At 52.8% G+C, this 139,881-nt stretch overlaps 2 protein-coding genes and 1 non-coding gene across 7 annotated transcripts; 2 read left to right on the plus strand and 1 right to left on the minus strand.

Moving 5' to 3' along the window:
• Positions 1–14,266: 14,266 nt before the first annotated feature.
• Positions 14,267–96,511, plus strand: Pacsin2 (protein kinase C and casein kinase substrate in neurons 2). Of its 5 annotated transcripts, XM_048354292.1 has the most exons (12): positions 14,267–14,406; positions 64,408–64,503; positions 74,650–74,788; positions 83,223–83,379; positions 85,150–85,385; positions 87,020–87,175; positions 88,181–88,356; positions 89,583–89,703; positions 92,165–92,286; positions 93,650–93,772; positions 94,293–94,489; positions 95,858–96,511. In XM_048354292.1, exons 3-12 carry the CDS (start codon positions 74,729–74,731, stop codon positions 95,968–95,970), a joined length of 1,461 nt encoding a protein of 486 aa, XP_048210249.1. In that variant the 5' UTR covers positions 14,267–14,406; positions 64,408–64,503; positions 74,650–74,728; the 3' UTR covers positions 95,971–96,511. The 5 variants fall into 5 exon arrangements, with proteins under 5 accessions (XP_048210249.1, XP_048210240.1, XP_048210266.1 ...); XM_048354283.1 differs by lacking the exon at positions 64,408–64,503; XM_048354309.1 differs by lacking the exon at positions 64,408–64,503 and having other exon boundaries at positions 93,653–93,772.
• On the minus strand, positions 24,564–24,688 carry LOC125341627. Its single transcript, XR_007209027.1, has one exon. It is a non-coding gene; the product is annotated as a small nucleolar RNA SNORA51 (small nucleolar RNA).
• Positions 96,512–105,617: 9,106 nt separating the features above from the next.
• On the plus strand, positions 105,618–137,298 carry Arfgap3 (ADP ribosylation factor GTPase activating protein 3). The gene is made up of 16 exons (XM_048354271.1): positions 105,618–105,775; positions 109,620–109,738; positions 113,849–113,921; positions 116,233–116,364; positions 117,447–117,530; positions 120,455–120,542; positions 122,847–122,912; positions 123,368–123,414; positions 124,008–124,147; positions 127,708–127,836; positions 128,916–129,038; positions 130,897–131,007; positions 131,279–131,399; positions 131,828–131,921; positions 135,061–135,182; positions 136,598–137,298. The coding sequence occupies exons 1-16, from the start codon at positions 105,707–105,709 to the stop codon at positions 136,613–136,615; spliced, it is 1,536 nt and encodes a 511-aa protein (XP_048210228.1). The 5' UTR covers positions 105,618–105,706; the 3' UTR covers positions 136,616–137,298.
• The last annotated feature ends 2,583 nt before the right edge of the window (positions 137,299–139,881 follow it).

The raw sequence follows: 139,881 nt of genomic DNA on the forward strand, positions 1-139,881 counted from the left end.
TGAGAGATGAGAATCTTAGGGACTTTTCTGAGCCCAGGCTGGGTTTAAACCCGGAGCCTGAGTCTCAGCGTCCTGATCAGCTAGGATTGCTGGTGTGAGCCACCAGCACCCACCTTTCTTTCTCTTTTGCTTCTGGCAGTAATGGGGTCGGCACTCTGCCACTTGAACCACATACCTGCCCTTTTTTGCTTGACTTAATTTTCCGATGGGATCTCTCTCTTTTTCCCCAGGAGACGGCCCTCAGACTTACCCTCCCATCGTGCCTGGTTTCCTGCAGAGCTGGGCTTATTTGTTACACACCAAGCCCAGCCCTCCAGGATTCCTTCCATGGCTGCCTAGATAGGACCGGAAACACCTGGTCGCGTGCGGCGAGACAAGCAGGGGCGGAGGTGCAGTTGTGTCGGTGGAGACGCCTGTCCTAGGGAAGGCGCAGCTTGGGAAGTGGAGGGTGTGTGAGGGAGGCTGGCTGTGGCTGCAGGCGAATCCCGGAGCCTCTGGGAGCTTTGCTTCCTCTTGTGTCGCTGGCGCTCGGTGTTAGCCCCGGGCTTGCCTGCCCGTAAGGAGTTTATCCTTGTGTGTGGGCTAAACTTGAGTGATGTGAAGGCTGCGGAGCCTTGGGGCCAGGGGAGACACGGACGGTGCCGTCCTCGTCGGGGCTGGCGAGTCACTCCCAGGAGCTTCCTGGATACGACCCAGCTCGCAGTGTGTGGGGAAACAGCACAAGGGGCTGGGAATGACGGGGAGTCAGGCCGGGCTCTGGCTGCGCACGCCTGTAATCCCAGCCACTCAGAAGGCTCAGATCTGAGTGAGGGCTTTTTAAAGTCAGCCTGGACAGAAAAGCCCGTGAGACCCTTATCTCCAGTTCCCCAGAAAAACACCCAAAGTGGAGCTGCGGCTCAAGTGGTAAAGCGCCAGCCTTGAGAGAAGAAGCCAAGGGAGAGCATGAAGCCCTGAGTTCGAGTTCCGGTACCAGCACACACGCGCACACCACACACATGTACACACAAAAAACAGATGCTTAAGGATTTGATTATGAAGGACTGTGGGTACTTATCTGAAGAATTTGGATGCATTTTGTAGCTAGTAGTGACAAGATTAATTTTTTTTTTTTTGCCAGTCCTGGGCCTTGAACTCAGGGCCTGAGCGCTGTCCCTGACTTCTTTCTGCTCAAGGCTAATACTCTACCACTTGAGCCACAGCGCTACTTCTGGCCATTTTGTATACATGTGGTGCTGGGGAATCGAACCCAGGGCTTCATGTATATGAGGCCATATTCCCAGCCCAAGGTTAATATTTTTAAAGAAGCAGCAGGGTGGCCGAAGGTGGCGGAGGTGAGGGGGCCTTGGAAGGGCGGGCAGTGGTGGAGGGGGCTGGGTTGCTGAGGATGAGTGGGGACCCGTGCCCCTCCCAGACTGCCCGGCAGGGGGTGGTCTAGATAAGTGAGCACGCTGCCTAATTCCTTCCCAGGCCACGTTACTCGTGATGAAGGGACCACCTGACAGCCAACAAACCAGCCCCTGTGCTCAGTGCGGCACAGTCCGCCGCGGAGGAGTCACGTGAGGTCTCCAAGGCCATACCTCGGGGGGCCGTGCTGAATGGTCCCCAGCACGCAGCATGGGGTGTTGCCGGCCCGGGGCACGTGATCAGTGCAGGGTCCCAGCTGTGAGCAGGCCGCCAGGCCCTTCCTCCCAGAGTCCAGGTCCAGACGGCGGGGACAGCCGCTGTGTCCCGGGGACACGGGGGAGCCTTTGCCAGAGCTGCTTCCTGGCCCTCGGGGGCCATGAGAACATGACGCGGGTCACAGCGTGGCCGGCAATGGGGGAGTGTGGTCCAGGCCAGGGCGAGGCTTCTCGAGGGCCTGAGGGCAGATGGAGTTGAGGCTCCGTGCGGAGATGGAGGGGCCCGCGGGAAGCCGTGTGCTGCCGGGCGGAGGAGGGAAGCGAGGGCCTGGTGTGCGAAGGCAGGACCGGAGCGGCCGGGAGCCGGGAGCGGGGCGGCGGAGGGGTCTCTGGACTCCCAAGGCCCGCCTCCCGCTGCCTGGAAGAACGAGGAAGAGCCGCAGGCCGGGGTGGCAGCGCCCTCCACCCCCAGAGGCCCCCACCGTCCCTGCAAAGCATTTCTGGACAGTGTCGGAGCCGCAGTGGGTGTGGGCAGTTCAAGGCTAGGACAGCCGGTGAGTGAGCACCGGGCGGAACACGGGGAAGTTGGTGTGAGCAGGAGGAAGTTCGGGCTGACCCCGGTGGAGGCTTGGGAAGCACCAGTGCACACACCCACACTCCCACACTCCCAGTGCACACTCCCACACTCCCACACTCCCAGTGACTTGGGGGTTTGGGGGTTTGGTTGTTGTTTATTGTTTGGGGCAGTATGGGGTTTGAACTCAGAACCTTGAAGTTGCTAAAAAGAGACTTCATTCCTGGAGCCACACTTCCAGACTGTTTTGCTCTCCTTTTTTTTTTTTTTTTTTTTGGCCAGTCCTGGGCCTTGGACTCAGGGCCTGAGCACTGTCCCTGGCTTCTTCCCGCTCAAGGCTAGCACTCTGCCACTTGAGCCACAGCGCCGTTTCTGGCCGTTTTCTGTATATGTGGTGCTGGGGAATCGAACCTAGGGCCTCGTGTATCCAAGGCAGGCACTCTTGCCACTAGGCCATATCCCCAGCCCTTTTGCTCTCCTTTTTAAAACGAGGGCCTTGCTTCTGGCTTGGACTACTGGAGACTGTGATCCTCCTATTAGTCAGTGCCTCCCACCAGCTGGACGGGAGACAGGGCCATCACACCCAGCTCTTTATTGGTTGAGATGGGTCTTTTGAACTTTTTTTTTTTTTGCCAGTCCTGGGGCTTGAACTCAGGGCCTGAGCACTGTCCTTGGCTTCTTTGTGCTCAAGGCTAGCACTCTGCCACTTGAGCCACAGTACCAGCCTTTTCTGTTCATGTGGTGCTGAGGAATCGAACCCAGGGCTTCGTGCATGCAAGGCAAGCACTCCACCACTAGGCCACATTCCCAGCCCCTCTTTTGAACTTTTTACCCAACCTGGTCTTGAGATGCAATCCTCCCAGATTCTACCTCCCAAGTTGTGAGGATTAAAGGCCAGAGCCACTGCCTGGGTTCTCATCCTCCTCTCTCCTCGGAGGTCAGGCCCTCGAAACGAAGAGTCTCTCCAATTCCCCACAGCTCCGAACTGTGTGCCGCACACATAGTAGCTGCTCAGAAAAATCTCCGACTTCAAAGCTGGGCTCTGGAGCCCCTGGGGAAATCCACCTACTGGCTGTCAACTTCTGGGTCACTGAGTCTGTCTCCTTGGAGGAGGTGACCCAGGGTGGCGAGGAATGGCCCCTCCCTGCCCCTCCCCACTCCTGGCCTGTTCTCAGCAGGGAAAGGGGGCTCACCTATTGCTGGCAATTGCTCCCCGCTGTCCTCTGGGCAGGCAGTTTCTAGACCCTGCCCACCCAGCCCCGGGCCAGGGAAGAAGAGCCGCCAGGCTGGTGGAGCCAGAACCGGGGTGAGCACCAAGGGAGGGTGAGTGCCGGGCCGGGAGAGCCCTGGGCGGGGTGCAGGCTGAGTCACAGCCATAAAGCTGGGGGTGGATCCTGGTGACACCGACACCCACATCCGGCCTGGAGGGGACCGCGTCTCCTGCCCAAACAGAATGGCTTGGAGCAATCCAGGAAACCCAAAGGCAAATGGAAACTTTGGTCTCCGGACGGTGCCCAGGCGTGGGAGCCCCTTCCCCGTTCCTGCAGCCCTGAGCCTGTGCCCAGCACCCCACCCCCCCCAATCGCTTGACCTGCACTGGCTTTCCCAGTCCCAGCCATAGGTGGCCTGCCCAGTCATCTGTGTCCCCTGCCGGGACCGTGCTCCTTCCCGGGTGCTCTCCTCCCCCCTCTGCAGGAGTCCTTGCTGAGACCCAGTTCAAACCTTCCTCCTCACAGTAGCTACCTCGAGCCTCCGGGCCTGCCTAAGTGTGTACTCCGTAGAGCAAGCCAACTGAAGAGACAGGGCCTCGACTCCAGCTTCGTGGCGCCTGCCAGAGGCAGTGAATAGATCCATGGCTGCCAGACAGTTGGAGTAGGAAAGGATGTGTGTGCAGAGCACAGGGATTTGGGGGCGAAACTACTCTCCAGGGTGTATAACTGGGCACACGAACGGGTCCCAAACCCACAGACTGTATAGCACAAGCAGTGAGCCTTAGCGTCAATTGTGGACTTCAGTTAATAGTAATGTATCTGCCAGGAGTGGTTGCACACACCTGTAATCCCAGCTACTTGGGAGGATTGCAGTCCAAGGCCCAGTAAGGTTAGCACAAGACCCTATCTGAAAAACAAACCGAAAACTGGAAGAACTGGAGGTGTGGCTCGAGATGCTCTGAGTTCAATCCCTAGTATAAAAACAAGCCAGGCTCCGGTGGCTCGCACCTGTAATCCTAGCTGCTCAGAAGGCTGGGATGTGAGGATTGCAGTTTGAAGCCGGCTGGGGCAGAAAAGTCCCTAAGACTCTTATCTCCAATACACTACTCAGGGCCTGGAAATGTGGCTTAGCAGTACAGTGCTTGCCTAGCATGCATGAAGCCCTGGGTTCGATTCCTCAGCACCACATAAACAGGAAAAGCCATGGGTGCTGTGGCTCAAGAGGTAGAGTGTTAGCCTTGCGCAAAAGAAGCCAGGGACAGTGCCCAGGCCCTGAGTTCAAGCCCCAGGACTGGCAAAATAAATAAATACTACTCAGAAAAAGCTGAAGTGGTGCTGTGGCTCAAGTAGTAGAGCACTATTCTTGAGTAAAAGGAGCTCAGGGACAGTGCACAGGCCCAGAGTTCAAGCCCCAAGACTGGTTAAAAAAAAATAACGTACTGATAATCTGCCAGCTTGCTGTAACAAATGGCCCCCGATGTGGTGCTAACAGCATGAGATACCAGGGTTGGGGTGCGGGTGTGTGGGGAGTCATTGCATTTGCTCATCAGTTTTTGTGAACCCAAAACTGGTCTTTTGAAATGTCCATTTAAAAATGAAAAGCTATCACCACTCTTTTATATATATATATATATATATATATATATATATATATATATATATATATATATATATAGTTTTGGCAATACTGAGGTTTAACTCAGGGCCTTCTATACTAAATCACTCTACCCCTTGAACCACATACCCCAGCCCTTTTTTGCTTTGTTTTTTACATAGGATCTCATTTTTTTTCTGCGTATGGCCTCGCACATGCCTGGGATTATAGTCATGAACCTCTATGCCTGTTTTATTGAGATGGAGTCTCACTAAGAGCTGGCTTTGAACCTACGTCCTCCCGATGTCTTCCTGTGGAGTAGCTGGGATTACAGATGTGAGTCAGCACACTGGGCCCTTACCATTGTTTTCTGCAGTAAGCATTACGGAAGTTTATTCCAGCTGTGAGTGTGTGTGTGTGTGTGTGCTTTTATATGTGTGTGTCGAGTGTTCTTCCTTTTTTTTTTGGCCAGTCCTGGGCCTTGGACTCAGGGCCTGAGCACTGTCCCTGGCTTCTTCCCGCTCAAGGCTAGCACTCTGCCACTTGAGCCACAGCGCCGCTTCTGGCCGTTTTCTGTATATGTGGTGCTGGGGAATCGAACCCAGGGCCTCGTGTATCTGAGGCAGGCACTCTTGCCACTAGGCCATATCCCCAGCCCGAGTGTTCTTCCTTTTGAAGGCCGTAAATTCTCTTAAAGAAAAAAAAGCTGGGGCTGGGAATATGGCCTAGCGGCAAGAGTGCTCGCCTCCTATACATGAAGCCCTGGGTTCGATTCCCCAGCACCACATGTATAGAAAATGGCCAGAGGTGGCGCTGTGGCTCAAGTGGCAGAGTGCTAGCCTTGAGCGGGAAGAAGCCAGGGACAGTGCTCAGGCCCTGAGTTCATGGCCCAAGAATGGTTAAAAAAAAAAAAAAAAAAGCTAAGGGACAGTGTGCTCAGGCCTTGAGTTCAAGCCCCAGTATGGGCACCAGAAAAAGAAAACAAAAAGCCCGAGTCCCACCGCTGCGGTTTGCCTGGCGCAGGCAAGGCGAGGCCAGTGCTGCGCTTCTGGAACCGCTGCCGTGGCCTTGGCACCGAGGAGGGGGATGGGCAGCTGAGCAGGTGGGAGCCCGAGGGGGAGGGGGAGCATGGGCGAGGCCCCCCACATGGGCAAGGCGGGGCTGGGGAGGCCTCCGGGGCCAGGGCACTGCTGGTGTCTACGGGGAGACGGAGCATGGGGAGGGGGGAGAGTGAAAAGTGGCTTCGGTGCCCTCGGGAGCCCGATGGCCCTTTGTCTCTGTGTCTTAGTTTCCCCACATGCAAAGTGGGCTGGTGGGGGGGACCCACGAGGGGCTCTGTGTGAAGCCACCGTGGAAGGGGTGAGCGGGGCAGTAGATGCGGCGGAGTATGGCAGCCCCGGGCTGGGCTTTCACAGAGGGACTGTGGGCCCAGGCGGGGCTGGCCCTGGTGCCCATGTTCTGGGCACGGAGGAGGAGCGCCCTGGCCTGTAATTACCCACGCCTCTCCCCGGTGCCCGCCTGCGGTTCCCATTCACCTTAATGACCACATGGCTGCAAGCTGAAACTGGGAGCCAGGGCTGGAACAAGTTGCACCGAGAGCAGAGCTGTCACAACAGGAAGGGCGTGACCAGAGCCTGCCCGGGGCCCGGCCCTGGGCGCCCGGCGCCTCTGCACCCTCGGCCACCCATGCCCCCCCCCCCCCAGCCTTCCAGAAGGCCACCGAGTGTGCACACGCGGGGCGGATGCGGGGTGCGGGCTCCGCTGGCTCCCTGACCGTGTCCCTCCTCTCAGCCCCCCTGTCACCCGTCCCCCAGACACCTTCCCAGCCCTGCTTGTCTCGGAGGCCTCGGGGGGCCTACTGCGCCTGCTCACTGCCTCGCTTTAGCTCCGCCCCCCGCCCCCCCAGCAGGAGTTGCCGGGGCGGAGGGCCCGCATGCTTCCCCGTAGGCCTCGCGTGGGCCCTGGTGTTCCGCGTGGGTTGCTTGAGGTAGGGCAGGAATGTGGGGCAATCGGAGGCCTCTGGGTTGTTGGTTTTGTTTTTTTTTTAATTTTTTGTCTGTCCTAGGACTTGAACTCAGGGCCTGGGTGCTGTCCTTGAGCTATTTTACTCAAGACTAGCACTCTGCCACTTGAGCCGCAGCTCCACTTCCAGCTTTTTTTTGGTGGTTCATTGGAGATGAGAGTCTCATGGACTTCCCCACCCTACCTGGCTTTGAACCTCAGTCCTTAGATCTCAGCCTCCTGAGTAGCTAGGATGACAGGTGTGAGCCACCGGTGCCCAGCTAAGGCTCATGCTTGAGAGGGGATTCGAACTGCTGGCCGGGAGGCCTGAGATGGCCCTCCTGACTTCCCTGGCCCTCAGGTCATCACCTTGCGAGGAATCTTCTGTTCCTCCTTCACGGCTGGTCTGTAGTGGAAGATGGTTCACACGGCCTCCTCCTGCCATTGCCTCCCCCGCCCCGCCCCACCCACGTGTGCTTTAGTGTAGAGCCTTCCACTTACCTTCTGACCACACTGTCCCTCGCCCGTCACCCGAAGAGCCCTTGCCAAGGGCAGAGTGGGCTGTAGGCCCCATGATTGAAAACCGTCAGGAGCTCAGGAAGCTGAGATCTGAGGATCCCAGTTCAAAGCAGCCCCATGAGACTCTTATTCCCAACAAACCACCGCAAAGCCGAAAGTAGAGCTGTGGCTCAAGTGATAGAACGCCAGTGTTGAGCAAAAAGGCCAAGCAAGAACACGAGGCCCTGACTTGAAGCCCTAGTAATGGCAAGCACATAGGTGTATGTGCGTGTGCGCATGTGTACACACGCACACTCAAGCAACACAGAACAACCTATAGCCCATAGTGGCCCAGACTGGCAAGGAAGAAGGAGCAAGTGCTAAGGGAGGGCATTGGCAGAAGAGTTGGATGTGGGGGGCGGCCTCCCCCCCCATGGCCCCCAGGGGCTGCCCAGGGTGGAAGGCCAGTTTCTACACATCTCACACACGGGTGGAGCAGGAATGGAGGTGGGCAGGAGTGGAGCCTGGGAGGACCAGGGGGTTGTGGGGGTGCAGCTGGGGAGGGACAGACCTGGCAGGGGGTGGGGGGTGGGAATGGGCACTCCCAGCAGGGAGGCAGGGCTGGGCTGGGCTCCCCTCCTGCTGGGGAGAGCATGTGGGAAGGGAGGGGAGTTGGGGGCCAGCAGGATGGGCTCTGCCCCTTTTGGGGGCCCAAAGGTGGCTCTGAGGAGCAGGTGCATGCTGGCTTTCGATCTTCAACAGCTGCCGTGGGAGTGTGTGTGTGTGTGTGTGTGTGTAAGGGTAACCTTGTCATCAGGGTGCAGACGAGGACCCTGAGGCTGAGGAGTGCGGGGCCTGCTCCGCCTCCTAGCTTACAGAGGTGTGCTAGGGAACATACTCCAAGTCATCTTTGTCCTTGTCCCAGAATCACTGAGGGAGTTAGCAGCCAGACTCTCAGCTACAGATTTGTGGCCCACCTTCCCTGTCCTCCCTTTTCCCCCTCCCCTTCGCTTCCTTTCCTCTGCCCTTCTCATCTCCTCCTTCCCTTTTCCTCCTCTTCTCCCCCTACCCCGCACTACCAGTACTGGGGTTTGAACTTGGTCTGGGCGCCGTCCCTTAGCTTTTTTTTTTTTTTTCCATTCAAAAACTGGCTCTCTACCACTCGAGCCATGGCTCCACTTCCAGCTGTGTGTGTGTGTGTGTGTGTGTGTGTGTGTGTGTGTGTGTGTGTGTTTCATTGTAGATAAGAGCCTCTTGGACTTTCCTGGTCTGGCCGGCTTTGCATTGGGATCCTCAGATCTCAGCCTCCTGAGTAGCTAGGATGATAGGTGGGAGCTCCCTGGACTGGGCTGGGCTGGTCTAATAATTCTGCTCACTCATCCCTCATCTGTGCTCACACAGAAGGCTTTAGAGGCACTGAAAAGAAGTTGAAAGGGACAGCAAGTACCCTGGGCTTTCTCCTGTTGCTGTGGTTGTTTGCACCTGGAGCTGCTGTAACAAAATACTCCAACCGCACTGGCTGAAAACAACAGAAACCTGCCAGGCACCAGCAGTTCACACACCAGCACCTGAGGATGAGCGAGGATACGTATATGATTGGAGATCTTTATATTCATGGATGAAAATAGAATAATGAAACCCAATGAAATTGTTTAAAGAAGAGGTAAGGGAAGACTAAGGGAGAGAGATGGAGGGGGTGAGTTTGGTTGAGGTATATTGTATTTATGGAAATGCCACAATGAAAATCTCTTGTATAACTAATAAAAAAAATCCTTAAGAGGGCTGGGAATATGGCCTAGTGGCATGAGTGCTTGCTTCAAATACATGAAGCCCTGGGTTTGATTCCCCAGCACCACATATATAGAAAACGGCCAGAAGTGGCACTGTGGCTCAAGTGGCAGAGTGCTAGCCTTGAGCAAAAAAGAAGCCAGGGACAGTGCTCAGGCTCTGAGTTTAAGGCCCAGGACTGGCCCCCCCCCCAAAAAAAATCCTTAAGAAACAACACCTATCCCATCCCCCCCCAAAAAAAAAACACCAAAAAAAAAAAACCAAGCCCAGAATTGGTGATTCACACCTGTAATCCTAGCTACTCAGGAGGCTGAGATCTGAGGATTGTGCACTGTTGCTCAAGTGGTAGAGCACTAAACTTGAGCTGAAGCGCTCAAGGACAGTGCTCGGGCCCAGAGTTCAAGCTCCACAACCAACAACAACAAAAAACAGCCCAGGCAGAAAAGTCCAATAAAAATGACTAAAAAAGGTCGAAGTGGAACTGTGTGTAGCTCAAGTGGTAGAATGTTAGCCATGAGCCAAAAGAAGCCCAGGGACAATCACACAGGCTGCATGTGTGTGCACGTGTGTGCACACACACGCACACACACAAAGTCAAGGTCCTGAAGGGATATTAGAAAAGCTGGTCAGAGGAGAAATCTTGGAAGCCCAAAGGGATTTCATTCTGAACCCCAAGTATGGTTTTGTTTTCAAGCTTTGAATCAGGTGAATGAGGGTCCTCTGCAATTACAATGCAGGAGCAGAGAGGAGGGAGGAGGAAGTTCCTGAAGGGTGTGTGTGTGTGTGTGTGTACGTGAAGACTTCGCTGTGTAGCACAGGCCGATCGCAAACTGCAAATCCTCTTGTCTCTGCCTCCCCAAGTGCTAGTGCTGGGATTCCAGGCATGTGCTACTTCCCAGGCTCCTAAGGGAATTCATACTTAGACCATGTCTCAGGGCTAGGCTTTGTTACATCTTCATTCAGAGTTCCAAAACTGTTACATTGAAGTGGTTGACAGTGGGTCCACTTTAGTACAAATGGCAACATTGTATGCTAAACTTCCCTAATGAGCTTTCTACTTAGTAACAGCTGGAGTATCCACCAGGATTGGCACCTCAAACAGCCTGGGATGCCTGGGGAATGGGGTGCCCGGGTCTCATGACCTCCTAGCCATGGGGGAGGCGGGGAGAGGCCTGTCTCTACAAGGTGCCCAAGCCCGCTGCCCTTGGAGTGAGGCACAGCACGTGTGCGCGCGGAGCGTTGCACTTACTGGTACAGTTTATGTGGGCAGACGTGCATAGGCAGGCAGGGAAACTCAACAAAGCTCGCAAGCCTGGGTGATCGCCCTAATCAATGACACACTTGGAAGGAATTCAGTCTGTACACAAAGCTGGTGGGGGAGGCCTTCGCTCTTCGGTGGGTCCAGACCCGTGTTCCGCTCTCTGGCTGCAACACTGGTGTCTCCCGGATATTAAGTTAGTACAAAACACGTGTGCCTGGCTGTGTTTCCTTCCTTCCTCCCTTCCTCCCTCTCATCCTTCCTTGCTTGCTTCCATCCTTCTTTCCCCTTGAGGCACTTTTACAAAAGGCATGGGGCCCGAGGGAACGTGTGTGGCACGCAGAGCTGGTGGGGCGCCATGCTAAGAGCCCCCCAGGTTTGTTGTGCGGTGCTGGGGAGATGAGCCTGGGTGGATACGGCCGGGGGAGGGAGGCGGAGAGCTGGCTTGGATATGGCTGAAGGAGGCTGGGTACAATATGGGAAATGATTCGTGGAGAACATTTATAGCAGGCAGAAGGAACTCCAGAAAAAAAAAAAATATATATATATATATATATATTTGGACAATCTACTGGGATTGAGGTGCTGAGGACCCAGAGTTAACTGGTAGGCACCAGAAAATGAAAGGAATGCTGTGTTTGTCTTAAGGCAAGGCGATAAGAAGAGGGGAGGTGGAAGGGAGTCTAAAGTACCCGGAAGGGCCGGCTCTGGTGGCGCCCGCCTGTAACCCTAGCTACTCAGGAGGCTGAAATCTGAGGATCATGGTTTGAAGTCAGCTTGGGCAGGAAAGTCCATGAGACACTTACCTCCAATGAACCACCAAAAAACTGAAAGTGGAGCCGTGGCTCAAGTGGTAGAGCACCACCAGCCTTGAGCAAAAGAAGCTAAGGGACAGCACTCAGAGCCTGAGTTTAAGCCCTACTACCAGAACAAACAGACAAACAACAACCACAACAAAAATAAACAGAACCGTGGTTGATGGCTCCATGGATATGATAACCAGTGTCTTCCCCCGGGCCAGGAAACCCCAGGCAGCAGCCTCTGGTGGGCAGCCTGGGGCTCTCAGGTGTTGGTGTGAATCTAGCAGGAGTTGCAAAGTGGGAAGATGGTGAGGCAGTGGGCAGAGCAATAAAGAGCAAAAGTCTGGAGAAAAGACCTGGGAGGAGACTGGGGGTTTCCGGAAGCAGGGACCTGAAGCCCGGGTGCCCTGGCCAAGGTCTGCAGGTCAGCAAGTCCAGCTTATGCTTGATCCGGACAAGTCCTTGGTGGCTCAGGCTGGACACTGGACAGACACTTCCTGGCTGTGCCTTTCATGATGTCACTTGTTGGTTTCTCTCTTTCTCTCCCCCCCTCCCAATTTCCTTTTTCCTTCCTCTTCTGATGCTGGGGATCCAATTCAAGGACTTTATACATGGTCCACAAATTTTTCTCAAAAAAGGTGGGAGGGCAATGGGGTTTAAACTCAGATCCTTGAACTTCCCTGGCTTACTTGCTCAGCTGGTGCTCTACCATTTGAGCCATACTTCCAGCATTTTTCTGGTTCTTTTGGAAATGGAATGTTTGTTTTTTTGTTTTTGTTTTTTTTTGCCAGTCCTGAGGCTTGACCTCAGGGCCTGAGCACTGTCCCTGGCTTCTTTTTGCTCAAGGCTAGCACTCTACCATTTGAGCCATGGCTCCACTTCCACCTTTTTCTATTTATGTGGTGCTGAGGAATCAAACCCAGGGCTTGATGTATACGAGGCCATATTCCCAGCCCTGGAGATGGAATGTTCAGAGTTCTTCCAGTACTGGCCTTATACTGTTATCCTCCAGATTGCAGCCTCCTGAGTAGCTAGGATTCCATATGTGAACCACTCTCTCTCTCTCTCTCTCTCACTCTCTCTCTCGTCAGTCGTGGGGCTTGGACCTGGGCATTGTCCCTGAGCTCTTCAAATCAAGGCTAGCGGGGCTGGGAATATGGCCTAGTGGCAAGAGTGCTTGCCTCATATACATGAGGCCCTGGGTTCGATTCCTCAGCACCACATATATAGAAAATGGCCAGAAGTGGCGCTGTGGCTCAAGTGGCAGAGTGCTAGCCTTGAGCAAAAAGAAGCCAGGGACAGTGCTCAGGCCCTGAGTCCAAGGCCCAGGACTGGCCAAAAACAACAACAACAACAAATCAAGGCTAGCTACTCTACCACTTGAGCCACAGCGACACTTCTGGTTTTCTGGTGGTTAATTGGAGATAAGAGTCTCACAGACTTTCCAGCCTGGGCTGGCTTTGAACAGTGATCCTCAGATCTCAGCCTCCCGAGGATTATAGGCGTGAGCCACTGGCGCCCAGCTATTTCTCAGTTCCTACAAGGACAAAACAACAGAACAGACAGTTTAGGAAGTGAACAACTGTTATTGCTTTAGGGACACACTCTCCTGTGCAGATGCAGTAGCCATGACAGGGTCCTCATCATTTTGTATATATCCTGCTCTTTTTTTTTTTTTTTTTTTTTGCCAGTCCTGGGGCTTGAACTCAGGGCCTGAGCACTGTCCCTGAGCTTCTTTTGCTCAAGGCTGGCACTCTACCACTCGAGCCACAGCGCCACTTCCGGCCTTTTCTGTTTACATGATACTGAGGAACTGAACCCAAGGCTTCATGCAAGCACTCTACCACTAAGCCACATTCCCAGCCCCCTTTCTTCTTTCTTCCTTTTGTAATGGTATTGGGCTTGAACTCAAGGTCTGGGCTTTCTTCCTTAGCTTTTTTGCTCAAGGCTAGCACTCTAACACTTGAGCCACACCTCCACTTACTTCCATCTTTTTGGTCTCACAAAACTTTCTAGCCTGGGCTGACTTTGAACCCTGATCCTTAGATCTTGGCCTCCTAAGCATCTTCTTCTTCTTCTTAATTACTGTTAATTTTTTTTTTGTGCCAGTTCTGGGGCTTGAACTCAAGAGTCTGAGTGCTCTCCCTGGTCTGTGTTTGCTCAAAGCTAGTGCCCTGCCACTTGAGCCATAGCTCCACTTCAGCTTTTTTTTTTTTTTTTTTTTTTTTTTTGGTGCTTAATTGGAGATAACAGTCTCCCGGTCTTTCTAGACGGGGCTGGCTTTGAATCCCAATCCTCAGCTGCTGGGATTCCGGGTGTGAGCCACCAGCCCCGGGCCTCTCACCGGTGCCTACCGCCGCTCAGCTCACCGTCCTCCTCACCGGGGCTGTGTGAACCAACGCTTAAGACTATTAGCCGGTTCCTGCGAACGGGGCGAATGCCCCCCCCTCAACCCGGACTCCCGGGAGACTCGCGGAACCGCCCGCACCCCGCCGCACGCTGCGTCCTCCCGAGGAGAAAACTTGCCAAGTCTACCTTCTCCGCACTCCGGGTCGGGCCCCCGGGCTGCCGGGCCGCACTCTGCCCTTCTAGGTGTCGGCAAAAGCTGCAAAGCCCCGGCGCCCCGCAGCGCCACCCCGGCGGCGCGGAGCTCCCGGGGCGGAATTAGGAAAGAGTGACCCCCGCCGGCCTCTGGGTCATTAAACGGACACTCCCCCTGTGATTGACAGGGGAAGCTGCTAATGCTCGCTCTAGGTCGTCCCTTGGCGCGCGCCAGGGGGCGTGCCTCCCGCGAGCTCCCCTCGCCCAATCCGGAGTGCGGAAGCGGCTGGAGGGCGGGGCTTGCTGCCAGGCAGCCAATGAGGCGAGCACAGCGGGTGCGGCGGGGGCGGGGCGGTCGCGGCTGGCGGCAGAAGCGGCCGCGGCGGGTCTGGGTAGGGCCGGGCGGCGCGGTCAGAGTGAGACCGGGAGTCGGGGTCGGAGTTGAACCCGGGGCTGGAGACGCCGTCCCGGCCGGAGCGGGGTGGGGAGCCACGGCGGGTCGGAAGTCGAGTGACTGCTGAGGTGAGGGGCACGTCGCGACGGTTGGGGCGCCCGGGAAGGACGCGGGGGCGCGGGTCGGCAGCCGGGCCCGCGCCCTGTCAGGCCCGCCGCGTCCTGGGCCGAGCCCGGCGGGCCGCGCCGCTGGGAACTCGGGGTCCCCGCGGAGGGGGAGCGGCGCCGGGGGGGGGGGGAGGACGTCGGGGCGGACCGGGTGCGCTCGGGGGAGTGGGGAGAGCCGGGTTCCGAGGTGGGGGCCGTAGCGGGGTTCGAGGGCTGCTGGTGGCGGGGGGGGGGCTGCGGGCCGAGGTGGAGGCGGCGCGGCGTCCGGAGGCGCGGGCGGTGTCAGGGGGTCTGGGCTCCGAGGGCGCCGGGCGGGCAGCGGGTCTGGGGGAGACGGGCGTCTGGGAAGCGCGGGTGACGGCCAGGGCCTGGGCCAGGAGTGGCGGGGGCGGGGGGTGGCCGGGGGCCGGCCGAGCAGCCGGGGTTCATGCGGATGCACTTATTTGGGGCGCTTTGGTGGCCGTCCTCCATTTCCTTCCTTCTCACCCTCCCCGGCCTCCGTGTGTGCGTGTGCGTGTGTGTGTGCGTGTGTGTGTGTTGGGGGAGCTGCTGAACCCTCCTTCCCTTGTGAGCAGGATCTAGGGTTGGCGAGCGGGGAGGGCAGGAAAGGTTGGGGGTGTTCGCTCTTTTGATTTGCAGACTTTTCCAGACTGCTTGAATCCGATGTGCGCTCCCTCTCTCCTCCCTGGGGCTGGCCAGCCACGGTCATCAGACAGCGGCCGCCGCCGCCGGCTTTCTGTGATTCACTGGGTTGGGGAGCCCCCAGACAAGGTGGGTTTTCTTTCTGCAAGTTAGTCAGGGGAGCAAGCCTGGCTGTCACCTGGGGTCCGGCACAGCCGCAGACTTGGAAGTGGACACGCCCCAGGAGTGCCAGAGGGCAGATGGCCTTGTGTGTGTGCGTGTGCGTGTGCGTGTGCGCACCATTCCTGGCTCTTGTCTTATTTTCCTTACCTTGGCAGTCCTGGGATTTTGTGGTTGAGGAGTAGGCCGCTTTGAGTCTCCAGGGCTACTCATTAGGCTGTTTACCAAACACTTCCCCCAGCTGTCCTGGTGAAAATCTAGAGGCAGGCCCAAAGAATTTAAACCTGAGCTGTGGACATGAGCTTATGCCTGCCTTCCCTTTTGTTTATCTTCTCCTTCTACACTTAATCCAATATGCTGGAAGTTGTGCTTATGCTCTCCTAGGATTGCCGCAGCTTGGAGTTCGGGGCAAGGGACCGGCTAGGTGGACCCCTGCTGAATCAGCCAGTGCTGTTGGTAGGATTTACTCTGCTTGATTCATAAGCCCAGTCTGTAACCTCTCCTTAGAGGCCTTGAATGAGTGCCAGTGTAGTTTGGATTTCTCTTGATTCACCTGGAAAGCTTTGGTGTATGTGTATTTAAACTTCATTCTGGAGCTCGGCAGTCTCCTTGATGAGGTTATACTACATGAGATATGAGGCCACTACATCAAAAAAACTTTTCTGTGATTTGCTTTCCTTTGACAATAGTCTCGAAGCTTTAAAGAAACTGGCCACTAGGCTGATGGTATTTATTCCTTGGGAAAGTAACATAACACAGAGTAGATTAGTGATTAGGTCGGCACAATTACTCAGTTTTCTTTTGGAGAGGAATAGCTCATTTGAATGGAAATGGTATTTTAGTTCATGCTGTCTTGGGAACTGGAACCTCGTTACTTTTAATCCCAAACGTGAAGGGGTCAAAATATTTCAATAATCTGAAATGTAAAAACTAGCATCTAGATTTCCAGTGTGGCCTGCTACAGGGAGGTAAGCTTGCCCTTCCTGGGGTGCAGTGCCCAGTTCTCATGTCTGACGGCAGGGGCTCCCGGGGTGGGACCAGAGGGACATCTGTCCTTAGCTTTTTCATCTTTTCTCTCACATGCAAGTTTATGCTGACTGGGGTGAAGACTCGGGGTTAAAGCTTCCTGCTTCTGAGAGGGCCAAGGGGTTATCATTCCAGGGTATTATAGATTATTTTTTAAAAAACCAACAGTCAACGATGGCAATGGTACCTGGAGAGTAGCATTTACCAAGTGCTCCCTTACCATTTTCACCTGAACCTCCCAGCTGACTCTGGCCTGCCTTATCTACCATCCCATTGCATTTGGCTTCCTGGAGGCCACCCTTTAGATTACGCAGGTAATGACCACTTTCACATGAGCTGGCCGGGTCAGTTTTTTTCCAGTCATTTGGAGCCGCAGCTGCATACCTGAAGGCAACAGAGGCATGGGTTGTTATGCCATTTACATTCCACAGCGCAGCTCTATCTCCATCTTCACATACCTGAAAACCTTTCCCTGCCTGAAACGTGGCTCCTGGTGGGCGTCAGGGGCGGTCCCTGGGATGGCTCTCTAGGAATCCCTTGAGGCTTGAATATTCAGATTATTTTCTCTATCTGCTCGTAGTAGACCATCTTAAAAGAATATTTCTGCAGAGTATGGTGCTTTATGCATGTCTATAATCCTAGTACTTCACCGGTAAAGGCCTATAATTCCAGCACTTGAGAGGCTGAGGCAAGAGGATGGACAGTTCAACTATTCTGTACAGTGTGACATTTTTTCCATCAGTATAGTTCCAAAGATAAAAGACCTGAGGGACGGTGGCCATTGGCACAAGTTTGGGTTTTTGGATTAAAATGACACCTAAAACTGAAAAAGTTCTTACCTTTTATTTTAAAAAAAATGTTACGTATGTATGTATTATTTTGAGAGGGTATCATTTTGTAGCCCAGGCTGGCCTCAAATTCCCAGATCTTCCTGCCCGTGCCTCTGAGTGCTAGGATTACAGTTGTGCGCCATGCCTAGCTCCCAACTTCCCTTTATGCACTGGCTTTTATTTATTCTAGTGATTAGGTGTCTACCTTTTTGGTTGATACAACACAGTAGCCTCATTTACCTGTTTCCTAGCATAATATCCTTTTAAAATTTCTATTATTTTTTTGTGCCAGCCCTTGAACTCAGCACCTGGGTGTTCTCTTGCTCAAATCTAGTACTCCACCACCTGAGCCACAACTCTATTTCTGGAGTTTTGGGTAGGTCAGCAGAGATTCTTACACTTCCCTATCTGGGATGGCCTTGAACTATGATTCTCAAATGTCACCCTTCTGAGTAGTTAGGATTACAACTACTGGTACCTGGCCTTTAAAGTTTTTTAATTTATTAGGCAAGTGACTTTAGGGTCTTACACATGCTAGGCAAGTGCTCTATCACTGAGTTATATCTCTTGCTCATTTAAAACATTTCAGTTTATCTGGGTACTAAGTGGCTCACACCCATTATCCTAGCTACTCTAGAGGCTGAGATCTGAGGATCATAGTTCAAAGCCAGCCCAGGCAGAAAAATTGGTGAGAATCTCATCTCCAATTAATCACAGAAAAGGCAGGAAGTGACACTGCCACTCAAGTGGTAGAGCACCAACCTTGAGCTAAAAGAGCTCAGGGGCAGCGTCCAGGCCCAGAGTTCATGCTTCATGGTTCTAGGCACTGAGCTAGAGAGAAATGAAGAGATAGCAGCGGACACAGTGCTGACTCAATTATGAATGACTTCAGCTAGATCACGCCTATAACCCCAGCTACTTTGGAGGTTGAGAACAGTAGGTTCGAGATTCCAGACCAGCCCAGGCAGGAAAGTAAACGAGACTCCTTAACCCGCAGCTGAGTGCTGTGTGGGAAGCCGGGGTTGGGAGAATCTGGGGCAGGAGAGTCCAAGACTCTGCTTGGAGGGAGCTGGACCCCGATGGGACATGTCTGTGATCTCTGCAGTGATGGAAAGCCTGAAGTAGTAGATCCAAGCTCAGGCATCCGGGTGAGAAGCAAGACCGCATCTCAGAAATAACCGGTGAAAAACAGGGTTGGAGGTATGGCTCCATTGGAAGAACCTAGCAAGTGTAAGCACTGACTTCAAGCCCAGAGTACTGCCACCGAGGACACCATGGAAAGAAACGATGTGACTGTTGGCTTATGTAATACTGTGTAGCTGTGTGAAATTGGTGATTTTTTTCCCCCCTCAATATTTGGGATGGTGGAGAAGATGGACGGAGACCAAGGAACCACAAGCTCTGGCCTTTCTTTGACTAAATCTGAGATTAGGATAGTCAACACAGATCTTAGGGCCTCCACTTTATTTATAAATGTAAACTCATTTATAAACATAGGCTCAGAGGTTCTTAAGCTTTTGAGGCCCTGATGACAGCTGTAACCCCCTTACCCGGAAAGTAACACGGGCGACTTCAGGGACCTAGGCCCGGGTTAAGAACGGGATCGCTCCATCCCACGCTGCCTGTCCCTAGTGTGGTGTAATGGTGAGTGAGTGAGCATGGCGCATTCCTAAGCTGCCTCTCCCCTCAGATACGCCATAATCCTATTTTCCCTGTCCTCTTTGAGCTAATAATAACGATGACTTGACACACATTCCAAAGGGTTTTCACCCCCTTTTTTTTCACTGAAAACATTTCTGGGTGAGTATGGATTGTGAGAGAGACTCCTTTTTGTGATGCAGGGAGGGGTGCCAGGGTGTGACCGTTGCTTTGACTAGATTCTGCAGCCAGAGGCCCATCCTGTGACCAGGATTGGTGCTCCTGGAGGCCAGCATGGGGTTTTTCCACTAGGTTTTGCTTCCTTGGTGGTTGTCATTAGGAGTTATGTTTGGCAGTGTAAATATCCCAGAATGTGTCACTTGCAGAGGAAACTATCTGTTCATCTGATGAAAGACTGTTGTTTTTCTGTTAGAGTTTGGATCACTGAACACCTTTCTGTCTGCCCTTGAAAAGGTTATTTTGTTCTTGGATGTGTTTTTTTCACTGGGGCAAATTTGTTGGTGTTGGGTATTTTGAGCAGACTTATTCAATGTTTATTAATTAAAGACTACATGAAAGAATTGCTTCTCAGTTGCTTAGTACTGGATAAAACTGCAACATAGCTGTTAGTTAAAATTCTTAATGTTTGACTTGTCCCGTCCAAACATCCCCTCACTCCCTGAGGTACGTCTGCAGCCTGAAGTCCCTCCCCAGACCCAGAGCCTCTGTCTGGTTGGAAAGATGGTCATAAATCGTGCCCATGGTCATGCTTGTCCAGCAGTAGCTTCTGTGGCCTTCTGGTCAGATTCCTAACACTTTATGGAGAAAGTCTGAGTTGTATAAAGAGTTCACATATGTGGAATGTGGAAGAACATGAAACCCCAAGTGTGCGGATGTTAGGGGGTTTGCTTATGTCTGGTGAATGTCATCATTCTCATGCCATCTTTTGGCTACCTAGGCCTGGGAGTTGACAGCGCTGCCCACGGTAGGTGTCACTCACCTGTGATCTGTGTAGAGTCTGCTGTCCTTTGGGATATCACCCCCATGTCGGTCAGGAGATGACAGTGGTATGTGGAAAAGGGGTCTGTCCATGTCAGGTGCCTTCCTCAGTACCCGAGAGGACAGGGCAGACACTTTCAGCCTCTGTGACAGTGGATGCTAAGGGCAAGCAGTGGATTCTGAGCACTAAGCATAAGAAAGTCACCCGAGGAGGCAGACATCTGGAAGGATGTGAGGCTGTCGGAGGGTGAACCTTGGGATGGACTGTGCGAACCAGGCTGCGGCCCTTGTGCAGGGCTGGGTTGTCATGCCTGCGTGGGTATGGACCCGCCGCATGCCCGATTCACTGCTAGCAATCACGAGTCTCTGCTCTGCCCAGGAGTCGTCTGTGGGCCTTTCCCTTCCATTGGCTTCCTTTCTGTGATTGAGATAATGATAGTGGCAGGGCTGTCCACAGAGAGCTGGAGGACTCTGATTAAGCTACTGATAGAAGTACTGGAGTTTTATGTTTTTGAGACAGCATCTCATTAGATAGCCCAGGCTAACCTTGAACTCATTATCTTTTTACCTCTGTCCCCTAAGTGCTGAGGTTACAAGAGTATACCATTATGTCTAGCTCTGAGCTTCACTGTCACCCTCTGGATTCCGAGTGTTTGGAGGATGTGTGTGTGTGTGTAGGTGAGTTCAAGTGGGCCATCTTGGCCACTCTGTTGGCTCCTGGCTCTGCTCCATCTGATGAGATGCTTTCTGCAGCCTGAGTTCCCTCCCTGGGTCCAGAGCCTCTGAGTGGTTTGAAAGTTGGGTATGAATTGTGCTAGTGGCCAATGACAGCCAATAATCATGTTCAAGTCTCTGGGATTTGGGGATTAAGGACTCTCGTTCCCCATAGAGGCAACTCAAGTGTTAGAGGCAGGCCTAGACACAGTTACAATTCACCTTGACAGAGACTAGACCAAATAGAAATGGGTGCAGCAGTAGAGGGGATCTGGATGCCCGGAGGGTGCTCAGAGGGATGACCTTCAGGGAAGCGGCCTTTGCCCGAGCCATTGGTGCCAATGCCGAGTCCCAGTGAGGGCTGCAGAGCCATCAAGAATGTGGGTGCAAGTGGTGTGGGTGAGAGGGGCTGTGGAGCATGGAGGGAGGTAAGGCTGTGTGTGTGAGCTTGCCTTGCGACCTGCCTCACTGTAGGCTTGGAGTCAGGACCTTCTCTTGGAGGATGGGATTCAGTGGGCAGTGGTTTCAGGGTCTTAACAGAGCAGGATGGTCTTTGCAGAAGCAAGAGGTCAATTGAGGAGTCAGCAGGGCACTAGTAGTAGGTAATTCAGGTGGTTCCTTTTCACAAAGGCCACCTGTGTCCCCTCTTGCTGGAAGATTGCCATCAGTTTATTCTAGGAAGCAGTGGGATTCCAGGGTAGTACCCTGAGGTTTTTGTTTTTTGCCAGTCCTGGGCCTTGAACTCAGGGCCTGAGCACTGTCCCTGGCTTCTTTCTGCTCAAGGCTAGCACTCTGCCACTTGAGCCACAGCACCACTTCTGGCCGTTTTCTATATATGTGGTGCTGGGGAATTGAACCCAGGGATTCATGTATACGAGGCAAGCACTCTTGCCACTAGGCCATATTCCCAGCCCTGCCCTGAGTTTTTGATTCATCATTTGCCTGCATTTATAATTTCATTGGGTCATACAGTAGCTGCCTGCATTCTGCTTTTCTGTCAATATGGTTTATGCTCACAGGTTATTCACTGTCAGAAAAAAAGGTATTATTGCAGTAAGGAACTAGAAGCTAGAGACATGGTTTTGGAGTCACACAGTCCTGGGTTTGGGTTCCAGTTTCACCACCAGCTGACTTTGTGCCCTTCCTTAGTCAAATATCCCAATATTTCTTTCTTTCTTTTTTTTTTTTTTTTCCATCCTGGCCCTTGAACTCAGGGTCTGGGTGCTGTCCCTGAGCCTCTTTGTGCTTAAGGCTAGTGCTCTATCACTTAAGCCACAAATCTATTTCCAGATTTTTCTGAGTGGTTTATTGAAGAGTCTCAGACTTTTTCTGCCTGGAAACCATGACCTTCAGATCTCAAGCCTCCTGAGTAGGTAGGATTACAGATGTGAAGATTACAGTGTGAGCTTTCTTACAGCTCTCATTTTGTTTGCAGAACAACCATGTTGGTTGTAAGTCTTCTCTCTTCATGGTTCAGAGGAGAGAAGGAGGCAGAACTGGAGGCTTCCCAAGCTACCAAGCTGAACCCCACATGAGCCTACAGCTCCGGGGAGGTATTTACAGGGCCTGCCTGTCTGGATCTTTAGGACAATCTATAGTGCATAGGACCAACTGTGGCTAGTTTTGAAGTTTCCCATTGAATTAAATGGAATTTTATTATTATAAACTGAGGCCCTCACTGTAGTTCATGATCGTTTTCATTACTTTAAGTTGTGTTTGGGTTCTGATATACCAAATCAAGTTGTCGCCAATTGGGTGTGTGAAGATTGTGAGCTGTGGTCTCGAAGCAACCACGAAGTAGGCTCTCTCCCCACGCAGCCCTCCAAGGCCACTATTAGTGGGTTTTGTAGCTGGCTGATTTGCTAGAGCTGGCCTGCTGGGCACTGTTTAGCTTGGACATGACGATGCTTTAATTAAGCAGTGCTGACCTCTACACCAGTAAAGTATCAGCAGATAAGGCTGGGTCTGTGCCATAGGCATGGGTGAGAGTTCCAGGCTCTAGCATTCTCTGAGAGAACATAAAGGTCAGACATTTCTGCTCACCAGATAGGGATAGGTCCCCTTTATCCACAGCGAAGGGCTCAGCGACGAAGTGACCTTCAGGGGGTCACCGAGAGAAGTCCACACCCAGAGCCCTTTATTTGGTGCCTGGTATAAGGAGATTCTGAGTCATTTAACCTCAAATGTGAAAATAATATTTAAAAGTTAATCTTCTCACCCCACCTCTGAGAAACAGATATGAGACAAATTATGTAGTCTTTTGTTTTGCTTAAAACAGGATCTGTGCTTGCAACTTACCTGGTTAAAATAATCTGAAACCTTGCAGTAATGTAGGCAACCGGGAGATAAGGACAGAGCAGGACCTCCCCCCCCCCTCTGGTGTGTGGTTAAGGTGACTCTGCTTGTTGTCCGCCCCCCCTTCCAGGGTGGGGTCAGAGGGTGGAGCCACAGCCCAGGATTCCAGAGGCCTCACTTACACAGCTGCTTTCTAAAAGGTATGCCATAGAGGCTGGTAGCTGAGGGAGAAGAAATGGAATATCTTTTGTTTTTTTGAAAAAAATTTTCCTTTATTGTCAAAGTGAAGAACAGAGGGCTTGCAGTTTCATATGTAAGGCAGTGAGTACATTTCTTGTTCAAATTGTTACGTCCTCCCTCATCCCCCCCCAACCTCCCCCCCACCCCCCACCGCCAGGAGTTGTACAGTTGGTTTCACCAAATGGTTTTGTAAGTATTGCTTTTGGAATCGTTTGTCTTTTTATCCTTTGTCTCTTGATTTTGATATTCCCTTTCCCTTCCCTGGTTCTAATAAACGTATATACGGTATCCAGGGTACTCAGATGAGATACAGTGGTAGTGGGGGTATAGCCACTGGAAGGGAATAGGAGATAAACAAACAAAAAAGAAATGGAATATCCTTTAGAGAGGTACAACACCATAAAAGTGTGAAAGGTTTCACCTTTTGTTGATATTGTGGTAGCAAGTGAAGGTCATTTAGGTGCACAAATTAGGCCAGGTGACTTATTTGTTTGTTCATTTGTGTATTTTGTTTTTTGAGCTAGATCGCTGGGTTGGCTTCAAACTCTCCATCCTCAGCCTGGGTTATAGGTATACATCACCATGCCTGACTTGCATGCTGGTTTTTATGCTTGTGATAATTGCCATTGTTGTGCCAATTATAATTTTAACTTTTATTTATTTTGTTATTACTTTTATTCTTTGGCTTTTTTAGTCTTTTAAAAATTGAAGGAACAGTCAGTGGCCAGTGGCTCATGCCTGTAATCTTAGTTACTCCAGAGGCCAAGATCTGAGGGGTGTGGTTCAATGCCAGCCAGGGCAGGAAGGTCTGTGAGACTCTCATCTCCAATTAGTCACAGAAAAATCAGGAAGTGGAGCTGTGGCTCCAGTGATACAGTGGTAATCTTGAGCAGAACCTCAGGGACAGTGCCCAGGCTGAGTTCAGGCCCCAAGACTGGCAAAAAAGAAAAAAAATTGAAGGAACAACATAGGAAATGAACTTTTTCAAATATAGAGCTCTATTTTACTTTTTTCATGTGCATAGGAGTTTTTAACGTGTCATAGTGGCCGCCCACTGCCTGCCATGCCCTAACTCAGAGACGAGGTAAGAGGGACCTGTCTGTCCTCTCTGCCATTCCCCCCCCCCCCCCACATTTTTTTTGTTGGTCATGGGGCTTGTCCCTGAGCTTTTCTGCTCAAGGCTACATTGAGCCACAGGTCCACTTCCAGTTTTCTGGTGGTTAACTGGAGGCAAGCATGTCATGGACTTTCCTGCCCCAGCTGGCTTCAAGTTGTGATCCTCAGATCTCAGCCTCCTGAAGTAGCTAGAATTATAGAAATGAGCCACCAGCACCCGGCTTCCACCTCTCCCATTCTAGTAGCGCTTCAAGGTCATCAGTTTGGACACAAGGAAGCTGCCCTCCACAGTGAGAGCCTGTGCTTATTAGTTCAGGGGTGTAGATGGAGACACATTTGAAGTTCCCATGGACCTCAGGTGTATGTCTTCTTTTTAGGAGTCGACATTATTACGTTGTAAATTTCAAATTCTCTTAACTAATGCATCAAATATATTCCCTTCCCCCCCTTTTTTTTCCTTCTTGTCCCCTATTCATGATTCTGGCCAGGCACAGGCCCTGGGCTGACTTGGGTTAGGTTTACTCTGACTCCTTGTTCTGTGCAATCATTTTCAGAGCACTGCTTGCCATAAGCACTATAAGCCTTGTTTTCACCATCTTTTTTTTTTTTTTTTGCCAGTCCTGTGCTTGGACTCAGGGCCTGAGCTCTGTCCCTGGCTTCTTTTGGTCAAGGCTAGCACTCTATATCTTGATCCACAGCACCACTTCTGGCCTTTTCTGTTTATGTGGTGCAGAGGAATCTATCCTAGGGCTTCATACATGCAAGGTGAGCACTCTACCACTGAGCCACATTCCCAGCCGCTCACCGTCATCTTTCAAAACACATTTCACATTTACATTGCCTTATAAGTACATAAGATTGAAACATTCTCCTGCGCTGGACATTTTAGGTTATTACTACATTTTTGCTAGTATAGACAAATTTTCAGTTTATAATTTCATTTTTATTTTTTTCATCTCTGTGTTTATTCCTGAGTAGGAATCTTGGATTAAAGACTACAAACAACTTAGAGAGTTGTTTTTTGTTTTGTTCATTTTTGTGCTGGTCCTAGGACTTGAACTTGGGGCTTGGGTGCTGTCCCTAAACTTTTTTGCTCAAGACTAGTGCTCTACCACTTGAGCCACAGCTCTATCTGTGGCTTTTTGCTGGTTAATTAGAAATAAGTTTCGTGGGCTTTTTTTTTGCCGTTGGCTTTGAACTGTAATCTCAGACCTCAGCCTCCGTAGTATCTAGGATTTACAGGCATAGACACTCACTGGTGCCCAGCCCATAGAGTGTTTTTTGAAAACTTGCAATTCTAGTTTTCTGGTATTTTTGGTTAGGAAAAAAGGAGCTGCTTCTTCTTTAAAGTACTTGAGCCTTTAGAACTTGTAAGTATTGTGAGATAATATTTTGTGAGGGTTTCTTAAATGAGTCACATTTCCTTCCCAAGTTTCTGGATGTAGATATCATTTTTCTTGCACTGTCTGCTTTATTTTCCTGAGCAAGACACTTTTTTTTTTTTAAAGTCCTTACTAGAGAGTGGGGTGAATCTGTGTGGTAGACTTGTGCTTAACACACAGAGGGCCCTGAATTTAATCCAGAGCACAAAAGAAAGTCCTTATTGTCAGGTGATTAATAATCACCTGAGCCAATGTTCTGCTTTTTTGAGGATATAGAAGATGTAAATGTTTGTGGTTATATTCCTTTACCAACTCAGGGTATTCTGATCCACTGTATCTCACGGGCTTGTACTGTTCTTTCCCACATTTACGACGTGAGGATGTCTGAAGGTGTGCATGTCAGGTTGTTTCCCCTTCTGGAATCTGGACAGCAGGGAATCACTTAAACCTTTGGACTTTGCCTTTGTGAGCACTGCTCTCCCGGTATCCGGAAGTACCTGCCTTTCTTTGTTAGAGACAAGTATATTGGAGTTGGAGGCTTGGCTCAGTTGGTAGAGTGCCAGCCAAGGAGTGAAAGTGTTAGGGGATCTAAAAAAGAAATAAGAAAAGAGACAATCATCTCAAAACAGCTGGTTGGGAAGTGCAAAGTGTTGCTATTCATTGTTTTTGTTTGTTGACTTGTTTTGGTGTATCTGTTGTGAAGGCCACTATGGCCTTCCCCACGGATGGACTTACTTTTCCATCTTCCACTGCCCCTTAGGTACTCACTCGTAGACTGAGCAGACACTTTCCCCATGGCTCATTTTCCAGGTCTGCAAAGGGCATGGTGCTTAGCAAGGGATGCAGGCTCAGGGTTAGGTGTCATGGCCTGGCCAGCCCACCTTTGCTCTTACCCTCTGGTTCCTTTCCTGGATTCCTGCCATGCCTTCCAATCCCACCCCCTCTCCTAGGGGCTGTTTCCCCTTTAGTTATCTGGTCTATCGGTTTGTAAAACTCCCTTTCTTAGTTCCTCTTATCTCTACTAAGAAAAGCTGACATTCACAAGAAAGGCAAACGTAAGGACTTTACTCCATACTGAGGTAGAGGAGGAAACAGTCACCCACAAGAGGCCTCAAAAGCCTTATATCCCAGACCAGTGGGTTTTCGAGGCCAGCATTCCAGTGCTCACTTTTCTTTTTTTCTTGCCAGTCCTGGGGCTTGGACTCAGGGCCTGAGCACTATCCCTGGCTTCTTTTTGCTCAAGGCTAGCACTCTACCACTTGAGCCACAGTGCCACTTCTGGCCATTTTCTGTATACGTGGTGCTGAGAAATTGAACCCAGGGCTTCATGTATACAAGGCAAGCACTCTACCACTAGGCCATATTCCCAGGCAGTGCTCACTTTTCTGACCCTTGCTTGGCTCTACAAGGCCCTGAGAGCTTCTTCAGCTCCTTCTCCACCCTGTTTATTCTGTCAACAAGACCAAATTTTAGATTGATACTTAGATTGGTGCTTGGCCACTGTGTTTCTTTTATCACAAGTATGGAAACTGTACTTTGCCCTGGTTTCTATAGATGCCTAAACATGTCAAGGTTGCTGTTGCCTTGGCAACTGGCTGAGCTTTTCTTGTGTGTGGCAGACTCTGGCAAGGTCCTCCTTAAGGTTTCTCAACCAAACTGGCTGGTCACAACCAAGCCCCAGAGGCATTCCTTTTTAGCCACCCTTTATCCTTTCCAAGCTTCCCTTTTTATTTTCCTGAGAAATGCGGGCCCTGCTTGGCTGGGTGGCATGGCGGGCTGTGGCTGACCCCAAGGATCATCCTGCAGCGGCCTTTAACCCACGCTGCTCTCTGGGCTTTGCCTGAAAGTTCACAGAAACAGCCTTGGGCTGGAGTGGCCGTCCTGACCATATCTAAGTCATGGGAAAAAAATTAGTGTCTCCTTTTTGAAGACTGAATCAAATAGTTATAATAATAAATTCCAGACTTATCCTTTGTTATTTTATCTTACTGCTGCTCTTGCTTCCTTTCTGGTTTCCTTTATTTCCTTCTTGTTCTTGTAAGTATGAATCTGAAGTTGTTTGATGGGAGAGAATGGTGAGAACTGTCTCATCACCTCCCTTTAAAGCTCAGCCAGGCTGTTTTCCTTGAAGCTTTTGTGTGTGTGCTTATTTCCAGCATTGCTATTTTGAACCTGTCTGCTACTTCTGCCGGGAACTTGTGGATTCACTACATTTAGAAATACTTTAAAATAGCATGTGCACTTACTAATAAGTGGAAGGGGGCTCCTCATATCTCTGTTCTCTGACAACTTCATGTTAGCCATGTGACCGTTGGAAACTTGGGGAATGCTGGCCTGAGGCAAATGGCCACGTCTGCCAGGACCCACAAAGGCTGCAAAGCCCACTCCCTTCTCCCCTCCAATCCCTGCTGTCCAGAGGATTGTACTTGTGGAACCCTGTTCTGGAACCCAGGTTGCTTTCCCATGGGAGGGCCCCTCTCTGGAGCCGTGGGACAGGGCCTAGCCTCTGCTGGCTGGGTTGGGTCCTGAGCCAGCCCCATATGGTCAGTGCCCTTTCAGGTGTTTGCAGTGCATCATTGTTGGGTTAAGAGCTCAGCAGCCAGTTCGCCTCGGCTTCACCCTTCCCTCCTCAAACAAAAAGACAACACCCCTAGTCTGGTGTTGAGGGAAGGCCAGCCCCAATGCACTAGAACGGCCAGGCTTCATCCCCCTTCTTGGAGCTTGGCTTGTTGCTAGCCATCTAGTCCTCTCCAGCTTTCACTAAGAAGAACTAGTTTTTATTTCACTGTAATTATCAAAATGCTTTTCTAGTTTTGGCCAGTACTCAGGGCCTGATCACTGTCCCTGGCTTCCTTTTGCTCAAGGCTAGCACTGGTTTTTTCTGTTTATGTGGGGTCTGAGGAACAGAACCCAGGGCTTCATGCATGTTAGTCAAGCACTCTACCAAACAGAACCCAGGGTTTCATGCATGCTAGTCAAGCACTCTACCACTAAGCCATATTCCCAGTGTCTCATCCACGTAATCCTAGTTAATCAGGAGGCTGAGATATGGAGGATGACAGTTTAAGGCCAGCCCACACAGAACAGTCCAGGAGATCCCATCTCCAAAATAGTCAACAAAAAGCAGGGCTGGAGTCATGGTTCAATGGATAGAGCACAAACTGAGCAGGTATCATCCCCCGAGTTCAAACCTCAATACCACTAAACAACAAAAAAAGACAAGATAAAAGCATTTTATTGAGGCCTCTGTAGTGTGAGGCACGCTATTTTGTCCTATCTGGTTACTCTTGCTCTCAGGACTTCATTTTTTTCAGGTGAGAAAGTTGGGCTTAGAAAGGTGAAGTGCCAGGCCTTGCAGCTAGGAAGTAGGGGATATGTTTGTGATCAATGTGCAGTGTGGATGTGAACTCAGAAGCCTGGCCCGAGGATGCCAGCGGTATGAACTATATCCATTCTGTCCTGCATGGTCTCCATTCTCTGCAGTTGGATATTGGGGCTTGACCTCAGGGCTTGGACACAGTCTCTTAGCTATTTTTTTTTTCCCCTCAAGCTGGAGCTCCACCACTTGAACCAAAACTCCACACCTGGCTTTTTGGCTGGTTAACTGGAGATAAGAGTCTTCTGGACTGCCTTTGAGCCAGGTGATCCTGAGATCTCAGCCAGGGATTTAACCTTTACTGTTCCTGTCGCATCAAGGAGGGAAGTGTGGATGGGTGTGCCTTAAGGCCTAGACACCAGGCCCCTTATGGACAGCAGCCTTCACCTAGTGCCCAGTTACTGTCTGCTAGTTGTGCAGTCCTGGATTCAGTCCCAGAGACTCTCCTTTAAATCACATTTGCAATGCAGTTTTAGGTTTTGACTGAGGAGATTTATTAATACACACTGGTTCTTCCACACAGACAGTTGTTTCTTGTCACTTTGAAGGCACTGCCCACTGGGCAGAAGAACTTCCGGAAAAATTGCTTTAAAAAGCCTCTCACCCGTCGTGGAGGTCGGAATGAAACAGCATTCTCCATCTTGACTCAGGCTTGACGGCACAAGTCATTCTGATGGGCAGTTTTCGAGCTGCCAGCCTCCTGGCATCGATGAGTTCTTTTAAGTATTTTCAGGTAATAGTTTGGAAACTCGGCCTCCTGAGAAGGCTGGCAGTTCCTCATGCAATACAGAGTTGTACCTTTGCTGCATTGATTTCGGAACAGGCCAAGGCCAGGTTTCTCCACAGTCAGCCTGTATCGTAGAGGGAGAATTGGGTTGCACTCAGCTCAGTGCTCATTCACTGTTGCAGTGTCTAGCCATTCTTCCTGAAGTTGGGGTGTGGAGAGTCTTGAGGTTGAGATGGAAACTGTGACCCCTTTTGATACTTGGGCAGGTGGCAGTTGCTGGAAGCAGAGTCCTGAGAAAGAACTGGGGCCAGACTAAATGGAGTTGTCAGTGTGAAGGGTTGAGGCACAGGGAGGAAGGTCTGGTCTGAAGGCCAAAAAGATGGAGACAAGGGGGTGCATTGGAATGGGGCTTCGGTAAATGGGGGTCTCTGAGCTAAGGAGGCAGCAGCTGCTGTGGCTACAGGTGTGACTGAACACAGACATTCGGGGGCTCTCTGGAACCCCCAGGACTGACCTTTTATATGCCAGGCTTGTTCTACACTGGGCATGTGGGACCCCCGGCCTGAGCATTTCCCAGTGTAAGTCTCCCCATGGAGTGAGGAAGTTTGTTTGTTTGTTTTGGCTGGTCCTGGGGCTTGAACTCAGGGCCTGGGCACTGTCCCTGAGCCTCTTTCTTTGTGCTCAGGGCTAGGGCTTTGCCAGTTGAGCCTCAGCACCAGCATTTTTTCTCAGTTTATTTCCTGGGCTGGCTTTGAATTTCAGTCCTCAGATCTTAGCCTCCTGAGTAGCTAGGATTGAAGGCCTGAGCTACCAGCACCCAGCCTGGTTTCTTGAAATAATAAAGTCCACTTTTATTTTGGCATCTGCTTGCTGGTATTCCTCCTTGCTTGACTGATGGGATTTGGGGCTTTGCCTGGAGTCCCGTGCCAGGGAAGGTGGTCTAAGAGCAGGTCTGTCTCCCGGCCTCGCTGTTCTTATCACTACAGTAGCACTACCTGAGGGGGGGTCATTGCCCACTGTCCATTCTTCTTCCATAGTTTCCCTCTAGGGCTTGCCCGATGGTGCCTTTGGATTGTGTAGGGCTTCTGGCAGAACATCAGAAGAATTCCAGTCTCCATTGTGGTCGTCTTTGAAAGCATCCCAGTGCGGATGCTATAGAGCATTTCCCAGCTTAAACCCTGGGGCAGGGCCAACGCACATCTTTAGCAGAGCCACTCTCTAGGGAAACTGTGTCTAGGTCCGCAGCGCAGGTGGCTGTCCCTGGTCCTCCCCTCCTAGAGGGACTGCCAGGTTAAAGACTCACTCAGCAAAGCTTTGCCTTGGGCCTGGTAAGCCTCAGCTGAACTCTCGCTGGAAAACCACGGAAAGTGGTTGGAAACCAGGCTGTTACCCACATGAGAAACTAAGGACTCTTCACCTGTGTCTGGGGAAGGGCTCCTTTCAGTATAAAACGTGACTGCTGTATCTTTTGGTTTTAAAATGCCTTATCTTTTAGTGTTGGTAATAGAAATGAATAGCTTTTTTGGAATGGGATGTGTGTGGAGGGGCACTTGTTTGGTAGTACTGGGTTTAAATTCAGAGACTTGTGCTTGCTAGGCAGATGTTGCTTTAGCCATGCTCCCAGTCCTGGAGCTGATATTTTTTGAAGAGTCTTCTTACCTAACAGTAGAAAGTTAACAGCTTTATTTCATTCTGCTCCCAAAGGACAGACACTAAATAATAATGAAGAGAGAGCGGGTTACATTTCAAATGTACAGTTTGGTCAACTTTGACATATGCATACCCTAGAGTCATCCCTGTAACCAAGAACAAGCACATCCTTTACCCACAAGTTTCCTTCTGCTGCACCTCGCCTTTCTGCTCTCCCTTTCTGCTGTAGGCAACCCGTCCTGCTCTCCGACACTGTAGATAGGCCAGTTACTTTTTTGTCCTTGGCGTAAGGTATAGAATGAAGTTCTATTTATTCTTTTTTTTTGCTGGCCTTGGCCTTGAACTCAGGGACTGGGTGCTGTCCCTGTGCCACTTTGTACCCAAGGCTAGTGCTCTACCACTTGAGCCACAGAGCCACTTCTGGATTTTTCTGAGTAGTTTGTTGGAGAGAGGAGTCTCATGGACTTTTCTGCTCAGGCTGGCTTTGCACTGCGATCCTCAGATCTCAGCCTCTGAGTAGCTAGGATGACAGGCGTGAGCTACTGGCGCCCCGCTGTTTGTTTATTTTTGTGTTTGTGGATATCCAGTTAATTCAGAACCACCCTAGCATTTGTTAAAAAGTCCTGAATAGGGGGAAAAATGTCTAATTGGTGAAATCCAAAGATGTGGATTGTGGTTCTGGGCATGCTGGCCTTTCCCTTCCGTGGCTTGTTCTCTGGTACTTACTCCACATGACAGCCTCAGCCCTGACGACAGGGGCCGAGTCACTGACTGCAAGGGCCTGGCATGCTTTCTTCCTTGACACAGCCGTTCTCCACTCCAGGCCTGGGCAGGTGGACTTCCTGCTTGGTGGCTTCTGGGTAGTGTCTCCTTCCCACAGGCCCGCCAGGACACAGAGGTGAAGGGACAATTGGCCTTCTGTGCCTGGTGGGTGGGGTAGCACCAGGCTGGGGACGTGGCTGCGGCTGTAGAGTGTGGGAGGGCCCTTGGCCCTCCCCAAGGTCTGACAGCCTTGTCAACTGCCTTCAGACAGAGGGAACCTGCCTGCCCTGTGCTCTGGCCCTCCCCGACCCGTTGGAGGACTGTGTGGGTGGCCCAACATTCAGTCTTGTTTTGTTCTCGAGTTGGCCTCGGGAAGCAGCGTCCCAGAAGGTAGGAAATCTGTCTGCTTTTGGACCTTGGGGCTGTGGGCTGTGGTCCTGACCCACGCCCGGCGGGGCTGCTGCCACCTAGCAGCTGTGAGGCACCCCTCTTCTGGCATTTTGTGCGTGGCACCCAGTCCTGCAACAGCCCTGTGAGGAAGTGACAGTCTATTTCACAGGTGAGCAAACCGAGGCACAGAGCAAGTGAGCTTACCCAACAGATCTTTGGGCTGTGCTTTCCATTGTTGACGGCTGAAGTAGTGACTGGGTGTCATGATTTCTTAACTCTGAAACCAGGTAGGAAGAGCAGTTTTCTAGGAGGCTTTCTTCTGGGTCTTCATTTCCTTGTTGGCAGTGCAGAAGGTTGGGATGTTTGAATTAAAATCCTTCTGTAGGCTCCGTATTGCCATCACAATAAAATCCTAAAATTTTAGTGTGGCCCCTACTTCTTGTTCACCCCCATTTCTCGCCACATTTCTAAACTTCCAGCCTCTCTCCCTCCTCAAGTGCTTTACACAGATCCCATTGCCTCTGCTGTGACTGCCTTTCTTCCCATCTTTCCTCTGGAACTCCTGCTTATCCTCAAAACCTGTGCTCGTTCACTTTCCTTTGCTCCAGGTCCAGCCCTGTGGCCTGTAGAGTGCACGGCCTATGGCTGTGCCAGTTCTCACTGAGGTATGGTTGACTGCCTGCCGGCCTTTTCTGGAGAGGCTAGGAGATAGGGCGGCGGAGGGCAGGGCAGGTACTGCCCTCCCTTTATTGGAGTTTGGCATGAGCTCTGCCTGGACATTTGTGGGATGAGCAAATACACACATGGCTACTGTCAGGATTCCCCTCCCTAGTGGTGATTTGTTTCCATCTTGAACTGGCTTAGTTTTTGTGTATGTGTGTATGTTTTTTTCTCTTTTCTTTGAAGAAGGGCCTGACAAAGATCTAGAATTTCTTGGACTTCTTTTTATTTCTCTCATTCTAGGACTTTAACTCTGGGCCTGGACACTATCCTTGAGCTTCTTTTCACTCAAAGCAAGCATGTTACCACTGGATCCACATCTCTACTTCTGGCTTTTTCTGTAATTCATTAGAGATAAGAGTCTCATGTACTTTCTTGCCCCAGCTGGCTTCAAACCACAGTCCTCAGATTTTAGCCTTCTGAGTAGCTAAGATCACAGGTGTGAGCCACTGGTGCCCAGCTTAGAATTTCTTTGAATTTTTAAGTTTCTAGGGTGTGTGAGTGTATGTACATGAGTTCACGAATGCCAGCCCTGGGCTTGAACTTGGGGCCTGGGTATGCTGTCCCTGAGCTGTTTTGCTCAAGGCTAGTGCTCTACCGTTTGAGTCACAGCTCCACTTCACTTCTAGCATTTTGTGGTTAATTGGAGACAAGAGGCCCATGGACTGGGCTGGTTTCAAACAACGATCCTCAGATCTCATCCTCCTGAGTAGCTGGGATAGTAGGCATGAGCCACCAGTGCCTGGCTAGTTTCTACATCTTTTCCCCCCTAAATTGGCCTGCCATTATAATTTTTATGGCAAGCTTAAGGAATATTTGAGTTTTTGAAATGCTTCCTTTAAATATTTCTGAAGTGCAGGGGCTGGGACCATGTTAGATTAGGATGGATCAAAGTTGATGTCTTTGACAAGTAAGGAAGTTTGGTACAGAGAGCTACCTAGCAGTATGTGCCGAGAGTCCCTGAAGCCTGCCTACCCGCAGCTGAGTAATTGAATTCCGTGCAGCTGCAGCTCCTGGAGCAGCCCGGCTGGCCGTAGACCCTCAGGCACCAGCTCTGATGGGCTCGTGAGATCTGATCCTTTGAACCACATTTTCAGTTCATGAGAAAGCATTTCTCCTTTCAAATACGAAGGGGCAAGGTTGATCTCCCTCCTCTGGGAAGCAGAAGGTTAAGTTGTGTCATGAGACAAACATGTTCTGGTTGTTTTCGGTTGTGGCTCATTCCTGCTGCTGGTCTTGCCTATGTTTTTAGACTGAGTGTCCCCCTAGAAGGGCCCTCATCCTTGTAGCTCTCTGACTGTGTGAGGTCTTGACCGAGAATGACCAAGAATGAATGAAAAGCTCTTAGGGACTCTTTCTTTTAAGTCTCCCAAATTCCTTTAAAAATTAAAAAAATATATTATTTAAAATATTATATTCTTTCTTTTTTTTTGGGGGGGGAGCAGTACTGGGATTTGAACTCAGGGCTTGCACTTGCTAAGCAGTGCTCAAGCCCTTGAACCAAGTCCGCAGTGTTGGTTCTGTGTGTTGATTCTGTTTTGAGATAGTCTCTTTCTCTCTGATTCCTGCGCTGGCCTGGACCCAAATTGCTAGGATGACAGGCGAGTGCTCCTGTATCCAGTCACTGGTTGAGAAAGAATCTCACAGTTTTTTGCCAGTCTTGGGAGCTTGGACTCAGGGTCTGGGCGCTGTCCTTGGCTTCTTTTTGCTCAAGGCTAGCCCTCTACCACTTGAGCCACAGCGCCACTTCTGGCTTTTTTTGTTTATGTGGTGCTGAGGAATCGAACCCAGGGCTTCATGCGTGCTAGGAGAGCACTCTACCACTAAGCCACATTCCCAGTCCAATTTTTTTTTTTTTACTTCTGAGAACACTTTAATAGCTTATAAAAAGAGTATTTTTGAAAAGTATATTTTTATGAAACAGAGATAGGAATATATTATTATTTATCATGTAGAATATGAAAGGTATCTAAGTTTAAAGCATCTCAATTACACTAAGCAGCTATTGAAATCCTATAAATTAAATACACATATAAAAGAGGTCTCTTCTGCATTAAGAAGGCACAGTTGCTTTTTCTGTGTAGGTAAGTCCTTTTCATTAGATTTACTTTTTCCTGAAACATTGTAACAAAAGGTCTTGAATATATTCATGAATTCTTCCCATTATCTTTGTATACATGTTAGCTCTCTAAATGTGTCAACAGTGCAAATACTAAGGTAAAGCATAGAAGAATATGCAATGATGTGAGGATCTTTCAATATGTGCTGCTAACTTTTAAGCAGTTTAACATGATTTGGAATTTATATCTCTATATGTTTTCAACAGCCCAATTGTTTTGTTTTTATCCTGGCTGGCCTCAAACCACAATCCTCATCTCAGCCTCCTAAGTAGCCAGGGTTATAGGCTTGAGCTACTGTGCTCAGCTGAAGGGTTTTCTTTAGTGTTCTTTGAAAACGGGTATTGAAAAGTGTGATTCGAAGCCTGAGGCCCCTCAGTGGAAGAGGCAGCTATACCTTGGGGTGTTGTTTAGGGGCTGGAGCTGGAGTTCTCCCTCTGTAAACCCCAACAGTCCACATAATAACAGCGGTCAGTATTTGAGCGCCTGCAACATGCCAGGTCTTTTATGTGCTCTTCCATCTAGTTCTCACCTGAGGTCTGCAAGGTCAGTATTGTGATCACGATAGTGTTAAGGTATTTGTTCAACGTTACATAGGGCGTAAGTGCCAGTCAGAATTTGAACCCAGTTAGAGTTAGTGTGTTGTGTGCAGATCAGATGCTCGCTCCAGTCAGGGCAAATGTCTTCTGTGGCTGACTTCGCGTCAGGGAAATGGTGGCCTTGGCAGTTCATCTGGTGCTGGGAGGGAGGGTTCATGGGGGAAGTGGACACAGGAGATCTGGCTCTCGCAGACTTTATATGCCGGCAGAAGAGTAGGGAAAGACCAGACCTGGGCCCCAAGAAGACTTTCCCAAGATGGACAGGAAAGGGTATAGACTGGATAGAGAGAGACAGGTGTTGATTCCATATCTTCTGCCCCACATGGACTTGGCATAGGTGGTTCTCTCTTTCTAGAATGTTCTTTGGTAGATCCTTTTCATCTTTCGAGTGAGAGTGCCAAGTCCTTCCTCAGGGGCTACTCACTTCCCCCACCGTCACTGTCTTCTGGATGACTGAAGCCATCCCGCTCCCTCGTTCCTCGTTCCCCCATCACTCATCGGTTCCTGTGGCCTCTGCTCTCAGGCAGGGTGGCCTGGAGCGTCCTCCATAAGCGTATGGTACGAATGGGCAGTTGAGGTGTGCCGTGCCCTGCCCTGCCCTCCCCTGCCGTGCCCTGCCCTCCCCTGCCCTGCCCTGCCCTGCCGTGGTGGGAGCAGGGCTGGAAGAGTGCCGTGCCGGGAGAGGGGAGCCATGTCATTTTTCAGTGTTTAATGCTGCCCTTGACTCCTATTTGTGGCTTCTGGAGCTGGGTGGTCACTGCTCTTTCCCAAGCAGCCGGGCTGCCTGCCAGAGCCGCTGGCCACTTCTGCAGCTGAGCCTGGTTTACGCCAGCAGCATTGCTGAACTGAGCCTGGCTGGCTTTTCCTTTTGTGTTGGGCAAGTTCTCTTTTGCTAGCCAACCTTTTCCTCTTTCAGAATCTCTAGTATAGCTCTGGTCTTCCTTTCATGTTTCCTCTTGTCTGGTGCTTACTGTATTAATTCTGAGAAAAGGGAAATCAGCTTGGCTTTGTTTGACTGAGACTGCAGGGTGGGGGGCTATGGTCTTTGAAATGAAAGTCTTCTGACTCAGGACATACACGGTGGGGATCAGCACTTGGTTAAAATGACCTTGATGCATTCTTTTCACTGGCGGAATGGGGTGAAGCGCTCAAGGGGACATCAATTCTGCAATCGGGGGAAGGGCATGGCGTAGAATGGCTTCCTATGGAGCCTGGCATGAGAACTTGGGGTTGCTTAGTTGTTGCTGGTGGGGATGGCTGGGCTTTCCTGGACTTTTTCAAACCTTTCCCTTCCCTCTAGAATGTGATGTAATGCAGAAGCAGAAGAGGCTAAAACTCCATGCGTGTGTGTGCAGGTGTTGGAGGAGGTGGTCCCTTAGGAGGTTGTTGAGGTCTGGTGGACCATGTCCTGGGGTGACCCTCCTGGACAGGGTCTGGAAGAGAGAAGCCAGTGGGATTGGGGGCTTGGAGCACAGCAAAGCCTTGGGGGACACCAGTCTCCTGTTCCAGTGGGGGTGGGGGGGGGGGAGGTGGGCTGCAGAATCTACCAGGAGGTACTTGAGGGAGCCTGCCAGCCTCCAGGGGTGAGACTTAGTACTAAGAGGTGTCCCACCCCAAGGACGACAGGGTCTCTGATCACATGGTTCAGGTATACTTCCTGATTGATTGATTGATAGTGGTACTGAAGATTGAACTCAGTGCCTTGTGCTTGCTAGGTAGGTAGACATTCTACTACTTGAGTCATGCCTCTGGATGTAGACATTTCACTTTACTTTTTGCCAGTCCTGGTGCTTGAACTCAGGGCCTGAGCACTGTCCCTGGCTTCTTCTTGCTCAAGGCTAGCACTCTACCCCTTGAGCCACAGCACCACTTCTGGCCTTTTCTGTTTATGTGATACTGACGAATCGAACCTAGGGCTTCATGCAGGCTAAGCAAGCACTCTACCACTAAGCCATATTCCCAATCCCTTTTGATAATTTTTGTTGCTGGTGGTTGTGAGGCTTGAACTCTGGGCCTGGGCACTGTCCTTGAGCTCTTCAGCTCAAGGCTAGCGCTCTACCACTTAAGCCACAGCACCACTTCTGGTTTTCTTCTCCTGGTTAATTGGACAGAAGAGTCTCATGGTTTTTTTCTTGCCTGGGCTGGCTTTGAACCTTGATCCTCAGATCTCAGCTTCCTGAGTAGCAGTGCCCAGCTTTGGGTGCTTGTCTCACCTTGTGGGAACCCGGCCCTTTTGGGGTTGGGCAGGAAAGAGAACGATTCAAGTGGTAAGCCACCTCTGAATGGCCAAAAAGATTTTCATTTTAGGAGTATTAGAGCTGAGGGTGCCATTTGGAGCTGAGGGTCAGCAGCAGGTGTCCTGGATTAGATACTCACTGTGGGTGAAGAACTGGGACAGAAGTAGTGTTCACATTTCTCTTCTACATACAAAATAAGTGGATGAGGGGCTGGGAATGTGGCTTAGTGGTAGAGTGCTTGCCTAGCATGCATGAAGCCCTGGGTTCAATTCCACCATATATACAGAAAAAGCCAGAAGTGGCACTGTGGCTCACGTGGCAGAGTGCTGCTAGCCTTGAGCAAAAAGAAGCCAGGGACAGTGCTCAGGCCTTGAGTTCAAGCCCTAGGACTGGCCACAAAAAAAAAAAGTGGATGAATGATCTCACAATGAGAGGGAGCAAAGGCTGGAACGTCTCAAGGTCAGGTCGCACCTGCAGACTGGCCTGGAAAACCATGTGGCCAGGATGGGTGATGGAGTGACGGCCCGAAGGCGCCATCTCCACGCAGCTCTGCTTTTGAGTCTGCCGGTCTGAATGCTTGAAGTCTTCTATAGATTATAGATGGCACTTTTCACATCTACCTCTCATTTGAAAATTTTTTTATTAGATAACTTGAAATTCACATTAAATAACAAGGTACAGATGTAGATCTGAAGCATAATAGGTGCCTTGGGGCCAACCTCTCAGTTCATGTGTCCTGCCAGTGGCAAATAGTCTGGAATCTTCCATTATTGTCTTGCTTTTTAAAAGAGAGTAGTTATATACACATACATGTATACCTGTATATACTGTATCATTTTTGTTTATGGGCTTTCTAAACTCACAAATGGTTTACGGAGACTGGTGAGTCCAAATATGCAGCATGGGCTAGCTGGCTTGAAACCAGGGGAGCCTTCAGCCTGAAGCTGGAAGGTGGACATGTCCTAGGTGGCTTTGATCTGTTCAGATCTTCAGCTTGATTGGACGAGGCCTACCCACACCGGGGAGGCTAGTCTTAAATCTACCAATTAAAATGTTAATCTTGTCCAAAAACACCCTTGTAGAAACATCCAGAATGTTTGACTAACCCGGCATGACCATGACCAAGCCAAATCGACACAAAGTTAGCCCTACACATAGACAACAACTTCTCATTTTCCTGTCAGCAGATACTGGCTTGCTTTAGTAATCAAATCCCTGCTGAGTCTTGGCCTTCTTTGTGCAGGTCTGATGCACGGATGCATGCATTTTCTCTAAGGCTGGCTTAGGGGGTGGTATGCTTGGGGTGTAGTAGGAAAGAACTCATCTGGGGCACTGGCTGGTGGGCTTGCTCGCCCTCACTGTCCCACACCTAGGACCTGGCATCTCAGAGCTCAGAACTCTTGTTCTATGTGGCTGTGTAGCCCAGGGTGTCTTCAAATTCAAAATCTTCCTGCCTTGGCCTCCTCCATAGTACTGAGATAACAGGCCTGTGCCACCAGGCCCAGGGAGTAGTCTTCATGGCTATCATATAGAAACTTTTCTCTAGGCCATGTGCTTGTCAGGTACTGTGTATGGGTGTGGGTGTGTATGGGGGGGGGGGTAGGCACACACTAATCTCAACACCTTCAGTGAGTGTTAAAAGTCTGTGTTGGAGGTAGGTGCTGGTGGCTCACCACTGTAATCCTGCTACTCTGGAGGCTGAGATCTGAGATTGTGAGGATCTGAGGATCCAACCTGGTCCGGGCAAAAAAAGTCATCGAGACACCTATCTTCGATTAACAGCAAAAGGCCGGAACTGAAGCTGTAGCTCAAGTAGTGGAGTGACAGCCTTGTGTGAAAGAGCCAGGAGAGAGCCCAAGGCTCTGAATTGAATCCCCAGTATCAGCGTGAGCGCATGTGCACGCGTGCGCGCACACACACGAATGTATGCACACAGGCTTCTTTGTGGTGAAAACTAAACTCGGTGGTGGTGATGGTTGTATGCATCTGTGATTGTATTAAATACCATTGAATTATACTTCTAGTGGGGTGTTGTGAGGTACATGAATTATATCTCAATAAAACTGTCTTTTAGATGAAGTCAGTGTGGTGTTAGGAGCAAGGGTGGATCAGTAGAGGAATTGTGGGGGGTCACGTGGAATTTTGTTCTTTTTCCATGTAACACAAGCTCTGGCCAAACCTCTAAGATTTCCTTACAAAACTAGTTCAGTGGAAAACTAGTTCAGTGGAAGGCATGAGTGATGTAGGAAGAGGGTAGGCTTGAGAGCTGGGTTGACCTGAGTTTGAATTGTACTCTGCCTTTATTAGCTGGGTGACCTTGAGTGGGTTGTTTAACCTTTCTGTGGTTGCTCTTCCTGTAAAACCCAGCTAATAGCACTGATCTTATGGCGTCTTTGAAACCGTCTTGGTGAGCCTCATCTATTTTCTCAATGCCATTGTCATAACAAAAGACATTGGATCCTTGTCCCAAGTCTCAGAGTCAGTCAGAGTTAATGGGACTGTTGGCTCAAGTTGCCACCAGAAGAATTTGGAAGAATTCCTGTGTGATGTCAGACACTGGAAGAGGACCGGGTGGACGGCACCAGTAGTCCTTAGCTAACTTGATTGACTCTTTTGAGGTTCTATTCTACCTTAATCCACATGGCTCGAGTGGGTTGGTAGCAAGCTCTTAGAGACCCAGCCCTGTCCCCTCCTTGAAAAGCCGCCCCTCCCCGACCCTGCCTCCGTGCACATCATTGCTGCCCTTTTCATGTTGTCCCTCCATACATAGGGCACACCATTTTTCTTTATTTATGCTTCTGCCCAGCCCATGCACTGTGGGCCAATCCAAGGCTGGGCCTATGGCTTCTTCAGCTGTGAGGTGCTAAGTCCCTAGGCGCTGTGCCTGGCACTGAGGTTTGTTGAATGAGTGCCCAGTAGTTTCGAGTCTTCGGCGACAGGAACCAGATCTGTGTCTGTCCCTGAGACATTGCATGCCAGAGGGAAGCAGGTATGTTTCTAGAGTGGTGTTTCTGTCCAAGCACTGCCCAGAGACGGGGAGGCACTCCTGCCCAGAGCAGGAGAGCTGCCTTTGCCAGTCTGTTTCGGCGATGTTGGGGATGGGAACCAGGGTCTCGTGCATTCTGGGCCGGTGCTCCACCCCAAACCACACACACTCAGGCTGCGCCAGTCCTGTCCAGTGCCAGAGGCCACTTTCTTTTTTTTTTTTTTTTTTTTTTTTCTTTTGTGTAATGCTTTATTTAATTTATCAACAACACGGGATCAGAAAAACTCAGCGGTAGGGATCTCCACCACTAGAACCAGAGGCCACTTTCCTTGCCTGCAGCTACTGTGTGGCTGACACTGTGAGCTGGGGAGGGTGTCGTCCCCCATCCCCAGGAGAAGCTCGCTCTCATTACTTCAGAGTCCTATGACTGCCTGCGTGCGTGCGTGCATGTGTGTGTGCAAGAGAGAGAGAGAGATCAGGACTTGAACTTGGCTCTCTGATGTTTGCATTTGCTCATTGCTGGCACTCTACTACCTGAGCCATACCTCCAACCCATGCATTTTTATTTTTATTGAGCAGCAGGTCTACCTAAGACCCAGTTTGGGTCCTTTGGGGAAGTCAAGATGGGGGTGTGTGGGGGCATGGCTGGGGCTTTGGAGGTGGACTGGGTTCAAGTCCTGCCTCTCCATGAACTAGCTGTAAGACACTGGGCAAGTTGCTCTGCCTTCGTTGCCTTGCCTGGAAACTGGAGCTGACACTTCCTGTCTCTACAGGACTGTGTTTTCATGATTAACCAGAAATAAAGTAAGCACTAGATAAATGTTTATCTGGAAGCTAGTGTTTGCTGGATTTAAAAAGATACAGGAGCCATGTCACCCAGTAGTAGAGTGCTTGAATGGGTTAGAACTCCAGCACCACCAAGAAAAAAAGAAAATGGGAAGTAGAGGGCAAGAGCAATAAATGTATGAATGCCCTCCTATAACCAGGTGCCCTAAGTAGGGCTCTGGGTCAAGAGCAGTTTCAGGCAGACAGGCATAAGTGGCTCATACCTATAATCTGAGGATTGCAGTTTGAAGCAAATAAATCTGTTAGACTCTTATCTACAGAATAACCAGCAAGAAGCCAGAAGTGGAGCTGTGGCTCAAGTGATAGAGTACCAACCATGAGCAAAAAAGCCAAGTGAAAGGCTGAGGCTTGGATTGTAGGCATGAGGCACTGGCACCCAGCTGCAGATTAGAGTTAATATCTGTTCTTATGACATTTGTAATTTTTTTATGTTGTGTATAGAAGTGCACAGAAGTGTTCATATCAGTGAATTTTCATGTGCAAAGCACATGTGCAGTCCATTGAAGAATCAGAACATGCACCATGTATATATATATTTTAAATATTTGTTATTGTAGAGGTGATGTGCGGAAGGGTTACAGTTACATAACACTACTTATTCTCGTGCTGGAATTAGGAAAGAGGATCTCTTCCTCCTCCCCGCCTAAACTTATTCTTGTTTTCCCTTTGCTTCCAGTTCACTTCAGCTCAGTGGTTAATCTTTTTTTTTTTTTTTTTTTGCCAGTCCTGGGGCTTGAACTCAGGGCCTGAGCACTGTCCCTGGCTTCTTTTTGCTCAAGACTAGCACTCTGCCACTTGAGCCACAGCACCACTTCTGGCTGTTTTCTATATATGTGATACTGGGGAATTGAACCCAGGGCTTCATGTATACGAGGCAAGCGCTCTTGCCACTAGGCCATATTCCCAGCCCTCAGTGGTTAATCTTAAGTACTCTTATTTGTATATCTGCATGCCTCACTTCTTTGGAGACAGTTGTGTTGCTGAGAGAAAGAGACAGAGACAGAAACAGACCACCTCCAGAGGCTTGGGCGCCTGCAGCACTATCTCCACTAATTCCACTTCTTCTTCAACTTCCACTTGAACTTTCTTTGCCTTGGCTTATGCAGTAAGGAAAGACGTTGAGTTCTGTGTGCAGGACAGCGTCAGATGAGCCCCCTGCAAGCAATTCTCGTCATACGGGGGGCCACAACTCCTGGCTGGGGAGATACAGACGTGCCTCCCCCCCCCCCCTTTTCTAAGTAGAAGGATGCAAATACAAGAAGAGCATCTGGCACTATCGTGCACTATGTACTATGAATTTTGTTGTCCGATTTCTTCTCCCTGATTTTCTATGGAAAACTGTGGTTTCTGGGACCCCTTTCTGAAAAAAAGAGTTCCTCTGTGATAGCCTTGAAGGCAGGAGCCAGCTGGGTCGTCCGAGTCATTGGAACCTAGTGCCTGTGCAGTGAATGCGGCAGTGTAAGGGAATGACCTTCTCTCGGCCGCCAACAGGAAATGATGAAATGTGCTGGGAGAAGTCGGCCAGGAGGCTTACAGCAGGGCTGGAAAGAGGCAGGTACAGAAGCAGATCTGCAGATCCACAGAGTTAGGCCGCTAAAGCAGCGTTTGGCATCATCGTGAGTTTGCTCTTTATGGTAGACCTTCTTGAAAGTAGAATCTCATAGGTTTTTGGTTTTGCTTTTCCGGAGTGATTGATTTAATAGCAATCTCACCTTGTCAGCAAGTCCAACTCGTTTTAGAGCTCCTTGATGGAAGTATTCAGCTAGTTTGACATTAACCCAGTGTGAAATGTTTTGTCCAGCATGCATTGGGAAAATGGCAGCAAGTGTTTGATTTTTTTAAATTTTATTTTATTGGTGATTAGTCTTTTCCCTGAATAGATGAAAGCTTGTGTTTTTACAATTCTTAACTCTGGTTTTAGAACATATGTACATACTTCCTCTCAGAATAGAATCTAACTTTGAAACTTTGCTCTGCTATATCTTTGGCCAGCCTGAGTACCTCTAGCTGAATTTTCTTTCTCACTAGCTAATGAGTTACTGGAGTTAACTGTTAATAGAGGGTTGTTTTCTACTCCCCTGTTCTAAGACATTGAGTTTATTACATGCTATCCTTTCTTTTTTAAAAATAATTTCTATTTTTAATTTAATTTAATTTTTTGTGTATGTGGTACTGAGGAATCGAACCTAGGGCCTCATGCATGCTAGGCAAGCACTCTACCACTAAGCCACATTCCCAGCCCTATCCTTTCCTTTCTTAAAAGCCACATATGATCAATAGATATAAGTGAAATTTGGAGAGAAAATGAACCTATGAGCCTTTCCAGTTGACTGCAATTGCTTTTTCTTGATCTCTTCCTCCCCCTCCTCCCAATTAGCCTACCGGGCTCTGGGGTTCCTCCCCAGATTCCCCTCCCCCTCTATCCTGCTCCTGAGTCAGCTCTTTCTTATTTCTCTTCCCAGATCTTGTGCCCTTGTAACCACCTGAGGGCTGTCACCAGAAAGCTTGTTTATATTTTTATGGGATATTGAAATGTGAAAGTTTGTTTTAATTACTGACTAGCACTATATACATTTGAAGTTATTTCTTAGAAGTCATTCAGAATTGAAAATTATGATTCCTTCCTTCTTTATTTTTTGCAATACTGTAATTGTAATTAGGAGACTTTAAAAAAAGGTTGGAGGGGATGAGGGTACTAAGTGAATGGTAGTTACTAGATGACCGACTGCCTGAGCATTAACCAGGCAGTGTCTCCTTGTTTGCCAGAAAATGCCATGGCCCGTGCAGTTTGTGTCACACAGGCAGGCTTTCTGGTCAAGGCAGTGCCTGCTGTGTTTTGTGTATGTCTAACCCTTAAGGCCACACATTTCTAGAAGAGAATGCTTCTAGAACCCTACAGAGTACAGTGCACGGCTGAGACCACCTCAGGCACGCCAGTGTTGTCTTTGTTCTGGTTGTTCTGAATGGCTCTTTTTTTCAAACCCTATACTTCCTGACCAAAACATATCTAGCTGAATTCTAGATGAACTTTAAATGCTACTTTCCTGAAAACAGTAGAGGCTTCATAAATCCAATCCAAAGCTTGTCCTGCAGGTAAAAGGTTTATGCCAGTAAGTAAAAATAAACCTCCCTTTCTTTGTTTTTCTTTCTTTGTTTTTTTTTTTTTGGTCAAGTCCTTTGACTTTTGCTCTTGTGCGAGTGCAGTTACATGTTTGGTGGTGCAATTTAAAAGACTGGAACATGAAATTTAGAGTTGTAGTCGCTCTTGGAATGTGTATGTCCAGGCCCTTTGATTTTAACAAAGGAATTGAGGCAGAAGTGAAGTAACTTGTCCAAGGTCACATGACTTGTTAGTTGTGTGAGTCTGGAATGCAGGTCTCTTTTTTTCTAGGTCATCACCCTTTCCATGACTAAATCTGCTTCTCTGTCTTATTATCTCAAGGTTAATAGTACTTGGCTAAGTAGCTTTGACTTCTGGTGAGTTCATTTTAATTTATTTCTGAGTACTGCTTGGCATAGATGTATAATGAGTAATATATAATATAACGTATAATGTATAATGGAGTACAAAGAGCATCGGCATTCTTGCCTTTGAGAGATGCTGTCTAAATATAATGCCTTCTCCACAGTTTTTCCTGCCTCTCCCAGCAAAGTGAGACTCGGCATGAGATTGTCTGTGGTTAAGAACATCAAACCTAATAAGTGATAGAATACAGGTAGTAAAAGAAATGCTCTTTGAAAGAGGACTCTTAAGAATATGAAAGAAGAGGGGCTGGGAATGTGGCCTAGTGGCAAGAGTGCTTGCCTGGTATACATGAAGCCCTGGGTTCGATTCCTCAGCACCACATATACAGAAAAGGCCAGAAGTGGCGCTGTGGCTCAAGTTGGCAGAGTGCTAGCCTTGAGCAAAAAGAAGCTAGGGACAGTGCTCAGGCCCTGAGTTCAAGGCCTAGGACTGGCACCCCCCCCCCCCCCAAAAAAAAATATATATATATGAAAGAAGAGCCCTTAGTTCCTATTTCTCAGTCCCTGTAAGGGAGAACTAGCAAATAATAAGGCATGAGGTGACCCCACAGGCTTTGCAATCTGAGAGACTACCACGTAATAATTATAATGTAAGTAAAGAAGGAAATGATTTAATTTATAAACATGAAATTCATCATTTTGTAGAGCTTTAAAAATACTTTCTGTTAGGCAGCTGTGTAACCCTGGTGTTCTTAGTATGTGTAAAGTCCTGGGTTTGACCCTTAGCACCAAGAAACCCCAAGAGTTTCTGCTAAACATTGAAATTAGCTACATTCCAGTGGCTCACACCTATAATCTGAGCTGTTAGGAAGCTGAGCCCTGAGGATCACTGGTCAAAGCCAGCCTGGGCAGGAAACTCTGTGGGACTCTTCAGTTAACCACCCCAAAAACCAAAAACAAAAAACTGGAAGTGGAGCTGTGGCTGAAGGTAGAGTGATAGCCTTGCACACGGAAGCTCAGAGACAGCACCCCGGCCCTGAGTTCAAGCCCCAGGACTAGCACACACACAACCCCCCCCCCCCCAACAAAACAAAAGTTGAATTTAAATCCTTCTGAAGCTCAGGTATAAATAGAGGTGGGTGAGAACAGTGGGGGACTACGCTTAGACCTCAGGGGACACCCCCCCCAACTCCTGTCTAGAGCCACCAGCAGCGCCCTGAGGAGGCTTGCAGAAGAGCACTTGTTCTTATTTTCTAAAGCATTTGGAGCACAATCCTTGAAATTCGGACACAAATACAGATATTTCTGAAAGCACGGTTCCAGGCCAGCCTGAGCAGAAAACTTCACTGGATTCCATCTCCAAAATACCCAGGAAACACCCAGGCTGGAGGGGTGGCTCAAGTGGTAAAGGACCAGCTTAGCAAGGTGAGGTTCTGAGTTCAAACTTCAGTACCAGCACCCGCCCCACCACCACCCCCAAAAAATAAAGATTAAATTTATTTATTCTTAGATATATTCAGTAAGTTGCTAAGGTAATTAGTTTGTGTTTGGAATGGCAGAGGTTGTCATGTTGAAAGAGTGAAGCTATGGAAGCCCCTTACTGCTTTCGAGATTGAAGGGCAGGCATGCATTCAGCCATCTCCTGAAGGGACAGTCCACCTGAATGCTGGCCATTTGTTCATGTGTACATGCATACATGCATTCATTCATGCAATTTATTTTTGATTTTTTTTCACATGCTCTGTTGGTTTATATCAGGCTCGATGCTAGACCCTGGGATCTACAGATGCTTGAGATTAATTCTTGCTGCCATAGTCACAGAACCAAGGGGTAAAGACTTCTAAAGAGCAGGAAGATGAGTCTTCTGGAATACTACTTGGTCCAGTGTTTTGCTGATTAATTGGAGATGGAGTCTCAAGGACTTTGCTGCTTGGACTTGTTTCAAACTATGATCCTCCAGGTCTCAGATTCCTGAGTAGCTAGGATTATGGATGTGAGCCACTGGTCCAGCTAGTTCTTGTAAGATGGTTTTGCTGGCTGTAGAATTCTTACTCAGTTACTTACTGTTGAATACATATTCTAGTGTTTTCTGGCTTTCTCGTTTTGCTCTCAGTCCAGCTGTGATTTGAAGCCTTTTTCTCTCTGGTTAGGTTGATGATCTTTTCTGCTTTAGACGTTGTATAATTTAACTTAATTTGCCTTGGTGAGACACGCCCCCCCGCACCCCCTCCCCCCCATCTTGGCGTGGGCTTGCTAGGCTTCCTTGATCTGTAACTTAGTGTCCCTTAATATTCTGAAAAAATTATCTGTAAATACTGTTTTCCCCATTCTTAATGCTGTTTCTTTTTGGAACTTTATCACATGTAAATCAAACTTCACTATTTCTCCTAAGTCAATTGGATTTGCATTGCTCTTTGTTTCTGTTACCTCAGAAAGAAAGCATGACCTGTCAACTTGCATCCTAGGGTTTCTTCTTTAAATGTGCTGTTTTGTTGTTTCCTTATTTCTTCTCAGCTCACTGGTGCATGTGTGATTTTATTTAGCTTTCCATTTCCACGGGACAGTCTACTAAAGATATTTCTTGTTTGCCCTGCCGCACACGACAGAAACGCATTACAGCCGCCATGTCTGCCATGCGTGTGCAGACCTGGCTTGTTCATTCCAGACGTGAGTGTGTGTGCCTGCTGCGTCGTGCTGGGCATTCAGTGGTGAGCAAGACAAAACCCTGGTTCTTTTTCATCTTTCCATTTTTATCGATGTGTGGAGGGGTTACAACTATATAACTCAGGTAATGAGCACGTTTCTTTTTGAACAGTCTTACCCCTTCCCCTGTTTATCCCTCCCCCTAAAATCTTGGGATTTTTGTTGTTGTTGTTGTTTGTTTGTTTGTTTGCCAGTCCTGGGCTTGGACTCAGGGCCTGAGCACTGTCCCTGGCTTCTTTTTGCTCAAGGCTAGCACTCTGCCACTTGCGCCACAGTGCCCACTTCCGGCTTTTTCTGTGTATGTGGTGCTGAGGAATCGAACCCAGGGCTTCATGCACTCTGGGTGAGCACTCTACCATTAGGCCACATTCCCAGCCCCCAAATCCTGGTTCTTAAGGACCTTGCATTCTTGCGTGCAGAAAGATGGTATAGCAAGATACAATTTGGCAGGAGAGACCGAGTGCCCTTAAGGAAGCCGCAGGATTGTGGCTGGAGTGGCAGAGACATAGGAAGGGCAGGGAGGCTTTCTTAGGAAGAGAGTGCTCCGTGCGGCTGAGGCCAGGGCGGTAAGAGGCAGAGGGCTCTGTTTTAAGGATCAGTGGATGGGGTGAGGGTGTGTGAGAGGGAGTGGAATGGGGAAAGTGCCTCAGCTATGTAGGTGACCCTGGTGTTTGAGAAGGTGTTGATTCTGCTTGGAGGGAAGGTGCGTGTGGCCCGGAGGAAGGGAAGTGACGCTTCAGTGACTGGCTAGTTAGGCATGGATGGAATCCCATTACTGGAAAGCTTGGGCTGCATCTATGTCCAGAGAAGGTGCCTATCTATGTGCTACCTTCTTGCGAGTTCTCAAATGCAACCAGCCAGTATGTTCTTAGGGCAGAGAAATAAAAAATACAGTTGTGGGGGCTGGGAATGTGGCTCAGTGGTAGAGTGTTTGCCTAGCATACATGAAGCCCTGGGTTCCATTCCTCAGCATCACATAAACAGAAAAGCCAGAAGTGGTGCTGTGTCTCAAGTGACAGAGCCTTGAGCACAAGACAAGCTCAGGGACAGTGCCCAGGCCATGAGTTCAAGCCCCAGGAATGGCAAAACAAAAAACAAAACAAAACAAAACAAAAAGTTGTGCAAAGAAAAGGATACAAAGTTACTCAGAAGATTGAAGCTGAAAAATTGTGAGTTTAAGGTTAGCAAAGGCAGAAAGACCCTCCCTCAAAAACAAAACCAAAGGGCTGGGGATATAGCCTAGTGGCAAGAGTGCCTGCCTCGGATACACGAGGCCCTAGGTTCGATTCCCCAGCACCACATATACAGAAAACGGCCAGAAGTGGCGCTGTGGCTCAAGTGGCAGAGTGCTAGCCTTGAGCAGGAAGAAGCCAGGGACAGTGCTCAGGCCCTGAGTCCAAGGCCCAGGACTGGCCAAAAAACAAAAAAAAAAAAAAAAAAAAAAAAAACAAAACCAAGCTGGGTACCATTGGCTCATGCCTGTAATCCTAGCTACTTAGGAGGCTGAGATCTGAGGATCCTGGTTTGAAGCCAGTCCACGCAGAGAAGTCTCCATGAGACTCTTGTCTCCAATAAACTACTCAAAAAAAGCTGGAAGTGGCTCTGTAGTTCTAGGGGTAGAGGGCTAGCCTTGAGCACAAAGGGGCTCAGGGACAGCACTCAGGCCCTGAGTTCAAGCCCCAGGACCAGTAAAACATAACATAAAAACTCAAACCAAATAAAAACTCCCACAAATAGCCATGTGACAGTGACCCACACCTTTAATCCTAGCTATTCAAGAGGCTGAGATCTGAGGATTGCAGTTGGAAGAAGCCAGCCCAGGCAGGAAAGTCTGTGAGACTGTTATCTCCAATAAACTCCCCTACCCCCAAAAAGCCTGGAATGAAGCTGTGGCTCAAGTAGTAGGATGCTAGCCTTGAGCAAAATAACCTCAGGGACAGCTCCCAGGCCCTCAGTTCAAGCCTCAGGACCAGCACAAAATTTGACCATTCCTTCATTCCAGATTCGCTAAGCTCTTGCCTCCTCAGGCCAGGCTTCTCTGACCACCTGTTCAGGCCAACTCAGTTCCTCTCTGTCCCATCGGGCTTTGTGCAGAGTTCTCTCTAGCCCTGAACACTGCCAGCCACCTACGTCATCTGACCCCACTGGATTGCTGGCAGGAATCTGGTCACCCTGGACCACCCGGGACCCAAATGCCTCATGTGTGCCTGGCACATAGGTTGCTTTCCTTAGGTCACTGAGAGAAAGAATTCACATGTTGATACACAGTAGTTTGTTTTCACTCTCAAAACACACATTTTAAAATAAGCTCAACGTGTCAGCCTTTTAGATGTAAGAGTGCAACTCAGGGTGTCGAATGCTAGTCTATATAAAGCGTCTTGGCAGTAGTTGGCCATCGGTCTGTTAAAGAAAATACTCAAACATTGGGGATATAGGCCTTTTTTTTTTCCCAGTCACGGGGCTTGAACTTTGGGCCTGGGCACTTTGAGCCACAGCACCACTTCCACCTTTCTGGTGGTCAATTGGAGATAAGAGTTTCACGGATTTTCTTGCCCAGGCTGGCTTTTGAACTGCAATCCTCAGATCTCAGCCTCCTGAATAGCTAGGATTATAGATGTGAGCCACGGATGCTGGCTCTAGACATTTCTTGAGCTGAATTAGCAAATGTTTTTATTAGGATCTGCATGTATGAGGGAAAGATTGAGAGAGAAAGGAAGAGGGGCCTTGTAATGAAGTCAAGATTGAAACCAACATACTGTCTTTAGTGCTTCTCAGATAGTACTTGGTGGGGCAAGTGTGATAATTAGGCATTTTGTCATCATGGAAATATGATCATTCTCCCTCAGAAAACTGTCACTAGAAATGCCTATTAGTCAAATAGCTCATGAAAAAACACAAATAACTTAAAAATTTTTGCTGCGAGTTTTCAGTAGAATAACAAGGAATGTTTGCTGTTGATATCAAATAACAACTATGACTTAAAGGAAACAGTTTCTTCTGTCCAAATTGGAGTGAATAAAGATCACCCATCCATTTGCCAATGATCTAGGGTAGCATCAGGTAGACAGGCTCCAGCAGAACTGCAGAATCTTCTCTTGCTTCCAGATGCCCCGGCATTGTTAGCTTCCGGGCTGTGGAGGCTGCAGGTCGGATGAGCTTGGTGGCAGTACAGACACTTCCCTCTGCGCTGCAGTGTTGTCAGATACAAAAATTACAGTAAAGGGCCTACGACAGTCCAAGACCGTTTTGGTTTTGGATCCTCACATTCCATCTCCTGACAGTCATGATGTTCCGGTCAAAAGATCGAGCCATCTTCAAGGTCTCTAGGCACAGCTCTTCGGAGACCTTTGATTCACCGTGGCATGTCCTGCTTGCTGAAGGGACATCCCGTGTCCCTCTGGGAGGTGTTACGGGAGAGGACGAGGGAGTTGGGAACGTGGGAAACTGGCATTGGCGTGCAGGCACTCTTCCGTAGTGAGCCTTAGACTCCTCGTAGTTCCCCGTGGAGTTGGTCTGCTGTATTCTTCCCTCTTTTATAGATCACACCTGTAACGGCTGTCACTGCAAGTTTTATCCTGTTCTTTAAGGGAAAATTTGCTATTAATTTTATGCTTTGGTTTAGCTCATTTGCTCCAGATTTATTGATTGACAAGTGGATTCTCTGCTCATTTTTCCAAATTACTGGGTGACTCATGTTATGTGAAAGTCATTTTTAAAAATTAACATCACTGTCACATTAGTGCCCAGTTTTTAGTGTGTCACACTAGGTCCACACTGACCCTGTTCCCCAGAGTGGAATGCTTTGGCTCCAGCGGTCCCCCTGGAGCTGGTCCAAATGGAATGGTTTCTTGAGAGAGGGCCATGGTGGTTGATGCAGAGAAGTCTGCAAAGTTGTTTTGTTGTTCCTTTAAACCAAATTCTCTTGTGCTTTGCATGGCTTTAACTTCAGAGGTGCATATTCGTAGTACAGCTGAGGAAGAACGCTAGCGGTTCAATTCCAGGCAGAGCCCCTGCGCCTCACGCCCTGCATCTGAGCAGTCTCTCGCATTCTCCTGGTGGGCAGCGGTGGTGGGCCCTGAGTTGGACATGTGGTATTTTTATTGGTGGTAGATGAAGCAAGCAGAGACCACTCTTGCCATGGCTTGAGTGACATGGGCTGGTATCTGGCCTTGCATCCTGTTCTTTAGAAATTCTCTGTCCCAATCCTTCAAATTTGTCACAACACCCTAGAATGCTTTCCCCTGCTTCTCCAGCTAACAGATTCCTAGCGGTGTCAGCCCTGAGCACATGTGGCATTTTTGCACAACTGTTTCGTAGTACATGGTCACTGTGTCAGTCAGTCTTGAGCAAAAGGAGTACCTCAGTGCTGCTCACAGGACACCCCCAAGCTGTGCTGGGTTCCACGTGGAAGCCATGTGATCCCCAAAGCCTTTAAGGTAGATTGGATTCCATTTTACAGATGAATGTCAGTTACAGTCTTGGAAAGTATTTTGCCTGAAGCAATGCAACCATCAAAAGATGTTTTGAAGAATCCAAGTTGCAGATTGCAGAATCCTCCTAGATCTGTGCATCCCTGGCTATATGAAATAATGTCCTCCTGCCCCTTTGACTTTTAGCCCCACCCTTTGCCCCTCAGGCAGAGCTGCAGCTCCCTCAGACTTTGGGGGAGGGAAGAAGCTTAGAGAGGGCATAGGAACAGCATCCGCTCCTCCTTGGTGGACAAAGGACCACAGTGGCTCTTTGTGTGACAGGAAGTCCTGAAAGGAGCTGGAGGGTTGACCTGGGCCACTCTGTGACTCATGTGTGTTGTTAATAATGCCCTTTGTCTAGTCCTGGGAACCTGCTTCTGCCGCCCGCTCCCCACTCCCCATGTCAGTGCTTCTGTTCCCCCCCTTTCCCTTCATGCCTGTCCTGGGTGAATGTCCCCATTTTATGGCCTGAACAAAAGACAATCTCCTGACCCATTTATGTAATTGTCCTTCTGCTTTTACCAGAAGAACCTTTCTGACTCATCTGGATCCCAGTGGTTGTTCTTGTGGGGGTTCAAGTGTGTCTCTTAAATAGGAAAAGGAGAGGAAGCTCGGGGACGAGAGACCTCACCCTGCAAGGGCTTGGACTGGGAGAAGGAGCCTTAGCAAGTACTTGACATGGCCTAATAGCGAGTCTGGCAGTGCCCTTTAAAGACCGGCACACGAAGGGCAAGGAATAAAGAGAGCCCAGCCCCTGAGAGCCTTTAAAGTCACTCTTGTACTCCTGTGGCCATCTGACAATGGTGCAGTGCTGCAGGTAGGATGTAAAGACGCCACGAAGCAGGGTGGCAGACACGGCAAAGCTGGGCCCATGGGAACTTGTGGGCTCTTCAGTCCTATCCCCAGCTGGGTGTAAAAGAGGAATAGACGTGTGTGCACATGTGAGTGTGTGTATGTGCTTGCAAGCACGTGTGTGTGTACACGTGTGCGTGTGCATGGTGAGGGGTTCTAGGACTGGGTTGGAATGTCGTTGTTTCGGTGCTTGGCAGACAGCTTTGCATATTGTGGCTGGCATAAGTAGGGCTCCCTGCCGCATGGACATGCGGGTGTGTCAGTAAATACTTGTTGTGAGAATATGATTGCCTGCATAGGCAGTGTAGAACATTTACATTGTGGTGAGGGAAGAAGCCACATCTGTCAAATGTGTTGAATTGGGGCTAAGAGATAGTTTATTGGGATTTTGGTGATCATGATACAGAAACCTCATCTAGCCCACTCCCCCGCTCTGGAGAAATATCAACAGAATATACTCAGCCTCTTTCCCCATCTGGGGGAGGAACCTGGGGCAGGTTCGCCATCTTTATCACCACCACCATTATTGATCATTATTCCTCCTCCTGTAATTTTCCTGGTGCCTGTGTTCCAAAGGGATAGAGTCCAGAGGAGCATGGCTCTTGCTTGGCACTGACAGTATGCTGCTGAATGTGGCTGTAGTGGCAAGGCTGGGGCCAGGGCCACAGGGGTCAGGAGATGCTGCTGCCATTCTCCTTGGGAAGAAGTCTTAGCAGGATTTGGATTTGAGGCATAACTTAATCTTTCCAAAAGATTTGCTGAGCACGATGGAAGCATCGTGGAGAATGAAAGGAAATGAGGACCAGGCTGGTGACCGAGGACCAGCGTCAGTGACATAGGCCAAGGATGGAAGTGGCCTTGACACGGGCAGCTCTCCTGGAGGGGGGAGAGGCAGGAGATGGGAAGAGCTGCCCTTGCCAGTTTGGGGAACTGCTGAATGTGGTGGCATTGTAGGAGAGGGAGGTGGGAAGAAGAGTTTTGGCCTGTGCAGTAGTGGGACTATTTCCTGACGTAGGAGGCTGACATCAGCAGCAGACATGGGGAAGGTGGGGTGGTTTGCAGGGACAAGTGATGGGGGGGGGGGTGCGTCTAGAGGGCAATGGGATGTGACTTTGGGTCAGAGAGCAGATGGAGCCATAGTGTTCCAGGCTTGTGGTGCGGGAACTAAGGAGGTGAGTAGACAGAGTGTGTTGTGAGAGAGTGGGCTCGGGCCAGGGCCAGCCCCATCCCAGTCATGGCCAGGAAAGGAGGGAGTGGGAAGCAGGCGCGGAATGACCTGAGCGTCTTCTGACTGCCGCCTTGCTCTCTGCTGAGGGTGACAGGGAAGGAGCTGCAAAGAGAGGTCAGAGGTGAACAGAAAAGGTCTACAGGGCCCTGGTGGAGTGGCCAGCTGCTGCGGTCAGCAGGCCCCTCAGACCTAGGCAGGAGGCCACAGTGGGATTGATAGAGAGTAGATTTTTACTAGGCAGGTGGGAAGGAAAAGTGAACATTGTGGGGTTGATAGTGCTTGTTCTGGGGGGCCCTGAGGCTGGTGTGCGTACGTGCGTGCGCGCGCGCGCGCGTGTGTGTGTGTGTGTGACTGGACCCTTACTGCAGAGAAAGAAGGTATGGTATGGTTCAAGACCTCAGGATGGAGACATGAGGAGGGTCTGTCTCATGAAGGACAACTCAGCACTACAGCTTCTTGGATTTCTGGCAAATTTCCCCCAAGTAGATAGATGAATATTAGTTCAAAGGAAGAAAGCCTTCTTCCCCAGTCACAGAGGGCGGCTCTGAGACTACCAGCTGGAGTTTCCTGGATGCAAACACTGAGTGTTTGAGAAGGGCCCTCCAGGTCTCAATGCGGAATTGTTTATTGTGTGTGTGTCCACCATCCCACAAGGCACTTTGACCCTACAAAACAAGTCATTAAAGGACCTCCTTAGGGTCCCGCCCTGCTTCCCCGGCTCCCCCAACGCCGACAGGTGGCCTCCAGCCTCTCTCTGAACCTTCAGGAACTCCTCTTACTGAGCTGCTTTAAGATCTTTTCTGTGTAAGCTGTAACCCCCCTTTGTAGAAACATCAGTCAGCATGTTAGATGAGGGTGAATACGGTTTGTCCTTTTCTACTTCTAATATACCTTGTTTGACCTCACACAGAAAGTCACCTTCCAGGACTGAGGCAAAGGAGCCTCTGCTTCCCCTCTACGTCTCCTGTAGCCCTTGCCACCTTCCAGTTTGGCCAGTTGACTTGGTTATTTATTGGTTCAGACATTCAGTCATTTGGCAAATATTTGAACATCTACCTCATACTAGACATTGGCAATGCAAGAAGGAAGAGGCACAGCCTCACCCTTAAGTCTGTGGGTAGTAGATATCCATGTGCTATTTTGCTTCTACCCCATTTCAGATCTGAAACGGCCCCTGCTTGTCCTTCATGATGTCTGTGTTGTCCTTTCTGTCAGTTCACCATTGTTTTCTTAGCTTTTGAGCATTTGACTTGTCTCCAGACTTTGCTGTTATAAATACTGCTGTGCTGAACGTTTTGTTCAAGCTATTTTTTACTTGGGGTTTATTAGCTTGGGGCATATTCCCCAGAGTGGGACTGCGGGGTCAGAGGTTGGTGATAGCCATCCGCCTTGTTCTGTATTTCCAGATATTTCCAGATTGTTTCCATGAAGCCTTTCAGCAATCTTAGAGCATATTCCTATTTTCCTGTAGTTCCACACCCAACTGACACTGTCATATTTGCTTGTCAAGTTTGAACAAGGAAGCGAGACATAAACTCATGTTCCTTAACCACCAGAATCTCCCATGTTATTCTTCAACAATGAGTGAACCCCAAATTACAGAGACTAAAACTAACAAAAAGAATCTTTCTTCTTCGCTCTGCATGTCCTTACTCAATCTGCTTGTACGGCAGCTGGGGTGCAGTGTCCATAGTGGCTCAGGCCAGCTGCTTCAGGAGCCCCTGCTCTGCCCCAGCTGCCACTGGAGGCCTCCTCAGAGGAGAGGCAGGACTGGGGGGGTGGGGGAGCTTTCCACCCGGGGTGTGGCCAGCACAGCCGTACACAGCTATGGGACTTGGTGACACGGCTGCCCCACCACAGCTGGCTTCCTGCTCCGAGCTCTGCGGTCACAGCTTCCTTACAGCATGGAAGAGGATTCTAAGGCCTTAATTATTTTAGGTAGTAGATCTTAAAGGTCATTTGTGTCTCTTCTGTCTAGATTACACGGTATTGTGCAGAGGTTTAGAGAACTACATGCTTGATAAATGCCTATGTTTTTCTTTGGCATCCTTTATTTCCTCTATACCACAAAGGTATCCTTGTTACAAAACCAGAAAATGAACTGTTTTCTTTGAGTTACTTAAGGTGGGTTTTATTTGGTGTTTGTGACACTTGAAATTCATAGAAATACGTGATGTCAAGTCATTTAAAACCAAGATCCTTAACAATTCTGTTTGTTGTACAGTACAATACTGTTTATTAGAGCAATACTACTGTTGATAAAAACAGTAAAGTAGGACTGGAAAGGAACTTTCTTAACCAAAACTCAGGGTTAGGAGTGACGATCAAGATTTGGATGATGCTGGGTGTGGTGGCTCACACCTGGAATCGTGCTATTTGGGAGGCTGAGATCCAGAGCATCACAGTTCAAAGCCAGCTAGGGTTAAAAAAAAAAAAAAGTCCCCTAGATTCCATTTCCAAAATAACCAGCCACAAGCCAAGCTGGAGCATGGCTCAAATTGGTAGAGTGCCAGCCAAGCAAACAATCTGACTGAGAGCATAAGGAACTTAATTCAAGCCCCAAACCTGACCAAAAAAGAAAGGAAGAAAGAAAGGAAGGAAGAAAGGAAGGAAGGAAGGAAGAAAGGAAGGAAGGAAGGAAGGAAGGAAGGAAGGAAGGAAGGAAGGAAGGAAGGGAAAGAAAGAAAGAAAAAGCAGAAAAAGAAATCAGCAATTCATTTCTAAATTCCTAGGGAAAGCAGAAGACCCAGAACAGTCAGAGCAGTTTTGAAAAGCCAAACCCAAACCACAAGTCTCATAGTTGCTCAGAAACCTGCACTAGTCAAGGCCGCAGGGCGCTGGTGTGATAGAGAGCCGCCGCGGGCTGGGCCTAGAGCACACGGGGAGCCCCCAGACCAGGGTGCTGAGCCAAGTCAGCCGTCGTTTCAGTGGGCGCTGGGACCCTGCGCCTCCGCCTGCAGAGGAGAGACTGTGCGTGTCTGCTCACAGCACCCGCAGAACTTAACCCCGAAGGGACAAGAGACCTGAATGTAAGAGCAAAGTCCCTAGAAGTCTTAGAAGGAAAGACGGACACAGATCTTTGTCACCTTGGAGTAAGTTTCTTAGTTATGGCATCGAAACAGGAAAGAAAAACCTCGGTTAGTTGGACTTGATGACAATGAGAAGGCCTTGTGCTTCCCCAGATGCTGTGAGGGGTGGAGGAAAGCACTTCCAAGCCCTTTCCCCCTGAAGGACTCGCGCCTGGCACACACTGAGCGTCTCACTGGTGGCGGCGCTGCGGTGAGGCTCGCGTGGTGCGGCACCTGCCTGGCAGGCTCCGACTTGTGTCCATACACGGAACTGCATTCTTTCTGAGCCCCCTGGATGGTAACTTCAGGGTTCAGCATGGGCGGGAGGTGGGGAGGGCTGCACAGCTGCGAGGGAAGCAACTGGAACCGAACTGGGGAGCCCAGGTTGTGCGGTGGCTCCTCCCGGCCATGCCTCCCCTGGGAAGCCCTGTGCCCCTTTCCTGCCCTGTTCCCACTTCCTGCCTGGCCTGCTGCCCTCCCTGCTGGCAAGAAGAGTGGACACTAATGGCTCCCGGTGGATCACCTGTGTCCTCCTTCAGCAAAGCTGTGCATTGCTGAGATTCAGGGAGGTGACTCGGCTGACAGCCTAACAGCACAATCTGTAGTGCTTTGCTTTCCTTTGATTGTACAGAATAGAAGGCTCTATTTTTGGAGTAAAATGACTGTCCTAATTACTGAATAGTGAAGGGGTGGCCTTTTTAAGTGCACATCTGCCTTCCATTTAGTTTGCGTTTTCATTCTTTCGTGGCTGACTGGGTAGTAGTAGTGCTGGGTAGGAGGTGTGAAGCCCATGGCAAGCACTGTCCTCATGCCTCAAGCTCTCCCGGAGTTCCCGGGCCCCAGGCTGTGCTGGTGCAGTGGGCCAGGGAGAGGCTGCAGCTGAACAGAGCTAGAGATCGTCCCCTGCCAGGACGCGTCCTGCTGCCGCTGGTCAAAGGCCTGGCATCCTGCACTGCGTGCACTGCAATCTCTTGTACCTGGAACAGAGTCAGTGCCCAAGATTCATTAGTGTCCTCATGACGGATGGCGAGAGGCAAGGACAGTGACCTTCCATTCACCTTGGTGCTGAGCCAGGCAGGGCCGGGCAGAGCAGAGCAAAGTCCTCCCTTTTGTAGGAGGTGGAGACCTTGAGGCTGGTGGGGAAGTGACTCCTGTCAACCTCTCTAACTCAGACTGCTTGAAAGACCAGAGTAAGCCCTAAAATCCGGATTCTCCAATCCCTTTCCCACACAGTGTGTTCTAGTCCCACACAACTTTGAAAAGCAAAATGTAGTTCTGTATTTCCATGAAAGTACGGCCTGGGACTCCTACCCCTTCCTCTACTGGGTCCCGGCCCCCAGGGGCTGTGGAGGCCACCCTGGCTACGGGGTTTGGCCAGTTAGGCCTCTTCTAAATGGACCACCTGGAATCATTTTTTCTTTCATCTTTCCGCTTTTCAAGTATGTTTTCTTACATTGCTGTTTGCATTCTCACCTCAATATCAGCTCCATAAGTGTCTCATTTTTGTCCTTTTAAAAAGTAGCTCTAATTTTAAATCTGTGAAACACTGACTCATTGTTTAGGTTGTGGAAGTCTTCAGCTTGAATCTTCACCAGCCCATGGTGCTTGTGAGCCACAAGTCCAAAAAACACTGCTGTAAACCTGGTCTGAGATAGACCTGTTAGCTGACATGTTTCCAGCACACAAGCAAAACCCATTTTAGGGATGTGGCTGATTACACGTCCTGAGGCCTGAGCTCCTGCCCTTCACAGGATGGGCTGACAGCTGAGGCCCTCTGGCTTTGGGCTATTTCTTTGTGATTTGAGGCTGTGTGTGTGTGTGTGTGTGTGTGTGTGTGTGTGTGTGTGTGTGTGTGTGTGTGTGTGTGTACATGTACATGCTGGCACTAAGGCTTGAACTCAGAGCCTCAGCTTTCACTTGGCTGTTTTGCTTAAGGTTGGCACTCTGCTACTTGGGCCACAGCTCCACTTCTGTCTTTTGCCGATTAATTGGGATAAGAGTCTCACAGACTTTGGTCATGTCAGAGCTGGCTTCAAACTGCGATCCTCAGATCTCAGCCTTCTGAGCAGCTGGGATTACAGGCGTGAACCACTGGCTCCTGACCCTGTTCTGTAATCTTACCTCTGTGTCTTCTTGAGACCAGGACACAATTTTGGAACTAGAGCTCCGAGTGAATAGCACAAGTGTTTTCCAAAGACCTTTCTCAGAGTTGCCCCAGCTATTTGTCGCAAAAAGACTAAACTCTCTTCCGCTCAGATGGCATTTGTTCTTAGGATTGTCAGCGGAGCGAGCTTGTATACTCTGTGCATGTGTGAGTTGGGCAGGTGAGCTGGGTGGTGACAGGCGAGACTTCCAGTCTGGGGGATGGACGGGGGGTGGACTGAAGCCTTCTAGAAGCAGAAGTCCAGGACTGTTTGAGCCAGCCAGGTAGCTGGGTCCCCAGAGCTTTGTGTCTGTGTGGCTGGTCTCTAAGGTGGCTGGATTTTCCCTGCTTCTCAGCCACTGAGGACAGCTTTCGAGGGGAGAGCTGGGTCGGGAGCAGTGGGGATGTGTGATGAGGACAGCATTGTGTGCTGGTGCGTAGACCTCTCTCCTCCTTGTGCAAGCCTCTGAGCACAGGAACCATGTATACACCTAGCACACACAAGCTGTGGAGCCCACGATTGGGAATAATTGAGCAAGGAGATCTAGGCAAGAAGTCAGGGATGGACCTTGACGGTGAGAGCAGTTGGGAGAGTAAGATTACTCTGTTCTACATTCACCGTCTCTCCGGCTGCTGGTGCTCTGAGGGGAATTGACTGCACAGGCCGCCCTGCCATTCCACAGACGTGTGGGGAAGGCCTCCCTTGTCGTGGTATTGCTTGTTTTGTACTGGAAGCCTACATGGCTCTCGCCTTCCCACATCATCTCAGATGTTGTTGCTTCTTCCTTGAGGCTTGCTTGTCATTCTGTTCAGAAGCGTGGCTTTCTTTCCGCTTGTTGTCCATGACTCTTCACCATCCTCTTCCCTTTCTTCCTTTCTAACCTGCCACCTACCTGTGATTTATTCTTTCTGCCTACCACCTGCAGTAGAGCATAAACTCCACAAGATGGCTTTTTTGTCTGTATCCCATGTGATTCCCCAACATCCAGACCATTACATGGCTGCACCGCCAAGCAGGGGGTGGTGGTGGAAAGAATAGAAAACCAGCAGCACACTGGGTAGATAGCCAGTGTATCCTAATGAGTACATGCTAATTTAATGAAAGTAGTTAAAAAAACCTTTCCTCATTTTTTTGTTTTGACACAAAGATGCCCACTACATATTTTCACTTAGAACCTCAAAGCAGCCCATCCTTTTCCTATACTCCTAGTCTCTCCTTAGAATGTTATAGTCTGAGTAGGACTGAAAGATCATCTGCTCAGCGAAAAAGAAACCCACAGCCCAAAGAGGTTTGTACCAAGTTCAAGGTCACTTTGCTCCATCTCATAAAACTTAAGCCGGAGTCTGGGAAGGGAGCCATCACCAGATGGTATTTCTCTGCACTCTCAGTGACATGTCCACGTACAGGTGGATCCTGAACGTCTATGCTAGAAGTGATGGAATTTCATCAGGTCATGTGGCATCCATTCATAGCCAGTGGTCTTCGGGGGTGCGGTGAAGCTCTCCCAGAATGCACAGGTCCCTCCTCAGCCCTCTTGGGAGGGTTTGCATGCTTTGACATTGTTTGCTGTCCGGCTCCTGGGTCATTCCTGGGTCTGGTCAGTCACCACACGTCTGCCAATGACAGCTTCTAGTTTGAGGTTTGGTTTTCTTTTTGGTCTGAAATGGGACTCAAACGCAGTATCTCATTGGCTGGTGCTCTACCACCTGAGCCACACCTCCAACCCCCAATGACATCTACTTGTCAAGGTGGATACTTTTCCTCCTCAGAGCTGGTGCTTGCTTGGGTGGTTTTTGTGGCATTTTGGTGAACACCAAATGAAATCTCCGTGATTATGGGACTTGGGAAGTAATTTGAGCTCCAGAAGATTAGAAGCATGAGTCCTGCAGGGTCAGTTTTCAGGGGTCACTGAAGTGCAGCTACGCAATAGAAACGGTTCACCAAGCTGCAGCAAAGCTGATTGGCAAACATGCTTTCCTGCTGTTCCAACTGTGGACAAGAATGCGAGTACACAGCATGTCCTCCGGTCTGAATTTGGGGAGAGAGGAGCTAGGACGAGTTAGGGCAGGGGGAAGGGGGAAAGGCAAGGGGCAGCCGTCCCTCAGGGAGCAATGTGGCCAGAGGCTCTCGAGCTGAAATTTCCTGAGCAATCCATTCTAGCTCCGTTCCTCTTCCACCAGCTGTCCGGAGCCACTGGTACAGAGGTACCATGACAGGCACCTACAGGGTAACCAGGTGACTTGTGTTCTCCCAGGGACTGCCAACCTGCTTGAGAAAAATTTTGGTTGGCCAAATAATATCCCCATGAAGGAACTGTAATGGGATGGAGGTGGTTCACTGGGATGTTGGAGGAGGAGGAGGCATTCAACCCAGGCCTTGCAGAGCATGTGGGAGTTAACTGGGAAGGGATTTCAAAGGGCAATGTGCCAACCCTTCTCAGGGAGGCTGAGGTTACCAGGCAGGTAGGGCTGCCTAAGGGTTTATGTATAGCGGAGACACTAAAAGATGAGGCCCCAGCTTGGAATGTGCGCTGTGTACAGGCCAATGAAGGGAGAGTGGCAGAGAATGCCTGTATGCCTTTCTGTTCCCGAGATAAAGCGTGCTGTTTCTCTTCAGCACATTCACTGCTATCTGAGCACCAAGTTTCGTGCACTCTGGGGCCTTGCTTATGCTTTTTTAATTTCGTTTGGTGTTATACGCTTGATCTTAGCCAGAAGGCTGAGAAATGGCAGTCTAATGTTCTTTAAAGCTTTGGTGCTCTTTGCATGAATGTGCATTTCTGTGCTTCCAACTCCAAAATATATAAGGTCTTATTCATCTGGTGTAATTAGGGGAAAAAAATTCAAAGCTTCTTTTTGCTCTCCGGCTCACGTTTCTCCAGCGGGAAAAAGCCTGGAAGACAAGTGTGTTAAAGAACTGGCTGTCCTCTATGGAGGAGAACTATGGAGGAGAACAGTGAGTCATTGTAGCCTTTGCTGGTATTTTCGTATCCGGTTTATTTTTAAACAGCTCTGTGCAACCAAAGGGGAATTTCTTCCTTTCCGTGGTTTCTGTTACCATGGCTCCATAATATTTCCTCAAATCTGCTTGTTCATACTTTCACACACTTCAACATCACCCATATAACTCCTTACGTGTAAAATCTCTATTCATTCTGCCCCAGAGTGTTTCTCCAGCTGTGATAGCAGTTTTCTCCAACGTGGGAAGAGCTCACTGTTGCAGCTGCCTGCAAACATTGGGAAGGAAAGGCGTGTGCGAGGGGCTTCTATTGGAGTCTGAGTGGGCAGACCTAGTCCTTCTGCATCGAGCCACTTTAGCCCCATACTCCTACCCATTGCAAAGGTGGACCCATGAAGTGTTGGCATTGTGCAGTTTGTTCCGGACATCTAATAGACATTTGACTCTTGGGATGCTAAGCATGGCTATCACTTCATTCTCTTCATCTTATTAGCCATTTACTTTTGGACTTGCCTGAGGCTTCCTCTTTGGGGAGGGCCTTTGTTTTGAGAATCCGCAACCTAAAGACAAACCATGCTAGTCCCAGAAATCTCTGCCCCCTCTCCCACAGAGGGAGATTCTTTACTGCATTTCAGTGCTCGAGAAGTGTGTGCTTCCTGAAGAGATTGCCCAGGGTTTAAAGAGCATCCCAGAAACACATGGAGCTGGAGAGTTTGTGTGCAGTCCTGTGTGGTCTTGGCCTCCTCTGCTGTTTAGGGATAAGTAGGTTTGTCTCCAGCATGTGAAAGTCGCTTCATACTATGTTATGAACAGCCAACTTGATACTTAGTAGCTGGAACTTGTCTTTGCTACATGTTTTAAAGTTTCATTATAAGTAGACATGCTGACTGGGTGACAGAACAATTCTTAATACTTACAAACTTGAACTGTGGTTAGGAACAACTTGCCTCCCAGCGCATTCAGTTCCTCTGATGCAGACAAGAACTCTTTTTTGAAGAATGAATGTAGTACAAAAGTGTCCTTCTAGTGGTTTGGTTGCTGTAGATGCCAGGTGGGAAGTCTTCTCACTCAGTAGCTGTACAAGTAGGCCGTCATACAGGGACTGGGGTTTTGCCATTTAAAAAATGGTGTGTGTGTGTGTAAGCATGCACACGTGGGCACATGCTGGTCCTGGGTCTTGAAGTAAGAGCCTGGGCACTGTCCCTGAGCTCTTTTTGCTCAAAGCTAGTGCTCTGCCATTTGAGCCACAGTTCTACTTACAGCTTTTAAAAAAAATTTTGTCAAAGTGATGTACAAAGGGGTTACAGTTTCATACGTAAGTAGTAAGTACGTTTCTTAATGAAAATTGTTACCTCCTCCCTCATTTTTCTCCCTACAGCCTGAGAGGTGTGTGTGTGTGTGTGTGTGTGTGTGTGTGTGTGTGTGTGTGTGTGTCTAATTGGAGATAAGAGTGTCACAGACTTTCCTACTCAGGCTGGCTTCAAACCCTCATCCTCAGATTTCAGCCTCCGGAGTAGCTAGTGTCACAGGTGTGAGCCACCAGAACCTGGCTTGATTGCTGCTTCTCCTCCTCCTCCTCCTCCTCCTCCTCCTCTTCCTCCTTTTTTTTTTTTTTTTTTTTAAGGTCCAAGACTGGGACCTGATGCTTTTGCTTGTTGGCACTCTACCAACTGAGCCACACCTCCAACCTCTTGACTGACTCTTTAAAGAGGATCAGAAAGTAAGCTTTGCTCTCAGCTTAAGAAACAGTTGTGGGCTAGGAATAAGGCCTAGAGGCAAGAGCGCTTGCCTCGTATATATGAAGCCCTGGGATTGATTCCTCAGCACCACATATATAGAAAAGGCCAGAAGAGGTGCTGTGGCTCAAGTGGTAGAGTGCTAGCCTTGAGCAAAAAGAAGCCAGGGACAGTGCTCAGGCCCTGAGTCCAAGCGCCAGGACTGGCCAAAAAGAAAAAAGACTTGATGCAAGAAATCAGGGCTGGGAATATGGCCTACTGGCAAGTGTGCTTGCCTCTTATACATGAAACTCTGGGTTCAATTCTCCAGCACCACATATACAGAAAACGGCCAGAAGTGGCGCTGTGGCTCAAGTGGCAGAGTGCTAGCCTTGAGCAAAAAGAAGCCAGGGACAGTGCTCAGGCCCTGAGTTCAAGCCCAGGACTGGCAAAAACAAAAACAAAACAGTTGTGGTTAATAATTGGAGTTACTAGTCTTTCATGTGCAATTCAAGAGATGTCAGTATATAGCTTTTGTGAATGGAATTAAGGGCAGTTTATTATTGTAAAGATCTTACTTGGTATGCTTTTCTAAGGCTAACATTTCTCTCTGCCACCATTTTAGGAGGCAAGCAGTCTACCACTAGGCTATATTCCCAGCCCTGCCACCACTGTAGCTGAAAAGATCTCATCAATATCTGTATCCATGTAAACAAAAGTTAGGCAGGACCTAATATGTAGCACCCATGGGATTGGATTCCCTTTTTCCAAGGGAAGGCAGACGGTACACAAATACTCAGATAGTGATGTGTGCTTTGAAGTATAAAAAATGTTAAAAGAGCAAGTAGCAGGCAGGGCTGATAGTGGTAGGAGGTGATGCAGAACTAAAGAGGGTGGAAGGCGTGCAGGGCTTTTTTGAGGAATGGCCCCGCTGGTGTGAGTGAGCTGACCATGCACTTATCTGGGGGGAAGAATGTCAGAAACTAAGGGGAACAATATATGCAAAGGCTCCAAGGCAGATGAAGCTTAATACATTCACGAAACTGCAAGTGGATCATTGTGCCGTAGCAAAGCTGGCACAAGAGAGGAGGGAACATGGAGGGAACAGGTGGGAATGGCCAGCTAGGGCCAGGGATGCCCTTGCATCAAAGGGAAGTAATAGGGATTTAACCCAGATGCAAGGAAGAAGGGAGGGAAGGGGGAGGGGAGGGAGAAGGGAGGATAGAAGAAAGAAGAAGGGAAAAAAGAAGGAAAGAAGGAAGGAAGGAAAGGATGGAGGGAGAGGGGGAGAGGGGGGAGAAAGGGAAGTAATAATATGATTTGAATATTGCAAAGGTTACCCCCAGAAGAATAGAAGTTGGAAGTGAGTGTATCTTCTTCTGTTTTACTTAACATTGAGATTCTTTGAGGAAACATTATTCACTTAGCTTTGAAAATGTAGTGGTTAACACCACTTGTCTGTGTTGGGAATTGGGGCATCTTTGTTAAAGTTGTATAAGTTAACAAGAGTAACAGCGTGGCCCTGCATTTAGAACACATGAGTGCGCTGTAAAGTAGTTCTCAGCCGCGCCCGCAGCCGGAAGACCACAAAGCATGAGAAAGTCATCAAGTTGATGCCCCTCGGGGATTTCTGTGTGGAACGCTACAGTTCCTCCTTCCCTCTTTACTGCCCCTGTTTCAGGGTAGGTAGCTGGTAAGCCCCTGAGTCCTGGGGAGTCCCCTCCCCTCTGCGGCCATGCCCTTTCCTGCCACTCCCTCCCCGTACGGATGGTAAGGCTTCTGGTGTGTGGGACTCGGTCTCCCTGTTCCGGCTCCTCGGGATCGGCTTAGGACGGCCACATCCTGTGCCCCGGGTGAGGAGCGACCACTTCCACCACAGCGCGTCCTCAACCATCCTCAGGGTTCCTTCTGTTTTCTGGAGAGGGAAATAGGCTCAGAGAGGCCAACGCCCCCACCTCCGGCTGCCTGGCTGGTGTGTGGCAGGACCAGCGGGAACCGTTTTCTCCTCCCTCTCTTGCAGCTCGTTGCCCACTCGTTCCAGATGCTGTGCCAGCCTGGCATGGCTGTGAGCGTGGCAGGCGTGGCTTCCCCAAGCTGCCCGCGCAGGAGGTTTCCCAACAAGGACGCCTGGCAGGCATTCCAGGAGTGTGGAGGGAGCGGATGAACACATGCGGGCCTGGTGGCCTCCATGGGGGAACCAGCAACCAGGGCTGCCAGCGCGTGGCAGGCCAGCGAGCACCCTGCCTCCGTCAGCACCCTACCTCTCCCCTGGCTAGTTATGCCCGTCACTGTGTCTCTCCCAGGGGGTGTAGCAAGGCCTGGGTTCGAATCCCAGCTTTATCGCTTACTTGGCTGTGTGACCTGGGCAAGGCACACTATGACCAGAGTAGCTGCCACATGGGGCAGCTAAATAAATAGCTCCTGATAGGTGCTTAGTAACTATTGACTTAGTAACTATTTCTGCTCTCTGGCAAGGGCAAGAACAGCCTCCTGCTCCAGCTCTGAGAACATTCTTGAATCCCTGCCACTCAGCATGGTGAATTCTTAGTACCTGTTGGGCAGAGGAAGGAATGGTGTCTTTGAGCTGGAACCTGCCCAGAGGAGGGCCCAGCCACAACAACGTTCAGTTGGTAACTCGTGGGCAGCAGGACGGCAGCCTTAGGCGGCCATCCGAGCCAAACTGGAACTGTAGTCAGCTTTCTGCACCACTGTCTTGTGGCCTTTTTTTCCCAGCTGCCCTAGGGGTGGACGTGTTCCGTGTTTTATACTCATCTTTTCCTAAAATATTCTCAAACTCACCTTGTAAAGCACCTGGCAACTCAACTTGCGTGCTGTGTCCAGGTGGTGATTTTCTTTACGGACTCCCAAACACAGGAACACTTCTTTGCCAAGTTACACTGGGTAGCCTTCTGTCCGTGCCTCTCCAGGTGTATCCAGGTGTATTCCCATCCTTCTGTGAGTGTCTAACCTGCCTCTTAAATGCAGATCTGGGATGTCAGCGGGGACACTTGCTCTTTCGCCCATCTCTAAGAGGTTGCCAGCTGTCTTTCACGTGCTTGAACCAGAGAGCCCCAGTGAAGGACGCGAGTGGAAACCTGGACGGCTGTGGCCTTCCCCAGCCCTGGGTCTGAGTGGGGATGATGTAAGCCTCTCCTGTCTGACGGTGGGGACCTGGCACTGTAAAGCGGGGGACCACAATGTGAAAATCGCAGGAAGGTGTTGGGGACACAGGGAGAAATGCTGTTATGCAACAGAGAAGCCCAGAACGCAGGGTGGTTTGTTGGCTGTGATTCGAGTGAAGTCAGGCCATAGATCCCAGGAGAAGAAAGGGCTGAGTAATGAGAATGGAGGGCCGTGGCATACCGCCCCGTGGTGAGGTGCCCGCGCTGGCTTGGACAGCTCCATGGGAGCTGAATACACATTTGGACTTCAAACTGTTGTGGGCCCAGCTTTGGGTCAGGCTTCACAACAGACATCTGACTGGAGGGGGGGGGGGAGGGGAACTGTCTCTAAGTGACAGAAAAAAAATCCTTTGTCCAGGGCGCCAGTGGCTCACGCCTGTAGTCCTACCTACTCAGGAGGCTGATATCTGATGATGTCTTTTGAAGTCAGCTCAGGCAGAAAAGTCCATGAGACTTACTTCCAGTTAATGTCCATACCCTCCCCCCAAAAGCCAGAAGTAGAGGTAAGCTCAAGTGGTACAGCACCAGCCTTGAGCGAGAAAGCTAAGGGAAAGCGTCCAGGCCCTGAATTCAAACCTCAGTGTGCTACCCCCCAAAAAAAGGTTCTTTCCTTAACCATCTCCTGGATAATGGTTTTTCTGAAGAAAGAGGAAGGCTATTCTACTGTCTTAAGTAAAATAAAACAACAGGTGTTTTCTCCCCTGTTCTTTTTCTCTGTTTTTTAAATGGGGCACTTAAGTATCTAAAATTCATTTGTTTCCAAGGAAATAGTTCCAGGCCCTAGTGGACTTCCTGAACACTCCCCCCCCCCCCCCCGCAAAACACACACACACACACACACACACACGCACACATGCACGCACGCACACATGCACGCACGCCTCTCAGCAGTTTGTCTGTAGTTTGCTGGGAACAGTTTATACCCCAAGGTAGTTTGGAATCCTTTGCCAGCCCAACTTGGTTTTTGGGTGCTGATTTTCAAGTGATGGTTTCCAGGGCAACCACAAACCAAAAGATACTGACTGTTCTTCAATGTCTGAAGAAAGACTAGAAAGTAGACTCCACTCTAACTGCCTGGGAGGGGCTGGGCCTGGCTGGGCCCAGGCCCTAGTGCCCCTTGTTCCCCTCCCCTTGGAGGGCAGCCTTTGAAACCCAGCCTCTTGCAATGCACATGCTATTTCCCATTGTTGAATTAAGTGCACTACACAATGTTCCAGAGAGATAAGTCACTTTATTTGCTGATCTCTTATCTCTTCCTTTGAGGAATGTTCACTTTTCCTGATGAAATCATTGGAAACAAAATAGGTTGTGCCAGATACTTGAGTTATTAAAACAAATGTTCCTGCTTTGCCTATGGTGCAGAGTGTACATTAGCTCAGACCTTGCCTCCTGAGTACCCAGTGTGAAGGGTCTTGTGGTTAGAGAGGCAGAGGAGACTGTGCGGCTGTGTGGCTGTGTCCTTGCTTTATGCAGCTGTACACACCTCTTTGACCCAGAGAATAGCTGCTTCGGCTTTTTCTTTGGGGAATGGATTAGAGAGAGGGAGTGGGAGCTAGAGGTACTTACGTAATGTGTATCTTCTATTTCCTTGATAGCTGTTATCAGGCTTGAAAGGGGAAGAAGGACGTTGTGCCAGCATTCAGCCAGGGTTAAGGGATCCCTTGGCCACCTCTGTTAACCTCTGTGGCTCTGCACATTAGTTAAGGAATTGTTTTGAGTTTGGTGTTGACGTTCATCTATGGCAGAAGTCCCCAGAATCAGAGACCTGGATATGCTAGCCCTACCTGTCCTCTGCCTTTTAGAACACAGTGTGTTTGCAGCAAGCATCTTTGGAGAGCTCACTGGGTGCCAACCTGGACAATGTGTTCTCAAGAGAATGAGAGGAAAAGGGACAATGGTTTGTACATCTTACACTTAGGATTCTCTTGCTCTTAAGTTGCAAATTTGCTGTATATATACCTTTGGGGGGACAAATAGGTCCATTCTGTGCCATGCTTGTGTAACCGGAATGTTAAAGCCGGTGGCAGGAGCTGGCCTGCGGACTTCCTGTTGGTCCAGGTCTGATTGAAGAGCCTTGGTTAGACAGGAGGAGCGCATGGGTGCATGGGTGTTGGTTCAGGCGGGGAGCTGGGTTCCCTTCTACAGGGTGTCTGTTTGCACTGGCAGCCTCCCACTACATGCGGGGATGACCAGGAAGCAAGCCCCGCTGCAGGTGAGCGCTCCTGAGGGGCATGTGTGCCGATGGTTCCGAGTGTAGCCTCTGGAGTAGCCGTGATGTCTGACCCCCATCCCCCTTCTTCCCCAAGCACTGCACCTCTCATCCCTAGCTCAGTGCCCCTAACAGGCAGGGCATCTCCACCACCCATGCTTTCTCTCTGCCAACCATGTCTGCTCGTCTCCCGCACGCCCTGCAGTCTGCGCTCTGCTGCTGCCTGGTGTCTGCATTGCCCCCTTCATCTATTCAGTGGACACTCGAGAGGGAGAGAGGACGACTTAAGGTCTCTCTTGGAGGAAATATGTGAGAAATATCTTTTCCTGTCTTGGCTCTTTCTGTTATCCAGATAATTCATTACTTTCTCTCCCATCAAAGGTGCCTTTGAAAGTTGGTGTGTAGAGTTCAGTGTCATTCCTTCTTCTCTTTTCTTTTCTGTACTGGAGGTTGAACCTAGGAGCTCAGACATGCAGAGAACCAGCTTTACTACCCAGCCACACCCTCAGACACCATCAGGAGACGATAGGCCTATGATATCCTGCCCCACAGAGGGACATTTTCAGAGGTTAGAAACAGAGTAAAACACTGAAGACAAAAAAGAAGGTGGAAGGAAGGAAATAATAACAAGAAGAAATCAAGAAAATAGAAAACATATATCCATTAGATCGCTAGAATGAATGAGGGCTAGAAGCTGATTCTTTGAAAAAATAAAATTGGATGAGATTGATGAAGAGAAGAGGCACAATGTGGACATCAGCACAGATCCTTCATCCACCATGAGAAGAGAATGGGAACATTTTATGCAATGCATTTGGAAGAAATGAATTCCCCAGAAAAATAAAACTTTCCCAAGTCATCACTCAAACATGATATATGAATAGTCTTCACTTGTAAAGAATTAGCCAGAAGTGGCATCGTGTGTATAACCCTAGCACTCTGGTATCTGAAGCAGGGAGATCACAAGTTCAAGACCATCCTGGGCTGGAGGAGGAACAGTTAAACACGATCAGAACTCCTAGTGGAATGTAGTGTAGGAACATAGTTATAAGGGCCTTGCGCTTGCTAGGCAGGTACTATATTACCTAACCCATACTTTAGTTCCTCTCCACCCCGCCCATCCTTTTTTAAAATTGTGGTTATTTTTCCGGCAGGTTCTGACCATCATCTTCCTCCCTCTGGGTCTAGATAGCTAGAATCAGGGTCAGAGCTGTGGCTCAGAATTAGAGTGCCTGCTTGGCAAACACAGGGTTCCGAGTTCAAACCACAGCGTTGCCACACACAAAAACTCAGACCGCTGGAATTAGGTGTGCCTCGCTGTACCTGGCTTATTGATTGGGATGGCCTCTAACTGAAATCTTGATTTCTGCTTAAAAGCAAACTAGGACTGCAAGCATGAGCCTCTGTGCCCAGCTAGTAAGAGGAAACTTGCTTAAAAAACGTTCAGCATTTTTAGGGGGAATAAAGGTGAACAAAAGGAAAGATTTCCTAAGCAAGATGCACAAAGCCAACTGCAATAGCGAATATCAGGTATCAGGACCATATTAAAATCTGTAGGAGATGACACTTGACTGAGAAGAGAAGGCAGGCGCAGTGTAACCCGTGTGGTTCACACCAGACATGGTTGTGGGAGGCACAGGGACTGCCCCGCCCATCCGGAAGGCCAAGGTCAGCAGGCCGCGCACGGGACTGCCATGGCAGAAGCTCACACGGGCCCGCGGCACTGAGGCGGGCCTTTAATTTTCACCCTAATGTCCTTGAAGATTGGAGCTCAGCACAGGCAGTTATGGTCAGTAATGAAGACTATGGAAGCCGCCAGCCTTTATTCACCTCTTGTCTCCTCCACTTGGACAAACTCCCTGCTCTTTCTGTGCCTCAGCTCCCCTGGTCTAACAAGGCACATGATGAATGTTTCTACCTCACATGGTTGCAGAATGCTGAAGACATTTGCAGAAGTACTGGGGTCTCCGTGGGCAGCAGGTGGGGACCAGCCCCCGCATCACGGGGTTCAGGTGGTTTGGTGGCAAAGTCCCAGCAAGGATAAGCTCTTGTCTCAGTATTTCTCACTACCTTTGGGTATCTGGCTAAATGAGGACAGTAGGAGTAGAGGCTAACACTTTGGGGATATCAATTATATATATGCCATATATGCCAAGTGACTCTTAACATGACTGCTAGTCATGTAGCCTTCATTCTGATCAACTGGGATGCTTTTTTTTTTTTTTTCTGCCAGTCCTGGGGCTTGAACTCAGGGCCTGCGCACTGTCTCTGGCTTCTTTTTTCTCAAGGCTAGCACTCTACCACTTGAGCCACAGCGCCACTTCCAGCTTTTTCTTTTTTTATGTGGTGCAGAGGAATGGAACCCAGGGCTTCATGCATGCTAGGCGAGCACTGTTCTGCTAAGTCACCTTCCCAGCCCCTGGGAGGGTAACTCTTGGGAGAGTTGCTGAGGTGTCCTGTGCATCAGAGACAGTTGAAGTCAGAGGAGTGCCTGGGAAATCCTTGAGAGGTACAGGGGGACTCAGGAATAGACCCCAGAGAGCAGGTGGGGAGAAGGTTGGGTGTATGTGCAAAAACAATGCAGGGAGGTTGGTGCAGGGAGCTTTGCATCCCATGGCAGTGCTTGGGAGCTGGACAGAAGGAAAGGGAGCCAGCATGGCACCTCACCCCAGCGCTGCCACCTTGTGGCTCCTTGTTGGGCAGCTCTGGTATGTCTTAGTTTTGTTTCCTTTCCTCTCAGTGACTAGGCTCTTGCCCTCATCGCTGGCCACTGTGCTGAACCTCCTTGGCAATTGGCACTTAATAAATCATGGGCAAACTAATCTTCACCTGGTGTCTGAACCATGGCTGTGGAGCCTAAAGGCCTCTGGCGGAGCATGGCAAGCATCAAGCCGCGCCCTGGCCCAGGGCAGGCCCACCTGCCCACAGCTGCTCCAGGGCCCTGCCAGGAAGCCCCGTGGTGGCCTGATTGGGCCTCTTTGAGAGTAGCCTGAACCAAAAGGCCAGGCGGGTATTCCGGTGGGGCTTAAAGCAGAGACCGCTGCTCTGGGCAGGAGACTTTCCACTGTTGTAGACACGGGTAGGTGGACAGGGCTGTGGCTCACAACCTGGGCCAGGTGGCCTTTGGGCATCTCGTGTTTTCAGTGGTGAGTGTGCTGCCCTGTACTCAGCCCCAGTCACGTGTGTCCACTCTAGGGTTCTCTTGGCAGTGAGAGCCTGTTGTAGGGAGGGTGTGTCCCTAACTACGCACTCTGCCCTTTGGCCTGAGTGGTATGCGGCTTTAAGTACCAGGTCCAGTCTGTTTCAGATGATGGCCCCACAGTGGTGTTGGCTACCAAAGTCCTGCAGTTCACAAGGCTAAACCCTGTAGTCAGCAGTTAGTGTTTAGCTGCCAGGATGCTGATTTATCTACATTTGAAATCATTTTTGGAAAATACCTTGGTGTAATAGAGAGAAAATTGCCTTAGCAAATAGGCTGAGCTGGTGTCCAGTGCCAGCCTCCACCGTTCATTATTCAGGCAGATGATTTAACCTTTCCAAGCATGTTTTCTCAGCTGTAAAATGGAGAGAAAAGTAACAGTAATAATAATCGCTGTATAATGATAATGGCAGTAATGATTACATATTTATCTACTGAGTGTTTTGCACTTACAATGGAGCAGTCTTTGTTCTGAGCCTTTATGTAGATTAGACGCACTGTAGTTCTGTGATGCAGATTCCATTATTCCTACAGAGAACAGCAGGACTCTTGGCTCAGGCTCAAACTCTTATACCTTGTAGGTGCTCTGGGGGTCTGGCTGCTCTATCCCCCTTCCTCCCATTGCTGAGCTGTGGAAATCTTGGGAATACAGAAAATCTTGGGAATACAGAGGGAATAGGTAGAGGAGCATGGGGCTGGTGTCTGCTTACGATTATAATGGGGGCCTTCGCTGAACTTGTTCTCTCTCTCTCTCTCTCTCTCTCTCTCTCTCTCTCTCTCTCTCTGTCTCTCTTGCCAGTCCTGGGCCTTGAACTCAGGGCCTGAGCACTGTCCCTGGCTTCTTTTTGCTTAAGGCTAGCACTCTACTACTTGAGCCACAGTGCCACTTCTGGCCATTTTCTGTATATGCGGTGTTGGGGACCCAGGGCTTCATGTATTCGAGGTGAGCACTCTTGCCACTAGGCCATACCCCTGGCCCTGGTAGGTTTGTCTTTCTAGCTGCTGCACACAGATGGTGCTCAGAGCACTCAGAGCTTCAGTGACTAAAATGAGTCTGTCAAAGACAGGAGGTGATGTTGCTGGTTGTGGAGACATGAGCCTGTTTTCTCAGCAGTGAGGAGACTGGGACAGGAGGACCTTGAGTTTAAGGCCAACCCAGGTTACATAGGGGGGTGTTATGTCTCCTCCCAGTCCTCGTCCTGCCCCCACAGGGAGGGTGGACTGGGCCTGGTACTCCAGCTGCCCCGTATATTCAGCTGACATGGTCTCTGGCTCTGGCCCTTTCCTTAGGGGTCCCTAAGGGCCCAGGAGGATCATTTGGTGAGGTTACTAACCTGCTGATGTAAGGTTACTTTGAGCTCTTTGGGGAGGTGCTGGGTTTCCCTTGTTACTGTGGAACACACATGGCAGTTCTGAGTGCCCACTTCCTTCTCCCTGAAGGAAGCCCTTCCACCGCTCTGCATGGGAGAGAGCGTGGCCACAGGACCGCCTCTGCCGCTGGTGACTTGCTTCTTGCCTTGTGAGTGTACAAACCACAGCCATGTGTATCTTTCTTTCCTAGGTGTGCCTGTGGGTTTTGAGCATCTGAAGCAAACCCCTGGACCCGAGTGTTCACGGCCGTCCTCTTGCCCTGTGCAGAAATGTCTGTCACGTACGACGATTCCGTGGGAGTGGAAGTGTCCAGCGACAGCTTCTGGGAGGTAATACTTCATGCTACGAGCCTGGCAGGGCCTGGCCAGTGGTGCCCGCAGCCTTTGTGTTTGGTGGAGATGGGAACGAGAGGCACATTTGAGGCAGGCATTTGCTGTCAAATCTAGATGGAGCAGAGATTTGGCGCTGGGGGTGGCCAGCACAGGTATGCCTTAGTTCTCTGTAAAGTGCAGAACTTACCTTGCTGGGACGGCTGATGTGTAAAGAGCTGAGGGATGTTTTTGTGCAAATACTGGGACTTGAACTCAGGGCCTTGCACTCTAGTTCAGCTTTTTCTCTCATAGCTGGCATTCTTCCACTTGAGGCACAACTCCACTTGCAGCTTTTTGCTGGTGAGTTGGAGATCAGAGTCTCTTAGATTTGTCTGCCTAGCTTTGAACTGAAAGTCTCATGGCGTAGCCGCCTGAGCGGCTGGGATTATAGGCATGAACCAGCAGCACCCGGCTCCGGCGCTCTTTCGTATGCCCAGCCATTCCGTGGGGCTGGCATGGCACAGATCCCCAGGCTCAACCTGAGGAATTTTGCTTTGAGCTTTGTGTAGAAACGCGGATGGCTGTGGTCGCGGGTGCTGCACAGCACGCACAGCCAGAGTGAACCAGCTGCCCTTGAGCTCGGTGGAGCAGCTGCCTGAAGGGCTGCCCCCTGCGGCTCCACTCGGATCCACTCTTGGAGGGTTGGTTTTAGTTTAGAGATCATTTACTGATTGCTTGTTGTTCCAGGGATTGAACCTAGGGCTTGCGAAGCATGCTAAGCTAGGGAGCCACCACTGAGCTTCAGCTCTAGCCCAGAAAGTCTTTTTTTTTTTGGCCAGTCCTAAAGCTTGGACTTAGGCCTGCATGCTATTCCTAATATTGTTCACTCAAGACTAGTGCTCTACCACTTGAGCCATAGCTCCACTTCCAGTTTTTTGCTGGTTAATTGGAGATAAAAGTCTTTTGGGGGCTGGGAATGTGGCCCAGCGGTAAAGCACTTGCCTAGCATGCATGAAGCCCTGGGTTCAATTCCTCAGCACTACATATACAGAAAAAGCCAGAAGTGGCGCTGTGGCTCAAGTGGTAGAGTGCTAGCCTTGAGCAAAAAGAAGCCAGGGACAGTGCTCAGGCCCTGAGTTCAAGCCCCAGGACTGGCAAAAAAAGGAAAAAAAAAAAGCCTCTCAGACTTAACTGCCTGGGCTGGCTTTGAACTGTGATCTGCAGATCTCAGCTGTCCGAATAGTTAGGAATTCAGGCATGAGCCACTGGTACCCTACCACAAAGTCACCTTTTGTTCTGTCAATTTCTATGGCATAATCCCTGGGGCTTTCTTGCAGTTGTGGAGTTGTGGGCAGAGTACAACATTGAAGCTGGAAAGTGGGCTGGGAATATGGCCTAGTGGTAAGAGCGCTTGCCTCGTATACATGAGGCCCTGGGTTCAATTCCCCAGCACCACATATACAGAAAATGGCCAGAAGTGGCGCTGTGGCTCAAGTGGTAGAGTGCTAGCCTTGAGCAAAAAGAAGCCAGGGACAGTGCTCAGGCCCTGAGTCCAAGGCCCAGGACTGGCGAAAAAAAAAAAAAAATGAAGCTGGAAAGCTGTGGTGGTGAGCCCAGCCATGCTGTCACCAGCTGTGTGACCCTAAGCAAGTTGTTCAACTCATCTGAGCCTCAGTCAGTGTCTTTATCTGTCAAGGGAAGACTACTGGCCAGATATGATCAAGGCCGAGCCTGATGTCCTGGTGATTGCTGGAGACTGGCTACCTGAAAACAAATGCCATCTGCTACTGAGTTTAGTGGAAACAGTGATCAAAATACCTAACTTTCCAGATGGGCAGACGACTCCGACTTCATTAACATTTTTCTTCCCCATGTTTCCACTGAAGAGGTGTTGATTTGCTTCAAGCCTAACACTTCACTCTGTTATTAAAAAGCACGTGCACTTCTAGATGCCCTGGTTCATACCTGTTGTCCCAGCACTGGGGACGCGGAAGGAGGAATCATTCAGAGTTGGGAGACCTATCCCCAGAACCACCCAGGGAGGGGAGAGTACATTTTGGTGGGCAGCTCCCGTGTGCTGCTAGGCCCTGTGAGGATGCAGGACTGTGGAGGCCAGGCCCTGGGCTGGCAGAGCTGCCTCTACGCCTGCAGGGGCCAGGGGAGCCACAGAGCCAGCCGGGGCTGTCTGTCCTTCCTGGCTGGCAGCAGCCTTCTTGGGGAGGCGAGGGGCGGGGGTGGGGGTGGGGCGGGGCCAGAGTACAAATCCCAGTGACAGAATCTGTCCCGGAAACATCTCAAGGATGAGAGAGAGGGGCAGTGGCAACATGGCGCTGCCAGATGCGCTCGCATGGCATGGTGGGAGTGTGGGGCAAAGCTATAAGCAGGTGTCATTTGGAGCAGGACTGGAATTCAGAGCCTCCCTGCTACCCCACTGTGGGTGCAGTGGGTAGACCAAGGGGCGGTGGGGCAGTCAGGGTCCTAGCTGTGTCTCCCATTACTTGTGTGTGGCTTTGGGTAAGTTTCTAATTTTTCTTTACTCCAATTCCTATTCTAAGTTGGAGGTAATGATGCGCGCATCTGTCGGGGACTATGGGGTCTAAAGGAGTGAATTCAGGTGAGTGGTGTGGAGGTCCGGGCGGGCCTGGCCCAGCGCTTCGTCCCTCTGACGGAGCTGGAGGAACCCACACCCGTACCTACAGCCTGTTCCTGCCGTGGCTTTGGCTGCGGTATTTTAATTACTGATTTGGTGGCTGGAAAAATTTAGCAGCTTATATGTAGTGTTATTACCAAAGTGTTCGGCTCCTCGTTTAAGAAATGTAGGTGAAGGACAGCAAACGACAGTGCCATCATCTGTTAAATGAAGTGGCTGTAACGAGTGCAGCTATTAACCTGAGCTCTCAGGTTTCCCATTAAGCTTTAGCTGCAGGCCTGTCAATAGACGCGTATATTCCTTTTGTCTGAGAGTAAATGAAATGCTGAGACAGGCTCTGCTCTTCTGTGGCGCTGTCCTGGAAGTGGCTCTTCCTCTTGGGTCGCATCAGCGGTGCCCTTGTCGTCCACCTTGGCAGGTGTTGGCTGAGGATCAGGAGCCAGCCCCGCCTTGCTCGGAGTGACTGAGGTACTTGCTGTCAACATGGCTCTCTAGACGCCACAGGCTCCTCCTGCTCACCGAAAGCCTCGCTGTCTCCAGTGGGAAAGTCATTTGTGATTAAATCCCTTCCTCCCCATCATTAGGCACTAACTGAAGAAGACTGTCCCTATGCAAAAGGGGCAGGGCTCTGGCCGCCAGGAGCCTGTGGCTGTGGTATCTAGAGGGAGAGACTAGAGGAGTCATCCCGCCAAGTACAGAGCCGCTGTCCCAACGCGCCTGGGACGCGATGGTGTTGGGGAGCAATTCACACGGGCCCCGGAGCTCACTGCGGCTTTTGCAGGCGGCAGGCGGATCCGTGAGTCCCTCCCGCTGCTTTGTGCTCGTTACTCTTTTGGTAATGTTGCTCACTTCTGATTCCTTGAGAGGCCAAGAGTTAGAATCTGGCGCTGTGACTACCGCACTAAGAACATGGTCCCTAAAAGACCCCCAACTGTTGGTTGTCCGTGATTCTGCGCTCTCAGCAACTCCATGTGAAATGGGATCCCAGTTGGCTCTACCCTGGCCCTGGGAAGACACTATGGAGGACCCTGTCTGTGGCCAGCCTGGAGAATGGGGGAAATTGGTGCACAGTTCTGTCCTACTACTTTAGTAATTTTGGCCCCACAGGAAAGGGGGTGGATGAGCTGCCGCGGGAGACCTCACAGAGGAGTGGCATTGGCCTGGCCCCTGCAAGGCAGGCCATGACCCTCCTCCGGCCTTGCCTGAGTTCCTTCACTCTCACCGGGGCGGTATCACTGTTGTATGTAGCGCGCCCCAAGTCCCGTAGCATAGTAACAGTTTGTTCACCACGAATCCCTAGTGCTTCACATGGTCCTTGGCTCCCCGCCATGTTGAGTAAGCCTCTGAGTGGCAAGGAGCCGAGGCTCCAAGCGAGAGTTAGGAATGTCTGCTTAGAATCGACTGGCTGGTGTCAGTGGAGCTCGAGCTCAGTTGGAGACCTTGAGCCGTGAAGGGCCTCTAGAGGTCCGCCCATCCTGAGTGGAGATGAAGAAACGGCTAGGGACAGCCAAGGGCATGGCTGGTGGGGAAGCAGCCAGCTGCCCTGCAAGTCCATGCTCTCCCAGTGTGTGTGACCCCGCCTTACAGCTGAAGGGACTGAAATGCACAGAGAAGAGATCCGTACAAGGTCACAGGGCCCCAGAGTGCTCTCCTTGTGAGATGTGGTAGAGGGAAGGCGGCCTTGGTAGAGAAAATCAAGGGAGCCCGAGGAAGGACTCATTTGGGGGCCTAAGGGCCTTCTTGTGGGTTCAATCCTAGCATATCTCTTCACTCTGTGAACAGTATTTAAGGAATGTGAACAGTCTCACGTTTTATCTTGTTGTCCTTTATCAGTTTGGGGGTCAAACATTTGCCTCGGGGTGCGTGGACTAGCCAGAGAGATATTGCCAGGGGCCATGCCTTCTACTGGCCAACTGGCACAGCTGGCCTGCCCCGAATCTTCCTTGCCAGGCTGGAGGGGACAGGCTTTATGCTCGAACCTTCAGGATTGCATGTTAATGGGCCTGGTCATTCTGAGGGTCAAACCAAGTAATTTAAGCGGTCCTAGTAGTGAAGAGACTTGGGGTTCTTGGATGAGTCTCATTGGCATTCATTGGGGTGAGGGCGGGGCCTCTGTCTCTGCCCAGGGTGGCCGCCCAGTGGAGGCACGCCCGGCTGCACCAGCACAGATGACCACACCCCTTCACCCCTGCTCTCCTTCTCACCAACATGGGCTCCCTAATGCGTAGATGACGGGGGATGACACGGGGAACACTGTCAGCTCCCCGCCCAGCTGAGCACAGCCGTGTTCCATTATGACGTGTGGGTGATGGCAGAATGGGGTGCCTATGGCCAGGAGGCTCGCAGGCCAGCTGAGGACAGGAGGCCAGGCTTTGAGAGAAACTGACTATGGGCTCAGTGTTCGCGAGGGCCTGCGTGTCCCCCAGCTGCAGCAGCCAACAGGAGCTGGAGACAGGGAGGGGGACCGGCCCCAGCTGCTTAAGTGCGGGCGATGCAAGCATTCGCCTGGGGTGGTCTGGCCAGGCTGCGTGCCGTCAGGGGAGCCTTCATGGGAAAGATTGGCCCGACTGTGCCTTGAAGAAGGTAGAATGGGATTGGAAGCAGGAGGGATTTTAGTCCACCACAAAACTCAGAGTTGTCCTGGGGTACATGTGTGCCTCGTGACTGAATTCCCACCTGAAAGCCCTCCGGTCTGCTTTTCCGCCAGTACATACTGTAAGGGCCGCATGCCCTCGTGGGCCCGGGTGTGGGCTGGCCAGTCTGTAGGTAGAAAGAGTCCCCCGCGCTCGCGTCCTTCAGCCCCACCTCCGCGGAGCGCTGTCTTTCTCGGGTTGGTGGCTAGGACTCGCCGGCCGATTCGAAGTTTACATCCTTTGTGGATGGTACTGGGGTCTGAACCTTGGGCCCCACCCTTGCTGGGCAAGTGCTGTGCCACTTGAGCCACGCCTTAACCCTTTTTGTCTGTTATTATTTTCAAATGAGGCCTCTCATTTGCACTTCCAGTGCCCTGGCTGGTGACCACTGGTTTATGATTTCAGCGTGGCTGGGATACTGGGTATACACTACCATCCCCAGCTTTTCACTGGTTGAGTTGAGGGCCTGGGCTGGGGTTAAATTTTGATTCTTCTGGTGTCCCCCTTTCCAGTAATTAGAATTACAGGCATGAGCCACTGTACCCAGCCTGCTCCTTTTTTTTTTTTTTTTTTTTTTTTAATGTCAGGGCCTGTGGAGGCCATGGAGAGAGAGCAGTGAACAGAGGCAAGTCTACACCCTTTGGGCACAGAGACTGAAGGTTGCTCATGCTTGTGAGTGCTGAGAGAGGGGATGGAAAGGCCATTCCTTAATCACTAGCTGGTTTGGGTCTGGTTTTTGTGGTACTGAGGTTGGAACTAAAACTAGGCACGAATTCTACCACTAGGCTTAATTCCATAAAGCGACGACCAGGCCTAGCTTCCTGCTGGCTGTTCTGGTGAGTTAACGCAGGATAGCACGGGGGGCATCTTGGTGTGCCCCTTCTCTCAGCTCTGTGCCTGGCGAACCCTGCCTGTCCTCAGCTGTCACAGGGTCAGCACGGGCTCCGCTGTCACCTCCAGGACCAATGGCAGCCTTTGTGGAGCCTTCCCTCACTCAGGGCTGCTCTTCAGACAGTAACTGCGGCCAATGCGCGTCCTGGTAGATGGCACCAACGCGGGCCTTGTTAGCAAACATCCTTCTTTCTCCAGAAACCTTTGCCAGGAGTTTTCAAAATCAGAGAAGCGGCCAGGTTTCAGAAGTGCCGGGACCCCTGTTTGGATGGTCATCACCAACCTGAAGGGAGATGAAACCAGGAGGTGCATGGCAGTTTTCCAGCTTCCTAGCACGGAGGCCATGTTAGGGCTGTGATTATCTCTTCTCTTCTTGCCACCAGCTCAGCCAGCTCAATTGTGTTTGGGGTATGTTTGTCTCCTGCTAGAAAGTTAAAAATGACCATGAGGTTTCACGTTAGCATGCATGTGCTGTCACCTGCATAGTGGGTTGTAAGAACACTTGTCTTTGCCTTCCATCAGGGCGGCTGAAGTGTAGAGTCCCAGCTCAGGTTCAGCCTGACGTTTTGATGTGCGTTTAAAGTGCCAGCTGAGGAGTTCCTGCCAGGCTATGCCTGGGCTGGAGGGCATCTATGGAGAGAATGATGGATTCTGTAGTTCAAGCGTTGTGCCCACACTCAGCAAGCAGGCAGCAATCATGCCAGGGCTCTGAGAAGCCTGCCCAGGCCACCTGCCTTCTGGGGGCCCTTGTTCAGCTGGATTTTGGGTCCTATGGAGCAAATCATATCCTGGTCCGTCGAGAGCGCTGGCTTCAGGACAGAGCCCCTTTCCCTCTAGTCTCTGGCTGTTGATGTGCAGGATGCTCAGTGTGTTTTTTTTTGTTTGTTTTTTGCAAGATCTCTTCTTTACCTGCAGACCCTTTCCTAGTCCTCGGCTCAGAATAGGAGTGACTACTGGCAGCACCACCGAGAGAGCTGCATCCCTTTCTACAGAAACAGATGACAAATGCCATCCTTTTTCTAGGGAAGATGGCCTCAGCAAAGAGAAAGTACTAGGGGCTGGAGGTGTGGCTGAGTTGGTAGAATGCTAGCCATCGAACAAAAATGTCAGGCACTGAGTTTGAGTTTCAGTCTCAGACTGAAAAGAAAAGAGAAAGTACTAAATCATCAGTCAGGTAGAGTCTATTAAGAGAAGGTTAAATGGACAAGAAGATGACATGGATTTTTGAAAACAATGGTAGAAAAAGAATGTAACAAATCCTTTTTCCAATGTCAGTTGACAGTGCCCATCTGAGCCCATAGTTGAGTCCATGCCGTTTTTTGTGTGTGTGCCGATTCTGGGTACTTGAACTCAGACCTGGGAGCTGTCCTTGATCTCTACCACTTGGGTCATCGCTTCGCTTCCGGCTCTTTCCTGCCTAGGCTAGCTTTCAACTGCATTCCTCAGATCTCAGCCTCCCGAGTAGCGAGGATTATAGGCATGAGCCACCAGCACCCAGCGAATGTTTTGACTTTGGCCCCAAATTAGCTATTTTCTTTATGATTTCTAATTTACCTAATTTCTTCTTTCATATATGAAAATAAGTCAAAACTCAGCTTGCTCTTGAAAAAGTAAATAAAACGCTCTGATCTTTGCTGTCTAGACTATCTTGCCTGGGGCTGTGTAGCAAGCAGCCCTCAGCTCTAGCCCAGCCACTGTGAGGTCTTGGCAGACTGGGTCCCTGCTCTAAGCTTCATTTTCCTGCTCTGTGAAATGGGGCTGGCAATACTTGTGGGCATGAGACATCACGCACGGTGCCTGGCATCTAGTGGGTACTCCCTAAGGGGGAAGTCATTCATTGCTGTAGTGGAGAGGTAGGTAGTAGTACTTCAGCATGTGATGGCATCAAAGCGGAAGGTTTTCCTTAGACGCACCTCCCCTGGAAGCCACCCCTGCCCACTTGGTCTGCACAGAAGGTGCTTTTGGCCTTCTCCGCCTTTGCCCGTCTGCCTCTCGCCCTGACTTGCCGGTTGGTTCTATTGCCTGGCCTGGAGTCTGTTGGGAAGCTCAGGTCAGCAGGATGTATGTCCCTGCTCATGAACAGAGAGGGGCTTGTTGGGCAGCACAGGGTGCCTTTCAGGCTGGGGAGATGGGACAGCCTCTGGAATGAGCAAGGGGGCCCGGTTGGCATGAAGTCTGTTTGTGCAACAGCCAGAGGCAGGCTGCACACCCGCGGGAGGGTCTGCTAGGCAGACAGCCACCATGACCGCCCGCCTCACAGCACGGCTCTGTCTCCCAGGTCGGGAACTACAAGCGGACTGTGAAGCGGATTGACGATGGCCACCGCCTGTGCAGTGACCTCATGAACTGCGTGCACGAGCGCGCGCGCATTGAGAAGGCGTATGCACAGCAGCTCACGGAGTGGGCCCGGCGCTGGAAGCAGCTCGTGGAGAAAGGTACCAAGGCCACTGGTGGGGGTACCAGCTACGCATCTGCCACCTCTCTGTCCGAGCCACTGTTCTCCAATAAATTGGGTCAAGAGTCTATCTTATAGTTCACAGAGATGTGACTTGTTTTGTTTTGTTTTTGCCAGTCCTGGGGCTTGAACTCAGGGCCTGAGCACTGTCCCTGAGCTTCTTTTTGCTCAAGGCTAGCACTCTGCCTCTTGAGCCACAGTGCCACTTCCTGCTTTTTCTATACATGTGGTGCTGAGGAATCGAACCCGGGGCTTCATGTATACGAGGCAAGCACTCTTGCACCCAGCCCCGGGATGTGACTTTTCTATTGCTGTTGTTGGTCCTTAGGCGTGAACTTGGGGCCTGGGTCCTATCCCTGAGTTCTTTTTTTCAGGGTTAATGCTCTATTGCTTTGAACCATAGCTCCATTTCCAGTTTTCTGGTGGCTAATTGGAGATGAAATCTCATGGATTTTCCTGCCCAGCTGGCTTTGAATTGTGATCCACAGATCTCAGCCTCTTGAGTAGCTAGGATTAGGGGTATGACTTTGAAGGAGGGCAGTAGAGTGCTGTAACCCAGCGGCTACAAGCTGTGAGCTTTTCTTCTCTTTCCTTGGGGATACTGGGACACTCTTTGTCATTTTGTGTTGGCTTTGTGCCAGTACTGTGGCTTGAACTGAGGCCCTGGGCACTATACCTTAGCTTTTTTTGCTCAAGGTGGGTGCTCTGACACTTGAACCACACCTCCACTTCTGGCTTTTTGGTGGTTAGAGATCAGAGTCTCGGGACTTTCCTTTAATCCTCAGATCTCAGCCTGTTGAGTAGCTAGAATTACAAGTGGGAGTTACCTGCACACAACCTGGAATATTCTTTACACTCAGCCCCCAAGTTTCCTTTTGCAGCTCTTACTGAGTATAGGACACACATAGGCCTGCCAGCTGAACTCAGAGCAGAAACATAACTGCTGCCAAGGGCAGAAACTTGAGGAGGTCCCACCAACCAAGAGGCCTTGCTACTATCACTTTACCTTGAAACACCCAGAGCTGTTTATCCTTAAGCCTAATCCACCGTGACAGCCTCAACTAAGTTTCCTTCCTAAATTGGGTGTGGTGGCCCACACCTATGATCCCAGCTACTCAGAAGGCAGGAGAACCATGAGTTGAAAGCCAGCCAGAAAAATGTTATTGAAGTCCCTAAAAAATACAGGTTTGTAAGCATGGTTCAAATGGTAGAGCGCCTGCTAGCAAGATCAACAGCCTGAGTTCAGTCCCAACTACCATGGCAGGGGTAGGGGGAATCCATGGCCCAAGTGGCAGAGCACTTGATTAGCAATCACAGGGAGGGCCAGATACCATAGGGGGAATCCCCAGAAGAAACTCCCCTCCTGCTGAGCCTTGTGGACTAGGAGCCACTAGCAGGGAAGTGACGCAGCCCTGACTGCCCTTTCCAGAGATTTCCATCCAGACACACAGAGGCCCTGGGACAGGACTGCGCAGGAGACACGCTTCTACTCTGGGCAGAGGTCGTTCACGGTGGTGAATAGAAGTGACTACGCTACATACATAGGGGGAAGGAGAGCAGAGAGGGCTCAGGTCTTTTCAGAAGGTCCCCCCTTCTCCAGGTACCTCTAAACAACATTAGACTTCCAAACCGCCAACCGTTTTTACAGAGCTCGGTAGCTTTAGAAAAGGAAATGCACATGGCGCGGGCAGCTCCCACGTGAACAGCCACCCCAGGCAGGGCTGACCAAGCTGCTGCTTCTCCCTACCAGGGCCGCAGTACGGGACCGTGGAGAAGGCCTGGATGGCTGTCATGTCCGAGGCAGAGAGAGTGAGCGAGCTGCACCTGGAGGTGAAGGCCTCGCTGATGAATGAGGACTTTGAGAAGATCAAGAACTGGCAGAAGGAAGCCTTTCACAAGCAGATGATGGGAGGCTTCAAGGAGACCAAGGAAGCGGAGGACGGCTTCCGGAAGGCCCAGAAGCCCTGGGCCAAGAAGCTGAAAGAGGTGCCTGCCTTCTCACAGGCCGCTGCTTGGCCTGGCCCCTCTCCTGTAGCCCCTCCAGGAGCATTCCCTTGCCACGCCCCCAGCACCAGCCAGCCACGCCCACCCTACCTCCTCCAGCCTGGGAATGCTCCACTAGAGACTTGCAAGAACCTTTGCACTAGTAGAAAGGATTAATATAATTTTGCTCTTTGTCTTGCATGGATTTTGCTCCCAAATTTGGTGGCGGGGAGGGGCACTGATGTTCTTTGTTGAATGGCCAAAGTCCTTGAGGCTGTGGCTGCTAAGCTAGAGGCTGTCCTCTGGGCGACCTGGCCCTTCGTGTGCGGGCTCTAGCCGGCGTGCAGCTGGCCCTGGTTCCTCACTGGACATGCCGCCCCTCACACATCCTACCCTTCCACATGGCTTTTCTCAGCGGCTGGGTGGCTTTCTATTCCAAACCATCCAGCACAACCTCCCGTCCTCTACCCCTTGATCTTGCCACACCTCCTCTTTGCTCCTTCTTGCCCCCTCGCCCATTCATAATGCAACATTGTGTCCTCTCACAGGGACACTGATAGGCACTCCTCTTTCCTTCTAGAATGGAATGTAGTTTCTGGCTTTGGCTCGAAATAGGAAGTATCTATGAAACTGTTGTAGGAAGGAGAGCTGACTGCATCTTGATTATTAGGTCAACCTGACTGCAACATTCTGCTTCTGTCAATGGCTTGCTGAACTTGTTTGTTGCTCTACCCCCTGCTTCAACCCCCTACATCTGTGCTACGCTTTTACCTTTATAAACCCAGTTCGAGGACTGCTGCGGGGCATCACAGTGTTAGCTCCCGAGTCTGTACTGTGTCCCTGGCTGGTCAGCCTGCTTTTTTAGGGTGGCAGTTTCAGCTTCCGAGTCTGTGCTGCAACCCTGGCCGGTCAGTTCACTTTTTGCTTCCCCAATAAATCCATCTTTTTCCTTGGGACTGTCTCTGAGTGGCGACTCTTGGAGGGACATGGAATTGTGTCTGTAAAATAGCCCTAAAATGTATGTATATAAAACAGCCATTAAAACCAGGTAGCTAGGCATGGTGGTATATGACTGTGGGCCCAGCTACTCAGAAGGCTGAGTTGGAAGGATTGAGTCCTGCATGACCAATATAGTTGTGTTGTTTGTTTGTTTAAGGAAATTTTTTAAACCTCATGGGAAATGTGGCCTGGCGCCCTGCTGGGGAGCTGGCATAGCCCTGTGTCACTCCTGAGCACATTCTCCTTGGGAACTTACCCACCCCCCCCGACTGTCCTGGCAAGCTCCTTGTTTCTCATCCCTGGCTTTTGCTGTCTCTTCCCTGCTTTTCTTTCTCCCTAGTACTTAATGCCTGATTTCCTCCAGCATTTAATTATTCCTGCATTTGGCTCACCTAACATGAGCTTACGCTCATGAAAGCCCAGGTCATTTGGTCCTCTGCTGTGTTCTGGTGCCTAGAGTGTGTGTGGCACCCCGCAGGCCCTCAGTAAATCCTACCAGAGCGTGATCGCTCCAATGCCTCCCCACAGTGATAGAGTACGCACGCCTTCCCCTCTCCTTGGCAGCCCAGTCTGTGTAATGGCGGCTGAGGATCCTGAACTTCCCGCAGTGTGATGTTGAGAACTCATTCTCTCTGTAGGTTGAAGCAGCAAAGAAAGCCCACCACACGGCGTGCAAAGAAGAGAAGCTGGCCATCTCTCGAGAAGCCAACAGCAAGGCCGACCCATCCCTGAACCCGGAGCAGCTCAAGAAATTACAAGACAAAATAGAAAAGTGCAAGCAAGATGTTTTGAAGGTAAGCTGTACACCGGTTTTGGTTTTGCTCTTTATATATCAGCATGTCCGTAGTATTCCATACCTGTCAGCCTTTGTGACTGCTTGGTTGGATGGAATGAACATGAACAAAATCTCTGTCCTTGGGGGTCGCACAAATAAGCCCTTTAGCACACCTGCCTCAGATGAGGGGCAGAGGCCAGTGCTAGCAGGCAGGAGACTTGGGTCGCCATAGTAGGTTTGAGGTCAGCCTGGACTATATAACTCCATGTGAGCCTAGGTTCCATTGTCAGACCTGACCTTGTTTCAAAAAACAAACCAGAAAAAAGCAGTTGCCATCACTGCTGCCGCCGCCGCCACCACCATAGCTAAACACAGTGGTTCAAGCCTGTAAATCTAGCTGCCTGGGAGACAGGGAGAGAGCATCGAGGTTTCAAGGCCAACCTGGGCATAGAACTCTCAGCTTATGGAGGGGGGGTGCTTGTGGTTCCAGCCACGGGGAGTCACTAGTAGGATTGCAGCCCAGGCCAGCGGGAGCATACAAGAAATATGTGGTGCCCCCCCCCCCAAATATACTGTAATAAAAGTTATGTGGATATAAAAAAAAAGGAATATGTGGTCCCATCTGGCACTGTGGTCTGTCTGGCACTTGAACTCTGACCTTGTTTCCAAGGTGACTCATTGTGCCTCTGCTGCTGGGGTTCAGGGCCAAGCCTCTGGGTTGACACTCCCGCACAGGCAGAGAGGATTTGAGCAGGTGACATGTTTACAGCCACACCCTGCTCCAGGTGACTGCCCCGCCCCTGATTACCTCAGGGGCCTCGCTGCGGTGCAAAGCAGAGCAAGTGCCAGCAATGTGCTTCGCTCCGGAGGAATGGAGACTGGGACTTAAGCTTGAAGGCTGTCTCTTTCCAGTGCTCCTGCTCTTGGAGTTTATAATCCAGGGAGGCCTGAGAATCTCCAGAGTGGGTGGAATGAACAGTGTAACATGGGAATGGACCGGTCTTGTGCATGGCTTTGTGTTTAGACCAAAGAGAAATACGAGAAGGCGCTGAAGGAACTTGACCAGAGCACCCCCCAGTACATGGAGAACATGGAGCAGGTGTTCGAGCAGTGCCAGCAGTTTGAAGAGAAGCGCCTGCGCTTCTTCCGGGAGGTTCTGCTGGAGGTGCAGAAGCACCTGGACCTGTCCAATGTGGCTGGGTGAGTGTCCCTTCAGGTAGCCACCGTGTCCAGTCGTTGTTGACTAAAGCAGCAGCCATGGCATGGCGGATCTAGCCAGAGGCCCCTCACGGGGAGCTTCTGGTGCCAGGGGCTGTGTGCTGAGCTCACGGGCCGCAGTGGGCCCCAGGACCTGAGGAGAGCTAAGGCCTTTTAAAGGCCCTTCTCACCCTGGCTGCCAGCTCGACCCTTCTGAGCGGCTCCAGGTCTCCAGGCTCAGTGCTCAGGCCTCGAGGCTCAGTGCTGACTCGTGACACGGGAGCCATGGCGTCTCTTCTGTGGTCTCTTCCTCTATGGGCCCAGTGTGCCTGCATCAGGCCAGATGTGCAACTTGACTAGGGCATAGGCAGACATCTACTTTTGTCATCCATCTCGCAGAACCATTGAGAAACAGTGCAGATCACGGCTTATTGCGTATAGGAAATTGCATTCCTTTTGTCTTCTCTTTATTAAAGATATAAAAGCAGTCATTATCATGTAGCTGCACTGCCACCATTCCATTATCCTAGGGAAGCATGGTATGGTAGCCTTGTGCCCCATCGGAGGGCAGGGGACAGGGCCGGGACTGGGTCCACTTTACAGGGTGTGCAGTCACGCCTGCACCCTGCGTGGATGCTCCAAGGGACGGCCCTGGGGTTCTGCCACTGGGTCTGCAGTTCTCACCATCTTCACAGAATGCATTTGTACATCTGGTCCTAAACCTCCAGCTTTCCTGAGGGCAAATGGAGACGGGAGAGCGCTTCCTGACGCTCTCCAGTGACTCCCTCCCCCCATCTGACTCAGTGGGCCGGACGGACCTGGCTGCACGCTTGGCCAGTTGGCATTATCTGATGCTGGGCAAAGCTCAGTGGCTGCCACTGCCTTTAAGATTTGAAGCTCTGGACGCAGCGCTGTGGCTCAAAGTGGTAGAGCGCTGGCCTTGAGTGAATAAGCTCAGGGACAGCGCCCAGGCCCTGACTTCAAGCCCAGTAGCTGACCCCCCAAAATATTTAAAGCTCTTTGTCCAGATGGAAAAATGTGGCAGGTAGGTGGCCCCCTCTGCCCATGCTGCAGCCGGGTGATCTTTCCCTGAGCCAGGAGAAGGTGTTTCTGGAATGTGTCATCCAGAACTGGGCCTAGTGTGAGCTACAGAGACCAGAAGACCTGCTGTGCCTGGCACGGGGCTGGGATGAAGGGTGACAGGTCGCTGCCTTCTTTATCTGACTCAGCTACAAAACCATTTACCGAGACCTGGAGCAGAGCATCAAAGCAGCCGATGCGGTGGAGGACCTGAGGTGGTTCCGAGCCAACCATGGGCCCGGCATGGCCATGAACTGGCCTCAGTTTGAGGTAAGAAGAGGCTGCGTGTCCTTGACCCCATGGACTCCTTCTCATTTCCCGTGCAGGTCGGCCCTCCCCCTGCTTCCCAGGCAGCCTGCGCATGGTGACAGCGCCCACTGAGTGGTTGCGTCCCAGGGCACTGCAGGCCAGGTGTCCCCAGGCGCCTCCTGGCTCTCCAGGAAAGGCTTGAGTATGATCTCCCCAGTCAGGAGCGCTGTCTGCCACTTAGTGGCCACTGGCACGGCCTCCCTGCTGTCCCAGGAGCCTGCCCTACTCTAGGGTGGCTAGGAAGGGAGCGGCCCATAGTGTCCCCACGCCCCAGGGTAGGTCGGTAAAGTGGGGGGGGGGGGTGACAGCAGGCAGCCCTGCTCCCCCTTCTCCTGGGCTTTCCCCACCTCCAGTCAGTAAGAGGAAGATGAGCCGTCGTCCAGTGTCCCCCCCACAGAACTCGTTGGTGTGGGGGTCCTGGGGCTGGTCCAACCCTGGATGAGGTCACTGCCCCTCGTGCTCCCTGAAGGAGAGAGTCTCCCATTCCAGGGCGGGCCAGGGCAGTGTGCAGGCTGCATATCTGGACTCAGTGGTGGACAGTCTCGTTCGCTTCCGAGTCCTGCCACAGCACTTAGCATCTGAGGGAAGTGAGCAACCTCACACCTGGTGTGACTCAGTTTCCCCACGAGTGAGATGGGAATGACGGCCTGGGGTAGTCACTGGGGGGGTCAGTGACCCGGTCTGTGTGGTCATTGACACTGGCCAAGGCTCACCACCACTTCTCAGCTCCCTCCCACCCTGCAGTCATGTCAAGCCCACCCCGAACTTCCTTTTTTGTGGACTTTCACAGAAGTCTAAGAGGCAGTGGGCCTGCAGCTGTGAGTCCCCTGTACTACCCCACATGGGGAGGCTGCAGAGCCAGCTGAGCCCCTTACACGGGTCCCAGGAGACAGGAGGACCCAGGACCTTCCCAAGCACAAGGGGCCTCTAGGGAGAGCCAGCCTTTCCTCTCCTGGGTCTCCTGCTCACAGACGGTGCTCACTGCCCCCGTGACTCAGGACACTCCATGTGAAGTTGCCCATGTCCCTCGGAGGTACTGTCACTACCCACCAGGAAAACACGAGGGAGGCGTATGTGCCAGGCTGGGTCCCTTGGGTTCCTTGGGCACGCATTCACGGTTGTTAAAGGACCAGGCCTAACTCTCTCTAATGAAATGATTTGTTTTTGTTTTCCATGCAACAAGGATGAAGTAAGTTTCTGTTTCATGACTTAAGCCCTGTCCCCTGTGTGGCCGGCCACGCGGCCACCTTGTGCGGTGCTCCCATCTCCAGCAGAGCAGCTGGCAGGGCCGTGTCAGGCCGCGGGCACCTTGGCCGCCTCCAGGGATGCCGGGTGCCTGGCATCCGTGGAGGCGGCCAAGGTGCCACCACTGTCCTGGAACCCACCCTGTCAGGGTCACTAGGGGGACACTAGAGAGGGAATGGTTCTCAGCCTGCTTATTTCTATTAGAAGGGTCACCACGAAGCAACACGGAGCCAGGGGCAGTGGCCCGCGTCTATAATCCTGTTTAGAAGGCCAGACCTGGATGATTTCAGTTCCTGGCCAGCCCTTCCTTTTTCTGGTGCCTGTCCTGGGGCTTGAACTCAGGGCTTGAGCACTGTCCCTGAGCTTCTTTTGCTTAAGGCTAGCACTCTACCACTTGAGTCACAGTGCCACTTTTGGCTTCTTCTTTTTTTTTTTTTGGTAGCTTAGTGGAGCTAAGAGTCTTAGAGACTTCCCTGCCCCCAGCTGGCTTCACACCACAATCCTCAGATCTCAGCCTCCTGAGCAGCCAGGATTCCAGGCGTGAGCCCCCAGCTCGCAGCTTCAGGAGACCCCTTGTGAACCAGTAGTTGGCTATAGTGCTACAGCTCTGTCACCCCAGCTATGGCAGAAAGCAGAAAGCAGAAGGATCTTGGTCCAGGCACTCATCTGGACAAAAAGCAAGACATCAAGATAACCAGTACACAGAAAGCCTGTCTCTGATGAAAGGGTGGCACGTGCATCAGATCAGGGCCCCTTCGAGACTCGGGGGGCCGGAGCCTGCCTGCTGCCTCTCTGTCCTGACCAGGCACCCCCGGATTTATTCGCAGCCCAGGGCGCAGTATCTTGTGTCCCAGGCTTGTTCACATCCCAGCAGGCAGCTGTGGTCTGTGACCCTGTGGCCCAGAATCTAGAGAATATTTCCAGACAGGCTCCCCGGAGGGCAGGTGCCTGTCCCTCAGGGAGGCTCCCACACGACAGCAATCGTCCCTCATAGCTCCGCTGTCACCCCTGTGTCTGAGGAAGCGGGGATGTGGCCGTGAAGCGGGGGGCCAGGCCGCGGGCTCGGGGCCACTCCCTGCAGCGGGCAGGTTTCTGCTGGCCGTGAGGGGGGGACGGGGAGCTAGACCAGCACAGCTTCCACTGACCACTCGGTTCTTCCTTGGCCCCCGTCGCCCAGGAATGGTCTGCAGACCTGAATCGAACCCTCAGCCGGAGAGAGAAGAAAAAAGCCACCGATGGCGTTACCCTGACAGGCATCAACCAGACAGGTGACCAGTCTATGCAGAACAAAACGGGCAGGTGAGCACCAGGACAGCCTTATCAAAAAAATGGCCACCCCGTGGGTGGGGGGAGGGTGATTTGCACGGTCCTGGGGCGACGGCAGCCTGATTCCTGGGAGACGGCAGTGGGACAGGAACCCCACCCCACCCACTCTAGGACGTCTTTTCGGAAGCTCCCTGGGTTCTGGTGTTCTGGGCTGTGCCCCAAGGGCATCGCTCACGATGGTTTGTGCCTGGTGTGAGTTCCCGAAAGGTCTAAGCCGGAGCCTCGCGGTGAGCTTGTTCCTGGCCCGCGTGACGATGCACGGGTGTTGGGGCTGGCAGTTTGCTACCCCAGTGGGGCTGCCCTGCATGGGCACGGCAGGTGGCGGTGTGCCAGAGCCGGCACCTGCTTGGTGGCTTAGCACTGCCAGGGCTGCTGGAGTCTCCCTTCCTGCCGTGTGCAAGACAGACAAGATTGACAGAGGTTCCCTTTTCAATTCAGCCCCTCACTTGCAGTGTAGCGATTTCTGACTCCATCTTTGTCTAAAGATGAGCTGTGGTCATCAGAACCTTCTAGCAAGTATGTGCTCTAGGAGGCCTTCCCACAGGATTTGCCAGAGGCCTGTGCTGCCCAAGAGTCACCTCGTGCCTGAGGCTCGCCGACGGCCGGGCCCAGGTGCCGGTGCCTGCCGGTGGGCTGGGCAGGGGGCTCAGCCATGCGCACCTGAATTTGGATCAGGCTAGCTGCTGGGCAGAAGGTGGGAAGGAGACGCAGCCTCCCAGGAGCCCCTCGGGGCCCAGGCTGGCCGGGGCTGCAGCGCCCATTCAGCTACCAAATAGCAAGCCTCTCCCCAGGCTGGGGGTGCCTGCCGCCCAGGCCTCCGGACAGGGCAGCGGGGCCAGCCAGTCGCTTCGTGGGTGCCTGATATTGGCGGCCTCACTGTGCTCAGCAGTTCCCCCGCCATCCCCCGCGCCCTCCCCCGCGCTCCAGCCCCTTCCGTCTCCGCCCGGCCCGGCACGTAGGCGGCTGGTGAGGTTGCAAGGCTGGGAGACTCGGGAACCTGAAGTGACCTTTTGCTCCCTGGAAATGGTTGTGCGGCGAGCTTGGTTGCAGCTCCCGGAGGAGAGGGGAACCATGCTGTGGGTCCCAGGAGCTGGGGAGCTTCCCACTCCACAGGACACCCCGCCACCTCTCCGCCTGTGAACGGGGGCTGGGGAGGGCTGGGGAGAAGCTCCCTGCAGACTCGAGGAAGGACCATGGCCGCCTCCCTGCTCCGCACGCACGGCGGCTGCGTGTCTGGCCGACCGAGCCTCCTCCCCTCGTGTGGAAGGCTGCGGTGACCCCGCGGCCTGGGGGCGCGGGGGGGGGGTCCCTGAAAGCTCTCTCTCTCTCCCGCTAGCACCCTTAGTGTCCCGAGCAACCCCGCCCAGCTCGCGCAGTCACAGTCCAGCTACAACCCCTTCGAGGACGAGGACGACACGGGCAGCACCGTCAGTGAGAAGGAGGACATTAAGCCCAAAAAGTTGGTGAACTCACGCTCTGCCCCGGCTTCTTTCCACCCCGCCTGCTCTGCTTCCTCTCTCTCTCTATCCAGGGGTCTGTCTTCGGGTGTCACTCCTCGGCCCTCCGGCAGTGCATGTGGCCTGCGGCGGCGGGCGCCCGCTGGACAGCCCGGCTCCCCCGCCTCGGCAGCAGGCGCGGCTCACACGCTTCCCTTGCTTTCTCTGTTTTGCATTAACCCCCAAGGCCCCGGCGCCGGCGCCCCACAGGAAGACAGACCGCGGGCGGGCCGCGCGGGTCGCTGGCCGGCCTGCGCCCGGATTTGCCTCCGCAGGTGTCCCCAGCTCTCCTGGCCTGCATTGGGAGCTGAGGATGCGCGTGCGCAGCACACAGGCCCGCAGGGCCCTGGCTCCGCCCTGCTGTCGCGCCTCAGGAGCCCTGGACTCTGACACCCGCCCCTCCTGCGCGGGGGCTCTGGGCAGGGGCCCCACGGCCTCCCGCAGCCCCTCGCTGAGGGTCCCCTGTCCCTGGCTTCGTTGCAGTGTGAGCAGCTACGAGAAGACCCAGAGCTACCCCACAGAGTGGTCCGACGATGAGTCAAACAACCCCTTCTCCTCCACCGATGCCAACGGGGACTCGAACCCCTTCGACGAGGACGCCACGTCAGGCACCGAAGTGCGGGTCCGGGCTCTGTACGACTACGAGGGCCAGGAGCACGACGAGCTGAGCTTCAAGGCGGGTAGGTGGCTCTCCCCTCAGAGGGGCGTCTGGAGGAGTCCCCTCGGGTTTCTGTGAGGGCGCCCCATGCCTTGTGTGCAGCTCAGCCGCTAGCACGCCACAGGCGAAGGAGCCCCGGGAAAGCCGCAGCTGCACCCGCAGGGCCTCGCCCCATGCTGCAGCACGCCTCCCCCCAGCCTGCGTTCGGGGAGCTGGAGCCCTGGGGTGCAGAGCTGCCTGGGTCCCCAGTGCGGGAACTGTTCTAGCCATGTCTTTTTCAAACGTTGAGTGCAGTTTACCGAAATGAGCTGCGGCCCTGGGCTTTGCAAACACTGCGTGAGCCCAGCCGAAGCGCTGGGGGCCCGCAGAGCCGCCAGCCTCCCTCCAACCAGGAGGGGCTTCCCTGGAAGTCAGCACACAGGCTGCAGGGTGCCCGGCTCCCCCGCGCGCCCCGGCTCTCCTCGGCGCCAGGCCCCCCTCCCCGACACCCCGGCTCTCCTCTGTACCAGGCCCCCCTCCCCGACGCCCCGGCTCTCCTCTGTACCAGGCCCCCCTCCCCGACGCCCCGGCTCTCCTCTGTACCAGGCCCCCCTCCCCGACGCCCCGGCTCTCCTCTGTACCAGGCCCCCCTCCCCGGCGCCCTGGTTCTCCTCTGTACCAGGCCCCCCTCCCCGGCGCCCTGGCTCTCCTCGGCGCCAGGCCCCCCTCCCCGGCGCCCCATCCCCCTAGGTGGCCGGTTCCCCTCTGCACCCACGCTCTCCTCTAGAAGCTGGAGCAGCCTCACCCCATACTGGCTCAACAGGGTGAAGGCCCAGCTCCACCTTGCCCTGAGCGCTGAGAAAGCACGGCCTCCTGGTGTTCACAGTCCCATGATCTGGAGAGTCAAACGCAGAGCTTCGGGCGCTAAGCCTTGAAACCCAGAGGCCCATGTTCCCAACCTTCAGCGCCAGAGGTGCCCGTCCGCAGCGCCGGGCAGGCTTGTTGCTGGAGCCAGAGCTGCTGCGCGCTGTGTGCCGGGACACTGGCCGCTCTCTGCAGCTCCTGTGGCTACCGGGGCTGCGGTCATCTCCGTCCCCACCCTCCTCCTCACCGCCTGTCCTCAGCCCTGAGCGCTCCCGTGCTCAGGCGCCCCGCTGGCTCTGTGGTTGCCGTTAGACCGCAGCGAGCTGCTTGCTCCCGTGGGCCTGCCGTGGTGGGAGAGCCGTCACCTTTAGACCTTGAACACGGCAGCTTTAAATGCAGTTCAGCAGCCATGTAGCCCCGTCCTTGCCCCTCCGCCTTGGACAGAGATCCTGTGCGGGCCCGAAGCACGTTCCACACGGGGGTCGGGAGGGTGGGCGGCTCTGGCCCTGTGCTCGGCGTTGCCAAAGGCCATCCCATTGCCTTGCAGGGGATGAGCTGACCAAGATGGAGGACGAGGACGAGCAGGGCTGGTGCAAGGGCCGCCTGGACAGCGGGCAGGTCGGCCTGTACCCTGCCAACTATGTGGAGGCCATCCAGTGACGAGCCCCGGGCAGGCTGGCGGAGAGGTGGAAGCGGCCGGGCCGGGACCTCCGTGAGCCTCGGCCCGGGCAGCAACACCTCGGTGCCTCCGGCAGCCATGGGGATGTCCACGCCGCCTGCAAGTGGGTGGTTCCATCGTTCTTGGCTTCCTGGTGTCCTCTGAAGGCCGACACGCCGGTCATCTCCCTCGGGACTCCGCCCCTTCCCAGCGCATCCAGGGAGGTCGAGGGACAGGAGGGCGCAGCCCCCAGCGAGAGCCGGGCCTCCCGACCCCGCTGGCCCCGCCAGCGCGGCGGGTCACGGGCAGGGCCGCGTCCGCACCTGCCTCGCCCCCGCGGCAATGGCGGGTCACACTGATTCTTTTTCCACGGCTGCTTCTCTCTGAAGAGTCCCATGCGCAACCTACGTGAACAAACCTCATGGCGTTCTCTGAGTAAAGATGTTGAGGTTTTTAATTTAAAGGCCATGTACAGTTATGCTTTTTATACACCTGCTCTGCCCCACGTTGACTGCACTGTGCTCTGGGGGGGGTGTCGTACTGGCCGGCTCGCGCGGGGGGGGGGGGGGGGACGGGGCTGTTGAGAAGCTGGGCACGCCCCCGCGAGGTTCCCCGGATGAAGGTTGGCTGCAGACGTGACCTTAGCTAGTACTCCCCAGGGCCGCCACACTGAGAAATTATTTTCGCACGATTCACGCTTAAAGCTTTTTATTCTTTTGCAAATTAACAATCTTATCGGTGATTTGGAAGGTCTAGAAATAAGACTAACTTTTCAAGCAGATGCATCTGTAGATCAAGATGCTTTCTATTAGATTATCGTGTCTCCATGTATATCTGTATATATTATTTGATATTCAGAGAATCTAAAGAGTTCACCACTGCTGAGATGAGATTTAGTGACTTCTGCAGTGGACGGCATTTATAAACTGCTTAAAGATGGCGACCTTCAGGCGTGGGCCTGGCTGGCTCACGGGGCCCTCTCCCAGCTGGGACTTGGCCTCCGGTAACCTCTAAGTGGAGGCTCCCGGGGGCGGGGAGGGGGGAGCCTGGTCCCCATGGCGGGCTGGAGCCCCGTGTTCCTTGAGAACACAGAACCCAGGCCCGGCCCACATGCAGGGCCCTCCCCGCACCCTGGGTCATGAGGGCGCAGAACTGCCCCCAAGTCCCCCAGGCCAGGCACGGGGGAGCCTGGGTCCCGCGAGCCCGGTCAGCGGTGCGTCTCCCCAGTGTTGGCGGTCAGCGTCCTGTCTCACTCGGGGAGCGGAAGCATCCGTGTCCGCCGTGACTCACCAGCAGAAAGCTTCGCTCCCACGCTACACGTGGACCAAAAGCTGTCCAGGCTGCGGAGTAGAGGAGCGCTTTGAGTGTGTAGAACCTTCCCGTCAATAAACAGTTGATCTTGTGCTGAAAGGCCCTCCGCCTCTGCCCTCGCGCCCCGCCCGCCGGCGCGCGTCCCCTCCGGGTTTACCAGCTCTGAAGGTGGCAAGATGGGGCGCCCCACTCCAGGGGCCGTGTCGGACGAGGACCCCCTTGGGGTGCCCTTCTCGCCAGCACCTGCCTCGTGTGAGCCGGCCCCTCGCACGCTGGGCGTCTGGCTGTGCTTTCTCCCCCCAGGCCCTCCCCTCACCCCTCCCCCGCACCAGCGGCCGCCCTGCCCAGTCCTCCTCGTGGGAACGCGTTTCTAGAGCGCCCGCCCTGCACTGCGCCTGGTTGGTCTGCAGATGGCTCGGCCTCAAGCATCCCCGCGGGGCAGCTGGGCCACGGTGCTCCCAGAGTGCTCCTCCCATTGGCAGACCAAGGAGGAAGGAGGCCTGGCTTGGCAGCCCGTGCTTGTCTAACGAGGGGGAAGAGGGAAGAAGTGGGCTGCTGCCTGCTCAGGCCGCCCCAAAGCCCTCCTCCCGAGGATGAGCGAGGCAGGCAGCCTCCCCGGGGTAAGCACAGGCCCCAGAGCAGCTGCCAGGCCCTCCGCCGCCCTCTCGTGCGGGGCCCTTGGGTGCTCTTGGGACGCTCAGACGCCTCCCTTTCCCAAGGTAGGAGGCTAGGGGCGGGGGAGGCCATCGGTGCCCGGGAGGTGAGCGCTGTCATGATCCTAAGTGACAGGCTGGGGACTGGGACCCTCTGTCCTCCTGGATGGCCAGGGCCCCTGGGCCCCTCCCCCACTCGCCCTCCACAGCCACTGCACTGGGCCAGTGCTCCACCCTCCCCACGCCACCCTCAGGAGCCCCGGGCCGTCTCGGAAAGTCACAGGGGTGTGTGTGGGCGGGGGGGTTCCATCACACTTCTCTAACCCCCCCCCCCCCATCACAAACACAAGTATTGTCCAGTGGGCTGTAACCTCTGAGCCCATGACCTTGTGGAAACAGGTAGAAAGGCCCTGCGTCCAGGATGGGGGAGGCTCGTGATGGTGAGCGTCCTGGTTTGGCTTTCCTGCTGGGCTAGAAAGCACCATGTATGGCCGCTGGCTCCTGTATCTTGAAATGCTCAGCCTCTAGAACTGCAGGAAAAAAAAAAAAAAAAACCTTTAGCTGTAAATAAGTGAATAAATTATTTCTGCTGTAGATAAATCCGTTTTTCCGTGGTGTTTTGTCCCAGCTGGTTGAACAGACCGACTTGCCTGGGCCCCGTCTGCATACAAGGCAGCTTCTCAGCTATTTCCAGCCGGTCTGGGGTGAACACTCATCTCCTGCGAGCCCGGCCCAGAGCTGGGCACGCTTTCCTGAAAACAGTCGCGAGCCCATGTTACAGACAGGAAACAGGGCTGAGCAGTTGAGTGGCTTCCCTTGACACACAGAGCAGGTCAAGCACAGAGCTGGGGTTTGCCCTCAGGGGTCCCCAGCCACAAATAGCAGCTGAGGACTCCTCCGGGTGCCACTGTTGTCTAAGCTGGTTTCCAGTCACCACTGGGTTGGCTGTGTGACAGCTCGGCTGACCGGGCTTCCTTCCACAGTTGCTGAGTTTCTGGGTTAGCGATGGATCACCTGGTCCCCAAAGCAAGTCAGAGCTGCTCAAACTACTGTGTTCTCTTATTTGTCCATGTGATCTCCAAACATTGCTTACCACTTCTGGGGCACAAGAGCTGGGGTCCCCGGGGTCCAGAGACTGGTCAGTCTAGCTGACTGGGACAGTATGGACAAGAACACAAAGAGTAAGGGACACTAGTCGGCATGACATTAAAACTGGGCTACTTCCTATGGTTTCCAAGCAACGGGTAGGAAGGATTAAAGGCAGGTTAGATAACTGAAAAAGGAGCATCCAGAAGTTCAAGTGACCCCAGGCTGTCCAGATTCCTGAAACAACCAAGTTTTTCCTGATATGCACACCTGCATACATGACACAGCATAAATGTGGGAAAGAACAGCGGGACAAGCTCCGTGAACTACATGCAACACACCTAAATTCCAAAAGATTACAAATGAATTAACTAAGACCATGCAAGGTCTGAAAGAGGAATCCAATGAAGATAAAGAAATCTTGAAAAAAAATCAAGTTGACATTCTATAACTGAAAAAAAAAAATCGGGTGAAAGCCTTGACAGCAAAATAGATGTGTTAGACCATCCTGCCGGAGACAAAAAATTATAACAGTTCAAATGGAACATGAAGACCTCTGGAACACCATTGACAACCAAGCCTATAAACTATGAGCATAGAAGAGATGCAAAGACAGAAAACATGCAATAAAACCTGGCAAAGATTTACCAAATCCAGGTCTGTTGGATACCCAACAGGCACGATTAGAAAAGGACCTCTCCAAGACATAGATAAAACTAAGTATGCAAAGGATATCAGAAGATTCAAGAGAGAAGCACCAAGTCACAAAAGAAAACCTACCAGAACAAATATTTCAAGAGAAACTTCTTTCCTTTTGGTGTTATTTGGCCTTGAACTTGGAGCTTTATGCTTGCAAAGGAGGCACTCAACAACTCGAGCCGTACCTGAAGTCCTCTCACATTTATAGGAATTAGCATGTGGAATGATGTTCTTCAAACCCTAAAAGAAAGTAACTGCCAACCTACACTACTAAACATAGCAAAGCTATCTTTTGTAATGGAAGAAGAAATAAAGTCCTTTCACACAAACCAAAGGAATTCGGGACTACTAAGCTAGCACTGCGGAAGATACTAAAGAGATCCTACACAGAGAAAACACAATCGAGAAAATACAGGAAATAATAAAACTCACTAGACACGTAGATAAGTAAATCAAGATCAGGAAAGCATCTAACACTTAAACAAGAACAAAACAGTATATCATTAAAAATTCTGTATGAGGGCTGGGGATATAGCCTAGTGGCAAGAGTGCCTGCCTCGGATACACGAGGCCCTAGGTTCGATTCCCCAGCACCACATATACAGAAAACGGCCAGAAGCGGCGCTGTGGCTCAAGTGGCAGAGTGCTAGCCTTGAGCGGGAAGAAGCCAGGGACGGTGCTCGGGCCCTGAGTCCAAGGCCCAGGACTGGCCAAAAAAACAAAACAAAACAAAAATTCTGTATGAGAGTGGTCTCAGTTTTACAATCAGAGGACATGGACTGGCAGCCTGGACAAAAAAAAAAGACAAGACCCAACCATTTGTTACCTACAAGAAACACAGTGGCATGAACAGACTTAAAATGAAAATATGGAAGCCGGGCTGTAGAGGCTCACACCTGTAATCCTAGCTACTTAGGAAGCTGAGATCTGAGGATCCTAATTCAGTCAGCCCAGGCAGGAAAGTCTAAGTTTGAAGTGGAACTGTGGCTCAAGTGTTAGAGTCTTGAGCAAATAAATAAAAGCTCAGGGACAGCACCTACGCCCTGAGTTCAAGCCCCAGTATCAGTGTAGGAACACATGCGTGTGCACACATGCACATACACATATTCTAAGCAAATGGGGCTTGAAAGCAAGCAGGAATAACTGTACTCATATTTGACAAAGCAGACCTCAAATCAAATTAGAAGAGGTAAAGGTCACTTCACATTGATGAAGGGAACAATATTCAAGAGGGGATACCATAGCTATTTAGAGGGCTGAGATTGGGAGGCTCACAGTTCAGAGCTAGTCCAGGCAAACGTTTGTGAAATACCCTCCGCCCTCCAGTCTCAACCAATAGAAAATCTGGTTGCAGTTGTGTATCCATCCCTGTTACCCCCAACTACATTGGAAGAATAGGAGGATTGTACTCCATGCCAGCCTGGTCACAAAGCAAGACCTTATTTGGAAAATAATGGAAACCGGACACCAGTGGCTCATGCCTATAATCCTAGCTACTCAGAAGGCTGAGATCTGAGGATCATGGTTGAAAGCCAGCCCAGACCAGAAAAGTCCATAAGATTCATATCGCCACTTAACCACAAGAAAACTGGAAGTGGCCCTGTGGCTCAAAGTGGTAGAGTACGGTCCTCAATTCAAGCCCTGGGACTGGGGGAGGAGGGAATATATATATTTGGAAAAACTGGATATCCACATGTAGAGAAATGAAACTAGATCTGTAGCATTCATCCTGTTGAAAAGTCAATTCAAAAGGGATCAAAGATAAGATCTACAGGAAGGCATGGAGAAAAATACTTGGAATAAGGCAGAGGCAGTGACTTTCTAACTAGAACTCCAGTTGGTCAGGGAATAAAAGAACTGACAAGTGAGATTGAGAAAGCGATTAGGAAGCTCTTGTATATCAAGGGGAATAACCAGATTTAAGGAACCACATGATGGGAGACCACCTTTGAAAGCTTCTAATCAGATGAAGGATTTATATCTATAATATACAACGAACTCAAATATTAAGCACCAAAAGAAAAACAATGCAATTACTAAATGATCAGAATAGACAATTCTCAAAAAAGAAGTAACAATGGCCAATAAATACATGAAAGAAAATGTTCATCATCCCCAGCCATATGGGAGACGCAAATCAAAACAACCATGAGACCCGTGCCACACCAGTCAGAATGGCGTCACCCAGAAACAAACAACCAACACTTGGTGAGGGTGTGAGCATGGGGGAGAGGGAAGGAACCCTTATATGCAGTTGGTTGTGCAGCCACTATGGAAATGAGCAGGGAGGGTCCTCAAAACCATGCCGTCCTGCTATACCATTCGTAGGCATAGATCAAAGCAATGTAAGTCAAGATCCCTGAACACCTACACATACCCCAGAACTGTTCACAACAGCCAAGCTATGGAATCAGCCCAACAACCAACAACTAAGCTATTCAACAGTATCAAAGAATGCTATGATGTCATCCGGGGAAACCTGGGTGGAAGTGGAGATCATTGCATTGCGCAAGCGAAGCCAAACTCAGAAAGACCAATAGCACATGGGTCCATCACATGTAGGACCTCGGCCTAAGAATAATAACGTGACATGACTGAAAAAGAGGCAGTGGGGGACGGAGAGGGTTCTAGGTGGTGAACACAATGAAAGCATTGTATATGCATTATGAAATGGGCACAATGAAACTCACTAAAATTGTTTTAGAAGGAGGGAAAGAGAATTAAGGGTTGAGAAGTAAAAGAGGAGGCTTTGACCAAAGCACCTTATACAAATGTATGTGAACATCAGAAGGAGAGCCCCTTGTAGAATGAATTTACACTAATAATTTTTTAAAAGGCAGCTATGTTGAAGACACGAAGATTGCACAGAACCACAAAGACTCAGCCCCAATTTCCTTGAGCTGCTAAAGCAATACAAGCCTGCATTTCTTGGGATGTGATTCCCCACAGAGTTGTTCTTTCTCGTTTTGTTTTAGGCCTTTTCTATGTATGTGCTGGTTCTGGGGATCGAACTCGGGGCCTTTCACTCTCACTTGGCTTTTTCACTCAAGGCTGCCACTCTACCACTGAGCCATAGCTTCACATCTCAATTTCTAGTGGTTAATTAGAAATAAGAGCCTCATGGACTTTTGCTGCTGGAACTGGCTTTGAACCACAATCCTCAGACCTCAGCCTCCTGCGTAGCTAGGATTACTGGAAGCCAGTCCCTGATGAGTTTTGAGATTTTATATCTTCTGGAAGCCAGTCCCTGATCACACATCTTTTTGGAAACGTTGTCTCCTAGTCTGTGGATTCTTTTCATTTATTTAACCAAGTCTTCTAGAGGACAGAGCAGTCACTAGGAACTCCATTTCCTTCTAGAAGTTATTTGGCTTACACATCCAAGTCTATTATGTTTATTAATTCAGAGAGATGCATTAATGTTAAGATGGGATCTTACCCAGGCAAGATCCTGTTGCCCAGGCTGCCCTTCAGTTCCTGTGCTCAAGCCATTCCTCTGCCTCAGCCTCCTAGAGAGCCGGAACTATAAGCAAGTACCACAGCTCCGGGATCTCAAGTTTTTATATGGCTGTGCATGTGTGAGTTAGAGTTGACTTTAAATTTATCTTTTTTCCTGAGAATGTCCAATTGCAGGAGCATGACTGATACAAAGACTTCACTCTTTCCCCTAAAGTACCTTGAGATCTATATGGAAACCAACCAAACTGGTGTGCTAACCCACACTTGGCCCTCAAGAATTCATTAAAATTTTAACTGTCTTGTGCCAACTTGTATGGCAGCCATCTCCTGCTGTACTCTGCCAGTGATGGAAACTTCCAGGACTTAGTCCTCTTTTTCCCAATTATTTTATCTTCTTGGCAGTATTGGGGTTTGAATGCAGGACCCTGAACTTGGTAGGCTGGCACTCTACCGTGTGAGCCTTATTCCATCTACATTAGTTATTTTTTTTTTTGGGTTAGGATCACCTGTTTCTCCCTGTCCCTCCCATACCACAGGACCACAAAGTGTGCCACCACACCAGGTTTATTGTTGTAATAGGGGTGCCCTCAAACCCCAATCCTCATAAGCTTTGTTTCGTACCTAGCTGGGATCAATCACAGTGTTTCCCACCATACTGGTCTCTGCCTTCTTTTTTATCTATTTTCTTGGGTCTCCATTTTATCATTAAGCTAGTTAAGCATATGAGAGAAATGACAAGGATGGATAACTAAGTATACCCATGCTCCTCCATCAAGTAAACAGTGCCACCCTCGATGGCTCTTTCTCAGTTCCCCCTTGGGAATTTCCAGAGCAGAGTGTGCGTCAGCCTCTGCCCTCATATGACATAATCTAAGGTTTCAGGCCCAAATAATAAGTGGGGCCGTAGGCCTGCCATTCCAGCAGGAAGGACATGGCGAGGCCTTAGGAGCTGCTGGGTGCTCTGTGTAAGGCTACACCTGGTCTCCAATGGACCCAAGTACAGAGCTTCCACCCAATAGGAGCCCTGTCACGTGGTGGAAGCAATGTATTCCTCTGGAAGGTAGCAACTTGCCCTACCTTGGAAAAGCTGGATTCGAGGCCATATGCCCCAGCGACTTATTATTATTATTATTATTATTATTATTATTATTATTATTATTTTGTGCTGGTTCCAGGGCTTGAACTCAGGGCCCGGGCACTGTCCCTTAGCTTTTTCACTCAAGGCCGCCACTCTACCACTTGAGTCACAGCTCCAGCTTCTTGCTGGTTAATTGGAGATAAGAGTCTTCAGACTCTTCCTGCCAGGACTGGCTTTGAACCACGACCCTCGGATCTCAGCCTCCTGAGCAGCGATGATTACAGGCAGGAGCCACCAGCACTGGGCCCTCGGAGGCCTTCTGGTCCTCTCTTCCACGTTCCACGTTCTTTCCACGTCCCCATTGCTGCTGCTAGCTGCCGCCCGTCCACCTGAGCAAGGTCTGTGCTCTGGGAAGCGGCTGGCTGGGCGGAGGGAGCCCAGTCATCACCCTTGGCTCCAAAATCCAATTTCCTTCCACTGCAGTCCAACCACTTCAGGTCACAGTTTCCAGTGGCTCCACACCCTGCATCGGAAACCCTTTCCTTCCAGCCGTGGCATTCAAAGGCTGGGATCCCGCCCCAAGGCACCCGTAGACTTCTTGGTAGACTCAGAACTTTTTGCCTCAAGGAACCTGCTAGACAAACTGACAAGAGAAAAATCACTTCAGATGGGTGTGCAGCTTTACACCCGTAATCCTACCTCTTGGGAGGGTTGAAACCCGAGGACTCAGGTTTGAAATCTGTCAAACCTGCCCCGGGGCACTAGATACGTCTCTGTCAATCACTAGCCGGTGTCAGGAAAGGAGGGGCAACCTGTCACCCCAGCTTTGCGGAGCCCTAAATGGAAGTACACATTAGTCTAGGCAAGAACTCAAGTCCCTATTGTAAAGATAACAAAAGCAAAAGAAAGCGGGAAGGTGTGGCTCATGTGGTAGAGTGAGGTCCTGAGTTCCAAATAGAGCAAGGCAGGGGTGGGGGGGCGGGGGGGGGACACCCCAATGTGACCACTGGATTTCCACTCAGGGCTTGGGGCGAGAACAGGACCGGAAGGCGATCAGCTGGACGGGGCCCACCAGTCGGTGGGTGCGCCCTGCCCCGCCCTGGACGGCTCTGCCAGGCGCCCTCTGGAAGGACGCGGACCCAGCCTCCCGCGGGCGAGGGTGACGGAGCACACACCGAGCGTCCGCCTCGCAGCTCTGGGAGGCTCGGAAAGCGGCGGCGTGGCCTACCCGGGGCTCGGGCTCCCGCGCGTGCGCCTGCGGCGTCAGGGGCGGGGCTGGGGCCTCAGCGCCGGCCGCGGGCGTGGCGGTGGGCGTGGCGGTGGGCGTGGCGGTGGGCGGGGCCTTCCGCCGCCCCTTCGGTCTCCTAGGTCTCCCGGAGGCGGCAACCGCTCCGCTCCGAGTCGGCTCTTCCCGGTTGGCGGGGCGCGCGGAACCGCGGTTCTCTGGCGACCATGGGGGACCCCAGCAAGCAGGACATCCTGGCCATCTTCAAGCGCCTCCGCTCGGTGCCCACCAACAAGGTAACGGCCGCCAGGGGCGTGTCCGGCCTGCCCGGCGCGGCCGAGCCCCGGGGCGGCTCCGGCGGCGGGCGCCCGTGGCCGGGCCGGGAGGAGGAGGAGCCGCCCGCCAGTGACACGTCGCACTGTGGGGCCGCGGCGGCCGGGCCTCGGCGGGGGCCCCCGCGGCCGCCGCTCCGGGCCTGCGCCCCAGCGGGGCGGCGGGGCGCACAACCCGGGCGCCCGGGGCTCCCGTCAGACCCCCTGGGGCTCCGGCGGGGGGCGGGGGCGGGGGCGGGCGGGGAGGCCCGGGTCCTGGGGCCCGGCCTCGGGGGTCGAAGCCGACACCCCGGGGCACCTGGAGGGGGAGCAGACACTGGGTGGTCGGGAGGGCTGGGGGCGAGCATCGGGGCTGGGCGCCCAGGCCACCCCCCCCCACCGCTCCCGTGAGCGAGTGTGGGGCGGACACACGGGGGTGGGGGTGGGGGCACCCGGCCCCGGGGCAGCGGACCCCGGGCCAGACCGGCCAGCTCCGCTCCCCGCCGCGGACCCCGCCCCTCGGCCCCCTCCTCGGGGTGGGGGTGAGCTACCTGTTGGAGCCTGGTTGGTTCCCTCTGTCCCAGGTGGCAGCCTCAGTTTCCCCGTCTCCCGACAGGGGTGACTCACCCGCCCCCCGAACTTTGACAGCTTGGTGTGGTGATGATGCTCACTCCGGATGGCCGCGTGGCGTGGAACCTGAGGGGGCAAAGGGCTGCCGGGTCACCGTGGACCGGACCGGCCCCGCCGGGCCTCACCGCCACCTCCGGAGGGAACATCTGTCAGGGCGGGCGCGTGGAAATGCCACTCCACGCCACCCCTGGAAAGTTGGATTCAAGCTGATTTAAGCTGAACCCTGGAGGGAGGGAGCTGTTGCCCAGGGTGATTTCATGGGATGTCTCCAGAAACTCTTGAGTGCCCATTCTTTGCCATTTTCATCATTTTGAAGTTCAGATTTCTCGGCTTACAGTCCATTGTGTAACTGGATCTACAGTTAGCAGGTGGAAACTTTATCTCAGAGCAACACGTATTTTGTTTAAGTTCAAGTCATTTTGTTTAATTAAGCCCATCGAAGGACAGTGTCCCTTTAGTGTATGTGTGTGTGTGTGTTCAGGTACTGGGGTTTGAATTCAGGGCCCTGGGCTCTGCTCCTTAGTTTTTTCCCCTTCAAGCTGTTCTTTCTACCATTTGAACCACAGCTCCATTTCTGGCTCTTTGTTTGGTGTGTGTGTGTGTGTGTGTGTGTGTGTGTGTGTGTGTGTGTGTGTGTATGTGTGATTATTTGGAGATAAGATTCTTAAAGGGCTGGGAATGTGCTTAGTGGTAGAGTGCTTGCAGTAGAGTGCTTGCCTAGCATGAACAAAGCCCTGGGTTCGATTCCTCAGCACCATATATATAGAAAAAGCCAGAAGCGGGCACTGTGGCTCAAGTGGCAGAGTGCTAGCCTTGAGAAAAAAGAAGCCAGGGACAGTGCTCAGGCCCAGGACTGGCAAAAAAAAAAAAAAAAAAGGAATCTCTTAGACTTTACTGCCAGGGCTGGCTTTGAACCACAATCCTCAGCTCTCAGCCTCCTGAGTGGCTAGGATTACAGGAGTGAACCACCAGTGCCTGGCTTAGGTGTCCCTTTTAAATAAGAAATCAATACCCTTATACCAAGAGACACTTTGGAGGGATGTATATGGGCTTTAAAAAAAAAACCTTAGAATTATTACTCCCAACTCTGCTACTTTCTAGCTATGTCACCCTGAAGCAGATTAATTCTGCCTAATTTAATCGTCTGAAATTAGGGGTGTGAAATGGATTTAACTCAAAGGACTATTGTGAGAATCAAGGGAGATGGCCCAAGAAGAACTCCTTCTACAAATGGCAGATATTGTTTTCATTATGAAGTGAGGAACAGTGCTGTGTTTCATAATCTGTAATATGATTTTAAATCACTGTTCACAAAACATTTCCTGGGGCTGGGAATGTGGCCTCGTGGTAGAGTGCTTGCCTTGTATACATGAAGCCCTGGGTTCGATTCCCCAGCACCACATATATAGAAAAGGCCGGAAGTGGCGCTGTGGCTCACGTGGCAGAGTGCTAGCCTTGAGCAAGAAGAAGCCAGGGACAGTGCTCAGGCCCTGAGTCCAAGCCCCAGGACTGGCAAACAAAACAAAAAAACATTTCCTGATATTTCCCAGGAAATTGCTCTACTTCTTGATCATTGGCTTGAGACCATTTGATTAGATTTGAACAAAGATTTGAACAAAGATTTGATTGATTTGAACAAAGATGAAAAGTAGTTTAATGGTCTGTAAACTTGGGCAACAACAAGCCCTTAAAATTTTGTTTTTACATTTAAAAAAATGAGTTGTACGAAAAAATGCTAAGAAAAGAGGTTAAAGAAAAACAACCCAGTGGCTTATACCTGTAATCCAGGCTACTCAGGAGGCTGAGATCTAAGGATCACAGTTTGAAGCCAGCATCAGTAAGAAAGTCTGTGAGTCCCTTACCATCAATTTATCACACAAAAAAGCCACAAGTGGCAATGTGGCTCAAGTGGTAGAGCGCTAGCCTTGAGCAAAAGGAGCTCAGGGAAAGCACCTGGGATTGGGGGGTGGGGGGAAGTAAGCCCAAAGTAGAGTTGTGTCTCAAGCAGTAGAATGCTAGCCTTGAGTGGAAAAAGCTAAGAGTACCTAGGGCCCCCCTCTCCCTCGCAAGTGTGTGTGTGTGTGTGTACACACACACACAAAAAAAAAACCCTGCTACAACAAGGTTACAATTCACAGGGTCAGGTTTCTGAACTTGGTTGCTACAATGTGCCTACTTGGTTCAGCACCTACAATGTGTTAACCTAGTAGGAAGCACAGGGCATGTATGCTGCCATTTACAGGGGCCTGGATGCCGACCTTGGGCTGTGCGCTGGTGTTCTTTGCTGTGGGGCACTGAGGGGTGAAGAGGGGAGGAATAGAGGCCAGGGGCTCCCACTGCCCCCCTCCACAGCCACGACGCTTCACTAAGTCACTGCTCTCTCCAGAATGGAATGGAGAGGAGCTACATGGGGTTTCTTTTGGTTCTTTTGTTGTTGTTTCACTGGACGTGGGGCTTGAACTCTGGGCCTGGGCACGGTCCTGAGCGCTTCAGCTCAAGGCTAGGGCTCTACCACTCAAGCCACAGGTAAGAGTCTCACGGACTTTCCTTCCCAGACTGCCTTTGAACCAGACTGGCTTTGAACTGTAGCCCTCAGAGTGTTGCATGTTGTTTACTGAGAGGTTCCAGGATCGATGAGATAAAGAATAAAACCCATATCCATCCAGCAGACACTCGCTGACCGTTTTCTTATTGGGCCTGTGCTGGCTCCGTTCTAGTAGAAAAAGAAAAAGGTGACAGGAAAAGACCCCCACCCCCACCCCCAGGAGCTCCCGGGGCTCGGGCGGGCAGGGGGTCCTTTGCTTGCGATGAGCTGGGCTTGAGTCCTCTACGTGACAGAGGGACAGCCGGGCAAGGCGTATTTCCTGGTCGAGCTCCCACGTGATCTCAGAGCTGTGATCAGGACCGGGGCGGGGGCAGGGGCAGGAGTGGCCGGGTCGGCCCCAGTGTGTCCCAAGCTGAAGTCACAGAGTACTATGCAAATCCGACCATGTCAGTAACAGCACCAGTGCATTTTATTCAATGTACATTATTACTATCCTAAAACAAACTGCTATTTGAGAGTTTTAAGAAACCTAGCTGAGGGATTTTCTAGCCACCGAAGTTGCCGATGTGCAGGCTTCGTAGCCTCCACGCCGGTTGCGTCTGCAGCCTATCCGATGACCCATCCGCTAATACATCTCACTTTGTTTTTATGTAGGTGTGCTTTGATTGCGGCGCCAAAAACCCCAGCTGGGCCAGCATAACCTACGGGGTTTTCCTGTGCATCGACTGCTCGGGGTCGCACCGGTCCCTTGGTGTGCACCTGAGTTTTATCCGGTAGGTGCCTTCCCTTTGGGGGCCGGGATGGGGAGCCCAGGGGGGCGGGACTTCCTGTAGCTCACCCCTGCCCTCGGCCCACACTGTTGGATTTGATATGAAGGGAATGTCCGGGCGGCTCACGTCTAAGCCCTGGGAAATGAGGGAGATCTCACAGGACACCCCGTGATGTGAAGGCAGGAGGCATGACTGCGGGCTTGGGGGCGCACCCTCTCCCCTTCTCATCAAGCAGGTCGGGGGGGCAGAGAGGTGCCGCTGAGGGGGACCCGCGCTGGCCTCGGCCTGGCAGGAGTCCTGGCATGGGTGTCAGCCCTCCAGCTCCCAAGGACACGCCAAGGGCAAAGCCTGCGCGAGGGAGTCCTTGTGGACTGTGTGCGGCGCTGTCCTCCCGTCTGTAGGTGAGGACGCGGCTGCTTTGGCTCTCTGCTGAGTGAACTGCCTCGCACTAGTGACACAGCGGCCACAGCCTGTAGGGGCCTTGGTGGGCATTGCAGAAAGACGCCCCCCCAGTGGCGGGGGGTGGGGTGGTGGAAAGTGCCCATTGCGAGGGAACTTGGTGGAAATAAGAGCCAAAGGATCCCAGGCCGGCGTGGGGCCCGGAAGTGGGGCTCAGAGGCCCAGCTAGGCTGGCCCAGCCGCCTCCGCCCTCGCCTGGGCCCCTTCCACATCCGTGGCCCTCCAGCACGGACACCGCCACCTTGTGCGCATCTATTTCCTGCTTGCACTCCCCCCCACACACACACCGGGAAGGAACCGGTTAGGCAGGCTATTAAAAATTATGGCAGGCAATTCCATTTTTTATATTATGACTTGGGGGGAATATTGACAGAATGGGGTTGCCGTCAAAGAGCATTTGTGTCTATATGATAAAAATCAATTGCGAGACATTTGTATTACTGTGTAAAAACCATATAATAATGATCATTACAACATGGCTTTAGATTTTGATAATTTAACGATTTTAGATATCTACCTGTGGGTAATTGTTAAGAAAAGAGGAGGGGCTGGGAATATGGCCTAGTGGCAAGAGTGCTTGCCTCGTATACATGAGGCCCTAGGTTTGATTCCTCAGCACCACATACATAGAAAAGGCCAGAAGTGGTGCTGTGGCTCAAGTGGCAGAGTGCTAGCCTTGAGCAAAAAAGAAGCCAGGGACAGTGCTCAGGCCCTAAGTTCACGGCCTAGGACTGGCCAAAAAAAAGAAAAAAAGAAAAGAGGAGATGGGTACACCTGCAGTCCCAAATGCTTGGGAGGTGAGAAAGATCCAGAAGGTTGTGGTTCAGGCTAACCAGGCTAGCATTTTAAAGTAAAAAAAAAAGTAAAAAAAAAAAAGGTTGTGGGATGTGGCTCAAGTGGTAAAGCACCTATCTAGCAAGTGTGTGGCCCCGTGTTCCAACAAACCCCAGCTCAGGCAAAAAGAAAGGAAAAAGGAAGTATTCTTCCTTGCTTCCGAGTATCTGTCATTTCCCCCTTTTCATTCTCGTCTTAGTCCCTGGACCCAGGATGTCCTCATTACAGTACCCTTTCCTGTCTCTTTCAATGTGAAGGGGTTGAGGTGCCAGGGAAATTTCATTTATTTATTTATCCCATTTTTTTCTACGGTGGTAAAATACACATACAATTTACCATCCTAGCCTTTGTTAAGTACACAGTCCAGGGTTGTTAAGTACATTCCTGCTACCTTTCATCTCCACAGCTCTTTGTCCTGTAAAATTGTGACCACTGTTGTGCCTTCTCCCTGATGTCCCTGCTGTAGGGGTGTCGTTTGAGTGCAGGTGTGACGTATTTGTCATTTGCCACTGGCTTCCTTCACCTAGCATTCTGTCCTCAAGGTTGATCTGTGTGTGCCATGGGTCAGAAGTTCCTTCCTAGGCCGGGTACTATTCCTTTATAGGAGCACCACGCCCTGCCCATTCCTCCTCCACGCGCACTGGCTCCGTGCACAGGTGAGCTGCTGTGCACAGCTGTGTACACTTTTCCACATGGGCTACAAAGGCCTCTTTGAGAACACTTCCAGACTCCTTTGGGCCCATACTCAGAAGTGCGATTGCTGGATCAGGTGGCAATTATACTAATTGTGTTTGTGTTTATGCCTGTACTGGGGCTGGAACTCGGGGCCTAGGTGCTGTCCTTTAGCTTTATCACAGAAGGCGGCTTTTTAATTGGAGATAAGAGTCTCACCACGGACTCTTCTGCCCAGACTGGCTTTGAACTGTGATCCTCACATCTTAGCCTCGTAAGCGCTAGGATTACGGGTATGAGCTACGGGCACCTGGCTCAGATGTGTGTGTGCGTGTGTGTGTGTGTGCGTGTGTGCGTGTGTGTGTGCGTGTGTGTGTGCGCGTGTGCACTGTTCCCTCCAGGCAGGTGGTTAGCCGCTCTGGCCTGGGCCACCCCCCACCCAGAGCAGACGATGGGTGGACCGGAGGCAGCGCGCGCTGTGCCGTGCTCCTCCCCACGTCCCCACGGCGGCGCCCCTCCTATCACACGGCCCTGCGCCGCACATCCAGGAACTGAGCCCTTCCGGGCGTCTCTCTCACCAGGGAAGGGCCGGCCCAGAGCTGGAGAAGGCCGCACAGCAGGACCCGTTCAGAGCGGCGCGGGGTTAACCGCCAACCCTTCCAAAGTCAGACAAATATAACGATGAAGCACATGCTTATAAACGATTCAAAAACAACAATGGAAGATCTGTGTGTAACCAGAGGGCAGCGCGGTGGATGCGGCAGGAAAAAGGCCAGGGCGAAAGGGGCGCAGCATGAGCTGCCACATGGCGGCGAAGGCGCTCATGTTTGGTTTTTTTTTCCCTCTAGTACTGGACCTTGAACTCTGGACCTCACACTATCAGTTTTCTTGCTCAGGGCTGGTGTTCTACCAGTTGAGCCACATTTAGGCCAGTCCTGGGGCTTGAACTCACAGCCTGAGCACTGTCCCTGGCATCTTCTTGCTCAAGACTAGCACTCTACCACTTGAGCCACAGCGCCACTTCTGGCTTTTTCTATATATGTGGTGCTGAGGAATCGAACCCAGGGCTTCATGCATGCTAGGCAGGCACTCTACCACTCAGCCACATTCCCAGCCCCAGTTAGGCATTTTTTAAATTAAATTTTATTGACAAGGTGGTGTACAGAGGGGTTACAGTTACATAATAAGGTACATTTCTTGTCATATTTGTTACACCCTCCTTCATTTTCTTTCCTTTCCCTAGTTCAGATAAGCATATATACAATATCCAGTGTACCAAAATAATATACAGTGACCACATGGGGTATACCACAGGAAATTCACCTAGTACGTAAAACCTAACGACAACGATAAACTCCTCCTGTTTCCATCTCTTGGAGTTCATTTTGCTTAGCCTCATCTTATATAATCATATGTACGTAGCAGCTGAGCTCTTGTGAACCTCTGATAGGTCTATCCTAGACCTTTTTATGCTTATTGAGTAATTGTTTGGTTTTAGAGACATAATGTAAAGTCGCTGACCCAAACATGGAAATGCCATTTGGAAAGAAGTTTGTTGTTTTACAGTACATGATCTCTACTCTTCTCCACCCCCACCCCCCCACTCAACAACTGCATATCAGGGAGACCATGCGCCTTTGTTCTCGGTGCTCTAGGCTTGTCTCGCTCTACATTATTTGCTCAAGATCTGACCATTTCCCTGCAAATGCATTTAGGCATTTTTTACTGATTAAAAAACGTACAAAATGAGCTGGGTGTAGAGGTACAGGCCTGTAATCCCTGCACATGGAGAACCATTAGTTCAAGGTCAGTGTGGGCTACCTAGTGAGGTTCTATTTCAAAAAAGAAGAAGAAGAGAAGGGGGGTGGGGGGAAGGACATTACAGGCCTGGCTTAGGCACAGCACACGAGTAATAGTGACGGGTGCCCCCCCCCCCAGCTTGGTGAAGCTGTAGCATCCCTGAGGAAGCAGCAGAGGACAGCAGCCCATTGGCTGCCCACCCAGTGTCGCCACCCCAAAGCCCTCCCCTTCCTGTGGACAGGGAGCCCTTGAGGATCCTACAGCCCAGGCCTGTTGTTTGCAAACGTCCTCCGTGGCCTGCGGCGGGGGAAAGAGGGGCCGGCCCTTAGAAGTGTTCTCTCTGTCTAGATCCACCGAGCTGGATTCCAACTGGTCTTGGTTCCAGCTGCGCTGCATGCAAGTGGGCGGGAATGCCAATGCGGTAAGTCCTCTCAGACTCCGCCCTCCTCCTCCCTTCCTCCCTTTCCCCCTTCACCCTCCTCTCTTCCTCCTCCCTAGCCCTCTTCCCTTCCCTTTTCCTCCTCATCTCCCCCTGCTCCCCATCAGCCCTGTGAGCTTGGGGCCCATGGCCAAGGGCACAGCCTGTCTTAGCGCCACATCTGAGTAAATGGCCCCGAAACCACGGCGCACCTGCTACGCGCCAAGCGCCAGGCCGAGTGCTGGGCACGGGTAGCCAGCAGACCCGGCCTGTGGAAGTCAGCGCAGAGCTAAGGAACCGAGAAGGTCAGAGCAAAGCAGAGGATACAGAGGAGCCTGCTGAGTTCACAGTGTCAGGATGAGCGCGTGCTTACAGCCAGAGAAGAGTGCACTTCCATTAGCACTTCACTCACTGTGTCTACACGTTCTTCAAGCGCCACACATATTACATATTAACTTAGAAGCTTGCCACTTTCCCCATGAGCATAACTGTTTGATGAGCTGAGAACGAGAACCTGCGTGGATTAGATTGGCGTCAGGTCACCGTGCAGGTTTCCAGAAGCCTGGCTAAGACGCAGGTTCTGTGATTCCTGCTACGCGCGTCCTCTAGATGACCACACGTTTCCCCTCCCACCCCACCCCCCACTGTAAGATGCGCCTTAACTCTGCTCATGAAGGAGTAGCAGCCAACAAGGTAAAGGCTAGCAGGGCTCCTGACTAGCTTGTCCAAAAAAACCTGATTTTATCAAACCCAAATAGAAATCGATGATGGTCATGAACGAAGAGTAGTCCCAGATAGAGTTCCCAAAGCCACCTCCGGAATGGCGGAGGTGGCGGGGGGAGGGGGACGGGGGAGGGGGGCGGCGGCGGTGGCTGGTGGCTGTGGGTGCCTCTGCCTCATTCTAGAGCGCAGGCCTCCTGTCTAGCTTTATAGTCCCAGTTACATTTAGGGAGGGCATTCCTTTTTCACATTGCAAGTTGTACTTTAGTACTATTTAGTATGCATGCACATGTGTGCACCAGTCCTAGGGCTTGACCCACAGCGTGAACGCTGTCCCTGAGCTTTTTGTGCCCAAAGCTGGCGCTCTACCCCTTGAGCCACACTTCCACATTGGTTTTTTGGTTTGTTTTTTTTTGCCAGTCCTGGGGCTTGGACTCAGGGCCTGAGCGCTGTCCCTGGCTTCCTTTTGCTCAAGGCTAGCACTCTGGCACTTGAGCCACAGCGCCACTTCTGGCCATTTTCTGTATATGTGGTGCTGGGGAATTGAACCCAGGGCCTCATGCATACGAGGCAAGCACTCTTGCCACTAGGCCATATCCCCAGCCCTCCACATTGGTTTTTTTAGTGGCTGATTGTGGAGATAATAGTCTCGCAGACTCTTCTGCCCAACATGTTTTCAAAATGCAGTCCTCAGGGGCTGGGGATATAGCCTAGTGGCAAGAGTGCCTGCCTCGGATACACGAGGCCCTAGGTTCGATTCCCCAGCACCACATATACAGAAAACGGCCAGAAGCGGCGCTGTGGCTCAAGTGGCAGAGTGCTAGCCTTGAGCGGGAAGAAGCCAGGGACAGTGCTCAGGCCCTGAGTCCAAGTCCCAGGACTGGCCAAAAAAAAAAAAAACAAAAAAAAATGCAGTCCTCAGATCTCCGCTTCCTAAGTAGCTAGGATTATAGTCGTAAGCCAGTGGTATCTGACTTGTTTTGTTTTGTTTTGCTTTTTGCCAGTCCTGGGGCTTGAACTCAGGACCTGGGCACTGTCCCTGGATGCTTTTTGCTCAAGGCTAGCACTCTACCACTTGAGCCACTTGCAGTTTTTTCTATCTATGTGGTGCGGAGGAATCGAATCCAGGGCTTCACGTATAGGAGGCAAGCACTTTACCACTAGGCCATATTCCCAGCCCCTGACTTTTTTTTTTAATTAAGTTTTTTAAAATTTATTTTCATTTGCTGGGCACTGGTGGTTCGTGCCTATGATCGAAGCTATTCAGGAGGCTGTGATCTGAGGATCATGGTTTGAAGCCAGCCGGGGCAGGAAAATCTGTGAGATTCCTATCTCCAATGAACTACTCAGAAAAAGCCAGAAGCAGCACTGTGGCTCAAGCTGGTAGAGCGATAGTCCTGAGCGAAAGAAGCTCAGGAACAGAGCCCAGGCCCTGAGTTCAAGCCCCAGAACCAGCACATAAAGAAAAGATTTATTTTCATTTGCACTAGCATTTTTAACACGCCCGCCCCCCCCCCATTCTGTGAAACAGCATTTTCAGTCAGGGTGTGCAGCGCCCTGTGGTGTTTACTAATTTGCTGCGTTTCCTCTCTAGTCGTCCTTTTTCCACCAACACGGCTGCACCACCAACGACACCAACGCCAAGTACAACAGCCGCAGCGCCCAGCTGTACCGGGAGAGAGTGAAGTCGCTGGCCTCGCAGGCCACACGGAAGCATGGCACGGACGTGAGTCCCGGGGCCACGAGCCCCCCCCCGCCCCCCCCGCAGATGCCAGGATCCAGGCTCAGTCTTGCTGAGCCGGGAGCCTGAGCCGGTCGCGCTCGGGAAGTTTTCAGTGCGCCCTGACCAAGCTGGCACTGAAGCCTCACTCGTGGGAGTGAGTGGGGAGGGAGGCTCCTTCCCCCCTCCGCCAAAGGGATCCATTCACAGCCTATTTAAAGCTACTCGCTGGAGGCGCGGGGGAGGGGGGGGAGGGCGGCGGGGGGGGGGTCACTCGGTGCTCATGCAGGCGCTGGGTCCCACTGTGAAAGAAGAAACAAGCAAACTATTTTAAAAGTCATTTTGTCAGTCATGAGGCTTGAACCCAGGGCCTGGACGCTGTCCCTGAGCTTTTTTGCTCAAGGCTAGCACACTACCACTTTAAGCTACAGCTCCACTTCCAGTGTTCTAGTGTTTAGTCTCATGGACTTTCCTGCCAGGCTGGCTTTGAACCATGATCCTCAAATCTCAGCCTCCTAAGTGGCAAGGATTAAAATGTGAGCCATCGACACCCAGCTCAAGCTTTACACACACACACACACACACACACACACACACACACACGGAGGCGCGCGCACACGTATGTGATCGTGACATTGAGCTTCCCCCCAAGGAGTCGAAGCCAATGCCAAACACAGCTCCCAGGAGCTGGGACGCAGGTCCTTGTAACTAAATCGTCGCCCACAGGCCCCGTGTGTGGCCTTCGTGGCCTGCTCCTCACAGGGCTCGTTTTACTGCTCTCCTCTTGCCCGAAAATGAACTTGAAAAGCCCACAGCTGCCGAGTTGATGTCACAAGCAAACTGGGCGGGTAGGCTAATCCATTGGGTAGAAGGTGGAGACCCTGGGGGCTGCCTGGAGCTTGGGACCTGCACTTAGGTAGGGAAGGGTCTCTGTCCCTGGGGGCAGACCTTGCCACAGTCGCCCGGGCGCCCTGCCGGTGGCGTGACGCAGGGAGGTCCCCATCTTCAGGGGCCGTTTCTGGGTGTCAGGGAGAGCCTGCGCCCCTGTGGGCAGATGTGTGCTAAGCCTCGCTTGGTTTCTCTTCCAGCTGTGGCTTGACAGCTGCGTGGTCCCGCCTTCGTCCCCTCCGCCAAAGGAGGAAGACTTCTTTGCCTCCCACGTGTCTCCTGAGGTAGGTATCGCGCTTCGTGCACTTGGAAGGTGCGCTCCTTCTGCAAGTTACTCCAAGGGCATTTCCAGCCAGCGCTCATGGCAGTGAGCTCAGCTTCGCAGGAAGCCAAGGACAGAGGGTCACAGTTTGAGGCAGACCAGGGCAGAAAGGTCTGTCTGCAATCATTATCTCCAATGGACCAGCAAAAGCCAGAAATGGAGCAGTGGCTCAAGCGGTAGAGTGCCAGGCTTGAGCCAAAGAGTCAAGTGAGGACACAAGGCCTTGAGTTCACTTTCCAGGACCATCACCCCCCACCCCTAAAAAAGTGTACATTTAAAATATTTCAGTGAAGATAGAGGCTGAGGGCATGGCTCAAGTGATAGAGCGCTTGCCTAGCTGGTATGAAGCTCTAGTACTGAATTTTTATTTTTATTTTTTTGCCAGTCCTGGGGCTTGGACTCAGGGCCTGAGCACTGTCCCTGGCTTCTTTTTGCTCAAGGCTAGCACTCTGCCACTTGAGCCACAGCGCCACTTCTGGCCGTTTTCTATATATGTGGTGCTGGGGAATGGAACCCAGGGCTTCATGTATGCGAGGCGAGCACTAAGCCACATTCCCAATGCCCAAAATAATTTTTTTTTTTTACTCAAAACCCAAAACTTTGGAAAGAGGCTACGTTGCTGTGACAAGCTTGAGCTATTCCTTGCACAAGGTGGAAATGACCTCCTCATGAGGTGTGCAGAAGCGGGGCCGCCCAGCGTTACTTAACTGCTCCCCTGTGGGGCTCCAGTGCAGACCTCTGCCTCCATGGGGAAGGCCCATTCTGCACGTGGCCGCCGCTCGTGCTGGAGTGTGCTACGGCTGCAGGAAGTGCCGGGAGCTGACACAGCGCTCGCCTCACGCCCCTGTGCGGTGAAAGGCCGTCGGGGCCCCAGGACCCGGCCTGGAGAAGCTTGCAGCAGGGCTGCGGGTGGGTGGCAGTGGTCCGTCTCTGGGGTTGGATGATCTGCAGAACTTCTGTGCATTTGCCCAAATCACCCTGCAAAGGGAAGGTGGAGCGTGCAAAGCTGGAAGCGCCGGCGGGCCCTTAAAGGCAGTGGAGGCTGACCTCTGGGCGGAGCCCCAGCGCCGTTAGCTACCCGGCCTCCCCTAGGCTCACGGAGGAGGGGGCTTAGTCCACTTTAACTTTTGAAGTTAAAATGGAACAGGTGGGAATGTGGCTTAGCGGTAGAGCGCTTGCCTAGCATGCAGGAAGTCCTGGGTTCGATTCCTCAGCACCACATAAACAGAAAAGGCCAGAAGTAGCGCTGTGGCTCGAGTGGCAGAGTGCTAGCCTTGAGCAAAAAGAAGCTCAGGGACAGTGCTCAGGCCCTGAGTTCAAGCCCCAGGACTGGCAATAAATAAATAAAATGATGGAATGTGTACATTCCTGTGTTTGTCACCTGAGATAATCAATTCCTGTGGAGAACAGATTGATTCCGGCTCTGGGGTTGGAGGTCCTGGCCCATGGTCGCCTGCTCCTTGCACACCATGGTGGGTGGTGGAGATGCGGACCTCCCCTACCTCACTGCTGGACTCCCATCACCCCTCAGGACTTCCGCCCGAGGGTCTGGAGGCCACTAGGAACCTCCTGGCAGACCCCACCTCTCCCACCTGCCAGGGCCTTGGCTGGGAGCCACAGCTTGACACAGAGTCCTCTAGGGACAGTTAAGATCCAAACCAAAGAAGCTGCTAGATCTCCATTTGTTGGTTTTTTGCTATTACAGTGCACACGCACGTTTATTATTGAAAACCATCCGTAGTTCCTAAAAGCCACGCATGGTGGCCACACCTCTAACCCCGTACTTGAGAGGCAGAGGCGAAGGACTGTGAGGTCAGTCTGTGCCCCCGAGATCCTGCTTCAAAAGCAGCATGTGAAGGTGAGGTGGTGTCCCGGGGTGCACTGCCGCTGTGTAGCCAGGCGCTGGACAGAGAACGCCGCGCTCGGTCGCTGAGAAGTGGACGAATTCACATTGCGGACCGGTGCCCGGCCCCCGCGGCCCCCGCCTGTCACCCCCGCTACTCAGGAGGCCAAGACCTGAGGATCACGGTTCAGTGCCAACCCCGGGCAGGAAAGTTCATGAGACTCCTATTTCCATTTAACTACCAGAAAAGTGGAAATGGAGCTGTGGCTCAAAGAGATAGAGCACTAGCCCTGAGTGAAAAAGCTCAGGGACAGTGCCTAGGCCCTGAGTTCAAGCCCCCATAACTAACCAAAAAGAAAGAAAGAAAGAGAGAGAGACAGTGGCTAGTTACTTCGTGATAACCCCCTACCCACTTCCGCATGCTGGTTCTCTTTTATTTCTTTTAAAAAATCTTTAAATCTTTGGTGATACTGGATTTTTTTTTTTTTTTTGGTAACTCAGGGTCTTGTTCCATGCGTAAGCCCTTTTGCTTTTAGTTATTTTTCAAAGTCTCACACTACCCGCCCCCCCCCCCCCGAGCCTGGACCATAATCCTCCTCTTGCCTCCCTCCCTCCAAGCTAGGATCACAGGTATGGTTGCCACCTCCAGCATCTTTGATGAGATAAGGCCTCACTAACTTTTTGCCTAGGCTGCTTTTTTGGTTTTTTTTTTTCCAGTCCTGGGGCTTGAACTCAGGGCCTGAGCACTGTCTCCGGCTTCCTTTTGCTCCAAGGCTAGCACTCTGCCACTTGAGCCACAGTGCCACTTCCGGCTTTTTCTGTTTATGTGGTGCTGAGGAATGGAACCCAGGGCCTCATGCATGCTAGGCGAGCACTCTACCACTAAGCCACATTCCCAGCTGCATTCCCCCCCCCCCGCACCCCCACTCCCACCCCCGCTACTCTTGAACCATAGTGTTCTTGATCTCTGCATGCAGCTCCGGTGTGTTTTGATGATGGTGCTCTGGCTTTGTCTGCTAATGACTTTTCCAAACCTGTTGCAGGTGAGCGGTGAAATGCAGGTGTCAGCAAAGCCAGAGCCATTTCCTGTAACACCACGGGCTGCGGACGCCAGAGCAGAGAGGAAGGAAGGTAACCCACCACCGTGGCATGCTGGGAAACTGTCACAAATGAAGGCCACAGCGAGGCATTGGGGCCCGCCTCTGACCCTAGCTGCCCAGGATGCCAAGATCGGAGGCTCTCCCATGAAGTCCACCCAGACAGACGCCATCCACCGCACTCCTCATCTCCAGATAGCCAGTAAAAAGCCAGAGGCTCGAGGCTGGGGATACGGCCTAGTGGCAAGAGTGCTTGCCTCGTATACATGAAGCCCTGGGTTCGATTCCCCAGCACCACATATATAGAAAAGGCCAGAAGTGGCGCTGTGGCTCAAGTGGCAGAGTGCTAGCCTTGAGCAAAAAGAAGCCAGGGACAGTGCTCAGGCCCCGAGTTCAAGCTCCAGGACTGGCAAAAAAAAAAAAAAAGCCAGAGGCACGAGTGTGGCGCAAATATAAAGCGCCTTCCTTGAGCGGAAAAGCCCACGGGAGAGTGTGATGCCTGGAGTTCAAGCCCAGAAATTTAAATGTCAAATGTTGTGTGTTAGTGGGAAGAAACATCTAGGATAGATTGCAAGGATGACGGAGCATGGCATAGGAGATCATATTTGTAGAACCACAACATGGGTGTACTGGAAGGCACACTCCAGCTGCTAACTCGCAAGAGTGAGGTGGCTGAGGAGTCTCTTTCTGCTGAACACGGTGTTAAAGTGTCTGGATTCTATCATGAGTGTGGGTTACCTTAGCAATTAGAAAACAAGGCTTCAAATCTAAAACGATTATGTAAGTACTTGACACCTAGTGATTTCTCTCCATCGCTGGCATGTTAAATATCACTTTAGTGATGTGTATAAGTAGCTCTTTCCGTTTTAATCCTGGGCATCTTTTGTTAGCCAGAAGGTTAAGAACAAAAATATAATGTTTTCCCCGTAATTCCTAATCCCAGGATGTTGAGATCTGAGAATTGAGTTCCGAGGTCAGCCTGGGCAGACCAATTTGAGAGTGTCTTCTCTTCAATTGACCAGCAAAAGGCTGTGATGTGACAGCCCTCTCAGTGAGAACAAGCCCTCTTGGAAGACAAGGCTTTGCAGGAAAGAAGGAAAAGGAGTGGAGAGATACGTACCTGTGTGTGTGTGTGTGTGTGTGTGTGTGTGTGTGTGTGTGTGTGTGTGCCAGTCCTGGGGCTTGAACTCAGGGCCTGAGCACTGTCCCTGGCTTCTTTTTGCTTCAAGGCTAGCACTCTACCACTTGAGCCACAGCGCCACTTCTGGCCATTTTCTATCTATGTGGTGCTGGGGAATCGAACCCAGGGCTTCATGTATACGAGGCAAGCACTCTCGCCACTAGGCCATCTTCCCAGCCCTGCCTTAGCCATTTTTAAAGTAAACATTAAAATAAGAGATGTCGGGCTGGGGATATGGCCTAGTGTCAAGAGTGCCTGCCTCATATACATGAGGCCCTGGGTTCGATTCCCCAGAACCACATATAAAGAAAATGGCCAGAAGTGGCGCTGTGGCTCAAGTGGCAGAGTGCTAGCCTTGAGCAAAAAGAAGCCAGGGACAGTGCTCAGGCCCTGAGTTCAAGCCCCAGGACTGGCAAAAAAAAAGAGATGTCTTTGACCTGCAGCCTTACTTTGCTCCTTAACCAGGGTAGTGTTTCGGGTGGCGTAGGAGAGAGGGCGCATTTCTTGTCAACGGTGACTTGGCCTCTCAGCATCCATACACCTGACAGTGTTGACGTGGGGGAGGGGGAGGAGTGCTGAAAACATTGTAAAATGCCCAAGCGCAAGCGAGACCTCTGCACAGCGTCTGTCAAAGAGACTGCTCGCCTCTCTGATCTTTAAAACCACCGGTAAAAAAAAAAAAAAAAGCATTCCAGGGATGGGAGCCACGGCTTAGGTGGTAGAGCGCCAGCTGAGCGTGAGAGCTTCAGATCAAGAGTTCAAATCCCGGTCTCATCCCCCAAAGAAGAAAGGATCCTGTTTCCTTGTACCTTAGATTAGCTTTCTCCTGACTGGAGAATGGGAACTAAGAGGAGAGCTGGCGAGTGGATGACTGCATACCCGTGCAGAGAGGAGTCACCCGCGACGCCCAGTCCACTAGGGTCACGGCTGGGCAAGGCAGCACGCGCCTGCAATCCCCGCACACCTGGAAGCCGGGGCGGGAGGGAGGGGCCCGCGCTCCAGGTCAGCCTGGGCTTCACGCGTACGCTGTGTGTACAAGTATGGAGCCGGAAAGAAAGGCGATGGCCGGCAGAGCCAGGGGGGCGAGACGCGGCCTGAACGGAGGGCAGGTTGGGAGCGCGCCTGGCGCGCGCTGACGGCGGCGTTGTGCGTTCGCAGGTGGAGCGGAGCCAGGGCCCAGCGTGGACGGCCTCGGCCTCGGCGCCCCGGGGAAGGCTGCCCCAGGTAACGCGCGGAGCGCCGTCATCTGACCTGCAGGGGAAGATGCAGTCCAAAAAAAGGGAAAGATTTCTGATTTTGCGTTCCCTCTTGTTGTCTCGGCTTTGTGTGTGCGCGTGTGTACGCGTGTGTGTGCGCATGTGCGTGCGCGTGTGCGTGTGTGTGTGTGCGCGTGTGTGCGCGTGCGCCTGTCCCGCGCGGTCCCTTAGCCGCTGCCGCTGGCTGACTGCGCTTCATCCAGACCCCTGAAGTAAGAGCGGAGCTCAGCGTGTCCGGCCCCCCGCGGCCTCACGCGTGCCGTTTGCTCCTCCTCCTGCTTTTCCGACGTCATCGTCATGGAATCGCGCGTTGAAATCTGCACGCGTTACACGATCCCCCTTGCACAGCGGCCACCGCTGTCACCGCGGGGAGCGATGGCGCTGGCCTTCCGCCGGTCTGACTTGAGTTTCTCCTTTTGGCAGAAGTGTCATCGATCATAAAGAAGAAACCCAACCCGGCCAAGCGAGGGGTGAGTGCCACGCTCCCTGTGAGACCAGCCCTGGGGGTGGCGCAGGCCTGCACAGCCACTGGGTCCTGGGACGGTTATCTTTGATTTTTAACGTTATAAATGAAGATACAGTATAATGAATGTGGCTTGGACAGCTGTATTTCACTCAGTGGCTGTCACACAGTCGTTTTCTAGAATGTATCGTTGACATTCCCCGTGTCGATGACAAAATACAAAAAGGAAAGAAGAGGAGGAGGAGGCGTTGCCCTGCTGTGTGGCGGAGGGGACGGGAGCAGGCTGGGTGGGGGGCCCTGGGGGGGCCCTGGGGTTCCGTGGCAGGGATGCGCCGCCCCGCGTGATGTTCCTGGGGACGGGAGGTCGGGGCCAGGCCTTGAGCTGGGCTCCCCACGCCGCGTGGCCGCGGCCGGCCTGCTTGCCTGGCGTGAGCGGTGGGGCCTGTGTACGGCGGGCGCCGGCGGGGCCAGCCCTCCGGTCCGGGATGAAGCAGGGGATGAATGTCACTGTGTCGTGGGCAGGCGGCTCGGGGCCCGGCCTCGGTTCCCTGCAGTTCCAAGGGCTTTCAAGGGCACTCAGTGCTCTTACATATCTTCCAGCTTGGGGCCAAAAAGGGAAGCCTAGGAGCCCAGAAACTGGCGAACAGCAGCTTTACCGAGATCGAGAAGCAGGCCCAGGCTGTGGACAAGATGAAGGAGCGGGAGGACCAGGCCAAGGCGGCGCCCAAGGAGGAGTCTGTGTAAGTTCAGCTCCATGATGGCTCGACTCGCATCCAGCAGCCCTGGACTTGCTTTCTGGATGCTTCCACGGGAGCATGTGCAGGGAGAGGCAGCGTGTCCTTGTGTGAAGAGCCTAGGGCACTGGCCCAGAGGCCAGGAGGGACGGCACCGGGGGCCCGGGAAATAGCTGGGAGGCCAGAGCAGATGAAAGGTACGGAGCACGGGTGGCCTAGGAAGATGCAGATCCAAACCACAGGGCGTGGAGCTGCGGTCCAGTGACGGCGGCCACAGACAGAGACGGGGAGAGCCGGGCGCTGGTGGCTCACGCCTGTCATCCTAGCTACTCAGGAGGCTGAGATCTGAGGATCATGGTTCAAAGCCAGCCTGGCCAGGAAAGTCCCTGAGACTCTTATCTGCAATTAGCCACTGGAAAACCCTGAAAGTGGCGCTAGCCTTGAGCTGAAGAGCTCAGAGACAGCACTCAGGCCCAGAGTTCAAGCCCCACAACTTGACAAAAAGAAAAGAAGACACAGAGTAGAGTTAGCTCAGGCGTGGAACACATGCTTAACTGGCAGGAGATCGGGTTCCCCAAAAATCAGGTTCAGCACTCCCCAAAAATGTAGTCAGCAAGGACTTTGGGGCTAGGCTGTACGAAACTGCAACTTCATCGGAAGCAATGTAAACTGAGCTGCTGTAGAAAAACCCTGACAGTCCACCAGCACCAGTGGTGGCTCACGCCTGTAGTCCTCGCTACTCAGGAGGCTGAGATCTAAGGATCATGGTTCAAAGCCAGCCCGGGCAGCAATATCTGCGAGACTCTTACCTCCAGTAAACTACCCAGAAAAAGCTTGAAGTGGCGCTGTGGCTCAAGAGGTAGAGCGCTTGCTGGCCTTGAGCACAAAGAGGCTCTGGGACAGTGCCCAGGCCCTGTGTTCAAATCCCAGGACCAATGAAAGAAAGAAAAAGAGAGTGGGGGGAGGGCGGGAGGAAGGAGACGAGAAAACCCCGGGCAGTCCTTCAGAAAGTCAAACCGAAAGCTGGGTGTTGGCTGGTTGGCCCTCACTCGGCCCGTTCCTCTCCCTACCACTGGAGGAATGGTAAAGCATGTGCTCCGGAGAAGGAGCCGGGCGCGGTGCTCAGGTCTTGGGGTTGCAGTTTGAAGCCAGTTTGGGCAGGGAAAGCCGGAAGTGGAACTGCCAGCCTTGAGCAAAAGCAGCTAAAGGACAGCACCCAGACGATGAATTCCGTTTTGGGGCGTTTCTTTTTTCCTGATGTCCATGCAGATTCTCTCTCCTTTATCTTGAGTGTGAAGTGCTGTTTACGAACACATGCAGCTCCTTTCCAGGTTGGTTGGAGAGCCTGGCTTGGCTGACGGTTGCTCCCGTGCCTCTCCCAGCAGGCCGTGGGGCTCCGCAGGCGGCGCCTCTCCCAGCAGGCCGTGGGGCTCCGCAGGCAGCGCCTCTCCCAGCAGGCCGTGGGGCTCCGCAGGCGGCGCCCGCCACTCAGGTGGGAAGTGGGCGGCTATTTCTCCCGCGGGACACAGGGGGCAGCACTGAGCCAGGCCCACGGCCTTGCCGCGGACTCGCCCTTCGCTTACCAGGAAGTCTCCCGCCCAGGCCGAGTGTCACACTTCCGCTGGCCTTCAGGGCAGAGCGGCCAGGACAGCTCCCTCCCGCAGTGAGGAGGAGGCCAGGGACACAGGAGGGCCTGGGCGGGGGCGTCCTCATGCCGGCAGCCACATCGTGGTCTCTTTAGCGCGGAGAATACACCACAAGAGCAGAGATGCGGCCGGGCAGATCTTAGGAACTGCCTTTGGAAGTGGCCCCATTGAGGACCCCGAGGCCTGACGGAGCAGATCTGGATTGAGAGCCCCGACCCTCCCATAGGCAGGGTTTTTATTGTGATTACAACAGGGGCAGGGTATTTTCAACTTGGCAGATACTTGATTGGATGGCATTGAGCAAGCAAGTCTTGTCCTATTTCCATTGGCTATCTACCCTTTCAGTTACCTATTTTGGCTTTGATATCAGGAACTGGCCTCGATATCAGGAATTGACAAAAGGTGGTCACGTAGCACTGATGCAGGGGGTTAGTGCAGGGGGTAGAGCAAGTTAAGCAAGCCGTTTACAGAAGCAGAATATTGCGTCAGAACCAACTTTATCCTAACAATTGAGACCATGTTTCCCCATTACCACTAAGCAAGCTTGAGCGGGCTAAAACAATCCAGTACTCAATCATAAGTAAACCAACCTGACAGTTACCATGGCATTTCTACTACTATTATGGCTATTTCTATAGTCTATGACTATGATCATTTTTACTGTCGGTTACCATGGTTGCTACCCAGGTACAGAGAGGAACAAGCGCTTCCTACATTTTTAAATGTCAAACTACAAGGAACTAGTCTCATGAGTGGAGGTGCAGCCCTCTAGCATTGAGTCATCACCAGGGTGTAGAAGCTGTTTTAATTCTAACACTAAGACTTACATTTAGTTACTCCAGTTTTCAGGTCAGCCCTAACAGAGCGACTTCCTGGCTTCCCTCCAGGAGAGTCTGCTCCTCCAGTTCTGTGCATGGTCTTAAAGACCACCAAGACCCCCTTGCCTTCCAATTGTTCTACTTGAAAGAACATTATATATACACTAACGAAGAAGATAGCCCTGGTCTGTTCTGTAATAATACTAAGGTAAAAGCAGACAGAAGTCCTGCTGTGTCACTTAACAGGAGAGCAAGGGCAGACTCGTTTCCTCGGGAGAAATCCTGTTGTCACTCTGAGGACAGCACACATTTGTGGAACTGCAGAAACCTTCCATGTCTCTCTAGAGAGACATCCATGACGTTTTTCATGATTTTGTGAAATGGATGATAACTTGCAAACCCTCGTGAGGTGGGTTTATCACCTGTCAAGACCCCAAAATTCTCTTGCAGCTTCCTGATAGGATGTAATACTACTGCTGTTGTCAATAGAGGCATGGTGTTCTTTGTGAACAATAATTATTTGTTTTATTTTCAGAAAAACATGAGCAAGATCTAATTGGTTTGTTTTTTTGTGTTTTTTTTTTGGGGGGCGGGGTTAGTCCTGAGGCTTGAACTCTGGGCCTGGGTGCTGTTCCTGAGCTCTTCAGCTCAAGGCTAGTGCTCTACCACTCAAGCCACACCTCCACTTCCAGTTTTCTGGTGGTTAATTGGAGATAAGAGTGTCACAGACTTTCCTGCCCTGGCTGGCTTTGAACCTCCATCTCAGCCTCCTGAGTAGCTGGGATTACAGGCCTGAGCCACCAGCACCCAGAGGACCAATTGATTTTTTTTTTGCCAGTCCTGGGGCTTGAACTCAGGGCCTGAGCACTGTCCCTGGCTTCTTTTTGCTCAAGGCTAGCACTCTACACTTGAGCCACATTGCCACTTCCGGCTTTTTCTACATATGTGGTGCTGAGGAGTCGAACCCAGGGCTTCGTGTCTACGAGGCGAGCTCTCTACCTCTAGGCCACATTCCCAGCCCTTGTCTTGGTAACTGGTCATTGTGGAAAGCCCCACGGTTTGGCTCTGCACACACTGAAGGAGCGTGTGTTCTTCTTGGCAGTGTGTCGTCCTTGCGCTTAGCCTATCAGGATCTCGAGCTTCACATGAAGAAAGATGCGAAGCCCGGAGTGACCGGCCGCAACGAGGCGGAGACGGAGCGGCTGGGCATGGGCTTTGGGGCCTGCAGGGGGTATGCGAGCCGCCTTCCCCTCCCCCGCACAGGGCGGGGCGGCCTGACGGGGGTCACGGGGGGGGGGGGCCGGGGGTCGGGAGGGGGGGCACCCTGGGCTCCACTCACTTCCTGCTGCCTTCCCCTCCCTGCCACTCCTCCGTGGAGCACGACAAACCAAACCGCTAATGAGGTTCTGAGACGAGGGAACGGGGACAGCGTCATTGAGCCCATGCCAGCCAATGCCGTGAGCGTGGGCAGCGCGTGACCCGCGTCTGTGGAGTCGCCCCCACAGAGATCCCATCCGCTCAGCCCACCGGGCCCCGATGGCTCAGCCTGTGATCTCAGCTACTCAGGAGGCTGAGCTCTGACGATCGCAGTTCAAAGCCTGTTGTGGCAAGAAAGTCCGTGAGACTTTTTTTTTTTTTTTTTTGCCAGTCCTGGGGCTTGACCTCAGGGCCTGAGCACTGTCCTTGAGCTTCCTTTGCTCGAGGCTAGCACTCTACCACTTGAGCCACAGCGCCACTTCCAGCCTTTTCTGTTTATGTGGTGCTGAGGAATCGAACCCAGGGCTTCATGTACGCACTCTACCACTCTACCACTCTACCACTCTACCACTAAGCCACGTTCCCAGCCTTCCATGAGACTCATATCTCCAAGTAACCACCAGAAAACAAAGTGGCGCTGTGGCTCAAAGTGGCAGAGTGCTAGCCTTGAGCAAAAAGCTCAGGGACAGTGCCCAGGCCCTGAGTTTAAGCCCCATGACCAACATTAACGACAAAAATAGCTGAATGTTGTACCTTATGCTTGTAATCCCTGCTACTTGGGAGGTGGAGATTGGGAGGATTATAGATCAAGCCAGCTGGGACAAAAAGCTAGCAAGCTCCCATCTCAACTAGCAACTGGGCAACGATGCATGAAGAGCAAATGGGACGATCATAGTCCAGGCTGGCCTGGCCGAAAAGAGATAGGGGCATAGCTCAAGTAACAGCCCCTACTTGTATGCTATGAACCCCTAGTAATCCTCCCCCCACCCCAAAGAAGACTAAAGTCTTTATGAACGACGTGTATGTGTAACTCTTCCTGTTATTTTTCTCAAGTGGTGTTTCACACTCGGTGACGTCAGATATGCAGATCATAGAGCAGGAGTCTCCCACCCTGGCAAAACCAAGAAAGAAGTACCAGGAGGACAGCGACGAGTCGTACTTTTCCTCGAGCTCCAGGTACTCTGTGATCCCTGCCCGCGGCCACAGAGCCCAGAGCCTTCTCATTACACCTCGCAGAAATAGGACACACAAGCAGATGTCAGCTAAGACTAGCTAGGACGTTCTTTCTTTTCCTATTGAAGTTTGTATGGAAGGAACTAGGTAGAGTATTGATATCTGCCCTAAACATTATATCTCCAATTATTTTAAGGCCTGGTATTCTATAAAAAAAACGAAAACCTCAGCAGTGGAGCTGGAGCTGCACCAGGTCGGTGCTCGCTGTCTTTCTTGCCTGCCTTTGGTATCCTGTGTGAGGCGTGGGTTTCAGTTAAATAGGGATTCTTTCCAGTCATGCGCTTGAAAAGGATTTCAGTCCATTGTACACCAGCTAAAACTCATTTGTGATTTGATTTGGAAACCGCCGGTTGAGTCATGTCAGGAGAGGTCAGGAAAACGCTCTGCACCGCCTGCTGCCGTTTCCGCCCGGTGCCTGCAGGGGGCAGTGGAGCCCGGGGTCAGAGGCTCGGGCCGGTTGTCTTTGTCGCTGCCGGGGCTTCAGGCTAGCCGCCTCTCCATGATGGCCGGCAGGGAGGAAGTGAACCCCGGTGGTTACCACCCCCCACCCCACCCCCACCCCCCGGGGCTCCTGGGCCTTGTATGGCCCTGTAGGGCTGGCAGGAATTCTATCCAAGCTGTTACCACAATAGCCCTAAAGGCCTTGTTGCCATGGAGACGGCTGTTTACTGTTAGCCACCTGGGAACAAATGTTGTGTTGATGTGGACCAGGTTGTCCTGTGCTGGGTGACTAGGGACAGAACGCCTCTCATTCTCCCTGATTGGTGACCACTGTCCACAGAGCAGGGCACAGGCAGGTCCTTTGAAAGGACCGGAGCGGAACGGACAGACCCTGAAAGCCAGCCAATTAGTGCCACAGCTCTTATTACTTCCAAATTATTCATCAGCCATTAGACCTTGTAGATTATGAATTATGGAGCAGTGCTGTTCCTCTTTAAATAATCAGGCGGAGCCCATCCACCATTGTTCCAGTGTGTAAACACCAGAGTGACCGGCAGCTCCCCCAGCCCTCCTGGCTCGCCTGGCCTGAGGCTGTGCAGGCCTCCCGGGGCCCGGCCGCGGCCCCGTCCCGTCCCCGCCGCGGGCCCCGTCCCGTCCCCACACGGCAACCACTGGGAGGCTCAGGGCGGCCGGAGCACAGAGCCCGTCCTCGGGGTAGGCTGCAGTCAAGGAGAAGGCGAGCACGGCCCCCGGCTCTTTGGAGAACTTGGGTGGGTGACCTGTGGGGACTCCGACCGGTGCGCTGTGTGCAGGCCAGCCAGTCACGTGACCCGCTTCACCCTCCCTCGAGGGCTCTACGCCGCAGAGAAAAGCTCCCCGAGAGCAACTGTGTAGAGTCCCCGGGGCGTCCCAGGGTGCACCCTGACTTCCCGCGGCCTCGGAGAGAGGGCAGGCCGGGTTGAGCGGTCACTAGAAAGGCCTCTGCCGGGCTCACACTTGTAACCCAGCTACTCGGGAGGCTGGGATCCGAGGGTCACAGTTCAAAGCCAGCCCAGGACGGAAATGCAGAAAAGCCCAAAAGATGCTTGCTGCCAGTTAACCAGCAAAAAACGGAAGTGGAGTCTGGCCCAAGTGGTAGAAGGCCAGCCTTCAGCCAAAGAGTTTAGAGTGCCCAGACTCCGGCTCAGCCCCCAGGACTGGCACCAGCAAAAGAGGAAGACAGAACGCATACCTGTCCCCCGGCCACATCTAGTCGCGTGGCTGCCCCTGACACATGGGGGGGTGACGTGTGGTCCTCCTACCTGGCAAGCGGCCCCCGTGAGCCCCCCCCCCCAGCCCCTGGCCCCTCCCGTCCCCGCAGGTACTTTGATGAGCCCTTTTCCAGCTGGGATGACAGGACGGACTCGTACTGGAAGAGAGAGAGCGGCCGGGAGCCCGAGGCGGCGGTGAAGAGCGCCGGCGCTGCAGACAGGTGCGGGGCCGGCGGGGCCGGCGGGGCAGCGGGCGGGGGCGGGCACCGCGGGCGGAGGGCGCCCCCCCCCCCCGGAAACACGGCGAGTCCCCGGGCCGGGGTGCCCTGCACCAGGACCTGGCCCCATTTGAAGGTCCTGCTTGCACACTCGGGCCCTCGCCGGGGCGGGGCCCTGAGTTCAATCCCCGGCACTGGCGAAACTCAAGTCTGAGTGCGAAGCGCCTTTGCCGGCCACAAGCTCACCGGAGCACCGTGGACCCTCCCGCCGCAGACCCGCTCGCCGGAAGCCGGACCACCAGCCCGCCCCCCACACCGACGAGGCCCAGAAGAAGTTTGGCAACGTCAAGGCCATCTCCTCGGACATGTACTTCGGAAGACAAGTCCAGGCTGATGTGAGGGCCGTGGGGCCCCCGTGGGGACCCCGGGAACAGGAAGAGCCCAAGGGAGGCCCTCGGAGAGGGGCGTGGAGGGAAGAAGGGGGCCCCTGTCCCCGGCCCCCGCCCCGAACGCAGAGCCAGGATGGAGGCAGGCTCCGTGTCCTGCTTCCCTTCTTCTTCTCGGGGTTGGACAGCCATTAGTCAGTAGCATCTAAGTAAATCCAGGCAGCACAGCTCGCCGTAGTTAAATGAAGACTAAGCTCCCGAGCGCCGGGCCCTCCTTGCCCTGCCCGCCCTGCGCGGTGGCCACAGGGGTGACCCACTGCCACCCGAGGGGACGGGCGCCTGGCAGGGCCCCTGGGTGGGGAGCGGGACAGCCGGGAGAGGTCCGCCCGCGCCCCCGCCCCGGGCGGGGTCCTGATGTGCCCCTCCCATCTCCCTAGTACGAGACCAGGGCTCGGCTGGAGAGGCTGTCGGCCAGCTCCTCCATAAGCTCGGCGGATCTGTTCGAGGACGAGCAGAGGAAGCAGGCGCCAGGTGAGCTGAGGCCCTGGGGGTGGGGAGGGCGCCCGCGGTGTCCCCAGCGGCCCACGACGGCCCACGGCGGGCCCCTGCGTGCTGGCTGGGCTGCCCAAGCCGCGGCCAGCTCAGGCCTTGTGTCCTGTGTGAGTGGGAAGGACGGGGGGGGGGGAGCCCCGGGCCGGCCGGCCCTCCCGGGTGTTGTTGGGGACGAGCGCCTCGGGCACGCCGCGTGGGGCCCTGGTGCCGCTCGCCTGTCAAGCAGGGCGCTGGCACGTGCCGCGGGGCTCGGCTGGACTCCAGGCCGGGCGTGGGGCGCCGTGGGGGCCTCTGAGCCGGCGGGAGCAGGTGGCCCCCGAGGAGGAGGACACACGGTGGCCGCGGTGCTGGCTGTCCCGGCTGGGCAGCCTGGGACGGACCCGTGAGCGTTCTGTGAGGTCCCCGCAGAGGGCAGGCCTGGCAGGGAGGCATGGCCATCGGCCCCCCCCCCCCCCCCCCCGCCGTGCTCTGCTCTGTGGAAGGAGGGCCACGAGGCCTTGTGCATGCGGTGACACCGTGGGTGGACACGAGGCCTTGTGCATGCGGTGACACCGTGGGTGGCCACGAGGCCTTGTGCATGCGGTGACACCGTGGGTGGCCACGAGGCCTTGTGCATGCGGTGACACTGTGGGTGGCCACGAGGCTTTCTGCATGCAGTGACAAGGCCTCAGCAGAGGTCATGGCGGTGGCCGGAGGTCCGGGCCTTCCCTGTGGGTGTCGGGCATGGCTGACACCAGCGTCGCCCTCACCGACCCGGGCACCGCCAGCTTCCTGGCTGTGGTGTGCGTGGCGGTGGGCAGCAGGCGGGCAGCAGGGAGGGGGGGCGGGTGGGGGGGGTGAGCCTCCGGGGCTGGGGCCTTTGCTCCGAGGCAAACTCTGGGGCAGGCCTGGCCGCTGGGCTTGCGTCCTCTGGGACTCACCGCTGGCACAGAGGCGCCCTGCTGCCCCCAGGGGCTCCAGCGCCCCACATCCCCTCCGCCCTCCCCCCCCACCCCCCGCAGCCAGGCGAGCCCTGCAGAGATCAGTGCTGGCCACGGGTGCCTTCCTGCCCGGTGCCTGGAAGAGATCACTGCTGATTAACAACCCGGAGCGGGCCCCGGGCAGAACGCTAGCTGCCCCGGGCCTTGTCCCGCCCCGGAGAGAGGTCCACTCGCCCCAAGCCGTGGTCTGGAGAGCCACGAGGTCTCTAGGGGGTGTCCCCTGGGCACAATCGCCCCGAGACCCGGCCCGGCTCCGCAGAGCTGACGGGCGGTGGGACGGGACCTCCTCCCCCCTCTTGCCGAGCCTCCTCTCAAACACGTCTGCAAGGAGTGCCCTAACTGTGAGCCCCGGACCTGGGCTTATTAAATATTTACTTTTCATTTAGAGGGCGTTTCAGCAGGAAGCTGGAGCTGGCTCGGAGGGACGGGCCTGTGCCCCCTGTCCTTGAACTCATGTCCCGGGCTGTGCTTCCCCTTCACCATGGCTCCATGTGGTGCTGTGGGCTCACCAGGGGCCCCGGGCTGCTCTCGGGGGGCACCCCACCAGGCTGTGAGCTCACCAGGGGCCCCGGGCTGCTCTCGGGGGGCACCCCACCAGGCTGTGGGCTTACGAGGGGATTCTTGGGGATTCCCCCCCTCACCAGGGGCGCTTGAAGGACTGGGTGGGAAATAAGTCCAGGGACATGGCGACTGCTTTGGTCTGGGGGTGCACAGGGACACCTGGGTCCCAGCGGCAGAGCAGAGCCGGAACCCAGGAGCCCCTCACCCTCCAGCCCGTTCCCTCCAAGAAAGGGGGTCCTGGCATCCAGTCCACGCAGGCTGTTGGGGTGCCGGGATGCCGTGGGGCCCCGGTCCCCAGGGCCCACGCCTCATGGGCCCGGCGCCTCGGTGGCCGCCTTGGGACGCGTGGTCTGTGGGGCGCGGTGGCACCGCACACGCGGGGGCGGCGTGGCCATGGCCGTCTGCATGTGCATCCGACAGCACCGCGCGTGACCGGCGGCACCCCGTCTCAGAAGGAGCCGCCCGGGGTCCCTCCATTAACGTTAGTGTTCCCATCATCCTGGAAGTGCTTTTTCTCTTGGTTTCTCTCCATTTCAGGGAAATTGGCCCTGATATTCCATTAGTGATCCATTTTCTGAAGCGCCGAGGAGTCGTGCTGCCCCCTCCCCCACAGAGCCCGGCGCTCTGCCCAGGGCGACACCCCCCCCCCCCAGCAGCCAGGCCTCTGGGCTCAGCACAGCCTCCCTCCCCCAGTGTGCCTGCCCCCCCGCCCCGCCCTCCCCCCAGAGCGTCTTTCAAGGGCTTGGTTTGGGTTTTGTCCCTGCCCGGGGCCTTCAGTGCAGGGCCGGGGCCCCCGAGCTCGTTTGCAGAAACCAACGTTCTGCCATTTGAGCTTCAGCCCCACTTCTGACAGTTGTTTGTTTTTGGTGGTTGTGGGGCTTGAACTCGGCCCGGACACTGCCCCTTAGCTTCTGTGATCACGGCTAGCACGCTGCCACTTTGAGCCACAGCTCCTCTTGTGACTTTCTGGTGGTTCATTGGACATGAGAGTCTCGTGACCTTTCCTGCCCCGGGCTGGCTTCGAACCACCGTCCTCACATCTCAGCCTCCCGAGTGGCTGGGACTATAGGAGTGAGCCACAGGGGCCTGGCTTGCTTCCGGCGTTGAGTGGTTAATTGGAGGTGAGAGTCTCGTGGCCTTTCCTGCCCTGGCTGGCTTGGCCCTGCGACTCTCAGCCCAGCCTTCTGTGGAGCCCTGGGCGGCTCCCCGCCCCCTCGGGACCCCCCAACCCCAGCCCCGCCCACCGGGGCCGCTCAGCCCGTCCGTGCGGGGGCCGCCGGGGCAGGGAGGCCGTCAGGGATGTCACCCCTGACCACTCTCAGAACTTTGGCGGGGGGCGGGGGACCTGCCCCTCCTCTTTCTTGTGCTCCCGGCACGTGACCCAGCCTGGGGAGGAAGCCCCGGAAAGCGGCGGCCCGTGAATCCACAGACGAGCCAGCTGCTCTCTGCGCCCAGAGCCCCGCCCTGACTAGCACAGGAGCCACGCCGATGCCGGGCGGGAAGCCGGGGTGCCCCGGTGCGCCCCCCTGCTGCCAGCCCCAGGAAGGGACGAGCAGCGGTCTCTCTTGTGTGCACAGGAAACTACAACCTCTCGAGCGTGCTGCCCAGCGCCCCCGACATGGCCCAGTTCAAGCAGGGCGTGCGCTCCGTCGCGGGGAAGCTGTCCGTGTTCGCCAACGGAGTCATGACGTCCATTCAGGTCAGCCACGGCGCCCCGCACGCCCCGGCCCCGTGACACACACAGGCACCTCGCCACGTAGCCTCCTAGTCCAGCCTCGAGCTCGAGATCCTCCAGATCCAGCCCCCGAGGGCCGGGCGTGGTCCAGGTCCCCCCAGTGTAATGCCACCACACTACAATAACACTATGACAATAATAACGACCGACTCCCCCCAGATTAGAAGAGGAAGCTCTTGACAGATTCCCTGTCATCTCCTCCTGCCTCGCTTCAGATCCTGCCCTTCTCTCTCTCTGACTCGTCTCCAAGTCAGGAGCTGTGGCTCACCCCTGTAATTCTAACCGCTCAGGAGGCTGAGGTCACGGGGACTGTGGCTCGAGGCCCACTAAGACAGAGCTGGGCCTGGAGGTTCAAACCAAAGCCTGAGCAAAGTCAGAGGTGTGGCTCCGTGTTGGGGGTGCCCGCGAGGCCCTGGGTTCAGGCTTCACTCCCGAGGGGGACCACGGAGACCTTCGCTCTGTGGAAGGAAAAAGATGTACTTTCGTGACTGCCCGAGAGGAGGGCGCGGCGCGCCCTAAGTAGTCAAACGCCTGCCTGCCTAGCCAGCCCAAGGCCCTGAATTCAAACCCCAGCGCCACCTCAAAGAAGTATAATTCGAACCAGATGCCAGTGGCTCACGCCTGTCATCCTAGCTACTCAGGAGGCTGAGATCTGAGGATCTCGGTTCAAAGCCAGCCCGGGGAAGGGGGAAGGAAAGTCCATGAGGCTCTCATCTCCAGTTACCCACCAGCAAAGCACAAGTGTCACGGTGGCTCAAGTGGTGGAGCGCTAGCCTGGAGCTGAAGAGCTCAGGAACAGCGCCCTGGTCCAGAGTTCAAGACCCACGACCGACCAAAACAAGAGAAAGCTCTAAGTGAACGATCGCCCACCGAGGCATAGAGAGTGTGTGTCAATCTCTTATAGTCGACGGGGCCCGCTTGTATTTAACCAATGAAGCCCTGTCAGATCATGTGGAAAGCAGGTTTCTAGAACCTTTTTCTCACCGCGAGATGATTCTCTACGTGACAGCCTGGCGCCCGGCTCCGGGGAGTGGGCCGAACCCACGCGGCCTCCGGTGGCTCCTGCAGGCCGCCGGCCCCCCCAGTGCCGAGTCCACGGGCGAGGGGAGGGAGAGGGGGCCCCCCGCCCCAGGCTGGGGCCCTGCCCCCCCCCCCCCGCCTCACCAGGTCTGGCCAGGGGCCACAGCGCTGTCCCCTCTGTGGTGTCGCTGCCACCCAGTCGCAGATGCCCACCCCTCGTTTCTAGACGGCCCCTTCGCAAGTCCCCAGTGGGGAAGTGGAGGCCCGGGGGTTCCACGCTGTGTGTGCGTGTGTGTGCGCGCGTGTGCGCGTGTGTGTCGGCGTCACACGCAGTGACGGGGCCCTGCCTCTCTCCGCAGGACCGCTACGGCTCCTGATCCCGGATCCGCCCCGTCCGCCCGGAGACGCTGGCTCACCCGCTCGCTCGCCCCGGCCTGCTGAGCCCGGCAGGCGTGGGAGGCCGCCGCGCCCCTCGTGGTCCACGCCCCCCTCTGCCCTCGGCCGACCCCTCTGGTGGATGTAGCCGCTTTCTCGTCCGTCTGTCTGTGTTCACTCCCGCTGGCATGTCTGCACCCCCTTCTGCCTTACTTTCCTAGGGTCTTCCGTTCCAGTCGTAGGGGGATGGAGGCTCCAGCTCCCCCTCTCCTCCCTGGACTGGGGAGAAGGGCTCCCCGCGGACGACCTGGGGCCAGGCTAGCCGGGGGCAGTGCGCCCCCCACCCAGGCCCTGCCACCCGGGGCTCCACGGGGCTCCACCCAGGGCCCCCACAGAAGGCGGCCCCGCCCGGCCGGCTGCGTTCCGACCCGCTCTGCCGGGGCGCGGGTCCCCTCTCCCAGGCCCCGAGTGCGGGGCGCGGGTCCCGCCTCTCCCAGGCCCCGAGTGCGGGGCGCGGGTCCCCTCTCCCAGGCCCCGAGTGCGGGGCGCGGGTCCCGCCTCTCCCAGGCCCCGAGTGCGGGGCGCGGGTCCCCTCTCCCAGGCCCCGAGTGCGGGTGCGGGTCCCGCCTCCCCTCTCCATCTCCGTGTTCAGCAAGCCGCAGGATGGGTGTCAATCAGCAGGGAAAGCCACCTTGCTGTGTTTTGGACAGCATTAGGTCGCTGGCCCGCACGGTGAAATAGAAAGTGATGAACTGGAAAAGGACTCCGAGCGGGGATTTGTGAATCTCCCTTACAAGCTGGAACCCGCGGACGCGTCAGTGCCACACACAGCGCCCCCGCACACCCCGCAGTGCCACACGCAGCGCCCGCCGCACACCCCGCAGTGCCACACACAGCGCCCGCCGCACACCCCGCAGTGCACACACAGCGCCCGCCGCACACCCCCGCGGTGCACACACACACAGCGCCCCCCGCACACCCCGCGGTGCCACACGCAGCGCCCGCCGCACACCCCGCGGTGCCACACACAGCGCCCCCCGCACACCCCGCGGTGCCACACGCAGCGCCCCCCGCACACCCCGCGGCCGGGGGCTTTTCCCGACCCACGGCTTTGCGCTGCGGCCGCGTCACCGGTGTGCCGCAGGGGTGCATGGGGCCTGGGGGCGCGCAGCCTGCGTGGGCCGGGCACGCGCGCGCATGGGGTCCCAGCACCCCGGGGACCGGGACAGGAGCACCCCGGCCCTGAGGCCAGCCTGGGCCACGTGCCGAGACCCCGGCCGCGAACTCACCTCCACGCGCGCGTCCTCCCGCAGCCCTGGAGGCGGGAGTCCCGGGTTCACTCCCGACGAGCCCCCACCCCTTGGCCGTCGCTGGCTTTATGGGGGGGGCGGCTCAGCTCACCATCGTTCCTCGAGGTTCAGCCACGGAAACCCAGTGCGGGGGCGGGCGGGGGTGGGGTGCCGCCGCGCTCCCCTCCCACAGCCGTCCCCGCTCACAGAGGGAGAGGGGGGCCCTGTGCGCATCACCTCCTCCAGCCCTGGCACGGAGCACTCGCCCTCCTCGCAGGGCCCCCACTGGCTGGGGCTTCACCTGCGGTGGGCAGAGCCGGGCTGGGCCTTGGGGGGCCTTGGGGGGCCGTGCAGAGCCGGGCCAGGCCTTGGGGGGCCTTGGGGGGGCCTTGGGGGGCCATGCGGAGCCGGGCAGAGCCGGGCAGAGCCGGGCTGGGCCTTGGGGGGCCTTGGGGGGCCGTGCGGAGCGGGGCAGAGCCGGGCCGGGCCGCAGCCCCCACGGAAGGGCTCACTTGGTGAGAAAGCATTCGTTCGTTTCCTTGGCCTCCTTATCCGGGGCCTGACGTCTTCCACTTTGCACACGTGTTGTGTAAGCGGTTCATGGCTTAAGATGGGTATTAATAATTAACAAAGCGCATTTAGGGTCTATTAATTGAACCAATGAGGCTGGGGTGTAGCTGGGTGGTAGAGTGCAGATCTGGCCTGCACCAAGCCCTGGGTTCCAAACCCGGCAGATGGGAGGGGAGGGGAGGGAGGGAGGGGAGGGAGGAGAGGGAGCGGAGGGGGGAGGGGGGGACTAGGGGGAAGGCAGGCTTGCGGGCTGCGATGCGGGCCTGGCCCTGCCGGGGTCTCGCAGTCGGACGCCTTTGTCAGCCCCGGGGGCAGTGGCTGGGAAGGTGAAGGAGGGACCCACAGACTCGAGGGGCTCCTGGGGGACCACAACCCAGGGGCGCTGGGGGGGGGGCACCGTCTATGCACCCAGCTCCGACTGCCGCAGAGCGGTTCCCCCCCCCCCCCCTTGCTGGGCCTGCACCCAGCCCCCGCGGGGCAGGAAGCCCTGCAGGCCTCGCTCTGCCGGGCGCTGCCCCCCCCCCGCCGGCCCCCGGCCCCCCCTCACCCCCAACGCGGCTGCCCCCACACACCGCACTCGCTTCTCGCCGCCTCCGCGAGGTGACAGGAGGAGCCACTGAGGCAGGGGGGGAGGGGCGGTAAGGGCCACGGCGCCTGTGTCTGGGACCCTCGGTGCCGGTCCAGGCGCCCTCCCTCCTGCCCCCGCCACCGCAGCAGCTGAGCCCACGCGGCACTGGTGGCCTGCAGCCGCCATCCGCCCCAGCCGGGGGAGAGGAGCTTCCGTCCCCTGCCCCCCCCCGTTCCCGTCCCTCCGCCCGTCCCCCCAAAAACCTAGCCCAGGTAGTCAGCGGCTTGGACCGCGGGTTTGGCACAGATGGTACAGCAGACAGACCGATGGACAGACAGACAGATGGACAGACAGACCGATGGACAGACAGACAGATGGACAGGCAGACAGATGGACAGACAGACCGATGGACAGACAGACCGATGGACAGACAGACAGATGGACAGATGGACAGACAGACCGATGGACAGACAGACAGACCGATGGACAGACAGATGGACAGGCAGACCGATGGACAGACAGACAGATGGACAGACAGACCGATGGACAGACAGACAGATGGACAGGCAGACCGATGGACAGACAGACCTATGGACAGACAGACCGATGGACAGGCAGACTGATGGACAGGCAGACCGATGGACAGACAGACTGATGGACAGACAGAGCCTCCCTAGCCCGCACTCATCCCGCCGAGCCGCCAGGATCCTGCCGGAACCGGCTGCCCGGGGCCCCTCCCTGCCCCAAGCACCACCTTCCTCTCCCCCCCCAGCACCTCCCTCCTGTCCCAGGCCAGCCGGGGCCCCATCCGCCCCCCAGGACCACAGGAGCCCGGGCCGCT

Source organism: Perognathus longimembris, chromosome 1 (assembly GCF_023159225.1).
Source record: "Perognathus longimembris pacificus isolate PPM17 chromosome 1, ASM2315922v1, whole genome shotgun sequence".
In the NCBI taxonomy this organism is placed as follows: Eukaryota; Metazoa; Chordata; class Mammalia; order Rodentia; family Heteromyidae; genus Perognathus; species Perognathus longimembris.

Coding starts and splice junctions, on each gene's coding strand:
- Pacsin2 (XM_048354292.1), top strand. CDS start 74,729: ATGTCTGTCACGTACGACGATTCCGTGGGAGTGGAAGTGTCCAGCGAC. Junction 74,789..83,222: donor CCAGCGACAGCTTCTGGGAG/GTAATACTTCAT, acceptor TCTGTCTCCCAG/GTCGGGAACTACAAGCGGAC. Junction 92,287..93,649: donor ATGCAGAACAAAACGGGCAG/GTGAGCACCAGG, acceptor CTCTCCCGCTAG/CACCCTTAGTGTCCCGAGCA.
- Arfgap3 (XM_048354271.1), top strand. CDS start 105,707: ATGGGGGACCCCAGCAAGCAGGACATCCTGGCCATCTTCAAGCGCCTC. Junction 116,365..117,446: donor CACGGAAGCATGGCACGGAC/GTGAGTCCCGGG, acceptor TTTCTCTTCCAG/CTGTGGCTTGACAGCTGCGT. Junction 129,039..130,896: donor TACTTTTCCTCGAGCTCCAG/GTACTCTGTGAT, acceptor CCGTCCCCGCAG/GTACTTTGATGAGCCCTTTT.